Source organism: Pongo abelii, chromosome 1 (genome assembly GCF_028885655.2).
Source record: "Pongo abelii isolate AG06213 chromosome 1, NHGRI_mPonAbe1-v2.0_pri, whole genome shotgun sequence".
Lineage (NCBI taxonomy): Eukaryota > Metazoa > Chordata > Mammalia > Primates > Hominidae > Pongo > Pongo abelii.
The window spans coordinates 38,092,888-38,215,229 of NC_071985.2; the positions used below are offsets into that span (position 1 = coordinate 38,092,888).

The following is a 122,342-nucleotide window of genomic DNA, read 5'->3' on the forward strand; positions in this document are numbered from 1 at the left end:
TAGCATGGGTGACAGAGTAAGACCCTATCTCAAAAAAAAAAGAGTATTCCAGATAGACATATAGCACAAGCTCAGACAAATATCAGATAGCTTGGGGTGGTGTTGCTAAATGCAAAGTCGAAATGTCAGGAGGTGAGGCTGGAAGGGTACAAGTGGCATGAAGGGCCTTGTATGACACTCCATGAGGCTGGGCTTTTTCCTATGGGCTATGAAGCCACAGTGTGGGTGGGGTGGGAGTCATATTCAGATTTTCATTTGAGACAGATCATCAGGTGACACTGTAGAGGCTGGATTTCAAAGAGGCACAACTAAAAATAGGAAGAATAGTTGTAAGTTAAAAAATAATGTAGGCCTGAAACAGGACAGTAGTACTGAGGAGGGGTAAGTAGTAGGAATACTTTTAAAGAAATTATTTGGAGATCAAATTGGCAGTGCAGGGTGGGTTACTGGATAGGGAAGATGAGGGAGGAATCTAGAATAGTGTCCAAACTTTTGGCTTGGACAATGATGTCATTTAGGTAGAAAAAACTGAGGAGTAATTAGGTTGGCAGTAGTGGGGAGGGTGGGAAGATTTCCAGTTCTGTATGGTGAAGTGGTCCTTAAAGTCCCTTTGGGATTCCTGAATTTAGATGTTCAGCAGGTACTCAGATCAGCCTATGGCAAAGGCCCGGGTCAGAGATACAGACTTGAGGAGAGAGCAGCATGGGGGTGACAGTGAGTTCAGAAGGGCTGTGGGAGTGCTCTGGGAGTAGCTGCTGTTCCCAGGCTGGCATTTGGCCCTGTTGACATTCTTTTCTCTTCCCACCTTCCTTGGTGTTTCTCTTACCTCTGATCATTCCTTCTCCAAATGCTTTACAGGCTCTTCTTCCTCTTCCCATAGAATGTATTATTCCTGTGTGATTTCACCACCTGGGACCCCTACTGTGCCTCCATCAAACCTTTATCTCCAGCTCAGAATTCTTATATAAGATTGAGACGTATGTCTCCAACTTCTTTCTAAGAGAAAAGAGGTAGTCAGTAGTGTGGACTGATTATCCAGGGACCACACAAAGGGTTTGTACCTCACTGTTCTATTGTATTCAGGACTGGCACTGTGAATTGATCCTGGCTGTGACTATCTCTTGTTTTCTCTGAAAATACCAAATGTGGAAATCAGGGGTCAGATTTCAGACTTGTTAATAAGCATTATTAACACACACACCCCCCACTGTAATCATTCTGTAACTTTCTCAAGGATATTAACTTCCCCTTTATGCTTACTGTATTGTTATCTTTTCATCAGGAACCAAAATTAACCCAAAATGGAAATAAAAATTTAAATCTTATTGATACAGAAGAAAAATTACTGTCCTGTTCATAAAAAAAGGAAAAATAGTTTACATGGATCCACCTTGTTTAAAACAAAAATCACAACTCTTGTTTTGTGAAAAAGAGGTGCTTTTTACTCTAGAATTCCTTGTTCTGGGATCACTTAATCACTATTTCGATGATGAAGGAACTCTGAACTTCTAAGCAAACAATGCCATGACATACTTTATATATATGCACAAAAGTTGGATAAAACACAAAACCAGCATTTTGACAAATTCACTTTAAAATGTTTTCCACATCAACTACTTAAAAGAAGTTACAGCAATATGATCTTCCACTGCTCAGGAAGACAGAGTGAACTTGGATATGATGAAGAACATTAAAAACAAACACACAGAGCACCTGGGTCTGGCCTTGTGGGCTAAAGAAATGCTTCCTGAATTTGCCCGAGGTGATGTGTTGAGCAACTGTGCCACAGTTCACCAGCAGCGACACTCTAGTTCTTCAGTATATTCCTGTTGTGAACCTATTTCTTTGAATTTAATCATCTGGGATGATTGCTGCAGTGTGAGTCTTTAGCATTTTGAAAATCCCACAGAAGAGATTAAGAAGGTTCCTCTTCCCAGAAGACACTCATATAAAGCATGCTTCTATAGGGTTAACTGTTCAGAAATTGTAAGGTGCATGGTCACCACCAGGTAAGCAGCTCTACAGGGGCCCGTGGCCCATACTCATCCTTGCGTGCCCAGGGGAGCCAGCGTGCATATGAGCAGTAGGGAAGTGGCATAACAATGCAGAAGGGCTCAGGACAACTTGGCATTTTTGTTGTTGTTGTTAAACTCAGGCTTATCAAGAGTCATAAGGACTCATCTCAATTTGTATATACACCTTCAGACCCATACAGATAGATGCATAAGAACATGATCATTTCTGTTCTTCACAAAGTACTCAGAATTCTGACAAGAAACACTACAAGTTTATATAAATGCCTATTTGCATAGCAGCTTACAAATTCAATAGTTGTCAGAGGCTTCACGCGGTGGGTCACGCCTGTAATCTCAGCACTTTGGGAGACAGAGGCGGGCAGATCACTTGAGGTCAGGAGTTTGAGACCAGCTTGGCCAACATGGCAAAACTCCGTCTCTACTAAAAATACAAAAATTAGCCGGGTGTGGTGATGGGCGCCTGTAATCCCAGCTACTCAGGAGGCTGAGGCAGGAGAATCACTTGAACTCGGGAGGCGGAGGTTGCAGTGAGCTGAGATCACGCCACTGCACTCCAGCCTGGGTGACAACGAAACTCTGTCTCAAAAAAAAAGTTATCAGAGAATAGTAGATACTGTTTTAGCTATCAGTTTTTGCTGAGAGTACTTCTGACACCCATAGGAAATTGTAAAGGTTTTCTCCTCAAGTTGTAAATTCCTTTTATCCATTTATGACATTTTCTCTATCATATACTAAATCCTATCCATCCTCACATTGATTTATTACTGTTACCAAAATACATTCAAACTGTTTGTATACACACATATATAGGTGTATATGTATGTGTGTGTGTATATATATACTTATTTGGTTGAATCTTATGAAACTGCTAATTTTTTTTTTACCATTTTTGACCTATGAAAATAGTTTTTTTCATAGGGTTGAACCTAATGAAATCTGAACTTTAGCTAGCTGGCTATATCTTATATACTATGCAGTACTTTCTGCGTTACTTCAGCAGGAAGAATGAAAATGCTTACCCCATTCACCAGTTCTTGTGCAGCCTTGCAAAACTGTGCTTGCAAACTGCTGGTGAATTTCATGAAAATACTTAGAGGTATAGCAATTTTCACATATTTAGCATTTAACTGAAAAAAAGGTCCAAACTGAGCATATTATCTTTGTAACTACATCACCCACTACTTAACTGGAACAGCCTACCTTATAAAGATGGCTTTTGCAGACTTCAGGCCAGGTCTAGAATCAATAGGCCAAACAATAAAATATGAAAACATTTTCAACTGGGAATTCTGCTACCTCTGTGTCCTCCATAACATTCAATATTTAGAGTGCCCAAGACACTGCGCTAAGCACCAGTAAAAGAGAAACACCCCGGAAACTTCAAGAAACTTACCATCTTTCAAGAAATATAAAAATATAAATAATAAGAGAATATTCTAAGAGTTTTAAGTTTCAAACTGGGACAGAGTAAAATGTAAAAAGACAGCACTTCAGAAGTTTTAAACTGACTTCAAACGTTAAGGAAAAAGGCAAATACAAATGTGCTTTGAGTCTAAATCCAGGTCAATATGATAATCAAATGTGCTCTCGTCCACAGTTCTGGCCCCAAGAAGTCCTCTTATCACCCCATAACAGTGACTAGAGATCCTCCAGGTCAGTTAAGTCCACGGCCACTTTCAAGAACAGAGTGTCATCTTTAAGGTAGGCGTTCTTGGCATTCTCCAAAACAGAATGAGCCACAAAGCGGGGACAGCCAGATGCAATGTTCATCTCCCCATCAGGTCTTTTAAAGCTGCTGCTATTGGGGTCAGGCTTGAAGGTCTCCATAATGTTCTTTTTGCCACTCTGGTCCAGAAGCATCAGGGTCACCCTCTGCCTGAATGGCCACTGCAACAGTGAGTCAAACTCTCCTCGCATGACCACAAAGTATAGGGACAGGTGTGTCCCCTTCCCAGACCCATCCCCATTCAGGTATGCTCTAGCACAGAGCCGGTAGCCACAGCGGCTGGTGTAGAAGGACTGGCTGAAGATGGACACTGTGTGCCCATCCACCGCCTCTCTCTTCTTCATCTTGTAATCTGTCACCTTCCAAATGAGCTTTCCATTATAGCAAGTACCCTCCAGCAGTTTAAATCGCTCTTCATTTTTACTCAGCTGTGCTTTATGAATATTAATGTGGGTATCATGTTTGTTAGTTTCCTCTTCTAAAACAGCTGCAAATAAGAAAAAAAAAAAAGATTCCATAGGCCTAAAAGTTATCTTTAAAATTTTCCCAGTGGAATTTTGTTACCTGAAAAAGAATCAACAAAATTCTGACATCCTAAAGATGAGCCGAATTCATTTGTTGTAATAATATTAACTCAGGGAATATTATGTCTTGGCACACTGCCTCCAAGGAGACCTGGATGTGTACTCTTAAACTCACTGAAGTGTAGAGAAGACACACTGAGCATTCAACTAGTGTGAATCAGCATGCTGAGCCCCACACTTTTCTAACTAGAATGCTTTTAAATAGCCAAACCCTTTAATATTTTTCCATAACTAAAACAATGATCCCACCACATCTCTCCCTGAGGCTTCTCATTATTTTCCATTCTTCTTTAAAGTCATCAGTCCCTGTTCTTGGAATCTGCTGGCCTGTTTCCAGTCTTGGAATTTCCCAGCCCAGTCCCCCAACCCCACTTGTGGGCCTCCCTCATTTTTACCTGAGTGGCCAGAATCTTACCATTCTCTTTCACAAATAGCAGATTCAGCCATTGTTTATCCTGGACAGATATGACTCTCTATTTGGCCAGGTGTTTGGTTGTTTCATGAACACATGCAGACAAATGAGTCACCAAAAGAGAAATAAAATATCAGACATACCTAATCTTTGATCATTGTTTTCTAGCAGGGTAATTTTCTGTTTCACTGTATCAACTGCTTCCATCAAAGGCCTCAGGTCAAATTTATTTTGTTGCTGGTTAACCATTTGTAATAATTGATGCACTTGAGCTTCTAGCCAAGCTGACTTGTCAATGTGACTGGCAAAAACCTTTCATTACAAAATGGATAATCATGTTTAAAAAATTAGTGAATATTTTAGCAATTCATTGAGATTAAAATTTTTTTCAATTCAAACATATCACATTTAATCAATTAACAGAATGAAAAATACAAGCCCAGAAAATAAAATTCAATGAGGATCACAGAGAGATGAGCCACCTAATTATCTTCCTCCTCCTCCTCTCCTACCACAGCTCCTGTTCTAAATGTTTGAACTTTTCTTTATCTAATTTTTATCCTCCCTCTGTTTCCCTCTGCTTGGTTCTCCAACCCATCTTTATATATTTATTTTCATGTTGTCTCTCCTCTTGCCCTATCACGTCTTTCTCTTCTTAGAAGCCAATCTCCTGATTCACTCCTGCTCTGCTAGAAGGTGGAGAATGAGATGGAATAGGCCCACCTGTTCTGGCCTGAGCTCTACAGGTAGTACAGAAGGCCCTGAGTACGGCCTAAACTTTTGACTGCTCTCTCAGGTGGAAGAGACTAAATAAAACTACTACTCACTTTCCCTATGTGTGTACAACATAAGGTATGGCTACTCAAAGTACCCATTTTGTTTTTCACTTTCAGTATTTGATAAATTACATGAGGAATTCAATACTTTATTATAAAATAGGCTTTGTGTTAGATGACTGCCCAACTGTAGGCTAATGTAAGTGTTCTGAGCATGTTTAAGGTATGCTAGGCTAAGCTATGATGTTTAATAGGTTAGGTGTATCAAACACATTTTTGACTTACGATATTTTTAATGTAATGGGTTTATCAGGACATAACTCCATTGTAAGTCAAGGAGCATCTGTGCATATTAATGTATATACACATATGCATATATACTTTATATATATTTCACATACATATATGTTGTATGTATATGAGGGGTGTGTGTGTGTGTGTGTGTGTGTGTGTGTGTGTGTGTGTGTGTGTGTGTGTTTAATGTATAATGTGCTGGCCAAGTATGGCAATTATAGGGCCTAGATTTTCTGGGATAACTTAAATTTCAAATATATTGCCTACAGCACATGTCTTGAAATCTTTTTCACTATAAATTTTATAATCATGATAAAGACATTATTCATCAGAATTCATTTATGGTTATTTAATGTTCATAAGTTACTAAGTATTATTTTTGCTATATTTTAGTGATGTTTAAAGCATTTCCTTCCCAAGGGAATTAATAGTTTCACTTGTTGACTACAAAATGCAGAACTACAGATGCTCTCAATGAATCTGCAATCAAGTGATTAATACTGGCCCAACATTAATTAAAACCCTAATTGCTATAAATTATATGGAAGCATTGTATCAATGTTAAAGTTACCGATATTGCTAAACGTACTGGGGTTGTGTAAAAGAAGATCTTTATTCTTAGGAAATACATACTGAAGTATTAATATGTACAGGTAAAGGGCCATAATATATGCAGCATACTCGCAAATGGTTTAGAGAGAGCACGTGCACACACATGCACACGCACACACACACACACATCAGGGGAGGAGCAGTGGAGGGGAGTATGAATGATGAAGCAACGGGACAAAATGTTGACCATGAGGGAGTCTGGGTGGAGGTTACACAAGTATTCTTTGCACCATCTTATTCTTATAGCTTTTCTGTATATTTTAAATTATTTATATTTAAAAAGTTAAAACAAAAACTCTCACTGCAATTGAAAGCCAAATCTTGGCTTTCAACGGAAAGGCCATTTCTTACCTGGATGTTTGGGAGGAAGCTTCCATTTTTGCCAAACAACTGTGCAAACTGCTTGAACTCCTTTTCAAGTTTCTTTATAGTTTCTGCTAGCTGCTGGATTTTACTTTCTTTCTGTTCTAGGCTCTTGTGTAAGTCAGAAATCTAATAACAGGAACGTGAGGAAAAATAAAGTCACTGAATATAACTGCATGCATATAGTTAAAATCGTACTTGCAGCTAAGAAAGTATTTCTAGGAAAAAATACACATATTTATTTCTAGGAAAATATTTACAGGTAGCTTCCTACATAATTATAGGAAGATATTTACAGGTGGTTCCAAAAAGCCACATCTACAGAATTTCTCATCAGCCTTTTCTATACCTAACCTACAACGATGGTTCATCTAATGACAGACATCACCTGACTGAATTTACTGAACTGGTTCTCTTCATTCATTCAACATGGACTTATTAAGCAACCACAGAAGCCAGGCACCTGTAATCCCAGGTACCTGGGAGGCTGATGGGGAGGATCACTTGAGTCGAGGAGATTGAGACTAGCCTGGGCAACACAGTGACACCTTGTCTCTTAAAACAAAACTACCACCAAAGAGTACTGATCACCATACCACATTAAATGTTACATGCACAGTATCAATAGTAATAATGGCAAAACTTGCTGAGTGTCTATCATACCCTTATATTCATTAGCTCTTGTATGCCTCAAAGAACCCTATGAGTTGCACGAATATTAGACTCATTTTTCAGATGAGGAAACAGAGGTACAGAGTTTAAGTAACCCTTCCAGCATACAAGCCAGCAAGTGATAGGCAAAATGCATGGGTAGCGTATTGACAGATTTTATAGTCTACTTGAAGGAAACAGTTAGATACCTAAAGCTGATCCTAGACAGCTCTTCTCTTATTCCCATATCCATTCAATCTGCAACAGTTGCCAATTTTAACTTTTAACATGACAATAGAAACAAAAAGACTTAAATCCATTTCTCATTTCAGCACTAGTTTCAGTCTTCATTATTTCTCCCTTGGGCTGCAACAGCAGCTTTCTAACTGGTCCTGCTCTACCCATTCTACCCCCAGCACACACCAGAACATAAGTTCCATGGGAGCTGGAACTGCCATGAACCTCACAGTCCACTATGACCCCAGCAGTTGGACTGGTGCCTGGTACCAGCAGGTGCTTAATAAATATTTGTTAAATGAATGAACAGCATGAATGCTCTCCCTGGCTTTAGTCTTGTTCTCCTTCAATTTGTACTCTTTACTGTGACCAGAATAATATTAAGAGAAAAATCTGGTCTTGAGCCTTCCCTGCATAAGCATTTCTAGTGGCTTGCTTTTACAGGTGACACTGGGCCCTACGTGACCTGCCCCTGGCTACACTTTCAGCCTCAAAACCGTTCACATTCCACATGAGTCCTGCCCAGCAAGACCACACAACTCCTATTTCCTGTCAGGCCCTGCTCTCTCAGACACCTCTCTCTTCATCTAAAAACTACCACTTTTTAAGCCTCCACTCATGGGTACATCCTCTTGGAAATATTTCCTTACTTGCACCACCCACCGAGACCACCTCTCAAGTTCCATGATACCCTGTCCATATTCTAGTGTATAAATTATCATTATCATGCTTATAACTTGCTTTTTGTTGTTGTTTTGGTCTTCTTCTCCACTAAATTGTTTCTTGAGACTACATCTATTTCTTTATCCTTAGAGCCTAGCACAGTGCCTGGCACAGAGACGGCATTTGATACATATTTTATGAATGAATGCACAAATGGCTGAGACAATCATTTGATCTCTGGCCCTGGAATCCTTTATTTAGACCTCTAGCGCTGACTTCCACCTACCTGCCTGACCAAAAGCAAACTCCTTGTCTCTCTCTGCACCCTCACCTCTAACCTGCTCCAGTTTTGTAGTGCCCATCTTGGTTATTATCATTACCATGTCCCCTCCCTACTCAGCTAACTACATGTCATTTACAACCTCAGAAGGTCTCTTGATACTCTCTCTCTTTCCAGCCCACTGATATGGCCTTGGTTGAGCCTTCACCATCACCACCACCACCTCCAGCATCTTGCTTCCACCTACTATCGAAGTACTTATTATGTGTTAGGCATTGTACTACTAGCTTAACTATATTATCCCTTTTTACCATCACCACAACCCCATTTACAAATGAGGAAACTGGGGGTGACAGAAATGAAGTAGTTTGTCCAAACTCATATGGCTAGTGTGCAGCCTGGCTGCAAACCTAGGCATTCTGGCTGCAGAGCCTTCACTCTTATCAATTGCCATGCTATTACCAACTGCCTTGCTTTAAAAAAGAAAAACAAACAAACCACTTTGGGTGGCTGAGGCAGGCAGATGGCTTGAGCTCATGAGACAAGCCTGGGCAACATGGCAAAAGTTTCTACAAAAAAAATACAAAAATTAGCCGGGTGTGGTGATGCACACCTATAGTCCTGGCTACCCAAGAGGCTGAGGTAGGAGGATCTCTTGAGCCTGGGAGGCAGAGATTGCAGAGATTCCAGATCGCACCAGTGTACTCCAGCCTGGGTGACAGGGCCAGACCCTATCTCAACAAACAAACAAACAATTAGCTGACCAAGTGTTTTCCAATTAGGAAACCTCCATTAGCTCCCTATTATTGAAAAAAAACATTAGTTCAAACTTCTGGCCCTTAAAACCTTTCTGAAACAAGGCAGAGTAGGAATGAATGAAAAAATAATTGAATGCACAGTGTTCAAAACTTCTTAGGCTACACGGAAGGCCACTGCAATCTGGATCCAACACACCAGTCTCCAGCTTTTCTCTATCTCATACTCAGAAGTCCATTCATCCTAAAACCCCATTTCCTTGACTCATCAGCATTTCTTATGCCTCCCTGCTTCGGTGCAAGCTCTCCCTTTTGGATGTCCTTCTTCCACAACATTTTAACTGATGAATCTTTCCTCCTTCAAGAGGCAACTTGGATGTCTTACCTTGAAAGTCTTCCCCAACTCCCCTAGAATAAACTGCTGCAGTCTCTGTACCCCAGACTGAGTTATAGCATGTCCTACAAGGCATGACAACTTACCTGTTTACATTTATGTTAGTTCTTCAAGGGTAGAGGCTACATCTTCCTTGGCTCAGTGTCCCTAGCAGCAAACATTGTACCTGACATATAGTAGGTGTTTCTTGAATGAAAAGATGGATGAATGAGGCAACTGATACAGAAAAAACTTGGGAACAGTTACTAGGCAGCATGCCTTCTACCAAAGTTACTGTTTAATCAGTCTTCCTAATTTTCTCCAGGATCCGACCCTGGAACTCATACACCTACTTTAATAGAAAATCAGACATCAAAAAATCATCTGCAGTAGTAAACATCAGCCTCCTTTTCTGAAAATGGATGGTTTTCTTCCCTACCTGGGCTTGAAAAGTCTGATTTTCTGAGATGTTCTAACAAAATAATTAACTTTCCTAAAAATTGCTTAATAGAATCAGCATTTATTGAGGTTAATATGAGTGCCACAGGCACTATGGAAGTCATTTGCATAAATTTCACTTGATAATCACAACTCGGTGAAATAAGTGTGTATGAATGCATTTATCAGGTTGCAAAGCTTCCCAAAGGCAGGAGTTTAGACTTACCACAAAATTTATAAAACCCATAGTGCTTAGAATAGATAGTCAACTGTTGTTTCACAGTAATATTAATTTAACTGAAACATCAAATTGCTAAGTGCCAGGTATTAATCAAAAGGTGTGTAGACAGGCTATTGAGAGGCAGCTGTGGTATACCATGGGGAGTACTGGACTCAGAATCAGAGGACATGGGTTTTGAGATTGAATTCTGCTACTTACGATTAAAACACATAAAAATTTCTCAGAGTTCAGTTATTTCATCTGTTGAATGAGGGGGATGGACCCAAGGATCCTAAAGGCACCTTACAATTCTAATGTTCTATAATCCTCTGAGCCTGTTTGGCCACTTAATAGAAAAACATCTACGTCCAATTGACTTATACTAAAATAGAGGAGAATAGAAAAGTACAAGCATAGAGCAGGTAAATCCCAGCAATTCTGTTACCTCACTTTTTATTTGAACCTTTGAAGATTTACCTGTTCTTCTAATTGGACATTCTTTTCCAAAACCAAACGCATGTGCTCCCGTAAAGCTGAACGCTCATGTTCCTGCAGGTTCCTCCGTTTATCCTTCAATATGAAGAGAAAAATAAGTCAGGTTGCTGAGAGGCTCCAAAAATGAAAGAGGTGGTAGGATATTCTGCTAAAATAGAATCTTAACAACTTTGCTTACTTTAATAGTTTAAACACGCACCAGTCTGTAGGTGGGTTGCAGGAAAAATGACTCCAGTGGGTCCCTTTTCCAGCTTTAGGATTCGTGTTTTTTGTTTGTTTGTTTTTTGAGACAGCCTGCTCTGTCGCCCAGGCTGGAGTGCAGTGGCGTGATCTTGGCTCACTGCAGCCTCTGCCTCTTGGGTTCAAGCGATTCTTGTGCCCCAGCCTCCCGAGTAGCTGGGATTACAGGTGTGCACCATCACACCCAGCTAATTTTTGTATTTTTAGTAGAGATGGAGTTTCACCATGTTGGCCAGGGTGGTCTTGAACTCCTGGCCTCAAGTGATCTGCCTGCCTTGACCTCCCAAAGTGCTGGGATTACAGGTGTGAGCCATCCCACCTGTCCCCAGCTTTAGGATTCTACGATACCCATGAGACAGAGAAGCTAATTTTTGTATTTTTAGTAGAGATGGAGTTTCACCATGTTGGCCAGGGTGGTCTCGAACTCCTGGCCTCAAGTGATCTGCCTGCCTTGGCCTCCCAAAGTGCTGGGATTACAGGTGTGAGCCATCACACCTGTCCCCAGCTTTAGGATTCTATGATACCCATGAGACAGAGAAGCTAATTTTTGTATTTTTAGTAGAGACAGAGTTTCACCATGTTGGCCAGGGTGGTCTCAAACTCCTGGCCTCAAGTGATCTGCCTGCCTTGGCCTCCCAAAGTGCTGGGATTACAGGTGTGAGCCACCATACCTGGCCCCAGCTTTAGGATTCTACAATATCCATGCGACAGAGAATCAAACCAATATCAAAATTCTCAGCGCTGATTTTCTTCCTTGCCCTGAGAGTATATGACTGTGGGTTAAGCGTAGTTATTATCATCTCTCAACTATTCCCATATAAAACCTATCTCCTTCATGGGTTATCTTCAAATCAGTTTTGTTTATTTGTTTGTTTTTTGAGATGGAGTCTCGCTCTGTCGCCCAGGCTGGAGTATGGTGGCTCAATCTTGGCTCACTGCAGCCTCTGCCTCCTGGGTTCAAGCGATTCTCCTGCCTCAGCTTCCCGAGTAGCTGGGGATTACAGGCACATGCCACCATACCCGGCTAATTTTTGTATTTTTAGTAGAGATGGGGTTTCACCATATCACTCAGGCTGGTCTTGAACTCCTGACCTCATGATCTGCCCGCCTTGGCCTCCCAAAGTGCTGGGATTACAGGCATGAGCCACCGCACCTGGCCTCTTCAAATCAGTTTTAAGTCAACGCTAGTTCTTCCTCCTGTCAAGCACATTTCCATGCTGCCTCCAATCATGGACTGGCTGCCATGGGCAGGAGGAATGCCACCTGATTTTAATTTCAGCCCATACAAATTTGTTGCCCTCAAAACCATAGAATACATTTGCAAGAAGAAATGGTTGCTTTTTCCCTAATCATTAAAATTTTTTTTTTTTGCAGACTGCCTATATTACTAGTAAAAGCAAATGCTTGTTAGGTGTTCAAGGTGATCCATGCAGTCTAACTAAATATTTGTCATCAATTTCCATTTGGGTTAGGGTTGGCTTTTTTGGTGACAGGCTGTTCTAAATAAGGTTCCGGAGAATAACTCCCCCAGCCATCCCAAGCTCTGGTGCTGAGGCAAGTTCTAGAATACAAACCAATTGGAGATTTGGGCCTGACTGTAAAGATCATTTTAAGAGCTAGAAAGCAATTCTGCTTTTTTTTTTTTTTTGAGACAGGGTCTCACTCTGTTGCCCAGGCTGGAGTACAATGGCATGACCTTGGCTCACTGCAATCTCTGCCTCCCTGGCTCAAGGGATTCTCCCACCTCAGCCTCCCAAGGAGCTGGGACTACAGGGTGCACCACCACACCTGGCTAATTTTTGTACTTTTTGGTAGAGACAGGGTTTCAACATGTTGCCCAAGCTGGACAATTGTGCTCATGCACAAAAAAGGTAAACCCTATCCTTTTTGCAGCCAAGACAACCTCTGGTTTGATATGTGACAAATTTATAGACTCTTCACTGATTTTTTTTTTAATCCTTCTCAGAATATACATTTTTTCAAATGGTTTTTAAAATAAAAGAAATATGTGCTTATGTCAAACAACATAAGATGAAGAATAAAAAGTAAAAGGCCTCTTCTGTCCATCTCCACACCCAGTTTCCTAGTCTTACCAGAGTCAGTAAGGATATACACATATTTTTAACACAAATGAGAACATACCATATTTAATTTTTTACATATATCTCATTATTTTTATCAGCTACATAGTATTCTAAAATATGAATACATAATTATGTAGTTGGTGTTTTAATGATAGACTTACAGGTTGTTTTCAGCTTTGGGTTGTGGGGTTTTTTTGCTATACCAACAGTAGTAGGATAAACATCTTTGTGTGTGTTTGTGTATGTGTAATCACTGTATAACTTAAGAAAGGATATCTGTAACATAAATCCTAGCAGAAATGCAGGGTCAATGTGTGGATTCATTTTTTATTTTCATAGGTATAACCAAATTGCCCTAAAAAAAGTGAGATATCATAAGATGTTTTAATCTTTGTCAATTTGATGATATTAGGTAAAATTATATTTCTTGTTATAATGTATATTTATTTAGGAGTGAAACTGAGCATCTTTTCTTACATTTATCAGCCAAATGAATTTTTTTCTGGAACTGCCCATATACTATATTTCTTTGCCTATTTTTCCATTAAGTTGAGTAGGTTATTAACATGTAAGGTTTCTTTGTATATTAAGGAAAATAGCCCCCCCTTTTTTTTTGTCTGATCATATGTTGCAAACTTTTCCCTCCAGTTCACTGTTTGCTATTTGACTTTATTTATGGTATTTTTTAAAATCATATAGAAGTTTTAAATATTTATAAGTTTATCAAAATTATGGCTTCTGGCTTTCTGTTAGTCATTCAAGAAAGGGCTTTTGTTGTTGTTGGGGGGGGTGGTGGTTTTGTTTGTTTGTTTTGAGACAGTCTCACTCTATTGCCCAGGCTGGAGTGCAGTGGCGCGACCTCGGCTCATTGCAACCTCAGCCTCCTGAGTTCAAGCGATTCTCATACCTCAGCCTCCCGAGTAGCTGGGATTACAGGCGTGCACCACCACACCCAGCTAACTTTTGTATTTTTAGTAGAGGCGGGGTTTCACCATGTTGGCCAGGCTGCTCTCGAACTCCTGACTTCAAATGATCCACCCACCTCAGCCTCCCAAAATGCTGGGATTACAGGCGTAAGCCACCACACCAGCCTCTTTAAGAATAAAAAAATTCACTCATTTTTCCTTCTAGTATTTTCATGATTTCTGAAGTAAACTTCTTATTTTGGAAAAATTTTAGATTTACAGAAAATACAGAATAATACAGAGCATGACATATTTTAATGCCTAAAACTTTGCTCCATCTGGAATCTATTAAAAAGACTGAAGTAGAAATCAAATTTTATTTTTATTTTGTGTAATTCATTATTATTTTAAAGCATTTAAGAGGTAATAACATACATATTAAAACACGATTTTAAGTCCATTTTGTTTCAGTATACTTGGTGATATACAAGGGTATATCACCATAAAACCAGGATTTGTAATCATGAGAGGAATAACCCCAGAAGGTTCCCAAACCAGGTGGAGGCAATGGAATCAGAATTAGAAATAATTACTGTGGGCCAGGCACGGTGCTGTAATCCCAGCAATTTGGGAGGCCGAGGCAGGCGGATTGCCCGAGGTCTGGAGTTCAAGACCAGCCTGGCCAACATGGTGAAACCCTGTCTCTAGTAAAAATACAAAAATTAGCCAGGCGTGATGGCGGGTGCCTGAAATCCCAGCTACTCAGGAGGCCGAGGCAGGAGAATTGCTTGAACCCGGGATGCAGAGGTTGCAGTGAGCCGAGATCGCGCCACTGCACTCCAGCCTGGGTGACAGAGCAAGAGCAAGACTCTGTCTCAAAAAAAAAAAAAAAAAAAAAAGAACAAAGAAATAATTATTGTGATGGTTAATTTTATGTGTCAACCTGGCTAGGCTATGGTGCCCAATTGTTTGCTCAAAACAAATCTATATGTTGCTCTGAAGGTATTTTGCAGATGTGATGAAAACAATGTGTAGACTTGAAGTAAGCAGATTACCCTCCATAGTGTGGTGGCCTCATCCAATCGTTTGAAGGCCTTCAGAGCAAACACTAAGGTTTCCTGAAGAAAAAATGCTTCTCCTCAAGACTGCAGAATAGAAACTCCAGCCAGAGTTTCCAGATTGCCAAGCTGCCCTGCAGATTTAGGACTTGCTAGCCCCCACAACTGCAAGAGCCAACTTCTTAAAATAAATCTCTCTATATATGTATATATCCCATTGGTTCTGTTTCTCTGGAGAACTCTAAAATAATTAGCCTTAAATTTCTCAGAACTGTATGTCTTTCTCCATCCTTGATGGAACAGAGAGTAAACTGAACTTGCCAAGTGAATTATACAGTAGAATGTATAGGCAGAAACAAAAAGTCATTCCATACCGTTACAGCACAGCCATAGTGCTTAAAAGGACAGTCTTGCTCAGCTTCAGGACATACAGCCAGGTGTTCATCCACCTACGAAATGGATGGTCACAAGCTATAGAAATTCATCACTTATTCTCCAACTGCAGCAATCAGGGAGCCAAGAGTGGCTTGGGAAGAAGGCAAGGACCAGGAGGAGGAGAGAGGCCTGGCAAGAAAGAGCTATGATGAAAGTTGAAGAGAGTTCACAGGAAAAAGAGAAGAGAAGACAGATACATCATGGTCATGAGTGTAATTTAAGCCCTGGGCCCTTATCTTTGGGACTGTATCAAACACAGACCACAATGATTACTAAAACTTTATCTTCCATAAAATCTATAGAGAGGATTATTTGCAGTTACCTCAGTTTTTAGAATAATCTTCGCACAATTGTTGGGACAAAATACTGGGTATTCAGGACACAAGTTTTCCTCATGATTCTGAAACAGAGAAAGTGCAATAAAACAAAGGGTTGTCTTTCATGGCCTCACAGTGATTACACCTGTGTCTCTTTGGGGATATATGTCACGTGGCTTACTCTCTACGGGAAGTTATTGCCTAGTTCCAAAAAGCGATTAAAGATGTCCACTTTCTAGGTGTAAATGAACTTAATTAAAATATTAAATTTTCCAATTATTCCCAAAGAAAGTCATAGAGCACAGGATTCAAAGACGGTAGATTGGGGAACTGCCAGCATAGCTCCTTCGGGACATGTAAAAGGTACCCATGCTTTCTTTTTATGCCTGCATCCTGCCTCCCCAGCTACACTGCAGAATTCAGAGAGTAGACATTATAGTCACCTCCTTGTGACTCAGCACCCAGCATTCATTACACATACACAGCACGTGTTCAAATAATATTTTTGCCAATAATAAATGAATAGAGTGCTACCAACAAGAAGGTTTTAAGCTTTTCACAGAACTTCTCTCCAAAAAGCAAATTCTTTAGACCTAATTCTGTACAAAAATAAATGCAGGAATGTTCTTCTGGCATTCCACCTGATTCACTGTGACCACTCAGGCATAATTTAGCTCCATAAAGATGAATGTTGTATGTATTGTTTTTCACCTGTAGATTGATGACTACCACATCCTTTTTGCAATAAAGGCATTTTTCCTCTCGAAACTGACAGTATGCACTCAAATGCTCTTTCAGGTCTTTCCGTAGGACTGGTTCCCGGCACTTCTCATTAGAACACTGCACAGCTTGAAATAAGCACTGCTGAAGGTGATCCTGCAACAGATAACAACAGGCCAGTGGGACCTGCTGACCAGGGTGGTAGGAGGTCAGCTGGAAGGCCTAGGGAGGGAGAGAGAACAGGGTGGGCAGCTGGGCAGAAAGGCTTGCACAGGGCAAGGCATAGGGTAGGCCCTCAGGGGATGCTGCCCACTGCCTCTGCTGAGGACAGGGCATGGGGAGGGCTGCTTGTACCAGAGATGGGAAAGCCAGTCTTGGTTGGGGGAAATTCAGAGGACAGGGGAAGATAGGTGAAGAGGGAAGTACACCAAGTTTGTTTTAGATGATCTAATAATGTGCTCATATTCTCAGGTTAGTTCTTGGATATTTTCCTTAATTTACCAGTTCTTCAAGGACATTTTTATTTCTTTTGTGGACTCTTCATCCCAACCTCCAGCATCAAGTATGGGTCTCTGCATAGCAGATGGTAAAAGGACACAGGAAAAGGAAAAAAGGAGAGAAGGGCATATCCTAACTCAAGGAAGAAAGGGAAAGGATTAAGAAGATGAAAAGAAGGGAGAGTAAGCTATTCCAGAAATGATAAAGAAAAGGAGGCAGAGGAAATATAGGTATGCAAGCCCAAGAGAAGCTAGGAATGGTCAGACTGGTAAAATCAGGAAATATTTTTAACCATTAATAATACTTTATTGGCCACGTTTGATGGCTCATGCTCGTAATCCCAGAACTTTGGGAGGCTGAGATGGGAGGATCACTTAAGGCCAGGACTCAAGTCCAGCCTGGGCAATGAAGTGAGACCCCAAGACCTTGTCTCCACAAATTTTCTTTTTTAAAATTAGCCAAGTGTTGCAGTGTACACCTATGGTCCCAACTACACAGGAGGCTGAGGTGGGAGGATCAGTTGAGTCCAGAAGTTTGAGGCTGCAGTGAGCTATGATTGTGCCACTGCACTCCAGCCTAGGTGACACAAATAATAAGTTATTTAAATTTTATTTTAAATATTCTCTAATTTTATTTTAAAAATTCTCTAATTTTATTTTAAAAGTTATTTTAAATATTCTGTTATTTATTATTAAAAATAAACATTTAATTATTGACATGTAAATAATGTATTTATTATAAACAATATATATTATAGTATTTATAATATATAACATTATATATACTATTTAATACTATTTAATATTAGAGAATGATTACATGGACAGTGTTCATTCCAAGGTTCTTCACATTCTATTTTATTTTAGTTTTAGTTTTTCTAATTTTATTTTTGAGACAGGGTCTCTGTCACCCAAACTGGAGTGAAGTGGCGCAATCTCCGTTCACTGCAACCTCCACTTCCTGGGTTGAAGAGCTTCTTGTGCCTCAGCCTCCAGAGTAGCTGGGATTACAGGTGTGCACCACACCCAGCTAATTTTTGTATTTTTAGTAGAGACAGGGTTTCACCATGTTGGCCAGGCTGGACATTCTAGGTTTTTTTTTTTTTTTTAGACAGAGTCTCGCACTGTCACCCAGGCTGAAGTGCAGTGGCACGATCTTGGCTCACTGCAACCTCCGCCTCCCAGGTTTCAAGAGATTCTCCTGCCTCAGCCTCCCAAGTAGCTGGGATTACAGGCACCAGCTACCATGCCCGGCTAATTTTTGTATTATTAGTAAAGACAGGGTTTTGCCATGTTGGCCAGGCTGGTCTCAAACTCCTGACCTTAGGCAATCTGCCCACCTTGGCCTCCCAAAGTGCTGGTATTACAGGCATGAGCCACCACGCCTGGCCAACATTCTAGAGGTTTAAAAGCAGGCATATCTCAGTGAAAACCTTTGAATCACTGCAGTTATTGTGATGCTGGCAAGTTGCCAAAATGTTAGAGAACCTGTCCCCCTGAGGGTCCTTTAAGACAAAATTGGCAATCTAAGACTCACAGGGCAAATCTGGCCTGCTACTTGTTTTTATAATTAAAGTTTTATTGGAGAGGAGCCACACCTATTCCTTCACATATTGTCTATAGCTGCTTTCCCTCTAAAATGGGAGAGCTGAGTAATTGTGACAGAGACTGTATGGCCTGCAAAGCCTAAAATAGTCACTATCTGGCTCTTTATTATTATGATTATGATGATGATTATTATTGTTTGACTCTTAACAGAGTTTGCTGATCTCTTCCAGAAGAAAAAGCAAACAGTTTTTTGACAGTGAGATAAACAAATACAGCTATTCTCCTTCACCTCTGGTAGTAAGAATCATATGGTGATCACAGTTGGAATCCATCTCTTCTCCAAAACTGGTTGATATTACTCCTCAACTCTCACCCAAACAGTCAATATTCATCACAACTCTGCTGCCTGTAAGATTCTACACCTTACCATGCAAGAGGGTGGGTGGGAAGCAAGGAATGAGGGGAAATACAAAAGAAACAGGTGGAGAGAAACCAGCCCCTGCTCTCCATAAGCCAGTTTTGGTCATTAAAGCTGTTCAATGGTCCATTTGAGCCTCATTTACTTTTTAGGCTTAGTGACAACAAAGCTGGAAAAAAGGTCTTGCTCTAAGACTCGACTATTCAAAACAAGGGGCAAAGGACACATGAAAACATAACAAAAGTTCTATGAACCTCCAAATAAATCCCTGGGTTAACAAGGAAATCATTTACACATTTATAAGCTCAGTGCCTGAGGGATTTGGAGGTGTGATAGAGAAAAGACTGAATCATCTGAAATATGTGTTCCAAAATGTGTGGGTGTGCGGGAGAAATTTCAGCAGCCTCTCAGCAATTCCCTGGAAGTTAGAGAAGCCTGAGTCATGTTCACTTGCAGTGTGATCAAACTTGACATGGGCCTGACAGGCAGTGCCACACTTCCAGCTTCCCATTTAACCACCTTCCCTAGCTGGAGGGAAGAGCAGCTGAGGTCACTTCATTTGAAAGGCATCAATTCCCCTTCACTTACATTTCCCCTACACCTTGTTGGTTTGTCTCTCCTATCAATGCTTCACCTTTAACCCACAGCCTGTCTCTGTCCTGGTCTGAGTGATCTGTGTTAGATCATAAACCCCACGGGGCCAGGCCCCACAGTTGCTGGGAAACACCTACGATAGCACCAAGTGAGAGAGCAAATGCTTTTGGGGAAGGACCTCACAATTGTGTCTTTCTGTAGTCATGCCCTGGGTCCCACACAGTTCCCCCAAAATGGCATATTCTTGAGTGTTTGTTTTGTCCAGCATGTCCCACGCCCTCTCTTTTGGCTCAATGATCCCTACCACACAATTAAGGTCTAGTGGATACAAGATGTCCTCCATGCGCTCCATACGGGACGAACCTCTTCACCCACACCTCAGCCATAGGTGGGCTACAGCACTGTAGCCACCTGTATTGCTAGACTGGGAATCCTTGAGGGCACTTCACTGAATCCCTGTACCATGCTTAGCTTGGTAACTGTCACATAAAGGGGTTCAACACACATCCCTGGAAAAATGGCAAAAGCAGATATTGTTCATGAGTAATACCCACCTGGTACCGGCCCAGAATAACCTTGGCATTACATCCAGGAGCATTGCTGCAATATACATATAAGTTGAGGACTTCTCTTTTGCAGCAATTGTCTTTAAAAACCTAAAAGATAAGCATAATAAGTCTCACACACTTCAAAGTTTTACAGCAATGTGAATTAAGCTATTATTAATTTGGTCTTCAAGTGTATCTCAGAAGGCAGGTGGAAACTTCCAGACATCAGCTGGAATGGAAATATCACACTTACACCACACTGAAAGAAAAGGCTGTCTCAGATACATGCTTTTGACAAACCATTAAACATACAAGCCAGGTAACAATGCCCTGTGTACCAGGCTGCAGCTAGGTGAATCTCATGGTGAACCTGACCCACATTCTTAAAGGTCAGGAGGTGAAGCTTGGCCAAGGGTAATGCTTTCAGCTTCCTGTCCCAGGGCAAATGTATTACTTATCAGACAGTGTCACTGAGGCTGTGCTGGCTTGCTATTTTAGCGCAAACCAGGAGTTAGCAAACTTTCTCTGTAAGGGGTCAGATAGTCCACATCACGATCATCTCTGTTGCCACATTTCAACTATTCCATACACAATACTTAAATGAATGGGCACAGCTACATTCCAATAAAACACTATTTATGAACACGGAAATTTGAATTTCACATGTCACAAAACTTTCTTCTTTGGATTATTTAAAATGAATTTTTATTTTGAAGTAGTTTAAGACTCACAAGAAGTTGCAAAAATATGAGGGTTTCTATGCACCCACCATTACATAAAAAGAATTTCTTAGCTTACAGGCCATACAAAAACAGGTAGCAGGCTGGATTTGTCCCAAGACTGTAGTATGCCAACCCCTGGATAGTAGGTCAGACAGACACTAAGTACAGCATAACCCTGTTGTAGGTATTTGCAAAACATCTCATAAGGATTATAGAGAAGATGCACGTACAGCAGACTAGAGGCTCAAGGAAAGCTTCTGCTTGAACATCCTGCAACAGAATCTTAAAGGGAGAAAACTGAACTTAAAGAGGAGTTTTAAGGGAGAAAGTCTTCATGACAATGGAACAGACAATGGTTTCTTAGATACAACACCAAAAAAGAACAAGCAACCAAAAAAAGAAAAAAAATAGATGAATTAGATTTCATCAAAATGAAAAATTTTGTGTTTCAAACACACTATCAAGAAAGGGAAAAGACAACCCACAGAATGGAAGAAAAATATTTGCAAATCTTAGCAGCCAAATGTCTGCTAAGAGATTTATATCCAGAATATATAAAGAACTTTTTTTTTTTTGAGACAGAGTCTTGCTCTGTCACCCAGGCTGGAGTGCAGTGGCATGATCTCAGCTCACTGCAACCCCCACCTCCCAGGTTCAAGCGATTCTTGTGCCTCGGCCTCTCAAGTAGCTGGGATTACAGACATGCACCACCACGCCCAGCTAATTTCTGTATTTTTAGTAGAGACAGGGTTTCGCCATGTTGGTCAAGCTGGTCTCAAACTCCTGGCCTCAGGTGATCTGCCTGCCTCAGCCTCCCAAAGTGCTAGGATTACAGGCTATAAATAACTCTTATAATTCAACAATAAAAGGTAAATAACTCAATTTTTTAAAATGAGCAAAGGAAATAAATAGGCATTTTTAACCAAGAAGATGTACAAATAGCCAATAAGCACATGAAAAAAATGCTCTACTTCATTAGCCAACAGGAAAATGCAAATCAAAACCATAATGAAATATATTAGCTGGAGCCAGTGTAGGAAGGGGATGAGGAAGAAGCAGGAGGAGGGGTGGAGGAGGGGTGTGGTCAATAAAGACCCAAACAAGCCTCTCAAACAGGGCTACGAGTAGGGTCTGATGTGACCCCACAGCAGAAGAATATGGACTCCAAGGAAGGTCTCCCTCAACCAGTCTCCTGCTCCTATCTCAATGTCCAATTCACTGACTTCTTCTCCATCACCCTGAGAGCCGCTAGACAAAAGCAGTGACTTTCTTACCTCCTGAGATTTGATGACCTCCTTATCTACAGGGCAGATTGGCACTGTGTTTAATTCTCTGGAGAAAAAAATTAAAATGGAGCCAGAGTTAGTTGTTTACCTCAACAACATTTCCAAGACCAGCCCCAGGGCTCCAGCCATGCTCTAACCCTGGGCAGGCTGGTCCCTGTCTGCACATGCTGTTCCCTCTTCCCAGAAGGTGCCTCCTGTACCCCTCCTTCAGCACCTTCCTGTTCTTTCAGTTTGCCTGAAAAACTTCATGCATCCTCTGGGATGCAGTCAGTGAGTCCCTGGACAGAGCTAAATACCCTCTGTCCTTTGTTTATCACACTGTGCCACATTTGTCTCCTCTAGACTGGGACATTCTAGAGGGCAGACATGGGGTCCTGTTCCACACTGTAGCTCTTCAGCATGAGAGCACAGAACATACAGGTGCTGAATGCACAAACACATGAGGGAATGAGGATGCGCTGTAATAACCCACTTTCAAAGCTTGGCAGGGCAAAATGACTGCCTTGCTACCTATATAACCTCCCAAAGTATACCTGCTTCCACATCTCTCCTGGTATCCTCCCTCAACACAGCATGACCCAGGTCTTACAGCTGCCCAGGAGTGGACAGCATCCATGGCAGCAAGGTCCCTTCTAGGTGCCACGGCACCTCTGCCTCAAGGCAAAGGAAGATTGGGGTGACTACAACACAGACATTGTGAGATTCAACCCCTTCTCCACAGCCAGCTCCCATGATGGAGTGTATGTCTAGGTCTGCTCTCCCATGCAAAGCAGGTACAGTCTGAATTTTAAGAAAAGGTAAATGTCTGTAAACTAGTGACCAAAAAATGATTATTCTTCAGGCCCTCACAGAGGGGATCTGGGAGAGTCCTTCCTTATAGTCATGGTTCTGTGGCCAAGTAAAGCAACTCCAAAACCCATGAAAACAGTTGAGTGGCCACAGTTGCCACTTGGATGCTGGGCCTGCCATGGCCAGAGTTGCAGGCCCTGCCCACTCACCTCAGGGACAGGATGCAGTGCTGGCAGAAGCGGTGCCCACATCCTGTCTGGTGGGGGTTGTGAAGCACCGAGTGGCAGAAGGCACATTTGTAGCGCTCTTCCAACCGCTCCACAAACTGGTACTCTATATTGGGCTCAAAGTCCAAGGAAATGGAGTTGCCGGAATTCTGGCGGATGAAACCACAGGGCATACCTTTATGCTCTTCTGAATAAGCCATTCTGCAGAGGTCAGGGGAGGAGAAGGAAAATTAAGTGTGCAAACACTGAAACAACTACAGCCATCAGATGCTTTGGTTATTTGTCTCATAATTAGTGAACATCATTCACATGGTCATTCTGTTGTGACTCTGAAACAACAGTGACAACCTCCTGCCACTAGGGGGCTCCGGGAAAGGTGCAATGTCTTTGGGGTGCTCAGGTTAGAGGCTGGACCAGACGACTTCTAGCAAGATTCTATGAGATTCAGTTCTTTGTACATCAATCTTTTACAGGGTGCTAAATTACCCTGTCAGTTTGGCCACACGCCTGGACAAAATATAGCCAGGTGTGTTAATTACATTATAAGTAAACTGTTAGGAATTTTTCTCCCACTCAATGAGAGACTGGAAACCAGGTTTTGTTAAAAATTTTTAGAAGCAGACAAATATATTTCTCACCATCTTGGAAGCACAGAGGAAGTGTTTACCAGACATTGAACATGCTGGTGTCTTGAACTTGGACTTCCCAGCCTCCAGAACTATGAGAAATAAATTTCTGTTCTTTATAAACTACCCAGTCTGAGGTATTTTGTTACGTCAGCACAAACAGACTAATACTTTTTTTCTTTTTTTCAGAGACAAGGTCTCACTCTGTAGCCCAGGCTGGAGGCCAGTGGTGTGATCATGGCTCACTGTAATCTCCAATTCCTGGGCTCAACTGATCCCTCCCCAGTAGCTGGGACTACAGGCACTTCAGACACACACCACCACACCGGGCCAATTAAAAAAAAAAAAAAACTTTTTTTTTTTTTTTAGAGACAGTGACATGGTTTGGCTGTGTCCCCACCCAAGTCTCCTCTTGAATTCCCACATGTTGTGGGAGGGACCCAGTGGGAGGTAATATAATCATGGTCTGTCCCGTGCTGTTCTCGTGTGAATAAGTCTCATGAGATCTGATGGCTTTATAAGGTGGAGTTTCCCTGCACAAGCTCTCTCTCTCATTTTGCCTGCTGCCATCCATGTAAGACGTGACTTGCTCCTCCTTGCCTTCTGCCATGATTGTGAGGCGTCTGCAGCCACATGGAACTGTAAGTCTATTAAACCTCTCTTTTTTATAAATTGCCCAGTCTTGGTATGTCTTTATCAGCAGCATGAAAACGGACTAATACAGACAGGGTCTCACTATGCTGCCCAGCCTGGTCTTGAACTCCTGGACACAAGTGATCTTGGTGGCTCAGCCTCCCAAAGTGCTGGGTAAGCCACCGCACCTGGCCTAAGATAACACTCTTAAAACCTGTGGAGCCAAAGACCCAACACAGCAACACAATATTGAAGGAGAAGAACAAAGCTGGAGGACTGACACTACTCAACTTCAAAACTTATTATAAAGCTACAGTAATCAAAACAGTGTAGTACTATCAAAAGAACAGACAAATAGATCCAAGGAACAGAATAGAGAACCCAGAAATAGACCCACATAAATACAGTCAACTGACCTTTGACAAAGGAGAAAAGGCAAGACAATTATGCAAAGGTAAGTCTTTTCAACAAATGGTGCTGGGACAACTGGACATCCACATCAGAAAACGAAGCTAGACACAGACCTGACACCCTTCACAAAAATGAACTTAGAATGGATCACAGACATAAACATAAAATGCAAAGCTATAAAACTCCTACTAGATAACATAGGATAAAATCTAGATGATCTTGAGTTTGGCAATGACTCCTTGCACACAAATATATTACTCACAGTATCTATCACTGCCATTGCGGTAGATCGAATGTTTGTATTCCTCCCCAAATTCATATGTGGAAATTCTAACCCCCAATGTGACGGTATTAGGAGGTGTGCATTTGGCAGGTAATGAAGTCATGAGAGTGGAGCCCTCATGAATGGGATTAGTGCCCTTATAAGAAGAGGCCAAAGAAGGCTGGGCGCGGTGGCTCACGCCTGTAATCCCAGCACTTTAGGAGGCCAAGGCGGGCAGATCATGAGGTCAGGAGATAGAGACCATCCTGGCTAATGCGGTGAAACCCCCTCTCTACTAAAAATACAAAAAATTAGCCAGGCATGGTGGCAGGTGCCTGTAGTCCCAGCTACTTGGGAGGCTGAGGCAGGAGAATGGCGTGAACCCAGGAGGCAGAGATTGCAGTGAGCTGAGATCGCGCCACTGCACTCTAGTGTCAGAGCAAGACTCCATCTCAAAAAAAAAAAAAAAAAAAAAAAAAAGAAGAGGCCAGAGAGAGTAGGGAATGGTGGTGCACACCTGTAGTCCCAGCTACTCAAGAGGCTGAGGTGGGAAGATGGCTTGAACCTAGGAGTTCGAGTCTAGCCCAGGCAACATGGCGAGACCTCCTCTCTAAAGAGGCCAGAGAGGTCCCTGGCCCTCTTGCTGCCATGTGATGATACAGCAGTTAAGTCTGCAGCCCGGAAGAGGGGCCTCATCAGAACCCAACCACGCTGGCACCCTGATCTTGGGCTTTCAGCTTCCAGAACTGTCAGAAACCTCTGTTGTTTATAAGCTACCTAGTCTATGGTGCTTTCTTATAGCAGCCCAAGCTAAGACAAGTACCAAGCCACATCATTTCTCACCTGAACTAAATATGAGTTCATTAATTGCTTTCTTCTCCAATCCACTCTCCATACTATAGCCAGGATGAGACTTTCAAAATGCCAAGTACAATGTAAGGTTATCTCCCTTCATCTTTTAGTGGCTTCCCAGGTTCTGAGAGAAAGTCCACAATGCTAAGCAGGCTCAAGACTGTATCCTCCCCAGTCCAGCACCATCCTGGACCTCTCTTTCCTGGCTTTCTGTACTCCAGCCACACAGGGTTTATTTTGTTTTTTTTTTTTTAGTTCTTCTAATACACCACACTCTATGCCACAGGGCCTTCGCACAAGCTACCTGGGAGGCTGAGGCAGGGGGTATCACTTGAGCCTGGGAGGTGGAGGCTGCAGCGAGTCATGATTATGCCACTGCACTCCAGCCTGGGTGACAGGGCGAGAGACCCTGTCTCAAAAAAAATAAATAAATAAAAAAAGCCTGGGGTTTGAGACCAAAAAAAAAAAAAAAAAGCCTGGGGTTTGAGACCAAAGCTCCACCTTTTCCCTAGTGTTTCCTGCAAAACTTCAAGGGTGGTAGGTAAGCAGTATAAGATACAAATGTTCCCTCCTGTAACATGGTTGACTCTTAGGATTTAACAAAAGTTTTAATTCTGAAGATGAAGAGGCAAAACATTTTATTTACAGGCACAGCCCTAATAACCAAGCCCCACCTTTCTCTCAGAGAACTGGAAGAACCACTTTCAAACAGCCCTGCTCTGCCTTGTGTTCCCTCATTCCTGGGGAGGTTGGCACTTCACATCCTGTGCCCTGATGTCATATTCTATGTCCCTCTGAGATTCTCTTCTGAGGCCAGGCCCAAGTCTGTCACACAGCATCTAAATTTGGACTCTCAGAGATGTATCCTAAAGCAACAGGCTCATTCAGTCCCCAGAATGAGGCAGTAGGATGTACAAAACTCAGTTCAGGTTCCCTCCAGTACACTCTACACTCTCCCTAACACAAGAATCTATGGCACTCATCTGTGTGTATGTCCATCTTTTGCTACAACAGTAGTTCTCCAACTTTTCGGTCTCTGGACCCCCTATGATTTGAATGTATGTGTCCCCCCTCAAAATTCATATATTGAAACCTAAGGTCCAGTGTGATAGTATTAAGAGGCAGGACCTTTAGGAGGTGATTAAGTCATGAGGGCTTTGTATCCACGGATGGGACCAGTGACCTTAAAATGGGCTCAAAGGAACTAGCTAGGTTATTTTGCCCTTCCAATTTTCCCCATGTAAGGCCAGTGTTCATCTCTGGAGGATGCAGCAATAAGCTGCCATCTTGGAAGCAGAAAGTGAGCCCTCACCAGACACGGAATCTGCTGGTGTCTTGATTGTGGACTTCTCAGCCTTCAGAACTGTGAGAAATACATTTTTGTTCTTTATAAATTACCCAGTCTGAGGTATTTTGTGATGGCAACACAGACTAGGATAACACTCTTGTTTTTTCTCTTTTTTTCAGAGACAGGGTCTCACTCTGTACCCCAGGCTGGAGTGCAGTGGTGTAACCATGGCTCACTGTAACCTCCAACTCCTGGGCTCAAGTGATCCTTCCACCTAAACCTCCCCAGTAGTTAGGACTACAGGTGCGTGCCACCACACCTGGCTAATTTTTTTTTTTTTTTTTTTTTTTTTTTTTTAGAGACAGAGTCTCACTATGTTGCCCAGGCTGGTCTTGAACTCCTGGCCACAAGCAATCCTTTCAGCTCAGCCTCCCAAAGCAATGGGATTACTACAGGTATGAGCCACAGCACCTAGTCTAAGATAACACTCTTAAAACTTGAGGAGCCAAAGATCCATAGGATGGACACTACCCAACTTCAAAACTTATCATACTTGATTATACAGAATATAGAGGATAAAGAGCCCAGAAATAGATCCACATAAATACAGTCAACTGACCCTTGGCAAAAGGGCAAAGGCAAAACAATGATGCAAAGATAGTCTTTTCAACAAACGGTGCTGGGAAAACTGGACATCTACATCAGAAAATGAAGTTAGACACAGACCTGACACCCTTCACAAAAATTAACTCAGAATGGATCACAGACATGAATGTAAAATGCAAAACTATAAAACTCCTACTAGATAACACAGGATAAAATCTAGATGATCTTGAGTTTGACAATGACTTTTTAGGTACGACACCAAAGGCACAATCCATGAAAGAAAGAATGGATAAACAGACTTCCATTCAATTTTGCTGTGAACCTAAAACTGCTCTAAAAGAAAATCTTGTCTTTTTTTAATGGAGGACCCCTAAGAGTTTTTGTTTACGCAAATTATATCTATTCATATTTGCCATACTTGAGAGTCAAATTGAGGAATTTTAAAAGTATTTACTTCAAGATAATAAGCCAATTATATGTTAATACAAACAATATTTTTATGAAAAATAACCATTTTCCAAAACAAAAGAATTAGTGAGAAGAGTGCCACCATTTTACATGTTTGCACATCTCTTTAATGTCTTGCTTAATAGAAGACAGCTGGATTCTCATGTCTGCTCCTACATTCAGTCTGTTGCATATCATATATCATTTAGCTTCAGGAAAACATCTCTGTGCATTTGTAAAAGGAGAGTACAAATGGCAAATGATGTCAGTACTATCATGAAAATAGTTTTGACCTTGCAGATCCCCTGAAAGTGTGTCACGGAGCCCCAAGCAGTGCTGTGCTAGTAAACATTTAATAATCTGCTCAACTGGGGGAAAGCTCCAGTTTGTAGCATTTGCCGATTTCTGTGGTTAAACACTTCCACTATGGCTAATTTCAAGGTAACAATGAAAAAGGTCACTGAACTGGAACTGCGAAAGAGATGCACACAATTGGCTCTTCCCTGAACTCATCTGAAGTAAGAGTCCATTAAGTGACTTCCTAGTAAGAGCTGCCCCAGCGCCCCAGGGGCCCTTGAAGCACTTTGGAAACCACTGCTCTATTAGATGGCTGTGCGGGCCCATGTCTTGTCAGCTTTGTCCTGGCAGACACAGCACATGTGACTCTCACAGTCTCCTTGCTCCTGCTGAACAGCCAGCAGAGGACTGCATGCCCCATCCTTCCTCTCCCCATCCATGTGTGTATTTCCCAGACCTATTCAACAGGCCTAAGTCATTCACTGACCTTGTTCACTCTCTAATCGGTTATTGTCTTGTCCACTATTTGTTTTTATGAAATTGGGTTTTTAATCTCATTACACATTGTAGAAAAATAAGCATTTATGTTCGGCTATGAGATGTGGACTTGAGGTGTCTTTCTGGGTGAGGTTCTGGTATATAAACAGAGCTGTGATGCCTCCCAGGGCAGGATCCGTCTCCTTCTGAAGCTTCCTCAAGCCTGGACCCACTTTGTTCACTGACATGAGAGAGCCCAACAGCAGAACTAGAAAGGATATGCTTCTTTACCTAACAAATATATTTATCTAATTAATTAGATACTTTCAGCTGGTACTCTGTCATTCCCAGGCAGCTATTTAGTGGACATGAGTAAGCACTCCATTTTATTAAAATCTTTCCCCTCTGTGTATAACAGCTTACGTAACAGGAACAACAAAGCAGCTCAGTTCTTGCAAGTCAGGAAGAAAAAAACATATCAAAACTGCTAAAAATAGAGCTTATATATCACCTTTCTGCAGTCAATGGCATTCTTATTCTTGCCATCAATGGGATGTACAGTGTGGTACTCCTACTGAAGAGTTGTTAACTCAAGCCAAAAGAGACAAGAGAAAGTCATATCCCATCTATGCCCTAAGAACTCTTGCTGAGTTTCTTTGAAATGCCATCTTCTTGTTTCATAAATTGATGCATCTTTTCCATGAGAATTTTTTAGGAATTCCAAAGGAAAGCTGTGGACGCCACCATTTAAATTCTTTACTTACGTGTCTCTACGGATTCATTTCTGGAGAACACATGATACGTATTCTTACATTCTGAAGCAACGTGAGCTTAGCCTTCAGTTATAACAAAAAAGATATGTATTTTGCAGAGTTTAAGAAAGGTTTAACAAAGAAAGGTAGATCCTGGTCTGTCTATCCATACCACCTCCATACCCCTGCCAACATCCAGTTTGGATTAATGAAGATTTTAAAAATTGGGGAATTTTTAAATATATTATGTTATAGTGCATAAGACATAAGTCCACAAAATTTGTCTCCAGGGTTTTCAAGTTCTGATTCTTGGGGAATTACTGATTACTACAGATAAAATCCCAGAGTGAAAAGGGCACAGGACCAGAGACCTCTGTCTCTGCTCTGCCACCCACCATCCAAGAAACCGTGAGCAGGACACCCCACAGCCCACTCATCTGCACATCCCTGCACTGATCCTGGGTTAGGTCCTGAGAATGCAGAGGCTGTGACGTTGCATCTGCCCTTGAGTCCCTCCAAGGACAGAAGAAATAAGGCACAAAAATGATCAATTACAATATCCCACTGGCAAGTACCACAAACAGAGATTTCGACAAAGAACTGGTACAGCCTAGGTGGGGGGTAGCTAACAATTTCTGAGGTGTCTGTGCTGATTTCACAGAGAAGAAATCATCAGCTGGTCTTGAAGAAAGAGGAGGCATTTTCTAGATGAAGGAGATTAAAGAATTTCCTGCTATCACAAAAGTTCTAGAATGGTTAGCAATTAACTGTAGCTGAAGTGGAATTAAGGGAACATGCCAGTCATTTGCCTGTTTGCCCAGATCCACTCCCTACTCTTGCTCTGCTTAGCTCTGCAGCATGAGGTAGGGTGAAATTTGATGCCGCAAACTGTTTTCCAGGCTCCCTGGTTAGGTTCAGCCAATGAGAGGCACTGGGATGGGAAGAGTGGGAAGAAGGGCAAGCCAGGGGATCTCTCCCTGATCCCTGGGTGCTGGGCAGCATCTCAACAGTGACTGGTGCTCCTCCATGGCTCTAATGACACCAGATGGCCCCTCTCTCCGTGGACGGGCTGCCAGAAGGCAAACTGTCCATTTCTCAGCTCTGCTCAGGTCTCGCTGGCAGTGTTGGTCAACTGCCTAATACCCACTTGAGCAGCATGGGAAGGATACAAATATGTTATTCCCCAAACCCACCCAAGGCCCACCAATGGGTCCTGGGCTTAAAGAGGAGAGACTGTGGCTGGTGATAAAGAAAAGTTAAAATGTTCAATCCCAACATGCAGTGACCCAACGGGTCTCTGGAATCCATGTCCTCGGTGGGTTCCAGATGCTCTCCTGCTAGGACAGGCAGTTCTCTCTCAAGGTCATGGCTGGCGTTGAATCCTGTGATTCTGCTCTTCCAGGAAGAACAGTTACTACCAGGAAGCAAAAAAAAAAAAAAAAGGGGGCGGGGGGCGGGGCTGGCACAGTGGCTCACGCCTGTAATCCCAACACTTTGAGAGGCCGAGGCAGGAAGATTGCTTGAGCTCAGGAGTATGAGACCAGCCTGGGCAACATGGCAAAACCCCATCTCTACAAAAAATACAAAAATTAGTTGGCCAGGTGTGGTGGCTCATGCTTGTAATCCCAGCACTCTGGGAGGCCGAGGTGGGTGGATCACCTGAGGTCGGGAGTTTGAGACCAGCCTGACCAACATGGAGAAATCCTGTCTCTACTAAGAATACAAATTAGCTGGGCGTGGTGGCGCATGCTTGTAATCCCAGCTACTTGGGAGGCTAAGGCAAGAGAATCACTTGAACCCAGGAGGCTGCGGTGAGCCGAGATTGCACCATTGCACTCTAGACTGGGCAACAAGAGCAAAATTATGTCTCTAAATAAATAAATAAATAAAATTAGCAGGGTGTGGTGGTGCACGCCTGTAGTCCCAGCGACTTGGGGGGCTGTGGCAGGAGGATCGCTTGGGCCTGGGAGGTCGAGGCTGCAGTGAGCCGTGTTCATTGTTCACGCCACTGCACTCCACCCTGGGCGACACAGAAAGACCCTAACTTGAAAAAGGAAAGGAAAAGGAAGGAGGAGAAAGCACTTTATCTGTTAGGCTATCCTCCTGGTACAAGGGAGAACTGAAATGGTCTCACAGTTTTTCCAAAGCTTCTGTCTGTGATGGCCCAGAGAGGTCTTCCCTCAAAAACTGAAGAAGAAACCCCTTTAACCAGGCAGGTCAAAGACGAAGGCCTTGGAGAAAAGGAGAACCAATAAGGCCATTTTGCATTGCACCTAACGTGGCTGGGAGCTCATGCAAAGACCAGGTGACACCACGACAACCAGACAACATGTGACCACAGTCCACCGATGCACTGTTCTTGCCCCAGGATGACTGGCTTTGATGTCTTAGAGGCAGAGATAAGGGTATGTTTTCTTTGCTTTTCTTTATGTCTTCACAGAAGAAAGTTGTCTTGGGAACAGGACAAACAATGACGTGAGTATAATTTTAATTACTTTAAAGAGAACTGTGACCTCTCTCCAAGTTGTCAGGAAACCTCTGGTTCCCCATTCTCCTGGCGGTGCAGCAAGCACTGTCAGGGAGTAGATGGGAGTGCAAAGGCTGAAGGGCATCCCTCTTCCCCCAACCCTCCAGGCTGCACACCCATGCTGGCCTGACGAAAGCTGCTGCTGCCTCAAGTCAGTCACACTTACAGAGATGCCTTTAGTGGAACTCCTCCTCGGAACCATGTAGAGTCTACCTGACTCCAGGTGGTACTTTTAAGATATCCAGGAGACCTTTAGATTTGCTCTCAGAAACCAGACCAAGAGGAAAAAATAACAAAGAAAGCTCTACTGATCTTCCCACACAGCAGCTTTCTCCACTAGGAAGCCTTGTTCAACTCCAGTGCACTCGGCCCCCATCCTTGGCTCCAACTCTGTAACAGTCCCCACTGCTACCTAGGGACAGCTCCTTGAGCTCCTTAAGGGTGGGGCTATCCTCATGAGTCCCCAGGCCAGAGTACCCAATAACTCAGATGACTCAATAATCAATGTGGAAACTCAGAGTTACTGTGAGGCCACAGTGGGAAAGGGCTGTGAAGACAATCTAGGAGAGTTCCGATTGAGGCAGAGGGCAAGGGAAGGGTATTAGAAGAAGTGAATGGAGCCTAAGGCTGGAGTCAGATATGGGTTAGGATTACAAGTACTGAGGCTATGTCCAAGCACAGAGACAGCTAATTTATATGCATTAGCTCATTTTAACCCCTCAGCCAGGAGTGGTGGCTCAAACCTGTAATCCCAGCCATTCAGGAGGCTGAGGTGGGAGGATTGCTTGAGCCCAGGAGGTCAAGGCTACGGTGAGCTATGATGGCGCCACTGCACTCCAGCGTAGGAGACAGGGTGATATATGATATAATATATATATTATCATTATTCCCCATTTTTTAAAATGAGGAAATGGAGGCCTAGTGAGGTCCTACTGCCAGGTAGTGGTGGAGGCCCTCAGGGGATGAAGAGCTGGGGTTCCTCCCTGCCCCTCCAAGGTTCCAAGAGTCAGCATAGCATGACAATTACCACTATGGACTCTGGAGAAGACTTGCCTGGATTCAAATCCTGCCCGTACCCCTTCATAGCCACGTGACCTCAGGCAAATTGCTTAGTCTCCATGTTTCTCCATTTCCTCATCTGTAAAACGATGATAACAGGCCATGGAGTAAAGGGAACCCTCGTACACTGCTGGTAGGAATGTAAATTAGTACAGCCACTATGAAGAACGGCATGGAGGTTCCTCAGAAAGCTAAAAACAGAACTACATATGATCCAGCAATCCCACTGCTGGGTATATATTCAAAAGAAAGGAAATCAGAATATTGAAGACACATCTGCACTCTCATGTTTACTGCAACACTGAAGAACCAAGATTTGGAAGCAACCTAAGCATCTATCAACAGATGAATGGATACAGAACATGTGGTACCTATACACAATATTCAGCCATAGAAAAGAACAAGATCCTATCACTTGCAACAACATAGATGGAACTAGAGGACATTATGTTAAGTGAAATAAGCTAGGCACAGAAAGACAAGCTTCACATGTTCTTGTTTGTGGGAGCTAAAAATTAAAACAATTGAACTTATGGAGACAGAGAGTAGAAGGATGGTTACTAGAGGCTGGGAAGGGTAGTTGTGGGGTGGGGGAAGTGTTGGGGAGAGGAAGTGGGGATGATTAATGAGTACAAAAATATAGTCAGAATAATCGTATAGAATACGATCTAGTATTTGATAACGGGGTGACTATAGTCAACAATAATTTATTGTACATTTAAAAATAACTAAAAGAATTGGGATGATTGTAACACAAAGAAATAATAGATGCTTGAGATAATGGATACCCCATTTACCCTGATGTGATTATTATGCACTGTATGCCCATATCAAAATATCTCATGTAGCCAATATACACCTAATACACACCCATAAAAATAAAAAAGTAGGACTTATCACAATTCAAAAAAAAGAAAAATATATCAAAAAATAAAATAAAATGGTGATAATAACAGTAGTTACCACAAAGAACTTCTGAAGATTAAATATGTCAATTATATATATATCAGCGGTTGGCCCATCACATGTTTTGTAAATAAAGTTTTATTAGAACACAGCCATGTTCATTCATTTACACACTGTCTATGGCTGTTTATGTGCTACCACAGAGGAGCTGAGCAGTTGCCCCACAGACCATATGGCCACAAGGCCTCAAATACATAGTTACTACATGGTTCTTTACAGAAGAAGTTTGCTGACCCCTCTATGCATGAAGAGCTTTATAGTGGTAGTACACAGAGGTGTCATAAGGGCTATTATTAATAAGCACTTGCCCCTGAGTCCCTCCATCAATGTCCCCCACTCTGAGATACCCTGATTGCCTGACATGCTATTTGCCTTCTCATTTCACCCAATTTTGAATTCATGGTTACACTGGACTATCTCATGCTAAACATTTATTGATTCAGTCACTTTTTGTAAATCATTTCTTTGCTGGGAATCTACCATAGGCAGACACTGATGAGGAAACAAAAATGCAGCACATGGGCCCAAATTCCCCAGCCCCTGGAGCTCTGGCCCGTTCTTCATCCTCAGCCCGGTAATGCCCCATCAACCTCTTTCTCCCCTCTCTCCTTTCCATTCCCAGCTCCAGAGCAATACCCGATGGAAACACACCTTCCAGGTGGCACCCACAGATCTGTGTCCTTTATCAGATCCCATCAGTGCCTCTCCGAAGCCTCCCTGGCCCTCCCAAGCTCATCTGTACTCTACCTGGAATAAGTCAGCAGGCCCAAATCATCTGGGGATGTGGTATATGAGGCCATATATAGTCTGGGAAAGCATATTATGTTAGTTTGATGATCTAAACTGTAATCACATCATCACATTTGCTGACTAGTCTCTCCTAAATCACTGCCCTCCTGCCCTTTATGTGACATTTGGCACTTCCTTCTTGAAACTCCCTGATCCCTTGGCCCTAGGGTTCTGTATTTGTTGGTTCTCCTCCCAGCTCTGAACCACACCTCTTGGTGGCTCCTTGTCAGCACTTCACTCCTGCAGGGTTCCCCAAGGCTAGGTCAGCCTTCTGCCCTTTGTTCTTGACTCAGCTCAAGAACTTCTCCTCACTGGAAAGACTTCTCCTCATTGGAAAGGCTGCCTACTGCCACCTCAACTACATTCCCAAATGGGGGTGGGTGTGCCCACCGCATGGAGCTATGGGGCTGTCATCTCAGACTCACACTTCTCTCCCCCTTCCCCCTTGCTGACCATCCTCCTTACTTACAAAGAAGGTACAAAGAGGCCAGGCGCGGTGGCTCACTGTTGGGGTGATCAGACCCAGCACCAGGTCTTGGGGGTGACAAAGTCCAGCAGAGTCAAAGGATTGAGAAAGACAGTTTGAGAGATAAAGGTGGGACACCAGAGGGCCATCGCGATCGTGGAGGCTGCGAAGACCGCGAGCTCTGGGAGCCCATGCTATTTATTGGTAATCCAGCAGAGAAACAGGTGGTGAGAATGTGGAGGTCAAAAGGACACGTTGCATTAAGCACATGATTTACAGCTGTGATGGTTTAGCATTTATATGGAACATGTTCTGCTACTTGAGATAACGGGAATAGGAGCCTAGGAGGGCTAGAAGCAAGGAGCCAGAAAGTCTAGACATATTCCCAAGGACATTAGGCAAGCCCTGCCTCAGTTTCCCTCCCAACACTCAGCTTTTTCCCAACAGCTCACACCTATAATCCCTGCACTTTGGGAGGCCGAGGTGGGTGGATCACCTGAGGTCAGGAGTTCGAGAGCAGCCTGGCCAACATGGCGAAACCCCGTCTCTACTAAAAATACAAAAAGCTGGGCATGGTGGCGCACACCTGTAATCCCAGCTACTCAGGAGGCTGAGGCAGGAGAATCACTTGAACCCGGGAGGCGGAAGTTGCAGTGAGCCGAGATAGTGCCACTGCACTCCAGCCTGGGTGACAGAGCAAGACTCTATCTCAAAAAACAAAAACAAAGACAAGTACAAAGAGCACAAATACTTGTAAAGTGAATGAGGCTCCAGTGGCCCCTCGATCTTGGATGCACAGCCAACAGACAACAGTTTAGATTTAGCTTAGAATTCAGAAACATTTTCAAATGAGGACTGAGCCCAGGCTTTGCCCAGCCCCACCCTCCATGGCCTAAGGGTACTCTGAAGAAAGGGGAGAAATCTGAGACCACCCTAGACGGGCTACAGAACAGAAATGCCAATGAGTATTTAGAAACCATGGCATGACCTTTTGGTGACTTTTAGCTACCAAAGGTCAACATCATTCTAGTGGTGCCCCCACCTTCCCACAAATGCTAATCCACAGCTGACTTTGTGTAAGTTTATATTTCCAAAGCTGACCTCAGATGTGTGACATACTGCCAGCTGCCTACTACCCAGAGCTGGGAGGACTGTGGCTGGGGTACATGTTGTGAGAGGCACACAGGGCAATCCCCTCCCGCCTGGCAGCAAGGCCAGCTCTGGCCCAGTCCACGGAGGAAGCAGACAAGAGACGCTTCCTGGGGTAGGCTACCCCAGACACACCCCAGACACACCCCAGGCACACCCCAGGTGCCCTGCCCACATACAGGCAGGCATCCTAGAGTCTGGTTCAAAAAATTTAGCCCTCAGGCTGTTGGGACTCATGGGCCTGATCAGGGCAACAAAAGAGGGAGAGCAGGTAGGGAGCCCAGAGAGGAGATCCAAGAAAAGTAGGTAGAACTGGGGGAGTAGATTCCCCCACCCCACAACTGAGCCTGTCAGCTCTGGAAGGACTTAAGGGATCAGCTACCCAAGGGTTTCACTGTTTCACGTGAAACTTACCAAACCAAGTTTCATGCAGAAACATTAATAAACAAAAGAGTACACAGAATACCTGTTCTAGTTGAAGCAGGGCCTGTTGGATTTGCTGCGATCTGCAGGCCTCTGGCAGCTCTTCTGGTTAGTCCTAGGAGATCCACAGTTTGGTTTCTCAAGATAATGATTGTAACAATAATAATAAAACCTGACACGTACTAGTAATTTCCAGCCTGCACTTTTACATATAATATCATACACAGTTCCACACTAACCCTGTGGCAATACTGCTATCATCATCATATTCCCAATGAAGAGTCCGAGGCCTCAAGTTAAACAACTTTCCCCAAATCACACAGCTAGTGCGTGGGCACAGGGATTTGAATACAGACTTTTCGACTCCAAAGCCAGTGTTCTTCACTCTGTCACAGCTGGGAGAAAATGTACCCCATTGCAGCCAACACCAAACAGGAGGGCTTGATGGCAGGCAGTACCGCTTACTGGTTAGAGACCAGCTCTGGGGCCAGACTGCTGGGGTTCAAACCCTTCTGCCATTCACTTACCTGTGTCATCCCTTCCTCATCTAGAATATGGGACAATATGGGAGGCCAAGGCAGGCGGATTGTCTGAGCTCAGGAGTTCGAGACCAGCCTGGGCAACATGGTGAAACCCTGTCTCTACTAAAAATATAAAAATTACCTGGGCATGGTGGCGCACATCTGTAATCCCAGCCACCTGGGAGGCTGAGGCAGGAGAATCGCTTGAACCCAGGAGGTGGAGGCTACAATGAGCCAAGATTGCACCAGTGCACTCCAGCCTGGGCAACAGAGTGAGACTCTGTCTCAAAAAAAAAAAAAAAAAGACAATAATAGTACCCGCTACAAAGGCTTGGAGTTAAGATTAAATGAATTAATCCATGTAAATTATTATCACACAATTCCTGGCACGTAAATAAGCACTTAATCACCATGCATGTTCACCCTGCCCTCCTAGCCAGCTTTATTTAGTGCCGGTCACATGCAAAGGCTGTGCCCTATTGTATTATGGGAGTGGAGGAGAGTGGGTTACCAGACAGCTCCTGTCCCCAAGAAGTTTTCAGTCAAGGTAGGGATATGCGTATGCATATGCACAAAACTATAGCAGCAGCTCTCTGAGCAGTCAGGGCCCCATATGCTCTGCTAAGAATCTGTTCTAGAACATGATGAAAATGCTGGCTCGGACACCTTACCCTAGAGGAAGGGGGACCCATTTGTTATAATAGTTTAGCCTTCCCTGATTAATACACTTCAGTATCACGATCTCTCAGTAGCAACTAGAATCGATTTTCTAGCAAATTCCCAGGCTAGATTCTACAGCTCATGACAGTGTGAGGAGCACCAGTCAGATCATCGTGGCAGCTTCCAGGTCACCTTCTCTTATCTCTTGGAGCTTCGGGCTGGTGCTGGACCTGCTCTCTTCTATCTGCACTCATTCTCTGGGTGAGCACGTTCCAGCTCCTGGCCTTACCAGCTATGGCTGACAATGCCCTGATTTCTATCTGTAATCTGGACATCTCCCCTGAGCCTCAGACACACTCCGCTGTTTAGTCTATGCCTCCACATTTAATAGGCATCACAAACTTAACACGTCAAATCCCCACCCAACCTGCTCCTCCCATAGCCTTCCTCCATCTCAGTGAAATGGTACCACCAATCACAGTGTCACTTGGACCAAAAATTTTGGAGTGATCCTTGGCTCCTCTCTTACTCTCCATCTCACAACACCAAATCCCATGGGATCTTCCTTCCCAACATATCCCCCCTCTCCTCCTCGCCACTGTCAGCATAATCACTCTGGCCTAAGCTGCCATCATCTCCCCAGTGGTTATTGCATCAGTCTCCTAGCTGGTCTCTTGCTCTGCCTTGCTCCTTTACAGCCCATTCACAACCCAGCAGCCAGAGTGATACTTTTAAAAACAGAAGCTGTCTCTGCTGCTCCTCAGCTCCAATGGCCCCATTGCACTCGGGGTAGAAGCCAGTGTCCTTAGAGGTCAGGGCCCTCTGTTTCTCTGCTTCTCCACTCTCTGTGTCCTTACTTCCTAGTGCCTTCCCCCTTGTCTACTTACTCTGGCAACACTGCCTTGCTTCTTCTTGAACAGCAGAAGAGGGTTCTGCTTGCTTTTCCCCTGCCTGGAATACTCTTCACCCTGATATCTGAAGGGCTTGTTCCTTCACCTTAGGAACCTGCTCAAATGTTATCTCACAAGGGAGGCCTTTGCTGACCACCCTACATGGAAAATGCAACATCCCTGGCAGACCCATCTTCTACTGCATTTTTCTCCAATGCACTTATTACTGCCTAACATATTACTTGTTCATGTCTTTACTCTCTGTCTTCCCCTATCAGAATAGAATATAAGCTCCATCACAGCAAAGATTGTTTCTTTGGGTACTGAGGTCCCAACACATAAAACAGTGCATGTGGCCAGGTGCAGGGGCTCACGCCTGTAATCCCAGCACTTTGGAAGGCCGAGGCGAGCGGATCAGTTGAGGTCTGGAGTTTGACACCAGCCTGGCCGACATGGTGAAACCCGTCTCTACCAAAAAGACAAAAATTAGCTGGGCATGGTGGCATACGCCTGTAATCTCAGCTACTCAGGAGGCTGAGGCATAAGAATCACTTGAACCAGGGAGGTGGAGGTTACAGTGAGCCAAGATCACACCACTGCACTCCAGCCTGGATGACAGAGCAAGACTCCGTCTCAAAACAGAACAAAAACAAACAAACAAACAAAACAGTGCACATGACAGGTGCTTAGTAAATACTTACAGAACGACTGTAACAGCGATTCTCCAGAAAGCAGGGCAGCCTCTCTCCTACTAAGCACGCTTCTCACTGCCTAAACCATTTCATTTCACCTGTTTGTAAGTCCTGAAATTCTACCAGTCCCAGCTGGAGAGGGCAAGGCTGGCTCATGATGGCTGACCTGGGGTAGGAGTTCGGGAGTCACTGTAAGGGGTGAGGGGACAGTGTAGCCACCTAGGACCGGAAGAGTAAAGCCTGAGCAGCGCTCTCTCTGACACACTAATGTGAGCTAGCCTCTGGGTGAGGTGCCAAGTGGGAAGCTTTAGCCCAAGGGTAGCAGGCACCTGGGAAAGGGGAAATGCTGAGAAAAATGTATATAGGTAGCCAGCCAACAATTCAATGCAACCAACATTTATGGGGCCCTCATTTAGGTGCCAGGCATTGTACAAGGAGCTAGAGTTCTAAAATCCCATTTGCCAGAGTCCTTTTCCAGAGACTTCATCATGCCAACACAATAACATAGCACAAAGCCAGCTGTTCCCTCTGAGCTCACTCTGTTCAATGTTGATTTTAAACCTTTCTCTCCTCCACAAACCTTGACCACTCCCTCCAGTCTCACCAGGAAACTCTACTTCCTATACTGCACAGCAAAAAAAAACAGAGATCATCAGACCAGACCACCTCTACTTCCTGCCACCACACCTGCAAATCTCCCTGCATGGGGCCCCTGCTCTGCCCCTTCCCTGCCAGGGTGGTGGCAGAGGTGACCTCTGAAGTAGGCCAATCTCCCCACCTGTCCTCCACCTCTCCTGGATTCCTGGTCTTTTTGCCACTCCTCATATGAACAGAGAACCTTCCCCCCTTACAACCTTTGCCCTAAGGCTGGGTCTCCCTTTCCTCAAGCTGTTGTCTCTTCCGGAAACATCTTTTCCTCTCTCCCCACCTCTTGCTGAGCTAAACACATTCAAGCCCAGATGAAGCCTCACATATGCAGCCATGCCTCTGTGTGCCTCTTCCATCAAGTTAGGGTCCCCCCCACTTATGACATGCCTTTTAACCACCTGTACTTCTCCTTAACAGCACTTGCCGGGAATGTAAATAATTGTATATGTAATTAATTATATGTTCAATAATCGTCCTCCCCAGCAAGAAGAAAGCAGTGCTGGAATTGTGTCTTATATTTTTCAAGGTACAGACGCAGGGCAAGCACTCAAATATCTGAGTCAATTAACAGTTGCCACTTGGGGTGCCATAATGTTCTAGATACCATAGGAGCTGCACATAGGTTGTCCCACTTAATCCACACAGCAGCCCACATTTGCAGACACTCATTGTATTATTCATCTTCATATTTTACAGATCGGGAACCCAAAGCTCAGGGGATGACACAATGTGTTCGAGGTACCACAGTTGGTAACTCTGGGTAGGGATTCAGGCTTGTCTGCTGTCAAAGCCACCATGTCACACTCCCGTCTTACTCTCCACAGCTCACTCACTGCCTTAAAGGAGGTGCTCGATCATGAGGGATGGATGGAATGACCAACTATATCATTTCCTTTGGTCTTTTAGTCACCATTGAGACCTACAAGCAAGAATTACAATTCCTCTTCTCCCAGTGAGGAAAATGGAGTTTGAGGGGTTCAAAGGGCCACACAGCAGTAGGAGGCCATGCTGGGCTGAAACCCAGGTCTTCTGGTTCTTTGTCTAGGGCAATTTTCTCTACAACATAACTATAGTTAGGCACTGAGAGGACAGGACAGATGAGATTATGAAGGAAAGCTATGCAGAAACTATCTGCTATGCAGATAGCAAGCCTAATACTGCTATCTCTAGAAAGTTCTGCTCACAATGATGGCCCCTGGCTGGTGTCTGGAACATGGATTTCAGTAAGGCTCCCATCACCCGAACTGCTAAGAGTGTCTCACTGTGCTTAAACCATCTAGGTAAACAATGTGTTTTGTTTTGTTTGTTTTGTTTTGAGACGGGGTCTCACTCTGTCCCCCAGGCTGGAGTGCAGTGGTGCGATCTCGGCTCACTGCAACCTCCACCTCCCGGGTTCACGTGATTCTCCTGCCTCAGCCTCCCAAGTAGCTGGGACTACAGGTGCGTGCCACCAAGCCCGGCTAATTTTTTGTATTTTTAGTAAAGACGGGGTTTCACCATGTTAGCCAGGATGGTCTGGTCTCAATCTCCTAACCTTGTGATCAGCCCGCCTCGGTCTCCCAAAGTGCTGGGATTACAGGCATGAGCCACCGCGCCCAGCCAATGTGTTTTATGTGGAACACCTGTTTTTCTTCTGGAGTGTGGAATTTTGACATGTGCTAGATGAAGTTATCTACATGACCAGCCCTCAGTAAAAACCTTGGGCACTGAGTCTCTAATGGCCTTCCCTGGTAGACAGTGCTTCACACCTGCTGTCACAATGCACTGCTGAAGAAATTCAGCACATCCTGTGTGATTCCCCCTCAGCAGTCCTTTGCAGTCTTTTCCAAGACTCTTGGAAGCTTGTACCTGGTCTCCCCTGGACTTTGCCCCATAAGCCTTTTCCCTTTGCTCATTTTGCTTTGTATCCTTTTGCTGAAATGAATCATAGCTGTGAGTATGACTATGCTGGACGCTGAATCCTGTAAGTTCTCCTAGCAAATCACTGAACCTGGGGATGGTCTTGGGGACCCCCAACACAGAAGCCTAACAAGAGACGAATTTTGAATTTGTTTTGAAGAGTGGCAGGGGTATGGATTAATGGTTTTGAACAGGAGGCATTCTAGGCAAGAGAAATGATGTAAGAAAAGGTAGGCATAGGCAAATCAGATGTAGAAAGGCCTACACCTTTCCTTAGGCCGGGTACAGTGGCTTATACCTGTAATCCCAGCACTTTGGGAGGCCAAGACGGGCAGATCACTTGAAGCCAGGAGTTGAGACCAGCCTGCCTAACATGGTGAAACCCCATCTCTACTAAAAATACAAAAATTAGCTAGGCCTGCTGGTGGGTGCCTGTAATCTCAGCTACTCGGGGGGCTGAGGTGACAGACTCGCTTGAACCCAGGAGGCGGAGGTTGCAGTGACCCGAGATTGCACCACTGCACTCCAGCCTGAGCAACAGAGCAAGGCCCTATCTCAAAAAACAAAACAAGGCCAGGCATGGTGGCTCACGCCTGTAATCCTAGCACTTTGGGAGACCGGGGTGGGGGCGGGTGGATCACCTGAGGTTAGGAGTTCGAGACCAGCCTAGCCAGCATGGTGAAATCCCGTTTCTACTAAAAATACAAAACGTAGCCAGGCATGGTGGCAGGCGCCTGTAATCCTAGCTACTCCAGAAGCTGGGGCAGGAGAATCGCTTGAACCCGGGAGGCGGAGGCTGCAGTGAGCCAAGTTGGCGCCACTGCACTCCAGCCTAGGCAACAGAGCAAGACTCCGTCTCAAAAACAAAACAAAACAACAAAAAAAGAGAAGGGCCTAGAGCTATTTAACAAGGCTTGAACAGAATTGATGAGAAAATCTAGCACTGCTGTTACGAGGTAGAAGAGATGAGGGCTAGAGAGGTACACTTGTTAGGAAGATCCAGTGTAAGTGAAGTGAAAGTGAACCACTTAGTCATACACAGGCCCTATGGGAACTGTTAGTATCAAGGAGGTGGGGAAAGAACTTAGCCTCTGGCTGTCCACAGCTAATACATGGCAATAAATATCTCTAAGGGAGGTCTGTGGGAATGATACAGAGAATTTGAGGCAACATCCCAAAGTACTGATTTTTGAAATAAAACACCTTAACATAAGGAAATCAGTCTGCTCCCAAATAATCTACTTCCCATTCATTAAGGGTGACTAAAATGTTCTTCATCTTTTTAAAACATCTTTGCTCAAGTCCAATATTCCCCCTCCATTTCTCCTATCTACCCCTCTCACTCCCTAGTGGGTTATTCCTGGAATAACTCCACCCAATGTTTTAATCACTTCTTTCATTCTGCATCTGCTGAGCATGTAAGCCTTTGCTTTATATTAAATTATTCTGCCTTTAACCCATGGAGGCGTGGTAAGTTTTTCTAGGTTGCATCATAGATATCAACCCAGCCTCTACCTCAGAAATCCTAAAATCATGAAGACAGAAGAGGGACCTTCATGGCTGCTGCTTAGCTTAGCCCCACCCACCTCCCTCCATCCTCCAGGGTCAAGGGTCTCCCTAACAGAAGCCTTAGAACACAGCCTGGCTGGTCTAAGCCATCCGCCTTAGTCAGGAGAACAGAAAGGGCTCTGGGTGGTGGCGTTGCATCAGGTCAACCTTATCCTGCTGTGCCTACACATTGGATCTGGCTAAAGTAACTGGTCTGCTCCTGGTGATCAAGCCAGAGCTTGTATTTTTGTTTCTGAAATCTGTTTTATTTTTTCCTGTGTTGGCTCTCTGCCAAGCACTATTCTTCCTCCAAAGCTGCTGCCTGCTCGCCCACAAGTCCTGAAAACTAGACTCCTGCCCTTGAAACCCGGTCCATGGCGCCCCAGCCTCTGAGGCTGCCTGCCCCCTCTGCCTGCCAAGAACTCATTCCAGCTTATCCCACCACATCCTGTCCCAGCCCAGCTTCCCTACCCTGGCCCCTGAGGTCTACCTGGTCCAGAGATGGCAAAGTGGCAGCAATAGGCTACTTTAAATGATGGTCTACTCGCCCAGGTGCAGTGGCTCACACCTGTAATCCCAGCACTTTGGGAGGCCAAGGCAGGCGGATCACCTGAGGTCAGGAGTTTGAGACCAGCCTGCCCAACACGGTGAAACCCCGTCTCTACTAAAAATACAAAAAATTAGCCGGCCGTGGTGGCGGATGCCTGTAATCCCAGCTACTTGGGAGGCTGAGGCAGGAGAATTGCTTGAACCTGGGAGGCAGAGGTTGCAGTGAGCTGAGACTGTGCCACTGCACTACAGCCTGGGCAACAAGAGTGAAACTCCATCTCAAAAAAAAAAAAAAAAAAAAAAACAGATGGTCTGCTCTGACACACAGCAATTCTTCTGCTGGTTTTTAATTTAAATTTGAATGCCTTTAGGCTAGGCATGCATTTTCCAGCTCCCCAGAAACCCCACAATGCTCTATGGCTATTAACCACATGGAAGGAGAAAACCAGTTTTACTGAATATCTGCCAGACTCCAGGCTCTATGTATATATTGACTCACTTAATCTTTCCAGCAACCCCAAGTGGCACACATTACTATTGCTATTTACCAGTGGGAATACAGACATTATGGAAGTTGGGCAACTTGCTCAGATTATATAACTACAACCAGCAAATCATAAACCCAGATTTGAACCCAGGCCCACCAGATTCTGAAGTCCACACTGTTTCTACTACACCATCATTGAAAGTAGCAGGTCTTGACTAGGCTATGTATTAAACAGGCCCCTCTGCAGCAGTATGAAAAGGAAAATTGAACACAGGTGGACCTGGGGCAGGAAAATGAGTCAATGCTTAATTCAGGTTGCCCAGGAAAGAGTCCCTGTGGCCCTGAACTGGGAATAGACAGATCGGGACTGGCTGAGGGGGACAGGATAAAGGTGACTGAGAAACAGCAGCAATTTCTACATCAGAGAGAACACAGAGAAAGAGGCGGCCTGGGACAAATGTCTAAGGTGCTCCTGAAACATCATGGTGAAGATTCTGAATATTGCAAATCATAGTGGCCAAGAAGAGAACTGGGTGAGGGATGGAAATTTGATCAGCCTTTCCTTAAAAGTGTTGTTTTAAGTCTTGGGAATGGCCAAGGGCTCAAGGAGAGAAGCACAGAGAATTGAAATCCAGCCTGAGGACCCAGCCTTGGCCCCATACCTGCACTTGCAGGACAGAGGAGGATAAGAAGCTGGAGGTCAAGGAAGGGAATGCTGGTGGGGACGGTGTAGCAACCTCCAAGGAGATAAGTAATAGCTGCAGCGTGGGCTGGTATGGGCTGGCGACTGAGGAGTACCAGGTCCTGGAAACCTACACAGGACAATCAGAGCGGCACAGCAGGTGCACGGTGCCGAGTGAGGAGCGAGTGCGAGAGCTGGCCACTCTTTCCAGAAGCTTGTCAGCGAAAGAAAGAGAAGAGGGACTGGGGAAACATGGAGTCTATTTATTAACAGAAAACTCAGCTTGTGGGGGAGGGAAGAAGTCTGTGGGAGGGAGGGAGGGAACCTGCCTCAGAGGGAGGAGGAGACAGTTGACTTGGGAGTGTAGGTGGAAAAGGTGCTCTCGCCTTGATCTGGAGGAGAGCACTTTCTCCTTGAGAGAAAAAAAAAAAAAGCCATGGAAGAAAATTCAGGAATGTTCTGAATTGGTAAGGTGGGAAGTTGATGGAGCCTGTGATGTCAAGAAATGAGACATGGGGCTCTGCTGAAAGTAAGTGAGATGGCAGCCTTTGCTCCACACAGATATCCTGGGAGGGCACTCACTGGGCTCTGTCACTTAATACTGGGTCTCTAAGACCTGCACATCACATGGATACTGCACAGTGTACAGACCATTTGCATGTGTACTGCTTTTGCTACAGCACGATCCAAGCATGCACCACCACCTGCCTCCAGGTACAAATATGCAAAATGTGCTCACCACTGTCCCTGTGAACAGACTGAGTTCCTCTGTCAGGACTAATGAGTACTTTCACTTTTATCTCCTGCCTGGTCCTCCATGCCACTTTCTCACAAGATAGGACTTGCTGGAGGCCATATGGGTCAAGGCTGCTGAGTGATCCTTCAAATAAAGCTTTCCTCTAGGCAAGGAAACAAATTCATGCTGGCCCACTCTTGGGTGGTGGCAGCAGCAGCAGCAGCAGCAGGGGCCTGCCAGCTCTGAGGACTGCCTCTGCCCTGCAGCGTGTTCACCTCTGCCCCAACACACACAAATACTCACTTGCTACACCTCTGCTGGAGCTAGAACTCCTATCCAGAATCCCAGAAAAAGCCACAACCTGGGTAGAAAAAAGCTCTTCAGAGACTGAGTCAGACACTGAACCCTGATCAGTGACAAAGGTGTGAGGCAGCTTTTGATGACTGTCTTGCTGGTTCTCTTATCCTCCTTCTGCCCAGAATCCTGGCTTCCTTTAATTAAGATACTATGGGAAAAGCAACAGGAATTGGAGAAAGAAGACTTGGGATTGGGTCCTGCCCCATCCCTACATGCTGCGAGGTCTTTCAAATCACTTCTGAGCCTCAGCTTGCAACCAGGTAAAGTAGAAGGAATAGCATGTGCCTCTCCCTTCTCCTGAGGAGGTAGTGAGAAGTTAATCACATGAGATGGGCTTCTCGTAAGCTGTACGGTGTTATTCTAATTTCTGGATTTAAGCAAGTCCTGCTGGGAGCTCAACCTCTCTCTCCCAAGCCTACCCAGCACTTGTTCCTGGCAGCCCAGACCCCAAGGGAGACATACCCCGAATGAATTCAATTCGATTCAGCAAACATCTGTTTAGGCCTACTCTATGCCAGGTTCCAAGACACACATGAAAACAGACACGGGTCTTGCCGGGAGTTTGCCTGGCTAGGCAAAGCTAACAGAGTGGATGTCTGTTCTTGTGGTGGTTAGGCCAGAGTCTCCAGCAGAACTTGCTCCATGTTGCTGGGGACAGACCATTAGAGGCATTATCAGAATCTGGGTCCCCTTGCTGACCCCTCAGACGGAGGAAGAGGTGGGCAGATATGGCTCTCTGAGAAGCCAGGGTGAGGGGCCTGGAGCAGGGGAACAAGACACCTCAATGCTCTGATCCTGGTCCAGCAGTGGAGCTCAGGGTGCTATTTACCCCCTCAGTGCTTCACCCTCACAATCTGAGAGATGTAGAGAATAAGCCTGCTCTAACTCATGAGGGCGCCATGGAGGACAAAATGAGAACAAAACGACAAGAATAAAGAGAAAATGCTTTGCAAAGGAACAAGCTTTACAAACAAATAATTATTTTTCCTTCAAGGTCCTCCCCAGTAAAGCTGAGCTAATTAGAGACGGTTTGTCTAAGTATTGAGGTGCCTTTCCCACTGCTAGCCTAACAAGACTGACTCTGAGGCACCTAGCTCCCCGACTGTGCAAATCATCCCCACTGAAACATCCCAGTCCCTGTCATTAGGACGTTCAGTGGACGGCAGCTCTCTTCCACACTCTTTCCATCGCCCTACTACCCAAGTCCAGCGGGCTTGCTGCTGACAGAGGGAAATACCACCATCCTACTGCCCATCACAACAGGCCTCAGCCCAGAGGCCGTGGGAGGAGACACCTTCTCCATCACTTCCCCTGTTCCAGATGCTGGCTCAGACACTTTCTTCTGCCTCTGTCCAGGAGCCAGGGATCTGAGAGTTGATCCATTCCATAGAGTTACAACAAAAACAGTAACTGTAACAAAATCAAAAACCTTTACAGAAGCTAGGTGTTTTCCACTTCCATCTTACATCCATCGTTCCTGCAGCAATTTCTGTCTTTCTAGTTCAAATTAGAGTTAGGGATGGAAGTGTTTCCACCCAAACCATCAATTACATTAACACCCCTGTTTTCAGCTTTGTGAGTACATAAGGCAGAGCAGCTGCACTGGGATTTGAGAGGTCCTAGCCCAGCCTTTTGCTGCCTAAAATTATCTCGCACACACCCAAAACTGTTCTATTCCCAGAAATGGTTCAACTAATTTCTTTGCATCTCAGGTCTTCCAGAGCCCTTTTAAAATGCAAGTATCTCTGGAGGAAATAACCATATTCCACTGGCCCCAGCCCAGTTCTCACACAGCACCTGCCCAATAAATATTTACAGAATTAAACTGGTTCCCAGATGCCTATCCTCACAGGAGGTGGGTCAGAGCCCAGGGCTATGGAGGGTGGGGGCTGCAGGGGCAGCCCTGGCAGGGAGCCTCGCCTGGTTTCACCAACCTCAGTGCTCGCCTGAGGCAGCTCTGCCTGCCACAGCGAGATAACTGAGTTCTCATGAAAGTAAATCTGAAATACCCAAATATGGAAACTTAGCAGAAGGAGGCCGAATGAGCAGAGAAAGTCGGCCGGCCAGAGTGGCCCAGTGGGACCCGCAGCAAGAGCGTGGCCACGAAAATTCTCAGAACCACCAAGACCCTGCAGAACAGGAACAAAGTGGAGACAATCTGGTACGGAGAACTCAGAATCTGCGAATTCTCTGGGTGCCTCTGGGCAACTCCTTCCACCTCTCGGAGCTTCGGTTTGCGTCAAGGCTCCTTAGAGCTCGCCTTCTGGGGGAGGGGGGTAGCTGCTTTCTAAAGGAAGACGCGCAAACGAACAGCTGGTAGAGGCTTCCATTCCTTGCAATCCTGAAGTTTCATTCTGGAGTTGCTTTGATTGGAAAGCCCTGCAAAGGTGGAGCGGGTGCCTGCGGGTGCGGAAGGGGGCCAGGGCCTGGTTTGCAGTGCGGATGTGCGGGACGTGCCTGAAAGTCCTCCCCGCCAGCGCACCCCGACGGACCCTGGCCCCTCCGGTCCACAGCCGCCCTCTGGACCAGCTCCCCAGCTCGGGACCCCCAGTCTCCGCCCTCGCCACACCTCTCCCCGGCTAAGAAAACCGCTCCGCACCGCTCCCGCTGTCCCCGGGCCGTCGGCGGTCACCTGCCCGCCGGTCTCCCGCGAGCCCGGGCCCCTCCTCCTCCCCCGGCCCAGCCGCCGCCTCGCGCCCTCCCCGCCGGTCGGGGACCGGCCAGACGCCAGCAGGCGCTTTCGGTTTCAAAGTAACTGGGACGAGATGAAAAAGGCTCGTCGGTGTCCCCACCCCGGCCCTTCCGCCGCGAGGGTGCCCAGGGCGGCGACCCGCCGGACTCACGTGGGGCTCGGCGCGCGGGCTCCGCGAGGCCGGTCTGCAGGCGCGGCGGCTGCTCCTGGCTGCGCCCGGCGGCGGCAGCGAAGCGGAGGCGAGGCCTGGGGCGGGGCCGGGGCGCGGGCGGAGGGGCGCGGGCGGGCGCAGGGGAAGAGCGGACGCGCAGGAAGGGGTCGGGCGGAGGCTGAGACCGTCATCCAGGCGGTTGGAAAGCTAACCTACCCGCTTCAGAACCGTTAGTATCTACAAGTCCAGTCATCTGATTTCCCTCACGTGCGTTTGAATTGTGGACGTCTTGCTCTTCCGTCAGGCACAACAAGGCTCAGCCAGTCCTCTCCTGTGCTGACCCATTTGCTCAAGGCCTTGCTTGAGATCTGGCTCAAATCAGTCCTTCCCGGACTTTCCTTCAGGGTAGCACAAATTTGCCAGCCCTCCTCTTGCTGTTGGCCTAACACCAGCAATCTCTGAGAGTTGTAGAGCTCCCCGTTATGTCAAGGGTTGGCTTCCCAAACATCTCCTGTGGTCCTCAAAACAAGCTGGTGAAGTAGGCCTGATCATCCCCATTTTACAGATGAGCTGTCTGAGGGCCAGAGCAGCAACGTGGAGTGACGTACCCGAGGTTAGACACACTCAGCAAGCTCTGCAGCTGGAACTTGAATCCAGGTCTGCTTGTCTGCCTGTCTCTCTCCCTCTCTCTCTCTGTGTATTTTTTTATTTTATTTTTTAAGACGGAGTCTCGCTCTGACGCCAGGCTGGAGTGCGGTGACGCGATCTCGGCTCACTGCAACCTTGGCCTCCCAGGTTCAAACGATTCTCCTGCCTCAGCCTCCCGAGTAGCTGGGATTACAAGCATGTGCCACCATGCCGGGCTAATTTTTGTATTTTTGGTAGAGACGGGGTTTCACCATGTTGCCCAGGCTGCTCTCATCTCTTGACCTTGTGATCCGCCCGCCTCGCCCTCCCAACAGGCGTGAGCCACCGCACTTGGCCTGCGCACTCTTAAATACGGGCTCTTTCTTACAATATATTCTTTCCAAGGGCAATACACTCTATATAAGTGAAATGGACCAAAATTCCAATTCTGTCTAGATCCTTTACTTTCAGTTAGGCCACCGTGGAAAAGTACTTAACTGCTCTCAGTTTCAGTTACCGTCCTCGTCAATAAAAGGGGAGAATAAAACACACCTTGGGAGTCAAAAACTCAGATGTGCACAGGAGCTCGGCAGGAAACACACAGAAGGGAGGCAGAGGTTGTGGTCCTGGAGAAAGGAGGGAGGCGCTGGTGCACTAAAGAGCAGGTGGAGGATCTAGTGGAGCAGCCACCACCCAGTGCCAGCCTATTGTTACCTGATCTCTTATTTCTCAAAAGAGCCAGAAATCCAGACCCAAACCTTTTTTGGTTGGTGAGTTAGATGAACCGCTCCGTGGGGGAGATGCACTGGTGGGTGTTGCTTTGGGACTCTAGATCTGTCTCATAATCTTCTCATGAAAATTAAATGAGATGGCACTCCTGTACGCCTGACGCAGAGTAGGTGCTTAGTGAACCCAAGTTCTCCTCCCTGTTCTGCCATACACTATACTTTCCCTCTCTTTTTGTGGGTGTGTATTTTTTGAGAGAGGTTCTCACTCTGTCACCCAGGCTGGAGTGCAGGGGCATGATCACAGCTCACTGCAGGCTGGATCTCCTGGGCTCAAGTAATTCTGCCGCTTCAGCTCCCAGAGTAGCTGGGACTACAGGCACACACCACTACGCCCAGCTCCCCCAGCTCCCCCAGCTCCTTTTTTTTTTTTTTTTTTTTTGAAGAGATGGAGACTTACTGTGTTGCCCAGACTGGTCTCAAACTCCTGGGTTTAAGCGATCCTCCCACCTCGACCTCCCAAAGTGCTGGGATTAAATGTGTAAGCCACTACGTCCCACCCACTTTCTCTTACAATTGCCTGCTTCTTGCCTCTCTTCTCATTACTTCCAAGCATAATAAAGTTGATACTGTTTTTTAGAAGTTATATCTCCTTTCACTGGCTGGAACATCAGTGTCTAGTATGCATACATGCAGGTATGCTCAGAATCCCTGGTCCTGTCATTGACTGTAATTTGCTTCTCTCTCCTACTCCTCTCCCCACCAACTGAATAAAGCAGTCAATTGTTCCAGAAATTACATCCAAGCCTTAAATATGATGGAATAAAACCTGGGATAGAGAGGTGGATCTTTATTGTGGTGGGAAATGGGGGCCGCATAACTAGAGGGCTGAGTCTAAGTGGAAAGGGTAAAGGAATTTTAGACGGGTATTAAGTCAGAAGTCAGTAACATAGTCCCAATTCCCTTGTTTATCATAAAGTGGAATTTGAATCCTGTATGTACATAAATGCACATATAAAAAAACATTAAATACCTTCAAGTGATAACTAACGTTTATTAAGGTTTTTGGGGGGGTTTTTTTGTTTTTTTTTTTTTTTAGATGGAATCTTGCTCTGTCACCCAGGCTAGAGTGCAGTGGCGCGATCTTGGCTCACTGCAACCTCCACCTCCTGGGTTTAAACGATTCTCCTGCCTCAGCCTCCCGAGTAGCTGGGACTATAGGCGTGCACCACCACACCCAGCTAATTTTTGTATTTTTAGTAGAAATGGAATTTTGCCATGTTGGCCAGGCTGGTCTCAGATTCCTGATCCCAAGTGATCCACCCACCTCGGCCTACCAAAGGGCTGGGATTACAGGCATGAGCCTCTGCGCCAGGCCTGTTAAGTTTTGTATACCAGGTACTGTGCTCAGTGTTTTTTATATTAACTCATTTAATAATCAACTCCATTTTATAGATGGAAAATCTTATCTATTGAGCAATTTGCCCAGAATCACAAAATTCTTAGTTTGAGAGAGGCAGAATTTGAATTCTGGGAAGTCTGGTTCTGGTACTCCTAGCCATTATACCCTACCCCTCAAATAAATGACTGGTGTGAATTCAAACAAAACAACTTAAAGACAAATTTTAGTACTTTTAGTGTTTTGAAAATATTCAGCATTAAGTTCAACATTATATCTAACATTGAACAGAATCCAACCTTCAAACTAAATTCAGCTACAAAATAAGACCAGGGCTGAACTATACACTACAGTTTTATGCAGAAGAAAAGCGCTAACCCTTTTATCTGTTGCTTCTAGACACCGTAAGATTGCCCCAGATGCCCAAAGACATGGATTTCAGCTGTTTAATTTGCTGTTAAATTAGGATGACAGACTGCAGCCCTGGCTGCCAATGTAAAGATGGTGCTGATGGAGAGGTGAGGACGCCGCCTACTGGAATAGTAGATGGATGCATTATCTTCCTCAGGCTGCTCCTCTGTGACGAGACTGATCAATGTAGTGAGTTAGTTAGCAGGGCAAAGGTTCATACTTCCCATCACCTAGAGATCAGTGAGATCAGATAAGGAGGGAAAATCCTCTCCTTGGGCCATAGATTGCGACTTTGACTCCATTGCAAGTTACAATGGAAAGTCTTTGTCTGTAATAGAACCACACATGGAAAATGTGATATACTGTAGCAGCAAACCACTTCCAGGCAAAATGCAGATTTCAGGGTCTTGTGCACAGAGAATACTCAGCTTGCTCACTAAGTGGGTGTTGTATTGAGACAATACATGAATGACTGGTCCCTCTGCTTCCATCAAATAACCTTTAGCTCAGCTCTGCCTGTCAGTGTGCTGACCACCACAAGAAGAGAAACAGGGAGTATTGGGATGGGGTAGGGACCGATGTAAATTTTTTTAAGCCTCCCTTTGCAAAAGAGCCTGTGTATGTGCATTCAGCAGCTGCACCTTTAACTTAGGAGCTTAAGAAAAAAACCATGTTTCTTTTGTTCTACCTTGTTTTACTCTATTGTTATTTACTATGTTATAGGGTCAGCACCAGTTTGAAAAAAGCAGACCTGTACTGTTCCTATGGCCATATATTATGTATTTATTCCAGGGGATCCCCTGCTTGATACATAAACACACCCTTCTTTATTCCTGTTCATGGTTTGATTGTCTGATGGTCAGCCTTGGCTGGAGAAATGAGATTTTTATTGTTTTTAAATTAGGCCTCCTGTCTTCATTGTACACCTGGCTAAGTATGAATTCTGTCCTCTTTGACAGTTTCTTTAATAAGAGTCACACATGCAATTCCTATCACTACTAGGAAAACATTTTAACATATTAATTCTGCATAATCACCAGAAGCCATTACAATATAGATTTAAAAGTTATTGTTTAGCCTTAGGAATCATGAAGTAAGATAATAGGTTTGATTGGCACAGTTTGGTCTTGGATTTTGTAATAGGTTGGTAACAAGGAAGACCATTTATTTGGTATTTATTTTTGAGAATGGTGCTTACTCTATATGCTGAGATTTCAGGCAATGATCTTGGAACCCTGGTTAGTCACATCTTCCATTTCACAGAAAACAGGACAGAAGCATTAGAAAGAAAGGCATAAGCTCAGGAAGGGCCTATCCTAGGAAAAAACACAAAGTTCAAGGGTCTTTGACTCTAATCACACCTCAGTATTCCATGACCTTGCCACTTCTATCCTCTGAAATCCCATGCTACTTTCTGTTGGCACAAATGAGGGCCTCTCATTGTGATACAGGTTTTGTACAGCCCTTCCAGTTCCATACTTCTTTTTCCTTGTTTAAACAACTTTACTGATGTACTTTTAATAAGATTCACCCAATTGATGAATTTTGGTAAATGTATACAGTTGTGCAGCCATAACCACAATGAAATTTTAGAACAAATCTATCGCCCCCTGTGTCCATTTACAGTCAGTCCACACCCCCAGCCCTGGCCTCAGGCAAGAGATCTCCTTTGTCGCTATAACTTTGCATTTTTTTGAAAATTAATATGAATAAGGCCAGGCGCCGTGGCTCACGCCTGTAATTCCAGCACTTTGGGAGGTCGAGGCAGGTGGATCACAAGGTCAGGAGTTCAAGACCAGCCTGGCCAACGTGGTGAAACCCTGTCTCTACTAAAAATACAAAAAAGTAGCCGGGCGTGGTGGCAGGCACCCGTAATCCCAGCTACTCCGGAGGCTGAGGCAGGATTATCGCTTGAACCCAGGAGGCGGAGGTTGTGGTGAGCCGAGATGACACCATTGCACTCCAGCCTAGGCAACAAGAGCAAAACTCCATCTTAAAAAAAAAAAGAAAATTAATATGAATAAATATGTAGCATTTTGTGTCAAGCAGGAAAATACTTTTGTCATTGATCCATGTTGGTGCATAAGTCATTAGTGTTTTCTTTCTTATTGTTGACTACCTCATACCATGCATAAAAATTAACCAGATGGAGCATAAAATCTAAATATAAGAACAAAACTATAAATTTCTAGAAAAAAACACCTGAAAATATATCACCAAAGCATGATCCATAATACAAAAATTGTATTGATAGACCATTTTGTTTATTCCCCAGCTGATAGACATTTGGATTATTTCTAGTTTTTACAATTATAAATAATGCTGCTGTGAACATTTGAATAGAAGTTTTTGTGTGCACATACATTTTCATTTCTCTTTAGGTAAATGCCTAGGAGTAAAATTAATGGGTTGTATTGTAAGTGTACATTTAGTCTTTTAGATGTTGCCAAATAGGTTTCCAAAGTAGTTGTATCATATTACATTTCTACCATCCATGTAAGAGGGTTCCAGTTTCTTCACATCCCTGACAACACTTGCTATTGTCAGTCTTTTTAATATTAGCTATTCTAGTGGGTGTTACAGGTAGCTCATTGTGGTTTTACTTTGCATTTCCTTTATGACTAATGATGTGATCATCTTTTTATGTACTTATTTTCCATTTGCATATCTTCTTTGGCAAATGTCTATCCAAATCTTCCACCACCCCGCTCTTTTTGTTCTATTATTGATTTGAAAGAGCGCTTATATTTGAATTGTAAGAGTTTGTTATATATTCTGGATACAAATCTTTGATCAGACATATGTTTTGCAAATATTTTCTCCTGATCGATGGCTAACCTTTTCATTTTCTTGTGTCTTTTGAAAAGGAACATTTTTAATTTTGATGAAATATAATTTATCAATTTTTTCTATTATGGATCATGCTTCAGTGATATATTTTCTCATGTTTTTTTCTAGAAAGTTATATTTTTGTTCTTGTTTTTTTCTTTTTTTTTTTTTGAGACAGAGTCTCACCCTGTCGCACACAAGCTGGAGTACAGTGGTACGATCTTGGCTCACTGCAACCTCCACCTCCTGGGTTCAAGTAATTCTCCTGCGTCAGCCTCCCGAGTACCTGGGATTACAGGCGTGCGCCACACACCTGGCTAATTTTTGTATTTTTAGTAGAGACAGGGTTTCACCATATTGGCCAGGCTGGTCTCAAACTTCCAACCTGAGGTGATCCGCCCACCTCGGGCTTCCAAAGTGCTGGGATTACAGGTGTGAGCCGCCATGCTCGGCCATTTTTGTTCTTATATTTAGGTCTGTGTTCCATCTCATGTTTATTTTTATGCATGATGTGAGGTAAGGATCAAGGTTTATTGGAGGTTTTTTTTTTTTTTTTTGCATGCAGATATTGTATCATTTCTGCCATTGAATTACACTGACACTTTCATTGAAAATTAGTTGATCACATATGTATGAGTCTATTTCTGGACTCTATTTTGTTCCATTGATCTATATGTCCATTATTACACCAATATCACAATCTTGATTACTGCATCTTTATAACAAATATGGAAATCAGTTAGTGCCAATCACCCAATTTTGTTCTTCTTCAAAATTGTTTTGTCTATTTTAAGTTAGGAGTTGCTGCCTGTTTTTGTAAATAAAGTTTTATTGACACATAGCTATGTCTGTCCATTTATGTATTTTCTCTGATTGTTTTTGAACTAAAATGGTAGAGGCCAGGAGTTGCAAGTTTGTGGACCACAAAGCCTAACATATTTACTATTTGGCTATTTATAGAAAAAGTTTACTGGCCCCTGTTCTAGGTCCTTTGCATTACCACATAAATTTCAAAATTAGTTTGCCAGTCTGTGCAAAATAAGCCTGCTAGGATTTTTATAAGAATTAGACTGAATCTATAAATCAGTTTGAGGAGAAATGCCATTTTAACAATATCAAGTCTTCCAATCCATGAACAGTTAAGTTATTTAGGTCTTATTTCTCTCAGCAATATAGTTTTTCATGGACAAGTCTTGCACATTTTTGTTTATTCCTATTTTTTTGATATTATCATGAATAAAATTTTCTTAATTCCATTCTCAGATAACTTGTTGCCATTATATGAAAATACAATTGATTTTACATTGATCTTGTATCCTCTGATTTTCTTAAGCTTGCTTACTATTCTAGTTTTTGCAGGTTTCTTGGGATTTTTTACACGCAATTTCATGTCATCTGCACATAAAAACAATTTTAGTTTTTCCTTTCCAATCTGTATACTTTTTTCTTGCCTATTGCACTGGCTATAACCTCCAGTAAACCACTGAATAGAGTTGTGAATGCAGACATCCTTGCCTTGATTTCCATCCTGAGGGGAAGCATTCCTAGTTTTCTAAGTTTTAATCATGAGTAGGTGTTCGATTTTGTCAAATATATTTTCTGTGTCTATCAACATAATCATATGGCTTTTTTCCTTTATTTTATTAATATGATATATTGCAATGATTCTCAACTGGAGGTGATTTTGCTCCTTATGGGACATTTGACCATGTCTGGAGACATTTTTGATTGTCAAACTGGGGAAGTGGGTTCTACTGGTATCTGGTGGGTAGAGGCTGAGGATTCTGTTCAACTCTCTAAATGCACAACCAAGAATTATCTAACCTAAAATGTCAGTAGTGCTGATAGTGAGAAATATTTCATGTGCACATGGAAACAATGTTTATTCTGCTGTTGGGTAGAATGATCCCACATTTCAACTAGGTAAAGGTGTGTTATTCAAGTCATAGGCTGCAATCAAGGTGTTAGCTGGGTTCTGGTCATCTCAAGACCCAACTGGGGAAGGATCCATTTTCAAATGCACATGGTTGTTGGCAGGATTCAGTTCCTGGCAGGTTGTTGAACTGAAGGCCTGAGTTCTTTGCTGGCTGTTGGCAAAAGGCTGGCTTCAGCTCTTTGTCACATTAGAGGTTCCTTAATTCTGTTGGCTTTTGTCATAAACGTATCCCCATCTGCTGGTAGCTCCTCCTCTGGCTTCCTAGCACTGCTAAGGGTTATTTTGGTTTTTCTATTTCTTGTCATTTCAGTAAGACTGGCGGGGGGGGGGCGGGTAAGAAAAGTAAAAGACTATGTCCAGTCTGTCATCTTGAACTGAAATTAATCTCTCCTTTTTGCACGGCACTTTAATTTAAAAAAAAAAAATGAGCTGAGATTGCGCCATTGCACTCCAGCCTGGGTGACAGAACGAGACTCTGTCCAAAAAAAAAAAAAAAGTCAAAATACATTTTCCTTATTAAGAAGGGTATGGTATAAGTAGACATGTAAAAACCTCTAACATACATTAGGCAGGTACTATATGCCCCAGTTTATATATTCCTCCCCAAATGAGGAAAATGAGGCTCACAGAGGTTAAGTAACTTGTTTAGTGGAGTTGGAAAACTCACTGTGTTAAAGGTTGGTGGGCAACTATTTTGCATATATAGGCCACAAGCCCTCAATGATTCTGATTATTTTCAAACTCTTTTGGAAAAGATGAAGAGGCAGGATATCAACAAAAATGGTCTTTGGATTAAAGGCCTCTTCAAGCCAAATCCTGTCAAATAAGAAAGCTGTTCCGGGTAGTAAACTAGACAGATCCCTCCAAAGTACCTTGTGTTGTGGTATTATTCAGCATCTTCTTAGTTATTGGTAACTGTACCTTACAGAATAAAAATTTCACCTTTCTTAAAACAGTCCAAGGGAAGGAAACATATGAAGCATTCTGTGACATCAACTTTGACGTCATTTACATTGTGAAGACTATTCTTAGATCTCTCCACTTCACATCACCAGCATTTTTTCCTTAGAGACCCTGCTCACCCAGATTCCTGCTTTAGGATTCTAAAGTTTAAATTACTGCATTGTAAAGACTGTTCCATTTATTAATAAACAATTGTCTACTTTAAACCAAGTAATGACAATTGGCAAACATCTCAACCCAATATTAACTTCTGATCTTCACTGTTTCTCCCTTAGCTATATAGACTTAGGAGAGCAAAAAAGGGCAGATAAAGCCACACGGCCCTTTAGACACAAACTCACACATCTAGGAGCATTCCTTGTCATGTTTAATTCTCAAACTCCATTGTCACTAATATACTGCTGCAGAACATTCCTTCCCTAAGGCAGTTATGATAAAGAAGTTGTGGGGAGTTACACATGACCTACTTTTTCCTAGGAGAAAACAGTTCAGGTACTACCATAAATCAGATGTCAAAAGTTTCTTGTAGGCATTTTCTAATATGGAATGGTTTCTCAAACTTGATTCTTGGGTTCTTTCTGTATTCATTTATTCTGTTATTTTCTTATAAACGATGTAATCTATAATGAATGGCTAAATTTAAAAACACACTTTTTTTCTTGTGTGTCCTCTAATAAGAATGTATTTGTCATTTATTGTGGGCATGCACAAACAGAAAGATAGATTCTTCTTAGAGTTCTAAGTCAGATTATTATTCTTTTTGAGGAGATCCTGACACCCCAGTGTTAACTAGTTAGCAGTTATTAATATTCATAATAACCTTTTGATAACAGGAGGCAACATAAAATTAATACAGCATACTTAATAACTAAACTAGGTACTTTAACCCAAGCACAGTCATGCACCACATGATATTTCGGTCAGTGACAGCAAATACACTGATATTCTTTAAAATTATAACATCAGCAGGGCGCGGTGGCTCACACCTGTAATCCCAGCACTTTGGGAGGCCAAGACAGGCGGATCACCTGAGATCAGGACTTCAAGATCAGCCTGACCAACATGGTGGAACCCCATCTCTACTAAAAAATACAAAACTTAGCCAGGTGTAGTGGCGGGCACCTGTAATCCCAGACACTCGGGAGGCTGAGACAGGAGAATCGCTTGAGCCTGGGAGGCAAAGGTTGCTGAGCCAAGATCCCGCCACTGCACTCCAGCCTGTGTGACAGAGAACCTGTTTCAAAAAATAAATAAATATATAAAATATTGTATTTTTACTATACCTTTTCTATGTTTAGATACACAGATATTACCACTGTGTTATAACTGCCTATGATATTCAGTACAGTATATTACTGTACAGCATAGGACTGTTGCCTAGGAGCAAAGGCTATACCATATAACCTAGGTGTGTAGTAGACTTTGCCACCGATGTTGGTACAAGTACAATCTGATTCACAGCACAACAAAATCGCCTAACAGCACCTTTCTCAGACCATATCCCCGTTGTTAAGGGCATGAGTGTACTTGCAATTTTTAATATTCTTGAAAATGACAGTCACGTTCTTGGCTTGCTCTCTACATCTATTCCTAAAAAGAATGTAGGCCTACATTAAGACAAAATTTTATATTATTTCACCTTTATTTTATATTCTATTTTACTCAATTGCAAGCTTATTAAGAACATAAAAAGTTTGATCATAACTTACCCTTACCTCATCCATGTTAACTAGAACTAAATCATATAGAAAAACATTTTTTCCATTAGTTTTATAAGATGTATCCACAGTGTGATTTATTTTTAGTTATGTAATTCTAAAAAACCACTTTGGTGTAGATTTTTCAAAAATGATAACCCTGAAATTAATGAAAATTGTCATTAAAAGATTTCTAGTTTTGCTTTTATAAAAATCATTATTTCGAATTTCACAGTGAAGAGGTACTAAATTCCTCATAGAACATGAAATTATATAAAAATAGAAGACATAGACATCTTTAAATCTTTAATCCTTTGATTAAGCAGCAAGCATATCACTCTTCCAGGCCAAACACTGCTTAAACAAAAAAGAAAAATAATGACGTGCAAAATATTTACAAAATATGCAAAGCACACAATAAAGACATCTCACTATATACATGTGTCATATTACTAATGAAGCTAAGGTTTTTCTACTGTGTGCTCTAATGTATGTAAATCAAATTACAGCACATCCCTCAGATACAGCACCTTGGCCCATGTCTGGGATAGAACAAATTTTTTAATGAATCACAATATACTCAACAGCTGGACAGATGCTGGTGCTGACCAACTTGACTGACATATCCCACATACTGTGTACTGAAGGTCTACTGACAAGAGACAAGACAATAAACGCTGTAAAGGTATAGTATGCACATACGTAAGACAATCGAAGTGCTTTAAAAAATGTTTTAGATATTTTAAGATATATAACTGTCCCCTGTGGCTTTTAAAGAAAAAATAAGTATAAATTCTTGAATATTAAGAATTTTAAATCAGCTAAATTCAGGGCCAAGAACTATTTAAGATGATTCAATGAGAAAGAAAAGGACCTAACCTGGAAAAAGAGTTTCAGATATGCCAGTACGTAGGGTATTTATGGAAATAAGCAGTCTAAAATTAAAAATTAAAACTAATCAATGAATTTAAATCTATAGCACTTTAAGGCTGTGGAGCCAATGATAGGGAATACTTTGGGAACACATGATCTTTCAAAACATAAATTAGGGCCTTAGATGTTGACTATTTTGTGAAGTATTCTACACGTGATAAGAATGTGAATGTGCAAACATTTAGCCTATGTCCACTAGTATAGCAATCTAAGTGATGTCTGTCCCTTTGCACAAATAATGATTCCAATATGAAATCATTGTATCAAAAATATTAATTACACATTGTTGAAATACTATCACTTGTAAAATATTCTTTGTTAAGTACTTAATGATTATGGGTTGAATTAAGAAGACTTGATGTCTTTTTGTTTTTCTATAAAAAGGGGTCTCAGCATTTTTAGTTAACAGCACAACTGTGACAATATACTGATACATCTTTAGATAACACAGAACAAATTCTTAAATTTATTTTATGAAATAATGTTGATGATTTAACCCTAAACCAATCCCACGAATACAGGTTGGCTGCAAGGAATACACAAATGTATCCAAATAGTACAATAGATTTATCAAGAAAACACCTTTCATATTAAATGCAGACCATATTATTAAGTATGAGGGCAATTTTAAGTTCAGAAACCAAACACATAAAGGGTACTGTAAAGAAATGCTTCCATAACCACTGTGTCTACATAACTAACAAAATATAATTCTTCTCTGAAGTCCCCAGATGTAGGCAACTACTAGTTAAAAGCAGATAGCATTTAGAAACAAAAAAAACCAACTCCATTTTCAAGGAACTTAAAGAGATTATATTTCAACAAATTAAGTCCTCATTTGTATGCAAAATTATTCTTCCAATCCTCTCATTACTGATAGATGATGAGTCAATGACCTTTAAACAAGGACTCTGCGCTAGGACCCTAAACTGCATGTTAAAGGGTTAGTAGGTTTAGTACATTCTTTGTGGTTTTATATAATTGCTTTGCAATTGATTAAATTGCTTTCTTTTAAAGGAATATATTAAAATTCCTTTAGAAAAAAAAGCAACATTTTTTGAAAGAAGGGATATGCAGCTATAATTTCTTAAATATGCATAAAATGAACATATGTCAAAATCGGAAATGCTGGCTATTCTTGCACTCCTAACATAGGAAAATGGTTTTTAAAAAATTAAATTAAAGAAAAAAGCCAAACATCCTTAAGAAACTTAAGGAGTTTTCACAATTCCTAAGTCAATATTCCTGTACTAAGAGCCTTGACTATGAAGAGGCAGGAATATAAAGAACCTCAATAAAATAAATACAGTAAAAACAAAACAAAAACTTGGTATATAGAATACTTAAATCTTTTTTTTTTCCTTTTATGAGATCAACATTGCTGAACATATACTCTAGAAAGGAGGCTAACTGGAGGCTTTTTGTTGTATAACATTTTAGTCTAGTGAACTGAAAAATTTCTTAGACATCCACTTATGCTAGTCCACTGCCACAGAACTAGTTCGCAGCCTCAGTATCTAGAAATGATTATTCTTTCCTCTTTTTCATCAGTCAGATGAGCATTGGTATAATGATGGGGTGAAAAGTTACTGCAGCTGTGTCCAATTTAATTTTTAGTGCAGTGAGGACTGTGAATCTGTCTGAATTCCAATAAGTGATGGTGGCTGTTGACCACCAACCGTGGACAACACCGGTCTTGGGTTTAGACGGGGTGGCATAGAATTAGCAGGGCGAATAAGAGGTGGTGGAGGCTGATTTAAAGTTGGCCGGGGCTGGATGAACCGAGCCTGCTGCTGGAGTGGAGGAGGCTGCCGGTGAAGAGCGGGGGCAGCAGGCAGTGTTGGACGAAGAAGTGGTGGAGGCTGGTTCAGAGTGGCAATAGGGGCTGTTGGTGTTGGAGTGGATGATGGGGCAGGAGGTGATGGACCCAGTGTCCGAGGAGCCTGTGGGGTCTGTGCCTAGAGGTGAGGAAACAAAAATACACGTATGAGATGTAAGTCCTAATGAACTTAATACAATATAGTTTGGGCTGTCACAGGAAAAACAAAACAAATCAAAACAAAACAAAAACATAACACCAGTGTTTATTGGAAGCACAAGCTTCTTTTATTTTAAACAAAACAAAACAAAAAACCAAAAACCAACGAGGCTACCAAACAGGCATCTTTATTTGTAAACAGCTTAACACTGAAAATAAAAATAAGACTATGAAAGAACAATACACTCTCCATTCTTCTAGAATCAGAACTTAGCATGTCATTATGACTTAAGAGTCACGAGAGATGCACCACTGAGTAAGTGTATTGTCAACCTTTCATGCTCAATTTAGCTAGTCCTCTTGACAAATTAACCTTACAGAATACCACACAAAATGGTGATTCCTCAACTCATATTAGCTCAAATTCCATACACAAACACACCTCCTCTTCTTCATCAGTGCTCTTCCCTGATGGCACATTAGAAGCACTTTTTGTCTCCTCCCCTAAAGTAGAAGCATCACCATTAGAAGCCTGGGTTCCTTGTTCTGCTTCCCACTCCTGCAATACCTCCTCTAAGTTAAACCGACGCCTGTAGTTTACAAAGAAGTTCTTCACTTGGCCAACAGTCTTGTTGCCAATTACATCTGCAATAGCTTGAAAATCTTTACCATATTTGCGGACACCTGGAAGGCAAAGTAAATAATACACCTGTGAAGGATCAATAAGGAGAGCTGTGTGTACTATACATCATGCACACACAAAAGATACCAGCAATGAAATTCCTTTCTGATAAACTCTGCTCATTTCTCAATTCTGAGATAGAGGCTAAGATATCAGGGTCACAGATGAAAACTATCAGTTATGTCATTTCATCGAGCCAGCCACTTGCCTTCAACTGAACAATCAGAAACTTACCATTTTTTACATACTCAGTTATTTTCTCCAATCCTCTCTTGAACTCTCAAATACAGTCCATTTATTGTAAAGCATTGAATTCTTTGTTCCATCCTCAATTCCACATTCATTTATTTCCCTAGTAGCCAGTCACCTAAATTTGAGCAACATCGTTTGTAAACAAAACTGGATGGGAATGAGCCATCTCTCTTATCCCCTCAATGGACTGAGTGAGTAGCCTTAGGGTTCCCCCATTAAGAAAAGCATTATAATTTTGGTCTTAATACTAACTTCAACATGAATACTTGCCTATAGCACCAGGGTACCAACAAACTGAAATTAGATAAGAACTTAAACATGAAAAGCAGGAGAATCATCACAAGTTGGTGGATTTTAAAAAAAGGGAAGATATTTTTTTCAGAGTCAGTTGGATTTTAACTCATCTAGTAGTTTTAAAGACTGAATGGATGAAAGATGATAGCTTAAAGAATAAGGTAACAGTAATGACTACCTGAAGAGCACTTGTGCTCATCATCACTACCTTAAACTTAAGAAGGGATATTTATTGTTAATTGAGAACCTAACTTTACACTAAGGAAGTTTCATTATAATAAAGGGTAATAATTGATTTAAGAAGTTGAGATTGTTAACTATACTATAGAATTTTAAATAGATAATAATTTCCTCTTAAGGGAATTCTAAAAGAAGTTCACAGACTCATTCTAGAAGGAGATGCACTTAGCTCAAAATAGAAAAGTTGCTGAAAATTTTTATAATTTGATAACTGCTTTTAAAAATACCAGAAAACAGTACCTCATTAATGAAAGAGATGAGAAAGGAGACAAAAATATGGGGGCTTAAATAAATAACATGTATATGATCACAGATGAGAGAATAATATATGGATATGTTAATACCCAGCAGAAATGCTATTCTTACCAATACCAATTAATATGAAATACTCAATTACCCTAAAGTACTATCATGATGTAACAATCCCACTTTTAAATTCTGCTTTATTTTAAATTGAGAATTTGGAAATAAGCATTTCTGACTACATTAAACTAGCTGGGCTTGACTCTAAGGGGAATTCCTTTATCTAAGAGCATTCTGGACAGGAGGTCTGACATTATTATCCTCTAATTATATCCCATTTTTAAGGCAGAGTTTTGGGTTTGTAAGCTATGCTCATTTGCTGTGTTCTCAAAGGAAAATACATGTACATGACAATAAAGTAACAATGATAGACATTGTTTATAATGTTTTATCAGCATAAATGAATTTATACTCCCTTTAAACCCATGAGGTTGATTTCCAGTTTGAACTTCACAGTCAAGTATAAATTCTAATAGTGACTAGATTCCACTGAGAGTTTATTTGGTAATAAAAATCCAAGGTTATTTCATAAGAGTTACTGTTATATATTCAAGTACTTCTCTACTACTTTTACATTTTAGAAAATAGCAACTCTTAGAAGGGTGAGTCTCTGTGCCATTTCTAAATTCTAAATTTGAGTTTGCTGCAGTGAAGAATAACTACTAATTAGAAACCAAATATAGTGTTCTATCAGTTACTAATTTTCATAAGGGACACTTAATTTACATTCTAGCAATGGCCAAACCTACTGAATACATGAGTTTAGAAGTGAAAACCTTAAATAAGTCTAGGATTAGACTGTATTCCTAGGAAGAAGTCACATTAAAACTAACTCTGACTCCAAGTCTAAAGATATTATAAACCTCAGAACACTTATTTTGCAAAATATATTCCAAAACTCTAAGTTGTCCCCAAGTCTGATTCCATTAAATAAGTGCCCCTTCTTCTGACTATACTCCTTTCGATCTTCCACTTCTTAATTTTCCCTTGTTCAATGGACTTCACCTTGTCACCAATATTGTTACATTTGTAAAATTATACACCTTAAACTCAAAACTACTTCCTGTAAGAGCTTTAGTGTTTCTAGAGATGTTCAATGTCGACAACTTTTTCTAACTCACCCAAGTATGCTTATAATTAACTATAATATGCTTATAATTAACTCATGTATGCCAGTCTAAACTCTTAAAGCTCAGACCACACTGTAGACTTCTGTAGTTTGGCTGAGGATTCCAACCTCAGATATTCCAACCTAGATATTCCAACAAATATCTAGGCACATTTGTTCTCATCCTGTTCTCATCCACATTTGTTCTAATCCCCTCATCCTGAAGGATGGCTGGACAGGGTCTAGGATGGCTGGACAGGGTCTGGAATAGCTGGAGCTCCTTGGCAGTCTCATTTGGACAAGAGCAGCTTCATCTGCTTGCCCTACTGTGTTGTGACAAATTTCATAATTTTCTCTGTGTACCATGATGTGAAAAAGGTTGGAAAGTAGTGTCCTAGAAAATACAAAGCAGCACTAGCATTACTACAATGCTGAGTACACAGGAAGTGCTTAGGAAATATGATTTTTCTTCCCTATAAAGCCTCATTCTATTGTTCTTCCCTAAACCACAAGAGGTATTAGATATATATGGCTGAATTCTTCATCACCTTCACACTCAGAACGGCATGGCTCAAGAGCACTTTGGTTAGAAGATGGAACTCTTAAGCTCTATTCTGTTGCTAGCAACTAGGCAAACTCTAGTGAAACCCCAACTGACTCAATGAGACTGCTCCTTTAAAAGAATCTCCAGTGAGGCGTCTGAAACAACTAGCAGGTGGTAGTGATAAGCAGCAACTAACTTTAACAACTTACGGCATCAGAGCTACCCGAATTTCAATCTGTCCCTGGGGGAAGGGCACTCCATTATTTTTTCATAGTTGATAAAATCTGATTACTTTCTCAGGAAGGGAGTTAAATATGATTAAGTCAATCTCTCTTCCTGAAGATGTAAAAGGTATGCTTGAACCATAGTTGTTAAAGTCTCACTTCTAGGAAAAGAGGTTGTTTTCAAAGGTTAGTGGAATAAACAGGCAAATAGTAAGTTTCCCAGGAAGAAAAAAATTGTTTTCAGTCAAATTTTTAAATTTCATTTGAAAGTTACAATGAAACAACTTGGCTTTCTATGCTGGCAGATGATACCTTATAATCTTTAATATGTAAAGTTTTATTTGGGAATTAACATAAAAATATAAGTCATTAGGATATTCTGTTATCATTACATTTTATGAAAGCCCACATATTCCAACCAGGAATCTATATTACCCAACACAAAAACATCTTTTTTAAACATTTCTTCTAAATACTTTTAACTTGCTAAAGATATTTTTATTACCAGTAGAGACTTTAGCATAGCCATTATCTGAATTATCAGACATTCTGAATTAGTGGAGTCTGTCCACACAATTTTTTTTTTTTTTAATCTTTGGCTAGTAAGATGGTGGTAACTTCAGGAGAATTTATGTGGTATTTCCCAACTGTGAAAACGGAATTTGAATCTTTTTTTTTTTTTTTTTTTTTTTTTTAGCTAGAAAGGATAGCATGGATAGCTGCCTTTGGTATGTTTAAAACAATTTTTAAAAATTTGATTTTGGGGCCGGGCATGGTGGCTCATGCCTGTAATCCCAACACTTTGGAAGGCCAAGGCAGACAGACCACTTGAAGTCAGGAGTTCGAGACCAGCCTGGCCAAAATGGTAAAACCCAGTTTCTACTAAAAATACAAAAATTAGCCGGGTGTGGTGGTGAATGCCTGTAGTCCCAGCTATTCGGGAGGATGACGCACAAGAATCGCTTAAACCCAGGAGGTGGAGGTTGCAGTGAGCCGAGATACTGACACTGTGCTCCAGCCTGGGTGACAAAGTGAGACTCTGTCTCAAAAAAAAAAAATTGATTTTGGAATACAAAAAAAAAAAAAAAAACACACCCAAAAGACGAAACATGGTAAGCTGCTTATGGGTAGTGAAATTTCAGAGGATTTTTTTTCTGGCTTTCACAGCAAAATTTCTTAAAGTGAACATGTACTTAGCTTAACTGGGAAACATTAATTTTTCAAAAATATATTTTTGAAATAATAGGAATACAGTAACATCTAGAAACTCCAGCGATATGATTCTTTTCTATCATTAAGACATACATTTTAAACTCAAGCCATTTGGGAGCGTGTATTTCTTTCCACTTCCTGTAAATCTCTTCAAGAATTCCATATTAAGAGGTAGAAAAGGTAGCAATAGCAGCAGAACAGTGACTGATGTATATATGGAAGGCGCTAAAAGTCAAAATCACATTATAAGTTACATTCCATTACAAAAATGCTGGAAATTTTGAATCATTAATTATTTAATGTAAGTGTATCAGAGGGCTGACAATTACACTTTTGAACCTCCGTTCTTATGGTGTCTGTTATAATAGAAAAATAATCTCTAAAGCAAAAGGGTGCTTTTCAGATGGAAAGATATGAATCTCCTTGTTCCACTTCCTTTTGATCATTCATGTACTATGTTACCATCCTTTTATTTTTAATCAACTGCCAAATCTACTTTTTCTCCTTTACAAACCCTACTATCTTCTTGTTAGTACAAGATAGAAAGAAGACAATTTCTAGACTTGCAACTTCATTTATCTTAAAAAGGTGAATGAACTACAAGAAAAGGTAACTTTTACTATAAGCATAAGTCACCTGAACATAGTTCTGTCATTTTCTGTTTTATATAAAAAGGTAGTAATTATAAAAGATATCTAAATATAAAAAATTATATTAAAAAAACTAAAGTTGACATCTTTATACAATTGGAAAAAATTTTGTTTATCCTAAAGTAGCATAAGTTTTATTTGGGAAGCATTTTTTTTTAAGCACTAATGACTAGGAAATGAATATATTTAAGAGGTGGCTTATAATTAAAATGGCAAATACTGTGTACCATGCTTCTAGCCTCTACACACTTTAAAAAGGTGTTTTGTACTATAATTTAAATGTATTGTTTTTTGAAAACAGCTAACAATCATTCCATTTTACATGGAAAAAAGATACACCTAGAATAATCTAATTCCTTTTTAAATTCTTTTAAATTCCTTTTTAAATTCTTTTTTTTTTTTTTGAGTCAGAGTCTCACTCTGTTGCCCGGGCTGGAGTGCCATCTTGGCTCACTGCAACCTCCACCTCCCAGGTTCAAGCAATTCTCCTGCCTCAGCTTCCCAAGCAGCTGGGACTACACGTGTGCACCACCATACCTGGCTAATATTTTGTATTTTCAGTGAAGATGGGGTTTCACCATGTTGCCAGGCTGGTCTTGAACTCCTGGCCTCAAGTGATCTACCTACCTCGGCCTCCCAAAGTGCTGAGATTACCGGCGTGAGCTACCACACCCAGCCCCTTTAAAAATTCTTAATTTCTGAATTCTGTTTATCATATGAATATCAAGTTGGATTTTAGGATAACTTCTAAAAGCATTATAGGTTAGAAAAAATATGTATATATGTATAAGCTACAAACAGGAATATTTTATCATTAACACAAATATGGAAAGATCATTATTGGTCATAATAAAATTTGGTCATAATAAAAATTTAGATACTTAGGGTTGGAACACATGATAAAAACTGTAGAAATACCTTTCCTGGCAAATATTTTAAGAGGATTAAATTAGCAGTATTAATGATATCCTACCTGGAGACTCTTGAAGAGTTCTATTAAAATTACAACATAGGTAGAACTAGAATTAACATAATAAAGTGACTGATTACAAAAGTGTAAACAGACATTCCTATTTGATCTGAGCATGGTTCCCCTCTCTTCTAATTAAGAGAGAAAGAAGGGAAACTTATTTAAATGGTTAACATTTAGTTAACAACAATATGAGTAGATGGAACAGGAAAATAAGGTGGGAAATACATATTTAAGCCCTAGGAAAGGAAATGATCTTAATATGTTTGGTTTCAAAAGAGTTGTAATAAAAAAGCTTATTTAATAGTAAAGTTGTAAATCTCACTAGTTGCCCAGAGTCAATATTTTTTTCTGCAGGTCACTGTAATAGTCTTCTACTATGAGCCAGATAAAATAAAGCATTTAACAAATAAGTGTCAAATCAGAAATATATGTGTAAAATGTCTTGAATATAAAGTGTTATAGAAATTAAAACATGTTAATATCAAAACAGTTTATTATTACTTTGTAAAACTAAAGTATGAAGGTTTACCATACTTTTTTTTTTTTCAAAAAAGAAAAAACAAAAACAATTGCCTGCTAAGATAAGTACTTCTAGATAGTAAACTGTGTATTAAAAGACCCTGCAATTACGTCCCTTAACTGCACTGAAACTCAGGTACAGGGGACGTTACTACATGATTATACTATTTATAAGACACACTTCTGAGCACTATATAAATGCATGGGCACATAAGACAATATGACACTTTAAAATTCTCTTTAAAATAGCTATTTTATATAGGGCACAAATAGCCTTATATAGTTTTATTTTATGTAACAACAACAAAAACCCAAAAATGAAAACAAAGAAATCCAAAGAGTAAATAAAACAGACATTAACACCATTAACACATTATTAAGAAAGTGCCTTTGAAATCCTGCGAACATGCGTACTTCCATACAAACTGCTGCATTAGTGTAATTTAAAGGGTTACTTTTTAAATGTACGTAGTATAATACTGAATATACCTCAGTACAGAGGAAATGTTTGGTTATATATATGACTACTCCATTCTTTTATTTTAATATTTATAAGTTATGTCCACATATATAGTTCAAACTATATATTTAGATATTACCACTGCTCTTCCTTTGAATACAGCTTTGGGTAATATCCAACCCAGCCGTAAGATTCAATGGACTCTATAACTTAAAGTACTCTGCAGAGCAATATCAAATACTGAGTGCTGTGTAGAGAAGTATTAGCCTAGATTTTCCTATGACATTCTTTTCAGAAAATTCTTTCACTGGGAAAATTTCTTAAAAATACAGAGTTAATATACTAATCTTTAAACAACTGAATACTGGAAATCAGGGTTCAGTTTTTACCAGGCTACTAAGATAGAGGGAAATACAGACTTTACATGAATAAAAGCAATGCCTATTCAAAATGACTATATTAAACATGTAGGCCATTGCTCTAAATGAATATAAAGCAGCCACTGAAAATGCTCACTAATTTTTTAAACAATAATTTAAATTAGCAGAGTCTAATTTATAAACAGCTATTTTTGAACATTATGAACTAACTAAACCTTGTTTTGACTCACTCAGAAACTCAGTTCTATAATTGCAGATGTGCCCGATGCACATCCAGCACCCTGTGTCATAGTATCAATTCTTTATGAAATGACTGGGCTATGCTGCATAGGCCAAAGCAAGGGCTGACATCATCCTGCTGGCACCCTCTTGTGACATTTTCAAATCATGCTGGCTGGCTAATTCTTACTCTCTCTAATCCAAACTGCGGAGTCATCTATCAGTCAATCAATCGGAATGATGTCTGCACAGCACTTTTGTATTAAGTATGTTCTCTGAAGACTATTTGGCAACATTTTAAAAGGTATGCTTATATGTTTCATTGGGGCCCCACTCTCTCACAGTAGTTAACCTAGATTTAAAAAAAAGCTATTAGCACTCAACACAGAGGTGCTCAGCCAGGAAGAAACAAAATGTAGACCGAACTTTAAATTGTACAATCAGACCCGCACATAAATTTATCATGAAGAGGAAACAAATCTGTAACAATGAATAAAAATATACAACTTGTCTTTAAGTCATTTAAACATGAGAAAATCCAAGTTTATGCTTCCAATTTGCCCATGAGTATTCATAATACAAAAAGTCTTCTACCATATAATTCAACAAAACATTCTTAGAAATAGTGCATTTAAAATGCTGAATGTGATTTTTTGATATCGCTCTTAAGTCTCCTTTAAAAAATATATCTATTTAAAATCAGGTTTCTAAGCATTCAGTGGTACATCTCTTAAGGGAAGTATGAAACACTGAAAGTTAAACATGTAGTTAATATTTTCAATCCTGACATTTATCAGATAAACACTATTTTGCAGAGTAGAGAAATCAGAAACATCTATAGTTTATTGATGCGTTTAACTATGAGTTATCAATGAATGATATATAGTAAGAAAGAACCCAACTGCAGGAATACCAAAGGAGAAGCACAGAGAGCCCATGTGACTTTTTCATGCTTAATTATCACCATCAATTATTTAGTGCTGAGAATGCATTACATGCTGTTCAGGACTCAAAATGCACATAGACTTGAGTATGTCACATCCACAAATACAACATAGAATTCCTGGTCACCAGGACTTTGTGATAAACACAAGAGCCCTTTCTTGATCAATTTCTAAAGGAAGGGAAGAACTAGAGTAGTCACCTTTCATGACAAATTAAATAATTTTTAACAACAATAACTGCTTATCTTTAATATACCTTGCACTGCTAGAAGCTGCTCCTCTGTGGTCCAACGGGCATTAATTTTCTGATTTGACTACAAAATTAAAGAGAAGTTTCCTAATGAGGATATGAAGACAGACATTTTCCAAAGCGCTTATTTTTTTAAATTTTCATCAAATCACAGACATGAGATTACTACAACTCTGATTCATGAAGATTCCATTTTTAGAAAGATTAAAAATATATATTCTGAGTTACCTTTTACCCATGCAGAAAGATAATGAAAGGGAAATGTACCAATTTGCGAGAAGGAACAACATTCGCATTTATGCTCTAATTAGAGATATTAAAACATGAGAAAGTCTATTAGTTTCCCATTTCCCAACTATAATATTCCTATCACACATTGCAGATACTAATTTTAGCCTCGTTTTAAACATTTAAGAGACTTTCTTTTCTTTTCCTTTTTTTATTTTTTGAGACAGGGTCTTGTTCTGTTGCCCAGGCCGAAGTGTGCAGTGACATGATCACAGCTCACAGCAACCTCAAAATCCTGGGCTCAAGCAATCCTCTTACCTCAGCCCCCCAAGTAGTGGCTGACACCACCGGCGCCTGCCACCACACTCAGCTAATTTTTTTTTTTTATTTTTTAGAGATGAGGTCTCGCTATGTGGCCAGGCTGGTCTCAAACTTCTGGCCATAAGCAAGAAACTTTATTTTCTTTCTCGCTCTGATGCCCAGGCTGGAGTGCAGTGGCATGATCTTGGCTCACTGCAACCTCCACCTCTCACTTTCAATTGATTCTCCTGCCTCAGCCTCCTGAATAGCTGGGATTACAGGCACCCACCACCACGTCTGGCCAGTTTGGTATTTTTACTGGAGATGAGGCTTCACCATGTTGGCCAGGCTGGTCTTAAACTCCTGATCTCAAGTGACCTGCCCGTCTGGGCCTCGCAAAGTGCTGGGATTACAAATGTGAGCTACTGCACCCAGCTGAAACTTTTCTTTAGAGAGGATCTATGACTCTAAAATTTCTTCCCTTCATATTTAAGATTAAACCTATCCTTACTCCCCGAAAACAGTGGTATAAATTATCACAGGACTACAGAACAGGCCTAAGTCCTAAAATATTTCTTTTTTTTTTTTTTTTTTTTGAGACGGAGTCTGGCTCTGTCTTCCAGGCTGGAGTGCAGTGGCATGATCGCGGCTCACTGCAAGCTCCGCCTCCCAGGGTTCACGCCATTCTCCTGCCTCAGCCTCCCGAGTAGCTGGGACTACAGGTGCCCGCCACCACACCAGGCTAATTTTTTGTATTTTTAGTAGAGACAGGGTTTCACTGTGTTAGCCAGGATGGTCTCCATCTCCTGACCTTCTGATCTGCCTGCCTCGGCCTCCCAAAGTGCTGGGATTACAGGCGTGAGCCACCGTGCCCAGCCAAAATATTTCTTAAAATTTCTGAAGCAGAAAGTGATCCTGGTAAGAATAGTTTTTCTCCAGACCGCCAATATTTCTCCCCACAAAAATCCTAAATTTAGGATTTTCAGTATGGTAATATTACAACAGCAAATATCTAATCAGACTTCATTAGTGTATACCCACTGAGTGGTAAATCAAGGACCTTTGACAGTAGATGGACAGAAATAACTACACCAGCGTGCAGGGGTTTGCAGAAGGAACTGCAAAGATAAAGTGGCTCGGTGTAATACTGGGGCATGTTGGGCAAAACAGAAAGAGGGCTTCCTTTGAGAAGGGGCGTTTAGGTCTTACCTCACTCATGGTCTTAGCAATAAGAGTTTCTATAGCACACAGAGGTTCTAGGTAACACCAGCTTTCTCACCAAAAGTAAGGAGGTGCAAGTAATCAGAATGAAGAATGAAACAAAAATCCAGTTAAAAAAATTTGTTAGAGGAGAAATGAAAAAGTAAAAAAATGGACTTAGAATTAAGGAGAGAAAAACCTACAACAAACCACTGTATTCCAGATGAGGAGATTAAAAAGGGACAGCAGGGCAGGCAAGGTAGTAGACAGTGGATACGCCTCAAGGTTAGGAACCTGGTGATAAGGCAAAGGAAAAACAGTAAAAAGGAAAAGAGAAAGGGGAGAATAGGGCAAAAACTATGAGAGACATAAAGAAACAGTAATAAAAGAGCACAACAAATCTAAAAAAGTTAAAAAAAAAAAAAAAGAAAAAGGAGATAGGAAAAATTAGGTAAACATATGTTCCCCCAAAAAGGGAGTAACAAGAATGGAGGAGGAACTCTATTCAGAAGGGATATATATTGTTAACTGAGACCCTAACTTTACACTAAGGAAGTTCACACTGAGTTCACGCACAGGCAATCTGATGCTACCTTGGCCGTGGAAGGTGGATAAAAAAGGCCCTTGGTACCCAAGGATAACTGGTACTGAAATCAATTTAAAACAGGTCAAAATATTTTATAGTAAATAGTAAATGGTAAGAAAATAAAAGGTTGATTCAGTTCAATCTGAAATGTGAAACTAAAACCTGTAGAAAGTAGTTCTTTTTTAAAAATAGTTAAAGACGTGTTTAATACACTTTATTTTTTGGCATATCTTTTCTGACTATACAATGGTGCAACATCCTTTGGCTTTGAAATTTACATGATCATAAAATGGGTCATTTTTTGTTTTAAAGGCTTATTGAAATAATTTTCTCAAGGGCCTCTCTTAATACTTTGTTCTCAAATTATTCTTTTGTGAAGTGCTTGCCTGTGAGTGATCACTTTTTTCTTTAGTGGTTAATTCTGCTGGATACTCATCTGTCAGTTCTGTAGGTGACTAATGTCATTCTCTTGCAGTTTAACAGACTTCATGAAGTTTCTCATCTTTTGCAAAGTATGCAATTTCATTTTGGTTTGTGTTGTACTTGCATTGTATTAGCAAGAGAGTGACAGAGAAGGATAATGATGTAGTGAATGGGACAGATAACAGCTACAGCTAAAGTTAATTAGGAAGAGTTGGTGAGTAGAGCCTAATTTTATAAATGATTGGTTTATTAGTCAATGTTCTTGTTTGGCAATTTTTGCTTCTCCATGCATTACACGGATTAATGACCAGTTGGATATCGAGGATCTTCTGTACATACAACTTGCAGTAACTATGTTGTAGGTTGCTCTAAGGATTAAATATAACTAAATATGAGGATATATTTAGACTATATCTAAAAAGGCATCTGGCACACTGCCTAAGCAAATAAAAGCTGATCAATTCATGTTTATTAAATCTGAAAGAAACTGGAGGGAAAGGTATCATTAATGAAAAGGTAACAAAAAATGAAAGAAAACATGCATTACAAAATTTTTTTTCATCTAAACTTCAGAAAGCTTACAAATCAGAAGATGAATGAATACAACTAACTTTAAAGTTAAAAAGTACAGAGTATACAGGGGAATTTCAAGACGGGAGAAAAAGTCACAATGATTTAAGTGGGGAAACAGAACAAGTAAAGGTTGGAGACTGAGATGGGTTTTAGGATAGGAAAAGCTTCTGAAAGGCAAATAATGGGAAGGCAATCCACATGTAAGGGAAAACGGGATATGTGTCAGTAAGAAGTGATAGCCTGGAAAGTTGGTGATATTTAACTAAATTAAAATATGATAAGGGCCATCCACTTTTGGAAGGGTAGTAAAAATCAAGGTTGATAAGTTCACACAAAATTTAATAAGCAATAGTTGTGTTTTGTTTTGAGGGGCAAGGGGTCAGGGGTATGATCATAACTAAAATAAAACTTTAATCCTGGAAAGCTGGGAGAGGGACAATGCTGTTAAGAACCTGAGAAATCAAGAAATGCTGATGTGGGAGATGTGGGAAGGTGAGGTTAAGATTTAATTTAATTTGGGATACAATGAGAATGAGGTATTCGACATTCAGGTGGAGTTCAGGTTCCACTTGAGGCTAAAATCAGATTCATTTATTTAAACACAGTTTTGAAGACTCTGGGAAATTTTTATAAGAAAAAACAATGGAGTCATATCTTACTCAGGTCTAAAATTGGCCTACAATAATTTTTTTAATTTTTTTTTCAAGATTACTTTTGAAATGTCTTTAAAAAGGTAGCCAGAGACAGGCACACAGTCTGTCAACACACCCACACAGCCAGGTATTCCTCCAGCATTGGAATGGACCACTAGTTTTTCAGTTAAACCACAGATGAAGCTGTTGGCTTGAATTTAGGGTAGTGTTGTTTTTTACACACACACACACACACACACACACACTAGATTCTCTCTCAGTTCAAAGAGACACACAGAAGGCATGCAGAAACTAAGATTGACTAAAGAAATAGTGGTTTCTCAATTCTCAGCTCACTACTGCTCACTGTGGGGCATACATTCAATAAACGGAGTGTAAGCAGAATTGCCAGCACTACTGCACTTGCTATTGCTAAATATTCTTTCTCTTTTATTTGACTGAATGTCTGGATAAATTTGTGTAATTTAAATGAACATATGATATGACTTTAACACAGTAAAATAATGAGATTGTGCATCCAAGACAGGGGAAATGAATTTTGAGAACAACTTGGAGAATGCCTATATGTATAGAAGACAAACCAGGGAACAGAAGAAGAGTTATAAAAGAGAACATAACCTCTCAAAAGTTAAAGGAAGAAAAAGAAGGGTAGTCATCTATATCAAGGGTTCAGAAAAAGGCAAGGGGAATCAGAAGTTAAAAGTTGTGGAATGTGGTCATCAGTGCCAATGCTAACCTTTATAAGAGGCAGCTCAGTGGAAAAATGCAGAAGGGGCTGAATGTGGTGGCTCACACCTATAATTCCAGCACTTTGGGAGGCCGAGGCGGGCGGATCACTTGAGCCCAGGAGTTTAAGACCAGCCTGGGCAACACAGCAAGACCTCGTCTCTACTAAAATTACAAAAAATTTGCCAGGTGTGGTGGTGTGCCTGTGGTCCCAGCTACTCAGGAGGCTGAGGTGGGAGAATCACCTGATCCCAGGAGATGGAGGTTGCAGAGAGCTGAGATCACGCCACTGCACTCCAGCCTGGGTGACAGGAGTGAGACTGTCTCAAAAAAAAAAAAAAAAGAAAGAAAAAGAAAAATGCAGAAGGGATGGTTGAAACTGTATAGGATTACACAGTCAGTGTGTGACAAGTGGAAGCAGAAGAGGGGGAAGAGTGAAGAAAAAATAGGGTCAAAAATTTTAAATATACAGGACTCACATAAGTTATTGATTTTAATATTGTCTTTTAAACCTGAGAAACTTTGGTAGAGATTAAAGAAAGAACAACTAGAATATATCTAGGAATCTAAAACTGCGTGGTAGCTGTAGTTAGCTACATGGTATCACAGAGTATATTCTTCTACAAAAACACCTATCTGAAATGCTGTTGATTTAAAAATAACATAATAATATAAAATAAGACAATCTAATATATAATAATATGAAAGGTCCCAAAAAGCCTTCTAGAACTATCTATGACATCCTTAGTGAATTCGGCATTTTTACTCCATCCTTTCCCTGCTAAATTGTTTTCACATCTTTCCCATTTTCGTCAGTGGTAGATTCATACTACCTCTGAGTTGAAAGAGATGGAAAATGTCACCAAATTAAACCTTCTACTCGATGCTGAAAATTCCACCCAACATCCATAATGAAAGAATGTCGTCTACCTTTGCAGGAAAATAACTATAGATGGGGAATTTACAGCTTCAAAAAGCACTCCTTTTTCAGTTACACTTATTCTTCCTTCTGGATTCATCAATCTTTCCTCCACCTACCCATTTACCTCCATCCAAAACAAATCAAATCAGAAGACATGCCAGCGACACCCTCAACACTCTCACATACGTTCAAGGAGACATATTAATTTCCTACCTTGCAATGTTCTTTGGGTTTACTACTTGCTTCCATTCCTATAACTAATACCCAACCCTACTGATACCCCTTTATCATTGACGACTTACATGCTTAATATTTTAGCAGCTATCAAGTTTCCCTGTTCTAATTTATCCTGTATAATAATGTCATAACTTTTCTAAAATTAAAAATTTTCTTTACAACCTTCTGTACTAAAGAAACTACAGGGTCTTTCCATTTGACTTAATTTAAAAGGCAAACTTCTCTTTCTGGCTTTCTTTTCTTTTTTTTTTGAGATGGAGTCTCACTCTGTCGCCCAGGCTGGAGTGCAGTGGCGCGATCTCAGCTCACTGCAAGCTCCACTTCCCGGGTTCACGTCATTCTCCTGCCTCAGCCTCCTGAGTAGCTGGGACTACAGGTGCCCGCCACCACGCCCAGCTAATTTTTTTGTATTTTTAGTAGAGATGGGGTTTCACTGTGTTAGCCAGGATGGTCTCGATCTCCTGACCTCGTGATCCACCCGCCTCAGCCTCTCAAAGTACTGGGATTACAGGCGTGAGCCACCACGCCCGGCCCTCTTTCTGGCTTTCACAAAGACTTTATACTGTGGCCTTGCCCACTGATGTCTATCACAAAGATGCCCCTACTCAACCCTGCTAACATCTCTCATATACCATGTTCATTCCTTCTCTGCATCCAAGTTTGCCTTCCTAAGTAGACAATATGCTTCTTGAGAAAAGACTGTTTTACATTTCCGTGGAATCCTCAATAGCAATTAATTAGCACAATAATGAGCACATAATAAGTGCTCAGGGAATACCTGTTGACTCATTTTTAAAAGTGCTCTTAATTTCCCCCTACTAGATTTATATTTTTGAATGTACTGTTCAACACTAAACCATTGCTATTATTCCCTCTGCCTGGAATGACCTCTTTGGTCCTTTCTGTATGTGCAAAAAATCCCTCTTATCCTTCAAACCTCAGCTGCAGTATACCCCATCTAAGAAGTCTTCTCTAACTGTCCTTGCCAGAATGAATAATGCCCACTTGTTTCCCTGTATACTTGCTTATAAATCTATCATACAACTTTTATCAGTTTGTCTTATAACATCTAGACTGCAAGTTCTTTTTTTTAAAAAGCAGATGGAAAAATCACATCATCTTGTCCACATCTTTATGTGTTCCCCCTTCCCACACACTTCTGACCGGGCCTAACACAGTGCCTCATATGAAACAGTTAATCAATAAATACTTGTGGAAGTGAATGGACTTTCTTCAACCCATTTTTCCCTAAATGAAAATAAGAAATACAACCAAATTAATAAGTAAAGCACTTTACTAACAGCTTACTTTTAGTAGAGTTACTTCATTTGATGGCTTATTGTAATTATTCCAAAGCTTACTAACATTCTTTGACTAGATATGGTTTAAACTAAAGGTAAGGAGATAGATTACCTGATTCTTCAAGTTCTTTACTGTACTTGTTAATCTGAAACACATCTATTCAAGTTGCCTTCCTCCCCAAAGCAGTAAGAATAATATGACAAATATAAGTATATCCTGGGGACTCTCTAGATGATACAACATATATACATTTTTCACATCATGTAAGTTCAATAAATCACCCAAAGTAGTATCCAAACTTCAGTATATAGATGGTGGAGTGTTAACATTTTGGTTATTTTATTTTGATCATTATTTTTATAATAAATCAAAAATTACAATAAATGTTTGATAACTTCTCACCCAATAGCTGCATTAAAATGTGGAAATGTAATATATAATTTTGCTATTACATAAAAACTTCCAAATGTAAGAGGCAACATGACATATACTAATATAGAAGTCCAATCAGGACTCTGAAAAGATGAGCTATAGCCAGAGTTTCATTATTTACTAGTTCTGTCACCTTGAACAAGTTGGTTAACCTCCCTGATTTCCAGTTTCCTCATGTAAAATAATAGTATCTGGTTCACCTATCTGTATGGATTTACATAAAAATCAAATGAGATAGCACATAGGGAAGCTATAAAATGCTACTGGATTTTCACATCTTTCTTTATATAAAGTTAATGAGTGAGGCTGTCCTATAATTTTATGGAAAATATGAGATTAGAATTATCCTTTTCTTGAAAACTTAGTAAACGTTTTCTGTAAAATTGTCTGGGCCTGGAGTTTTCTTGTGAGAGAAAAATGTTAATTATTCTTTCATTTTATTTAATGATTACTAATTATTCAGCTTTTCTTTCTTTTTCAGGCAATTTTGATAAGACACATTTTCCTAGGAATTTCTACATTTTATTTTTCACACTTACTAGTATAAAGTTCTTCCGGCTATTCCCATAATGTTTTTAATATCTGCAGTATTTTATTTACATTTTAGATTACAAAATTATAGACAGTTAAAATTGTTTGCTTTCATGCATTTTAGTGCATAATACAAAATTAAAATAATTTTTGTTGCAATAATATAACAAAATAAGATAGTAATTTTTGGTATTATATTATCCTTAAATAATTGTTACTAGAATGTTTGTCAGTCTACCTGTGGGCCAGGAATGAGGTATCAGTCTTTGTATTATTTTTCACTCTTTTCCATAACCTAACCTTCTTGAAAGAGATTATGCAAAACAGTGAAAAACAACTTTTTTCATAAGTCTTCCTTTCTGAAAGACACTGATGACTAAGATGGCATATGGTACATAATTTCTGAAGTACTACTGTTCTGCCTCCCCACAGCCTCTCACATAAATTTCATCTGTAGATATTTCAGTTAACCAAGTTCTTTTCCCCTTCTGGGGAAAAAAAGTCCCAATAAGACCAAATAAGATTATTTGATTATCACAAACATAGAAAGGCAAATCCAGGATATGAAGCATAATAAGGAAATGTTAAGGAGAGAAAAAAGATATAATAGAAGCTCCTAGAAAAAGACCTGATTGGACGTTAAGGGAATGTAAGTACCCCTATAATTACCACAAGTATCAAAAACATATTTAGGTTTCAACTGAAATAGAAGACTTGAGAAAATGGTCAATCTATACCTTGTTTTTGTAAGTACAAGAATGTAAGTCCACATACTAAAATTGTAAGTGGAAGCTGGGCCAAAGACAATTATCTTAAATTAAAATAAAAATTTGTTAAAATAATCTAGCTTGTTTTCTTATTTTTCTTGCTGTGTTACCAATTCACACAAGCAGGAAAGGGCTTTCAGCAAACATTGCTGTAGACCCAGAAATACACTAGCTTGCTCATCAATGAGCTTCTAGTTTCACATACACTGTTCCTACTACTATTTTCCCTAAGTGCTTTGCTTGCTATGAATTTCTAAGGGCAGGAAATAAATAATTTAACTTAAATACAAAATGATTAACCAAGCCTCATAAGATCATCTAAATAAAAAGAGACATAATAAATTATCCATATTATGAAACCTTCAAAGTATTAATGATGCATGTGACCAAAATAGTACTTGGACACTAGATAACTGAAAAAATAAATTTTCACTATACTTAATCACATGTATCCTTCAATAACATACCTCAGGAGGTTTGAATTCTTCAATTCCACCTTCCATTTTCTGTTTAAGTGCACTGTTTACTTGCTTAGCATTCTGAACCTTCAACAAAATAATCCCAAATGTGAATCAGATCGCGTACTTAGGTAAATTTGTGAGTACTCAATTAAGTGAAAAGAATATATTCCAAACCCCTCTTAAATTTTATTTTAGGAGAATAGTCATACTAATCACACTTGGGTTATGACATGCCACTAATTCAACTTATACATGTATGAACTAATTAAACATCTAACAGACTAAAACACTAAATATCTTTGAATATCATGGTTTTGAATATCTTTTAGCAACAACCTTTATAACCAAAGACAACTGGCATACATAGGAATTAAATTCCATCAATTTTTCTCATTACCATAGTGTTTTGACTAAATAAGAATGTTTCCAATAGTAATGATGATGGTAGCTAACATTTATTAGGTATTTATTATATATAAAACATCATTCTCAGTCCTTTATATGTAATAAATCACTTAATTCTCAAAACCACTCTGTGAGGTATGTACAATCAGTTCTGCTATAACATGATAAATACATTAAAAGTCACTGAACTAGCCAGGTACAGTAGCTCACGCCTAAAATCCTAGTGTTTTGGGAGGCCAGGAGTCTGAGACCACCCTGGCAATATAGTGAGAACCTGTCTCTATGAAAAAAAAAAAAAAATTAGCTGGTCATGGTGGCATGAACCTGTAGTCCTAGTTATTCAGGAGGCTGAGGTGGGAGGATTGCTCAAGCCCAGGAGTTCAAGGTTACAGTGAGCTGTGATTATGCCAATGCACTCTAGCCTAGGCGACAAAGCAAGACCCTGTCTTAAAAAAAAAGGCCAGGCGCGGTGGCTCATGCCTGTAATCCCAGCACTTTGGGAGGCCGAGGCAGGCGGATCATGAGGTCAGGAGATCAAGACCATCCTGGCTAACATGGTGAAACCTCGTCTCTACTAAAAATACAAAAAATTAGCCGGGCATGGTGGCGGACGCCTGTAGTCCCAGCTACTCAGGAGGCTGAGGCAGCAGAATGGCGTGAACCCAGGAGGCAGAGCTTGCAGTGAGCTGAGATCGCGCCACTGCACTCCAGCCTGGGCAACAGAGCGAGACTCCGTCTCAAAAAAAAAAAAAAAAAAAAGAAAGAAAGAAAAGTCAGTGTGCTATGCAAAATTCATAATAAAAACCACAGGGCTTGTAGGGTAAAGGAGGTTGGGACACAACATTAAAAAACTTCAATGACACATAAGACAGGAACCTAATAAAAATGGCAACACAGTTTTACACAATCTAAATGATTTGTTTTTAATCCATAAATGCTACAACAAAGACAGTACTTTACCTTGAAAAAAAACCTGAAGGTTGCTTATGGAAGTGGGAGTCAAAATGGTTGTAGTTTGTGAATTATTGTGGAAGTGGTAGGAGGGTTACTTGAAATCAGATGAAAAGTTTTAATACCATATGTGTATGGTTCATAAGACACAGTGAATTGAGGTAGCTGGTACATGTTTGAGATGTGTGTGCGCTCAGTTCAGCTGGGTACATTTTGTTTTGCTGACAAAAATCATACATAAACAAACAAAAAATACATGTTATGCTCAAATTGTTCCTGAGTATATTAACTGCATTAGGACAAATCCACATTTTCAAAAAAAAAGTTATAGCAGAACAGACTCTACTTATATTATAACCATTTTACAGATGAGGAATATAAGGCACAGAGAAGTTAAGAAACCTTCCTAAGGCTAGGAGATACAACCTGAATTTAAACCATACCAAGTTTTTAACTTCTACTCTACTAGCAATATTATTAGTCTCCATTTAGACTGTTAAGGGTTAGGATTGTTTACTTTTTTCCTCTGTTTCTCCTCCCTAGTGTGGACAACGAAATATTTATAAAGTAATTTATGAACTATTTTCACTAGAGATCTTAAAACCACAGCTAAAATGCATAAAATCTAGGATGGTTCAAGGGTAGTCAGCTGGCCATGTTAGATAGACATACAGAGATAAAATGTAAAGTCTGAATTCTCGAGGATTTCATAGACTAGTGGGGAGATAAGTAAACATAAACGTATGATAAAAGCTAAAACACCTAACATAGACTTGGAGAGAGAAAGAGAGAGAATGAGAGAGTAAATGTGCTTCTATATATGTTGATGAACAGGTGGTGGGGAAGATTAGGGAAAGTGTTCCGAAGAAAAGGACAGCTAAACTGAGTTCTAAAGAATTAAACTGGCAGACAAGCTTGGGAGGAAGGACTGCATTCCAGGCAGAATAACACTTAGGAAGACAGAAAAGCCCTAAGGCAAAGGCAAGAAGTTAGACTGGGGCCAGACCGAGGAATTTTAATTTTGCCTAAAGATTGAAGGAAACCTAAAGGATTTTTAAGCAAGGGAACAAAATGACCATATCTGCCTTTTAGAAAGACAGTTCTGGTAGTAATGTGAAGAAGAAAATAGGGTAAAGAGGATGGAAATTAATTTAACAATCCAGGTGAGAAATAATAAATAATTAAGAAAACTTTCATTAAAACTGTAGGAATGAAGGAAGGATGGTAGTGGTATGCAGAGATTAAAGAAATACCTTGGAAACAAAATTAAGACTTATTTATTTATTTATTTATTTATTTTTGGAGACAGAGTCTCACTCTGTCGCCCAGGCTAGAGTGCGGTGGCGCGATCTCAGCTCACTGCAACCTCTGCCGCCCGGGTTCAAGCTATTCTCCTGCCTCAGCCTCCTGAGTAGCTGGGATTACAGGCGCCTGCCACCGTGCCTGGCTAATTTTTGTAGTTTTAGTAGAGACGGGGTTTCACCATGTTGGCCAGGCTGGTCTTCAACTCCTAACCTCGCGATTCACCTGCCTTGGCCTTCCAAAGTGCTGGGATTACAGGCATGAGCCACTGCACCTGGCCAAGACATCTTTTTAAACACTTGATTGTGCAGAATTAGGGGGAATTGAGGCTAACTGGTCACTGGCTTCAGTAACCGAGAGTATGTGGCACTACTCACTGAGACAGAGAATACAAAACGTGGAACAGATAACCAGGGTGAGTGTGGAAGAATTCGGTTTGAACACTGCATATGAGATGTTTGTGACATAAAAGTAGCCGTGGTTAACAGGATTTGTAAACCCATGAGTGCAAACCTTTACTGTGTCACACATCAAATGAATAACCAAGTTAGGAAGTTAAAGCTTAAAGTGCCTTCTAAAAAAATCAATAAAAATAGTCCCTAAGTGTAGGAGTAGTAGTACTGAGAATGAAGTATGAATACAGGTGACTGAGTACACTTTATTCCTTTATGTTTTTAGTGCATTTAAAGTATTACAGCAAATGATTTACAAGTTTTCTAAAGAGGATTGCTGTGGTTTGGAAGATAGGCATCTTGCATTCATAGTTTGACTAAAGGCTAAGCATTTAACCAAATATGAGATGCGTTGGTGGTATAGTGGTGAGGATAGCTGCCTTCTAAATATGTACTATACACACACATACTCCAGAGAGTCACAAAGTCAAGTAAAAGAAATTCCAAAAAGAAAGACATGGCTGACAGTGTCAAACATTACTGAGTAGTCAAAGGAGTTAAAAACCAAGAAGGCAGCATTAGATGTGGCCACTTGTTCATAAGTGATTTTTTTTTCCACTGTAAACCTTGAACTCCTAGGCTCAAGCGATCCTCTCTCCTCAGCCTCTCTTGTGTTGCTAGGACTACACTACAGATACACACAACCACGTTTGGCTATTTTTAAAATTTTTTTTATAGAGATAAAGTCTCACTATGTTGCTCAGGCTGGTGTCAAACTCCTGGCCTAAAGTGATGTTCCTGTCTTGGCCTCCCAAAGTGTTGGGATTACAGGCATGAGCCACTATGTCAGCCCATAAATGATCTTCGGAGAGGTGTTTCAGTAGAACTGGAATACCATATGGGGCAGAAACTAGATTAGAAAGGGTTGGAGAATAAGTTTTGGTATGAAAGCAGAGGAAGCAAATGTGGCCTATGTTAGAGAACCAGAAAAGCAGTTTGGGTGAATAACCAGGACCAAGGAATAGAAAAATCTGAACATGTTTAAGATAGAGAATCTTGATCCCACACTATACTGTTGCAAGGTTCTTACATTTTGTAAGCAGAATATAGTAGTCCTCCCATATCCGCAAGGGATACAGTCCAAAACTCCCAGTGGATGCCTGAAACTGTGGATAGTACCAAATCATAACATATACAGGTTGAGTATTCCCTTATCCAAAATGCTTGGAACCAGAAGTGTTTCAAATTTCAGGGGATTTTGGGATATTTGCATAATATATACCAGTTGCACATCCCTAATCCGAAAACCCAAAATCCAAAATACTCCAATGACCATTTCGTTTGAGCATTATGTCAGTGCTCAAAAAGTTTCAAATTTTGGAGCATTTCAGATTTTCAGATTAGGGATGCTCAATCTATACTGTTTTTCCCTATATATACATACCTATGATAAAGCTTAATTTATAAATTAGGCACAATAAGAGAATAACAATAGCTAATTAAAAATAGAACAATTATAACAATATACTGTAATAAAAGCTATGTGAATATAGTCTGTTTCTCAAAATATCTTATTGTGCTGTACTGCAAGTAACTGAAACCATGGAAAGTGAAACTACGGATTAAGGGAGGACTACTGTAATATTAACTAAATATGCAGTGATAAGCTAAGGATGAATATTGTAATCACAAAAGCAAAAACAAACAAACAAACAAGAAAATGCAAAAGATATAGCTGAAAAATGTAAATATGACCATGGTCCACCTTTCCTTAAAGTCCTTCAGCAGTTTCCTAACTCAGGATGAATTTCAAATTTCTTAACATGATTTTCTTATAAATCCCTGTCTACCTCTACTGTAACCTGCTAAAGGCAAGTAGAAACTAACAAAGAGCTTTAAGATGAGTGACAGTGATCAGACCAGTGCTTTAAAAAGATAACACTGGCAACAATGTGTAACCTCCAGCTAAAGAGAAGTAATAGAAAGAATCAACAAGAGGCCGAGTGTGGTGGCTCATGCCTATAATCCCAGCACTTTGAGGCGCAGGCAGGAAGATCGCTTGAGCCCAGGAGTTCGAGACAAGCCTGGGTAACATAGCAAGAACCTTTCTCTACAAAAAATTAAAATAAAAAAAATAAGGAAAAAAAAAGAATCAACAAGATAGTTATTGTCAGGCAAGTGATAGCAAGAGCCTAAATGGGCAGTAGTGATGAGATAAAAAAGAGGGAATTGATTTAAAGGAAATTTCAAAGGTAAAACTCACATAACTTGGTTACCACTTTGGTTTACATGTGTTGGGAAAGGGATAACAGCAGGGGATGAATAAAAGATGATTCTGATGTTTCAATAGACAGGAAACGGAGAAAAAAATCTTTTAGGGGAAGACCTAGCAGGCAGCTGGAACTATAGCTAACGAGCTTGAGAAAAGTCACAGCTTGAGAAATAAGACTCAGAAGTCACTGGCATAGAGTATAGGGTTGGTTGATATAGACCAAGAAAGTACAGATTTAGAAGAATATCTAGATTTAAGGGATAAGAAAAAAATAACAAAACAAACAAAAAATAGGAAAAGACAACTAAGAAAGGCCAGAGATCTAACAACAACGAATAACTGAGTACTTAATATGTGCCAGGCACTGTTTTAAGCACTTACCATATATTATCTTGTTTAATTCCTCGCAACCACTATACTATTATCCACATTTCGAGATGAGAAAACTGAGGCTGAAAGAAGTTAAAGAGCTCCTCTAAGGTTACACAGGAAGGAGATGGTATAGCCAGGGTTAGAACTTAACAGGTTCACTGACTCTAGATGCTGATTTTTAACTACTATCTGATTATGATGATGCTGCCCTTACAATACTACTAGTACTACTACTGATGATGATGATGATAGTGATGATGAACAACCATTACTCACTGAGCACTCAAAATGTGCCAAGCACTACTAAACAATCTACACGTATCACTGCAAATAATTCCCAATAACCTGCAAGAGAAGAATATTATCCCCGATTTTATAGATAGAACATTGAAGCTTACAGAGGTTATATAATTTGCCCAAGACCACAGAGCTAACAGGCAGCAATGCTGGGATTCAAATCTAGAACAGGTGGAGGTATCTTCTAAGTTGGACATAAGATAAACTTTTAAAAATGAAACCTGCATAAGTGGATGGCTGAGAAAAATCTGCAAACAACTGAGCTCAACCTAGGTAAAAGCGGATAGCCAAAATGCACACAATCATTAAAAAAATTATTTTTATAAAATACCTGACGTTTTAGAGAGATCAGCTCCATGTCCAGTTGCCTCAGGATGGTGTTGGCTGCATTGGGACTACAGGAAACTGCTACCACATCTTCCTGGGTTAAATACATGCCCTTAGGTGGACGGCACTTAGAACGCTGAGAATGATGGCGATGTTGTAAACTCTGATACTCTCTTCTTCCAAGACCAATCTTGCTAGTTTGGACAGGTTGTTCAGTATTACCCTAAGAGAATAAAAGCAGAATAACAGGTCACTTGGTTTTCACAAATGTATAAAGTGAAAACAGTCTATTAATATTAGAAGTATCTGCTGCAATAAGTACACATAAAAAAACACTTCTAACCAATTATATATTATGTACAAGTCCACACACACACACACATAGCACTCACCAACTGGGGGGAAAAGCACACAACATAATATATCCTTGCTTAATCCACTCAATCAAATGTTTGATTTTTAGGCCCAGAGGACTAGGAATAAGTGAAAAAATAAGCTAAGACTCTAAACTTTCCTATGTACTTCAAGATGTGATATATTTTCCCTCAGCAATAAAGGGGGGGAAAAGCCAACTTATTAAATGCAAAGTTCCCCTAAAAATAAAAATTAGAAAGAAAAAAGGGGGCAATTTAGAAATTATGACACATAGCAGATTAGACAGCTGGTTAAAGAGAGATAACATTTCATTTTTACTTTACAGTTGCTGAAAGAAAACTATGCCTCTAAAGGTTAAAAGGGACACAATTATCTTAACCCTGAAAATATTTCTAACTTCCAAATCGATGACTAAAATAAAAGTAAATTTATGTCTCGGAAGAGTTAAAAGTATAACAATGATGACTGTGATGTTTTAAGCATTATTTCATTATAAGTTGTTCTTAAAGTATGATATAAAAACACATTATTCTGAAAGAATAATCTAGAAACTATATCTTTTAGGTTGAAGATTATTTCAATGAATATATTTAATAATCCAATTTTTTTTTTTTTGAGACAGGGTCTCACTCTGTCACCCGGGCTAAGTGCAGTGGCATGAGCACTGCTCACTGTAGCCTTTTGACTTCCTGGGCTCAAGTGATCCTCCCACCTCAGCCTCCTGAGTAGCCAGGACTACAGTTGTGTGCCATTATGCCTGGCTAATATTTTTTTTTTTGTAGAGATGGGAGTCTCACCATGTTGCCCAGGCTGGTCTCAAACTCCTAGACTCAAGAGATCTGCCTACCTCGGGCTCTCAAAGTGCTAGGATTACAGGCATGAGCCAACACGCCCGGCCTAATACTCCAATTTCTTAGAAAAGGAACTCTTAGTAAAATTCGTTAAAAAAAAATTTTTTTTTTTTGGTCCCCCAGGCTGGAGTGCAGTGGCGTGATCTTGGCTTACTGTAACCTCTACCTGGGCTCAAGCAATTCTCCTGCCTCAGCCTCCAGAGTAGCTGGGATTACAGGCACCCGCCATCATGCCCGGCTAATTTTTGTATTTTTAGTAGAGATGGGGTTTCACCATGTTAGGCAGGCTGGTCTTCAACTCCTGACGTCAGGTGATCCACTTGCCTCAGCTACCTAAAGTGCTGGGATTACAAGTGTGAGCCACTGCACCCACTAAAAATTTATTATGAAGCATAATCCACTTAATTGCTTGAAGCTAACTCCAAGCAACACATGGCGGGTCTGATGTTCAGAGAAACTCCTCCCAGTAGGGCACTACTAAAATTGCTGATCAAACATTTTTAAAAGTCTTTTAACATTCACTTCTGAGCTGGCAGGGAAGTGAGGAAATTCTTCCGAGGCCAGAAATGATGAGAAAGCAAGAATCCAGAGGGAGAATCAAGTATGCAGTAGTTGTCATTTGCCTAAAGCCAGGCTTCAATGGACAACAGGTGCAGGGCACAGGAGACAAGCCAGAATGCTAAAGGGGGAACTCCATCACTTTGTGAAGTAGGAAAAAAACACCCCTGCTCTGCAGAGGGAGGGTGTGATTAATGGGAGCCATGCCCATCTCACTCTTGGCTGGGTGGAAAGAAACCAAAAAAAAGTCTCCCAAGAGTGCCCCAACCACAGTCCTCCATTCAGGCAGGTTTAGGGCCTAAATTTATATGATCTGTTTGCCTGAAAAACCCCAAATCAAGATTTTAGTTTAAAGTGTCTTAGATTGGTAGTGCCTAGAGACAAATAACAGAAGCAAATGCAAATCCTCTCTAGAACAATGCACTTTAAACCCAGGTCTCAAAAAATCTGTTTATGATCAACAGGTCTTCACTAAATGAGCTTCTAAATGATATACTGCAGGAAAAAGGAAATTATTTTCAAAGAAAGCCCTTAGATTCAGGAAAGAAGGGTGGGCAAAATAGAAGCTAAAAGTGTGGCTAAAGCTAAACAAAACGGACTATATGTCTGATTTGTGAGATTTAAAAACCAAAATGTAACAAACTGTGGACAAAACTAGTATATAAATCAGGATGGTAGTGGATGGAGTCAAAGCATTCTAATGGCCTTCTATTAATCAGAAAGTCAATAAAGACATCAATATTAGATTTTAAGTTAAATATGCAGGATAAAATTTTCAGAGTATACAATAAGAATAGAAATATAGAAACATCCCGGCTGGGCACAGTGGCTCATGCCTGTAATCCCAGCATTTTGGGAGGCCGAGGGGGGCGGATCACGAGGTCAGGAGATTGAGACCATACTGGCTAACCCGGTGAAACCCCATCTCTATTAAAAATATGAAAAATAAGCCGAGTGTGGTGGCATGTGCCTGTAGTCCCAGCTACTCAGGAGGCTGAGGCAGGAGAATCGCTTGAACCCGGAAAGTGGAGGTTGCAGTGAGCTGAGATTGCGCCACTGCACTCCAGCCTGGGTGACAAAGCGAGACTGTCTCAAAAAAAAAAAAAAAAAAGAAAAGAAATATAGAAACATCCCAAACAAACACAGAGGGAAAGAAAATCGAGTAAGAGATGGATTCTTAATCCCCAAAAATAGGACATGAATGAAGGGAAAGAAGACTAGGAAAAGCAAGTTGAATAGAAGGTAAAAATAAGAAAGAACAAAAATACATCAGCTAAACGTGATCAATATAAATGGGCTTAACTCTTCAGATAAAATATTAATACATACGCCCAGCTATATGCTCCTTATAAGACACATACTTAAAATGTGAGGACACAGAAATGTTGAAAGTAAAATGATAAAGATAAACCAGGCAAATACTTAACAGAAGAAAAATGGTGGAGCTATCAACGTAACAGATAAAATAATCTTCAAGGCAGAAGCCAATAAAAGAGAACCTACATATTGATAAAAGGCTCAATTCAGCAGCAAGATAAAACAATTTTTATGCACCTAATAACACTAACTTCAACATATAAAAAACTACTTCTCAATAATTAGTGATCAGAATAATTGATCACATAAGCAGACAACAAAAACCAAGCTATCAAGTAGGCAAGCAGTAAGAATATGGATTTCAACCACAGAACTGACAAACCTAAATTAATGGACATATATAAAACCTTGTTACCAAGATAATATCCCTAAGCACACATGGGAAAACATTTATGAAAATTCCATACTCTGGGCTTGGAGGTTTAAAACATGTCAACAAATTCCTCAACATTCCTGCCATGGGGAAGCAGGGGTCTATATTCCTTCCCCTTGATTCTGAACCAACTTTAGTAACTCACTTATAACCACTGAATGCAAGAGAAGTGACTCTGAGTAACTTTCAAGGCTAGGCCAGAAACAGCTGAGTAGTTTCCACTTAGTGCTTCCGGGATTGATTGCTTTGGAGGAAACCAGCCATTATGGCAAGAAGTTAGATTACTCAGAGACCACCAAATTGGAGAGGCCAAATGGAATTGCTCCAACCTACAGCTAGCATCAACTACCAGCAATGTGAATGAGTCAAAAACCTTTAATAACAACCTACTTGATGTTGAAACAAAAACGATTCTCTTTACGATCAGAAAAATGTTCCCTATCATATCTTCTATTCAAATTATATTGGTGATACTAACCAGTTCAGCAAGAGAAGAAATAAGATACAAGGACCAAAAAGAAACAAAATAGCTATTATTTTCAGGTAATATAAATCACTATATAGGAAATCAAAAGTAATACAAATAAGTTATGAAGAGCAAATGTCCAAGAATAACCAAGGTACACACTCCTTAAGAAGAACCACCAAATAGCAGAACTTACCCTAGCAACTATCAAGACTTATGAGGCTTATTATAAGTAATTCAAAAAATGTGGGATTAGCAAGGAATATTTAACTGACAACAGAAGCAGAAGAGACAGCCAGGCATATGCGTATGCCTCATATATAATAAAGCTGGTATTGCAGACCAGTTGAAAAAGATATTCAATTCCGTATTAAAAAATAGCCAGGCACGGTAGGGCTCACACCTGTTATCCCAGCACTTTGGGAGGCCAAGGTGGGAGGATCACTTGAGCCCAGAAGCTCAAGACCAGTCTGAACAACGTAGCAAGACCTCATCTCTACAAAGTTTTTAAAAAAATTAGCTGGGTGTGCTGGTGCATGCCTGTAGTCCCAGCTACTTAGGAGGCAAGAGGATGGCTTGAGCCCAGGAATTTGTGGAAGCAGTGAGCTACGATTGTGTCACTGGCACACCAGCCTGGGTGACAAAACAAGACCCCCAACTGTTAAATAAATAAATAAAAGAAAGAAAGAAAGAAAGAAAGGATCTCTACCTCACAACATGAACTTATTTACTGCCACAGCAAGGAATTCAATGTAAAAAGGGAAAAGGTTTAAAATTTTCAAAAGAAAATGTAAAAGAATACTGGAATTTAAATTTAAAATTGGCCGGGCACGGTGGCTCACGCCTGTAATCCCAGCACTTCGGGAGGCTGAGGCGGATGCATCACAAGGTCAGGAGATCGAGACCATCCTGGCTAACACGGTGAAACGCTGTCTCTACTAAAAACACACACACACAAAAAACAATTAGCCAGGTGTGGTGGCAGGCGCTTGTAGTCCCAGTTACTCAGGAGGCTGAGGTAGGAGAATGGCGTGAATACGGCAGGTAGGGCTTGCAGCGAGCCGAGATCGCGCCACTGCACTCCAGCCTGGGCGACACAGCAAGACTCCATCTCAAAAAAAAAAAATAAATAATAAATTTAAAATTTATATGCTTTTGATGAAATAGCTGTTTACTTCCCTGTAGAGAGTAAAAAGACAAACCACAAACTGGTAAAAGATATTTGCTGTTAACCAAAGGACTCGTATCCAGAATATACAAAGAATTCAATAAGAAAAAACTTTTTATATTCAGTCTTTAAGAAAAAGACAAACACGCAGTGGAAAAACAGGTGAAAAAATAAAAAAATACAAGCCAGGCATGCTGGCTCATGTCTGCAATCCCAGCTACTTGGGAGGATGAAGCAGGCGGATCATTTGAGCCCAGAAGTTTGAGGCTGCAGTGGCTATGATCACACCACTGCACACTAGCTTGGGCAACAAGCAAGATTCTGTCTCTAAAAAAACAAAACAAAAACCTCCACGAATGAAACATATAACAACAGCTAATAAACAGATAGAAAAACATTCAGCCTTAGTAGTTACCTGATGAATGAAGCTGAGGACACAATGAAATGCCATCTCATATTGCCAGATTTGGAACATTTTAAAAGTCTGATCAAGCATTGGCAAGGAAGTGGACAATGGGTATTCTCACAGCCTAGTAGAGGTATATCAGCTAGAGAAAACAATTATGCCATTACCTAGGAAAGTTTAATGCGGCTATTCCCTAAAATAGAGTGACTCCATTCCAAAGAATCCTGGGACCCTGTTACTCAATAAATCACTGTTGGCATTTTGGTGAAACAATCTGTGCTTTGCACTTCAGTATAGTTGTCATCCCTTTCTCCTGCCCACTCGACAACTGAAATGCCCCACAATCACTGTTAACAATGAAAACACCTCCATAATTTCTAAATGTCCCCTATGGGGTCAGTGCTAAACCTAGCTGAGAACTATTGTACCAAAGGAACTCTTAGACATGTGTATCCAGAACATGTTCATATCAGCAGTGTCCATAATAAAAAGCTGGAAATTAAGTTTATTAATTGGAGAGTAAGTTGCAGCCTATGTATACAATGGAACACTATAATATAGCAATAAAAATGAACTGCAAAAATAATAACAAAAGGCAAGTACTGAAGAATACATACAATATGATTCCATTTAAATAAAGTATGAAATAAATGAAACTAAATGATAATCATATCATCATATGTGATTATATATATGTGATAAAAGTATAAAGAAAGAAGTGAATAATTAAAAAATTTCATTATAGTGGTTCCCTCTAGAGAGAAGGTGAGAATATGCAATTGAGGCCGGGCACGGTGGCTCACACCTGTAAACCCAGCACTCTGGGAAGCTGAGGCAGGCGGATCACCTGAGGTCAGAAGTTCTAGACCAGCCTAGCCAACATGGCGAAACCCCATTTCTACTAAAAATACAAAAATTAGCCAGGCATGGTGACGCATGCCTGTAGTCCCAGCTACTAGGGAGGCTGAGGCAGGAGAATTGCTTGAGCCCAGGTGGAGGTTGCAGTGAGCTGAGATCGTGCCACTGCACTCCAGCCTGGGGGACAGAGTGAGATTCCCTCTCAAAAAAAAAAACAAGAATATCCAATTGAGGAAACACAAACAGGACTTCTGTTTCTTCAGCTCAGTGGTAGATACACTGGTATCTATTATTTTTCTTTAAACTGTACATATTCTACAGTATATATAGTTCACAATTTTTAAAAGTTAAAATTAAAACTTCCTATGTAATATGTTAACAACATGCAGAAGCAGCTACAAAGATCTGTATTAAAAACAATAATGTAGTTTCTTTCTCTGCCTGGTATCCTTATTGTTTGGAATGAGCAGAGAAATGAATGAAGCTGCTGACACACAGTGCTAGTCTTGGACCACACCTCTGCAGTATCCTCTTAAAACTTTTTAACTTATACTCCCCTCATATTATTTTCTGGTAAGATGAGATCATAAGCAAACGAAAGACCAAATGAGTATGCATCATCTTGCATAGTTGGGCAAAACTATATATTCCATATATATATATATATATATATATATATATATATATATATACACACACACATACATATATACATACATATATTTTCTAGGTAGCAAATTCTTAAATTTTCAGGTTTATATCACAATTAAGAGCATATAGCATGTATTCTCATTCATTAAAATTTTACTAAATGCTTACTATGCATCAGTCCCTGGGAGTGGAAAATAGTTAAAATATATTCTTGCTCTTAAAGAGCTCACCACGCAGGGACAGGAAGGCAGGGAGGGGAAACTATGAGTAAACAAGTACCACTCAGTAGAATTAGTACTGCAACAGATTTAAGGAGAAATAAGGAGGTTGTCAATTCAAGATAAGGCACAAGATTTCATAGAGAAGCTACATCTTGTAGAGTTGTGAGGAATTTCCTAGGCAGATTTAGGAAGAAAGGAATTCCAGAAAAAAAGGGACCAACATAATCATAGGACAAAAGCCAGGGAACTAAAAGACATATCTAAAACACTGTTAGTAATCTGAAATAAATGGGGAAGGGTAGGGAATGCCTAACTGGAGAGTTTGTGTTTTATCCTACAGACAACACGATGTAAGGATTGCAAGCAGTGAATCAGCAACTTTACAAAGGATTGCTTTGGCAACAGGGAAGTCAATGGACTGGAAAGGGTGGTGTGGAGAATCTGGAAAGGGAGGCACGGAGATAATCAGAGAGAAAACTGTTAGGATAATTCAGAGGAGATGAGAACCTAAGAAGAAGGCAATCACACAGAGAAGAAGAGAGATCAAATCTCAGTTTTTTGAGACAGAATTAAAAAGAATAATGATAAAAGGAATAGAGTAAGTAAGAAAAAGATGCCACTAAAATTGAGACACAATGGTTAAAAAGGTAGATGGGAATCAGAATGGCATTATGAAAGTCAAAGACAGCTTTTCAGGAAGGGAGGGGTCAGTAATTTGATACAGAAAGCACAAACAGAATACAACTGATCACTGGATGTGGCATTTAGGAAATTATTGGTAACCTGTCAGCAGTTTCAGTGAAGTGGTGGGACAGAAGCAGCCTGACTAAAGCAAACTCAAAAGTGACGTAGTGCTAAGAAGGATGATTTGTTTTCTAGAGTGGTTAAGACATATGCTTTTCTTTTTTTTTTTTTTGAGATGGAGTTTCGCTCTTGTTACCCAGGCTGGAGTGCAATGTCGCAATCTCGGCTCACTGCAACCTCCGCCTCCTGGGTTCAAGCAATTCTCCTGCCCCGACCTCCCGAGTAGCTGGGATTACAGGCATGTGCCACTACGCCCAGCTAATTTTGTATTTTTAGTAGAGACGGGGTTTCTCCATGTTGGTCAGGCTGGTCTTGAACTCCTGACCTCAGGTGGTCTGCCTGCCTCGGCCTCCCGAAGTGCCGGGATTACAGGCGTGAGCCACTGTGCCAGGCCAGAGAAACGCTTTTAAATGGAAGACTTGAACATACTTTTTGGCTGCACTGAAAGGTTGAAAATATGGGAAAGACAAAGGATAACTGGTGGAGAAAGTCTCAGAGTAGATACGAAGGGATGGATAGGATCACACAAGCAGTGAAATTGTACAGGAAAAGAAAAAAGATCCTTCTTACTGTGAGAGAGGGATATTAAGGCCCAAGACTGTTCATTCAACAACGATTTATTGCATCAACATTTATTGAATATTTGCCATATACCAGGTACTGTGCAAAGTGTTAGGGGATACAAATGAATAACTCAGTCCCTGACTTCAAAGAGTTAGCAGCTTAGTGGGCAAAATACAGTAACTGTAATATGTTCTAAGTACTAATATACCACAGTGGAAAGGCCAGCATGGTAGCACAGAGGTTAGAGGAAGGGCTGGAATTTAAGGGAGCTTCTGTCTGACACTTTCTCTGTGACATGGATGAGGTTATCTGCCAAGTGTTTTTAGGGGTGGAGGGGTATTAGGCAATGTGTAGGAAGGGAAGAATGTTCAAAACAGCTGCCCAGATAAAACAACAGCAACTTGTATCCGAGATTTCTATGTCCTGGGTACTATAAAAGGTGCTTTTTTACATATTACCTCTTTGATTCTCAAAACAATCCTATTATTTTCATTTTACTAAGAAAAAACCCTGGAACTTAGAGATTAAAAACTGAGGCACTTAAGGACTACAGTGAGACTGGAAACTGTTTTTCATAGTAGCAACAATTTACATAATTGTATCATTTTCTCCTGCTGCGTCTCTTAGACCGTGAATAGCAACGAATCCAGCATCATGAGTTTACAGGGTTAGGGATGGTATAGCAGAAGGATAAGGGAAGTGGGGAGTTAAAGGAATGGGGAAATGGGAAAGAAAGAGATTCAAATAGTTGATTATTGGGACCATGGCTCTGGGAAACAAAGGTAAGGCAGACTTGGGGGAGAAAATGAAGGAATTAAGGAATTTGAGAATATTTAGCAGTAGAAAGAAAATCAGTAAAACACAAAATTACAGTAGAATAGAATTTTTAAAATAACATTGATGAAAGAGCTTAAGGTGATGAATGGCCCATGGCACTGGGTTTCTTCAGAAGAATGAGAGTCACTAAATTGAATGAGGTCACATAACTAGTAAATGCTAAGTTTAAACAAACTCAGATCTTTTTCCAGTTTCAGTGGTATTTTCAACTTTCAACAACTTGGTTAACTGAGGTTCTAGGTACGACTGTATTGCTAATTAACACTGAAATTTACTATCTCATAAAACATTACATTAAAAAGTTTTTCTTAATATGAAGTACTGTTCATTCTTTTTCAGCAGATTTGTAGAACAATCACAAGCACTTCTAATGATCATCATTACCTCTTTTTTGGCTTCTTTTTTGGGATCATAATCACTATCATTCCCATCCATTGGATGTGTTTCTTCTACATCATCATCACTGAGAAGAAACAAAAATTAGTACACTTAATTCCCTTTTTTTTTTTTTTTAGACAGCATTTCACTCTTATTGCCCAGGCTGGAGTGCAATGGCACGATCTTGGCTCACTGCAACCTCTGCCTCCTGGGTTCAAGCGATTCTCTCACCTCAGTCTCCCAAGTAGCTGGGATTACAGGTGCCCACCACCACGCCTGGCTGATTTTTATATTTTTAGTAGAGACGGGGTTTCACCATGTTGGCTAGGCTGGTCTTAAACCTGACTTCAAGTGATCTGCCTGCCTCAGCCTCCCAAAGTGCTGGGATTACAGGCGTGAGCCACTGCACCCAACCAATTCTCTTCTTTTTATTGTATTCTAGGGCTGTTATCAAACTGTAATATATATATCTAAATAATTTTACTAAATATTATTTAACAGAATAAGAGTTGTACTTGGGAAGAGGAGCTTTTAATTCAGATTTCTGTAGTGTTCAGAAACATTTATCTCATTGGGTATACAGAATTCTTTTAGCAAACACTTCTAGCTCAAAAACAGAGACCCAGTGGGAAAGGGATTTAAAAAGAAATACCATTTGGGAAATGGGAACACAGACAAATTGATTTAATACTTAAATTTCATTGGAGAATAAAGACAGACAAAAATGAAACAAAATGATTTTATACTATCAAAAGATTTAGCCTCAATAATAAGGGTTTCAGTTACTCAGGTAATTATAAAAAGACCTTTTTCATAGAACATATTCTTTAATATATTCTAAATATGTGTATTAAATATATCAATACTAAAAGGAAGCATTTGTGATTAAAATTAAAAGAGGTGAAAGAGCTCTTAATATTAAAGCTTCTAACCACTTGGCTCTTCTTGTCAGAGTAGAAACATAAATGTAAGAATAAGGAATATTTACAATGTGTTGTGACAACTTTTCTGCCTTAGGAAATGTAAGCAATCCAATGCAGTGTCCCTAACAATGTAACTATATGAAGGTAACCAACCTACCTGTCACCCTGATTATGTCTATTAGCTAGTTTACGAGCCTGGCGATCCATCAAACTTGTCCTAGAGCGAGTTTTTTTCCAAGAATAGTAATATTTTACAAGGCTTGCAATTGTCTTATCTGGAAGCTTAAAAAAAATCATGTTAATATCAGCAAATTTAATTCATAAACAAAATGAATAATTTTGATGATATTCTTTACTATTTAGTAAAGGCATAATTAAAAAATATTTCTTAATTCATAAAGAAATGAATTATAGAGCTAAAAAGTACTACTACAGTCAGTATCCCATATCAATTTAACTGACATTTCTGAATGAATATTCCTATTTGTTCTGGGAGAGGAGGGGAAGAGGTCACAAACTAATTTGGAGAGAATGTCCCCAGAAGTTCCCAGAGCAGCCATGTTAGTATTCAATATATGTAATTCACATAAAATAAAATTCTCTATTTTAAGTGTACATATTAGTGGTTTTGGTGAATTCACTAACTTGTACAATCACCACCTCTATCTAATTCCAGAATATTTTCATAATCTCAAAAAGAAATCCTGTACCCATTAGCAATCATTCCCTATTCTCCCCCTCCACCAGTCCCTGGCAACCACTAATCTACTTTCTGTCTCTATGGATTTGCCTATTCTGGACACTTTACATAAAGGGAATCATACAATATGTGACCTTTTGTGTCTTGCTTCTTTCATTTAGCAAGATGTTTTAAAGAAAAGCTATTCAATTCTTAACAAATTTTTTTGAATAACTTTGTTTTAAATCCAGGTCTTAAAATGGTAAATAATGCAAACAGGCTTTGCCCATCAAATGAAGTCTCTTGAGTATTAAAATGACTAATGATCATGCACTGATCTGTCAGAGTGACAAACAAGGATGCAACTTCCCCACCAAAAATGTTCTCTTTCATTATGGAAGACACCTAGATATATTTGCAAATATTATCTAGTTTTCATCTACTCAGGTTAAAATCGTTTAATGCAGGAACTTCTCGGATTTACATTATTTTGACACAATACTAAAAATGTAGGAACTAGAAATACAGAGCAGTTTCTCTCCATTAAAAAAAAAAAGGAAGAAAAAAAGCAGCACCATCTGGACAATATTGAAATAATATGTTTTTTGTTGTTGTTTTTTTTTTGAGACAGAGTCTCGCACTGTTGCCCAGGCTGGAATGCAGTGGCGCAATCTCGGTTCACTGCAACCTCTGCCTCCCAGGTTCAAGCTATTCTTCTGCCTCAGCCTCCCAAGCAGCTGGGGCTACAGGCGCATGCCACCACACCCGGCTAATTTTTTGTATTTTTAGTAGAGACGGGGTTTCACTGTGTTAGCCAGGATGGTCTCAATCTCCTGACCTCGTGATCTGCCCGCCTCGGCCTCCCAAAGTGCTGGATTACAGGCTTGAGCCACCGCGCCTGGCCTAATATGGGATTTTTAAAAAGGGGCTTCCATATCCAAAAACAGAAATTGGAAAAAATCCTCGTGTCAAAGAGTGAAACATTTAAAAATAAAGTTGAAATTTTTTTTTTCCTGGAACAATAAACATACGAAATAACTCTCATTACATGTATATTATTACATGTTATTTAAGTCAAAATAAAAGCTAATTTACTATAATGCAGTAGCACATAACTGTCATGTAAGAGTGGTTGCAGAAAATAGGATCGTATATAAATACACCTATTTACAAATAGTTTTTAAAATTAAATTGAAGAATGTTTTTGTATTTAATAATTAGGAAGTGTTCAATAGTAGCTTAAGATATCATTCACATATGAACCACAGTAAGATTAAAATTACCATACCATTTGCTGAATCCTGTGAAAGCTCTTTCCATGAAAACTAAAGGCTTGTTCAAATAGGACTTTGTCTTCCACTGTCCACTCATCCGGAAAGGGAGTGAAATTAGGGAGATCAGCAAGGGACTTCTCAATGTTATGTTTATGCCAGAACAACATGCCAAGTGCCTTTGAAGAGAAATCATTCCCCTTTGGTTTTAATGGACTTATGTTCCATCACACTTAAGAAAGTTAAACACAAATTAGATTAAAATCTTAAGCCTATGACTTCAACTGAAGATAGACTCACAGTTTGGGACTTTAAATCAGGGGCGCCCAGGTAGCAGACCTCATTTATTTATTTCTTTTAAATCAGGGCCTCAGAACAGTGAATGTTCTTACATACCATATTTGCTGTAGAATCTAGGAAAAACAGTGAGCTGAGGAGAGTGACTACAAAGCAGATTTGTAGGTTCATACCAAGAGTTTAACTCACATTTTAAAATTTGTCAATATGTAGGAAAAAATTTGCTAAAAGGAAAATTTCCAATAAATCCATACTTGAATGAAATGATCAGATGCCACAAAGCCAGAAATGCTCAGTTGGGGCTTAGTAGAGAGATATTTAAGTTTTAATCTTTTACAAGTGTATCACAGGCTAACCACGTCCAAGAAGTAAAAGTACCTCCACTGCAACTTTAACAATTTTTTTAACCACATTTACTTATTATCAGAACATATAAATAGAATTATTAGGAGGCATATAAATAACTTCAATGACTTGATTACCAAATCATAACAAAGACTGAAATGGACAATTTCCAAAAATTCCATAACTTCCCCTTCTATTTTTAGTAGGCCTTTCTCTTTATTATAAGGTATTAAGCATCATTTAGGGCACAAACTTTTATTTTCCAAGAGATATAGGAACTTTATAAATAGTGAGTTTGTCAATTTCTGTACTCTGATAACAGTCCTTTAAAATACACAGGAAAATGAACATATTAAGGTATAGTCCTATTTTAAAGGATTAACTTTCTCAAACATGAAACAGAAAGACAAGGCTTAAAAACAAAATAGGCAATCAAAGGCTTCAAAATCCACAAAAAAGTTAATTACCTTTAGATAGATATAGATAAAATAAACATCTCAATTTCACAAAAATATTCCTTTACCATGTAACTGGACTATAAAGTTAGCTCTTGATAACCCAGGTTACAGATAATTTACCTTTCTTACTTATCTTAAAACAAGTCTACCTATTTTACTATTAATTCTGATAAAGGTTGAAATAATACTTAGTTGAAATGAGATTTAAGATCTCTTTCATTTCATTATTCCATAATTTCCATTCCCTCATTACTAAGGGTAATGTACCATATATTTGTCTCTCTCTCTATATAGTATATTATATTATATATAATAGAGTGTATTACATAATAAACATCATATAAATACATTATAGTCTATTTAATATAACTTATCTCCATAACTATATGTATGTTATACTTACTAAATTCAATGGCATTACTATATTTTGTATGCAGAAAAAGACCAATCTGTGGGTAGCCAATAGATCTAATTATAGTGTAAAATATTGAGATAATTTCTTGACTTTGTTACAATTTTTATTTGAAAAGACTTAACTCTACATACAGACATATATCATATATAGATATATCCTTTTAAAGTTACCTAACAAAAAAAGCCTTTTGTGATTTCATTCAAAATTTAAAAGTTTTAAATATTCCTTTAAATGTAAAGTTTAACTTTTAGATCCTGTAGAACAAAAAGTCAAAAGAGAATTACCTGTATCATTAAAATTTTTTATAAATAAAAGATTTGTTTTAAAGTTCTATCTGTGTACATTTACTCCAAATTACACCAAAACCTTAACTTTTCATTTTGGTAAGCATTTGCCAGAGGAATACTGAAGGCTTCCAGAAACTTTCAGAACTCAAAGTAGAATAAGAAACAGATATATTGAAAGAAAAACATTTAAGCCCTTGAGATGAATAATGTTTATAAAAGCAAACTCCTTAATATTGAAAGGTCACTCTTTGCTAGGACTTTTGTGGTATCTATAGAATAGCTGGTCAAGCTTATGCACGTTGTTAGGACAGAAACTATTATGAGATAATCTAGATTTGGTAAATATTGGAACAAGCCTCACTACTGAAGTGTTTCTCTACATACCTGTTCCACATTGTAGCCATGCTTTTCCTTTGCAATTGCAATGTATTCATCCACTGCAATGAAATAATGTTATATAATTAATTATTCTCATTTACTTCATTTACCTAGGTCTACTTTTGTTCTTAACATAGCAAAGTAAAACAATTTATATTCCAGGGTAAAAAAATAGCCAAAGGCACCTCCCATGAATGTTACAAAAACAGACTTATAGCAAGATCAGATGCTCACCTGGTTTAAAATTTTATTTAGCATAACTTATCTCTACGACTACACATTATACTTACTAAATTCAATGACATTACTATATTTTTGTATGCAAAAAAAGACCAATCTATAGGTAGCCAATAGATCTAATTATTGTATAAAATATTAAGATAATTTCTTTTCTAATAGTCTTTATTTGGAGACTTAGCTGTTTAAGACACTTTCACATATTTCGAGTTGATCCAAAGCCTTTACCATTCCATTTTTGATTGATGTATAAAGGATAGTTTATAGTTTTGCCAGCTATACATAATAATGACACATTTATGTATGCTTCAGTACTCTAAATTTTCTTCAGCTCTTCCTGCTTGTTACACAAAGCATGTTTGAGTATTCCACTTTCATTTATCTTCCATATGTAATTAAGCCAACAGAATTATTTAGATAAGCAGTTTCAATGATGATAAACTGGCTATTATTTCAAGGCCTCATTGCTGAGAAGTCTGACACATTCACCAGAACTCAGTTTTATGTGAACTCCATATAATCACTCTGCCTTGATTCTAATTAATTTATATATGTGTATGTATGTATAAACTAACTTTTTGGAAATATTTTTGAGAAGCAGTGGTTAAGAATCCTGATTCTGGAACAGCTAGTCTACCTGGGTTTGATTATTGGCTTATTGCTATTTTTTTTTACTTTGGCCAAGTAACTTTTGACCTTTCTGTACCTTAGTTTCCTCACTCTAAATAGTTGTTAAAAACAGTACCTTCCTCCTATGATTAAATGAGTTAATAAATGGAAAATGCCCAGAACAGCACCTGGTCCATTTTAAGAATTTTTTAAGTATTTGCTGTGATTATTAGTCAGTATAGTCTTAATATACGAATACGCTCTTATAATAATGCTATTAGAATAAAATTGTTAAATGTATGCTATCAAATCTCCCCCCAAAGGGTAAGCTTTTTGTATAGAAAACCCAAATATTATATTTTGTTTATAGCCCAAAGCACTTAAATACATGACAGGTCTAAATATATGAACAATACCAATTGACCTGGGGTTTCCAAACCTGGCTATGCATTACAATCAGTGTGGGAGCTTTTAAAAAGTAAGACATCCAGGATCCACCCTTGAAGCCTCTAACTTAATTGGTCTGAGAAAGAGACTAGACATAAGTACTTAAATAAAAAAATTCCCCAAGTGATTCCAATGCACACCCAGGGTTGAAAACCATCGCACTAGACCTTCATTTAAATATTCCACATGAACACTACACTACCAGGACACTCTGGCTGAATTTTGTTTTCCACTTTGCTAAGAAATGAACCATTGTATAAAACAGAACTAAGCCAGCAAAATTCAATGATACCCTGATGCTCAGTTTGTGAATGAAAACCTTTGTCTGTAATGAGGATTGAACCTGGGAAACCAATAGTCTCTTTCAGGTTCTCATTAAACAGTCTCAGGCCAGATGAATAATTTCATGTTTTCTGTTAGGAATGCTTCAATTCTAGATTACCAGCTAGACCTTTAGCTGGTGTTTTATAGCTCTTAAATAGAAAGATTTATCAGGTAAGCAGAAACATACTCAGTTTTCAATTTTTAGCTCTATTGCACCAATAAGCATGATTCGACTTATTATTCATGATAGGATATCATTAATTTTCATGGGACTAAATAAATCAGACACCTTTAAGATGTTAGTAAATATTCTAAAAAGACAAGTTTATCTTACAGCTGCTAGAATTAACTGTTCAGTGTCGTTGTTGTTGTTGTTGTTATTTAATAAACTAAATGATAACTGAATGGAGGGGTGGGGATCTTAGTGTTGTTACCTGCACGTTTCCTATATCTGATGTGCCGCAAAGGATCAGGTCCGCTACATCACATTGAAGTCTAAAGCCACACCATGATTCAAGAAGTGCATGGTCAATGATCCAGAAGGTCTCCGTCCAGAAATGGAGAGCACAAAGATGACCTGATGGCTGCTGAAGTCAGTCCTTTCCCCTTTCCTCTTTAAAATGGTAATGATAGTGGGCTCTTTGAAGTTTGAAGGCATGTCTTTACCGCTCCATATACTGAGGAAAAGCCTGGGCAGATGTCTACATAGTAACTCCCTCCCCTGCTTGAGGATTTAAGCAGCAATGCCATCAGATCCTAGGTTTTTTCATTCTTCATGGGCCTGACACAAATTGGAATGATCAACCCACTATCTTCCAAAAGGAAAAACATTCTAATATAACAACCTCCATTAAAAAAAAATTAATAAAAAATAAAACAAAGACAAAACTGTTTTCTTATGAGAATCTATAAGACCCAAAAACAAATGTAAGTCATATTTTGAATTGGCTGATAAACTCCTGCTGACATTAACATTCAACTTCAGAAAACTTACATTTGGCATCTGGGATACTGTGATATGGAGACCATACAAGCATCCCTCCATTGTCTTTATCTGTGTACTTTGTAGCACCTGGGGGAAAAAGATAATTACTTTGAAAATGATGGATTTTATTTACACTGAAAATAAGTAGAAACAAAGTAAGCTGCCCAGGCACGGTGGCTCATGCCTGTAATCCCAGTACTTTGGGAGGCCGAGGCGGGCAGATCACAAGGTCAGGAGATCGAGACCATCCTGGCTAACATGGTGAAACCCCGTCTCTACTAAAAATACAAAAACAAAATTAGCCAGGCTGGTGGCGGGCACCTGTAGTCCCAGCTACCCGGGAGGCTGAGGCAAGAGAATGGCGTGAACCCAGAAGGCGGAGCTTGCAGTGAGCTGAGATGCGCCACTGCACTCCAGCCTGGGTGAAAGAGCGAGACTCCATCTCAAAAAAAAAAAAAAAAAAAGTAAGCTTTATTTCTGTTTTAGTACAGTACCTGCAAAGGAGGACAAGTAAAGAAAATACAGGAAAACAGATTTACATTACATACAGTAAATATCTTGCTTATAAAAACTAAGGAAATTTTGCAAATGCCAGTTTATCCCTTTTAAACTAAAAAAGACTTTCTTCAGTACATTACATATCTCTACTTGACAGAAGGTAATAAATCTGATTTAAACTTCCATACGTTACTTAGAGATCATCATTAAAAATTCAAGACTTTTAAACAAGAGAATGCCTCAGGTATTTTTTTTTTTTTTGCCCCATGTCTAAATGGGCCAAGATTGCTGTAATTTTTAAACACTTATGTCTGCTTTTTATTTAAATTTATTTCTTGCTAAGGGTCTGCCAGCTATTCACTTTTAAATTAAGTTTATTTATTACATCTTATATTTACAAAAGTTTGTGCTCTACATTAGAAGAAAAGTCAAGATAAAAAGATAAAAGGCTGGGTGTGGTAGCTCACGCCTGCAATCCCAGCACTTTGGGAGGCTAAGGCAGGCGGATCACCCGAGGTCAGGAGTTCAAGACTAGCCTGGCCTACATAGTGAAATCCCGTCTCTACTAAAAATACAAAAATTAGCCTGGTGTGGTGGCGTGCGCCTGTAATCCAGCTACTCAGGAGGCTGATGCAGGAGAATCGCTTGAACCCAGGAGGCGGAGGTTGCAGCGAGCCGAGGTCACACAGCTGCACTCCAGCCTGGGTAACAGAGCCAGGCTCTGTCTCAAAAAAAAAAAAAAAAAAAAAAAGTCAAGATAAAAAAGTTAACGCAACTTCTTCTTAATATAATCTGAAAGTCTACTTCTAACCTGGAAGAATAGTAACATTTTCTAATTTCTTTCTTTCTTTTTAAATATGTGAAGTCTTGCTATGCTGCCTAGGCTGGTTTTGAAGTACTGGCCTCGAGCAATCCTACTGCCTCAGCCTCCCACAGCTGCACACCACCACACCTAGCCTCTAATTTATTTCTAATATTTTATAGCCTAGAAAGTCAGAAAAATCAAGCCCTATTAAAACTTCATATAAATTAAGAATCAACAGCATGAATGAAGGCCTGAGACAGCTATGCCAGAGCCAAGTTACATGCCTGTGGATTCTATTATTTTAATCATTCAGTGATATTTTTCTGGTCTACCTAATTCTTAGTTGCATTTAATTCATTAAAACTACCAACAAATGAAGCATTGCTGCCACTTTTTTTTTTTTTGAGATGAAGTTTCACTCTTGTTGCCCAGGCTGGAGTGCAATGGCGTGATCTCAGCTCACTGCAACCTCTGCCTCCCAGGTTCAAGCGATTCTCCTGCCTCAGCCTCCTAAGTAGCTGGGATTACAGGCATGCACCACCACACCCAGCTAATTTTTGTTATTTTTAGTAGAGACAGGGTTTCATCATGTTGGCCAGGCTGGTCTTGAACTCCTGACCTCGTGATCCGCCTGCCTCGGCCTCCCAAAGTGCTGGGATTACAGGAACGCGCCACCATGCTTGGCTAACTTTGTATTTTTAGTAGAGACAAGGTTTCTCCATGTTGGTCAGGCTAGTCTCGAACTCCCAACCTCAGATGATCCACCCGCCTCGGCCTCCCAAAGTGCTGGGATGACAAGTGTTAGCCACTGCACCCGGCTCATAAATGACTTTTATGTGGTACTGATAATTACCATTAATAGCCAGAATTCCAAAATTACTGACATATTAAAATAATTCCGAGGTTAAAACTGTAATCCTTTATAAAGTTATAAGATACTTGGAATGAAGAACATGCATTTCTAGGGGTCAGAGAACTACTATTATAATCTCCAGCTAGAGAAGTTATCTATCAGGCAATAATATAATATCATTAAATATTTTTATTTTTAGAGAAGCATCATATATCATTACTGATCAACAAATTTTAGTTAAAAAATCACACATTGCTATAAAATATAAATTTATCTTAAAATTCTAAGTATAAGGAAAATTAAGAAGAAAAGAGAACTGAAAGAAGAAACACTACCAAAGTATTCGAAAGCCTTTTGTATTTTGTCATATCTTTAATAAAAGAGGACACAAAAGCATGAGCTGAGAATTTAGGAAAATGCCAAATTAAGGTTCATTATGTAAAATTTATATTCAATGAAAATAAACTGGCCAGGCCCTGTGGCTCAAGCCTGTAATCCCAGCACTTTGAGAGGCCGAGGCGGGCGGATCACCTGAGGTCAGGAGTTCGAGACCAGCCTGACCAACATGGAGAAACCTCATCTCTGTTAAAAATACAACAATTAGCCGGGTGTGGTGGCGCATGCCTGTAATCCCAGCTACTCGAGAGGCTGAGGCAGGATAATCACTTGAACCCGGGAGGCGGAGGTTGTGGTGAGCCGAGATCGCACCATTGTACTCCAGCCTGGGCAACAAGAGCAAAACTCCACCTCAAAAAAAAAAAAGAAAGAAAAGAAACTTTGATATATCTTTTTAAAACTTCAATATTAAGATACATATTTAAGTTTTAACGCTGTAAAATAAAAATACAAACACAAAATAGCCAACCCACTCAATGGTAATAAAACAAAAATCCTATTTAAGTTGGTCAGAAGCCTTTACTTAATTCATAAAATCTAATGTTATATAAAGTGAATATCCTAAACTTCAATCCTTTAACATGGAACTCATTATTCTGCACAATGGTCATGACAATAAGATCATTTAAATCCTACTTAATAGAACATGAAATGCAACAAAGAAAGTTTTCCATTAAGTCTCAAGTCTTAACGGCATATCATGCTAAATATTTAAACATAATTTCCTTGCATCTCATTCTTGCCTTACAGAAAGTCTGAATTAAAATATCTTCATTAAATGTCCCTTCTCAAACAGATATTAAACTTTTTTTAAATTTTTCCCCATAAAAAGTAACAGCTACAGGCTGGGTGCAGTGGCTCTTACCTATAATCCCAGCACTTTGGGAGGCCAAGGATGGCAGATGGCTTGAGCCCCGGAGTTTGAGACCAGCCTGGGAAACATAGCGAGACCTTGTCTCTACTAAAAACACAAAAAATTAGCTGGATGTGGTCGTGTGCACCTGTAGTCCCAACTACTCAAGAGGCTGAGGTGGGAGGATCGCTTGAGCCCAGGAGTTCAAGGCTGCAGTGAGCCATGACCACACTACTGCACTCCAGCCTGGGCAACAGAGCAAGACCCTGTCTCAATAAATAAATAAATAAATAAGTTTCCAAAAAATTATTAGCATTGTAATTAAGGGCCCCATCTGACAGAAACTGGTATCCAAGTTGTGGGAACTAACAGCTCTTCCAATATCGGTGAGCAGGTAGAGGATAGACGAGCAGCATACATAGAGCAATCCTGTCTGATAGCAGAGAATGCCTAATTAAGCATTTCACAATTTTCCTTCCCTAACTCTGAACTGGACTGTACTGTTTTCAATTACATATGTGTCAACTAGGCCCAAGAGATGACTGATACAGGAAGTAAGGGATATTTCAGTGCAATGGTTAAGAGTATGAACTACAGAGCCCAACTCCCAGAGTCTGAATACCAGCTCTGCTACTTGGTAGCTGTGTCACCTTGGATAAATCTATTTAATCTGTCTGTGCCTCAGTTTTCCTTCTCTCTAAAAATATGGATGATTAAAGTACCTACCTGGCAGAGTTGCTCAAAAATTAAATGAATTAATGTAAGTACGTGGCATATGGTAAGCATTACCTAAGACTTAATTATTATTACTAGTATATGCTTATTCAAGACAGTTCTTTAAGTTCCTTCCTTCTTTATCCTAAAAAGGCTTCTTCTCACCTTATCAACTACAAAATAAATGAATAAATCCTCGAGGGGCTATATCTGAAAAATGGTTATGTCCTCTCTCACCAACCCCTTGAAAATGAAATTGAATAGCTGTAATGACCCGTATGTTTTTCTCACAATTCAGACGTGATTCCTTTCCTATAAAATAGGAGAAAGTAACATGTGCTATTAAAAATAATTTATCTACCTCTTGGGATGCTTTGTGTCCAATAAGTTTTACCTTTTTCATTATAAAAGTCAGAATGAACTAAAACATTGAATAGACATTAACCCCATGTTTATTTTAACAGTAACAATATTTAAGATTATACCTCAAAACTGTCTGATATTTAGAAACAGTACTGAGACTCAAACCTGAGTCACCAACAAAACAACCATGCCTTAGAAGTACCTTATCTTCTGAATAGATTAAAAAACAAACCAAAATCTGGATAGCAAGCTACCATAATTTTAAAAGACTATAGTGGCGTTATCAGTTCTGAAAATGAAATTGTTGAACAATCAGTTGTCTTCAGTTTTAGATAAAAACATTTAAAGGTTAATCCCTTTGAAATTATTAGATCTTTTAACTGGAGTCTTACATTTATTAGACTACTGGAGAAAACCAACAACTAGGAAAGGAAAATATAATTCGATAAACTAGGATTTCTACATCAATAAAAATAAAAATCTAGACATTAAAAATAAGGACTTTGACAAAGATCATGGAACAAATATACTATATAAAGAACTTAAATATTGAGAATATTAAGCTGTACTAAATATATTTTAACATTTTACTATTTATATATACTAGGTTCTAAATTATATACTTAATATGTACCAACTTCGAACTTGGGTAAACAAAGACTTTCCCAGGGTACATGAGCATGAGAAAGTTTTAAAAGAATCAATTTTCAGAACTTCAACTTCCCTATTTTCTCTTTCCCAAGACAATTTGCCTGAAAACTCACCTGTGGTCAAATGATAAGAGGTTAGATTCATTCTACTTCCATCATCTCTCTTCACAAATACCCTTCTCTCACTTAAAAAAAAAAAAGGGCACCATCTCTCATGTATTCCAAATCTTACAAGAGTACACAGCCCAAAATTTTAAACCCTCCAGGGTTTCAAACAGGGTGTCAGGAAAACCCTCCTTTACTCAAGGCACCATAACTACTAGAGTTTTAATCAATTATGCACTAATTGTAATAACTCAAGCCAGAAGAGATTTAACACTCAGAACCTTACTCACAGGTGATCAATAAAGCACTTTTATTTTATTTTATTTATTTATTTATTAGAGACAGAGTCTCGCTCTGTCGCCCAGGCTGGAGTGCAATGGTGCAATCTCGGCTCACTCCAACCTCCGCCTCCCAGGTTCAAGCAATTCTCCTGCCTCAGCCTCCCAAGTAGCTGGGATTACAGGTGCCCACCACCACGCCCAGCTGATTTTTTGTATTTTTAGTAGAGATGGGGTTTTGCCACGTTGGCCAGGCTGGTCTTGAACTCCTGACCTCAAGGGATCCATCTGCCTTGGCTTCCCAAAGTGCCAGGATTACAGGCGTGAGCCACTGCGCCGGGACCAATAAAGCACTTTAAAGCACAAAAAAAATTATATACGATAAAATTCTGTGGAGAAAATGCATGGAAATGACTTCAAAGACAAAAAGGAACAATGTAAACTTTGAGAATGTTAGAAGCTTGTCTACATATTTTACAAAATAGTACTATCACATCACTGTAGTATTTATATTTAATTGGATACATTTAAAATACAGATAAAGACTTTATTATCAAAGTGTTAATATTTTCAATACACTACAGATTATATTTTTCAACTATTTAAACTCAGTGATAAATAACAGACGTCGACTAAAAATACGTGAATCTTTTTTCAAAATTATTTCATGGATCTGTAAGTAAAATATTTTGAAAACCACTACTTTATACACATTAATTTTCACTTAATCTTGTGATATACTTAACATCATCAACCTTTTACAAACGAGAAAACTAAGGCCTAGAAAAGTCAGGTAGTTCATCCAAGGTTATTATGCCATATTAGATTAAAGGCATATGATAAAAAATTAGGCTCTACACACAAAAATTGTTCCTCATGATGTAAGTACAGTTAGTAGGCACTAAATAAAAGTTGGGAAGATCTAGTGAACAACAGAAAGAAAATAATCAGAAATCTAGTTAGTAAAGACATTATTATCAATGGTTCCATAATTAAGGTAAACTGTTCCTAATCTCTTAACTTCAGTAATTCCAATATAAATCTCAATTCTTCTCATATTTCCTAAAATAATCACTTTAATAATTTTTTTTTTGAGACCAAGTCTCATTTTGTCACCCAGGGTATAGTACAGTGGCGCCATCATAGCTTACTGCAGCCTCAACTTCCTGGACTCAAGTGATCTCCCACCTCAGTCTTCTAAGTAGCTGGAAGTACAGATGTGGTATGCCACAACACTTGGCTAATTTTTGAATTTTTTGTAGAGACGGGGTCCCACTATGTTGCCCAGGCTGGTCTCAAACTCCTGGGCTCAAGTGATCCTCTCACCTCAGCCTCCCAAAGAGCTGGGATTATACCCATGAGCTATGGCCCCTGGCCAATTCATCCTTTACCTGCTTAACTTTATCATCATCACTAACACCTTTTCCAATAAAATTAGTCTCCATAAAAAATCCTCTTAATTTTTCCACATTCTACATAGCAGATTTTACAGTCTCAGCACCCAAGGAATTTTTCTTCCGAATGACTTCTAGAGCTATGAGTCAACAATCTCCATAAAGATGGATTGAGTGGTTTAGGAGACAAAGATAATGAGAAAGAGAAGAGAGAGGAGCTATTTCTCAATTTCCATAACTAATAAATATCTTTTTGGCAGGGTGTGGTGGCTCAATCGTGTAATCCCAACACTTTGGGAGGCCAAGGCACGCAGTTGACCTGAGACCAGGAGTTCAAGACTAGCCCAGCCAACATGGTGAAACCTTTTCTCTACAAAAATACAAAAAACAAAATTAGCCGGGCATGGTGGCATGTACCTGTAGTCCCAGCTACTTGGGAGGCTGAGGCAGAATTGCTTGAACCCAGGAGGTGGAGGTTGCAGTGCGCCAAGATCGTACCACTGCACTCCAGCCTGGGGGACAGAGCAAGACTCTGCCTAAAAAAACAAACAAAAAAAAAACAAAAAAAACTTTTCATCTATTATTTTTCCCAAGGTAATGTGTTTATATTCTCATCTAATTATACTGATGTGAAAAACTTCACACAACAGCACAACACTTATAAATAAGAATAAAATAGATCAGCAGTATAATGTTGAATGGCAGAGGCCCAGTATTTCTTGCAAAAAATGCCCAATAACTGATAATCTACATTTGATTGATAAGATTAGCTTTTACCAGATAAGAAAAGCCCTCCTAAGTTTAAATGGTAGCTAGTTTTAATTGTGTCCTTAGGTTTGGTATGCTTCTGGAGAAGACTATTAAGCAGAAAATGAGTAAGTGAACTCACAGAAAGTGATGTTTATCCTTATTCTAATAATAAAATTCAATTACAGTCTGAGTAAATAAATTGAAAATATGACTTTAATGACTTTAAAAATAGTAACATTTCAGCGATTTTTTTCCTCCTCAAATATTCTATTTAGGTTTCAAAATAGGCAAAATATTATCGTCAATTAAGTTGGCTAACAGTGGCCATGTAAAATCACATTAATATTATTCTGTTTAATTGATTATTCTCAAAATTTTGAAATTTGTTCCAGTGTTTAGTTTATCCCGAAACAAGATGCTTTCCAATGATCAGATCAATGCTTTCCAATGTAATGCTATGGCATGTGCAAGTTTGTTCCAGCATTAAGTCTGGCTCTTAAACACAAGACCCCTAATCAAACTGCATATAGTTGTCTATGAAATAAATATTGACTCAGAAATCTACCCATTGGGGCAAAAAGATAGGTATGTTTATTAACTTAAGAAATAATTGTAGCTGCTGAGGTATAATTTGGAAATAACTATCACTACCAAAAAAAAACACAGACTCCCAATGAAAGCTCCAAATCAGAAAGGCATGAATATATCCAGAATAATTCTTCATAATTACAAATTTTAATGTTTATAGAATAACTGCCATATGCCCATCATTTAATCCTGGCAAGAATTCCATTAGTTTTTATAGGCTGGGCGCGGTGGCTCATACCTGTAATCCCAGCACTTTGGGAGGTCGAGGCAGCAGATCACGAGGTCAGGAGTTCGAGAGCAGCCTGGCCAACACAGTGAAACCCCATCTCTACTAAAAATACAAAAATTAGCCGAGCATGGTGGCATGTGCCTGTAGTCCCAGCTACTCAGGAGGCTGAGACAGAACAATCGCTTGAACCCGAGAGGCAGAGGTTGCAGTGAGCCGAGATCACGCCACTGCACTCCAGCCTGGGCGACAGAGTGAGACTTCATCTCAAAAAAAAAAAAAATTTTTTTATAGCTAGGAATACTGAGGCTCAGGGAAAGCCTGTGGCTTGCTCAGACCACAAAAAGAAGAGTTGGGAGTTAGGAATTGAATTCAGTTTTTTTTTTTTTTTTTTTGAGACGGAGTCTCACTCTGTCGCCCAGGCTGGAGTGCAATGGCGTGATCTCGGCTCACTGCAACCTCCGCCTCCTGGGTTCAAGCAATGATTCTCCTGCCTCAGCCTCCCAAGTAGCTGGGTTTACAGGTGCGTGCCACCATGCTCGGCTAATTTTTTGTATTTTTAGTAGAGACGGGGTTTCACCGTGTTAGCCAGGATGGTCTTGATCTCCGGACCTCGTGATCCACTCGCCTCAGCCTCCCAAAGTGCTGGGATTACAGGCGTGAGCCACCGCGCCTGGCCTGAATTCAGTCTCTTAAAGCCAAAATGTGCTCTTTCCAAATGTCAAGTAAATCCAAAGGGAGCAGAGTGGTGTGAAAGTGCCATTCACCTACTAGCAACATCAATAAAGAAAATTAGTTTCATAAAACATTGAAAATTATTTGAAGCCCATCAGTATACACACTGATAGTCTTTGAATAAAATGTATTCCCAGCCAGTCATTTAGAAGACAACCCAAATTTAGTGAATACTCTTGCATCATTGTTTTCACCTATTAAAAATGAGACTGTCCAGACTCATTACTTTTCATCCTCCTCACTTGGGACAGGAGGAAGAGCTGCTATCTGAAATCCAAATGGTTGGTAAATATCATTTTGCATTGTCTTAATGGGGAGAGGAGGAACAAAAAAATACGCCTCTGTATCCTAACAATTAAACAGTTTCTCCCCAAGAAAATACAAGTAAGCTCTTTAATATCTAACATAGAAATCCAAGGTCAGACACAAACGCAATATATGGGCACTGGGCAAAAACTGACAAACTGTAAGGAGGAAAAAAAAAGATGGGCCCCTTTCAAAGTCGGTCCAAAGCCTTAACTGAGAATGGTCTCGGGCAGGGTGGGGAAAAGGAAATGCGCTCCACTCCGAGAGGCTCTAACAAGGGTGCCTCCATATGCGGAACTCTCGCCCAATCCCTGCACAGGCTGAAATCTCGTGACCGCCGGGGAGCCTGTTTGGAGAAAAGTAGACAGGGAGCCCGCAAGCTGGGTTGGCAGAGGACGCTGGAACCTGGCTGCTCGGGGAGAAAATGTCTCCTTGGCAGATGCAGCCACTGTCCTGTGGTCTAACTTCCCAGGGCTGGCTGGCGAGCGAGGTGTGCCTGCCGCTGGCGTCTCCCCACCCCCTTCCCCCACCCTTTTCTCTCCGCGGCTCCTGCACTCCACAGAGCTGCCGCGACCAAAGCTACACCACCTAGCCAAAAAGAAAGAAAAGAGACAATCCCGGCTGCGCACAGGTCGGCAGGGCTCGCCCTTGGCTTCCCCGGTCGGCGACAGCCGCCCTGGCCTCTGCCGCCCGCCCGACAGAACGCGGCCCTCGGCGCCGGGGCGAGCGAGGTGGCAATTGACATTTGCACGGTTCGTCCATACAGTCCGCACGCCTGCTCCTCCAGCCCACGGCCTCGGACCCTGGACTCCGCCAAGGGCCGTCTCCCTCTGCTCACCCTGACCCTGCTCCAGGCTCAAGGGTTAGGAAGGCGATGCCACCAGCGGGCAAGTGGCCTCCGAAGGGAACCATGTTAACCTTGCAGTGCACACATCTGCCCACACGCCCAGTGTCACAGCCCGGCCAAGCCTGACAGCCTCCCCGCCACGGATGCCTGCCCAGCCCAACCCCGCATCCCCTCCCGGCCCCATGCCCGGACCCCTAGCCCGTCCACCCCAAACCAAGCCCAGGAAAGGGGAGATGAGATTTTGCTTAAGCAAATATATCTACCTGGATCAAATTCAGGGATCCGAGCTTGGTATTCGGCTCCGACTCTCATCCCAACATCTGCAAAGCAATGCCAAAAAATATATATAAAAAATAAAAAAGAAGAAAAGAAAGAAAAATGAAGAGACACTTAATAAAAAATAAAAATCGCTAGATGCAGGAAAGGAGCGGCGGGTGGATGGGAAGATATTAACTCGGGGCACTCCGGGAGATGGCAGCGGATGGGGGGCGGGGAGCGGGGGGGGGGGCAAGGGCGGAGGATTGGTCGAGGGCGGAGGGACGGGGGTCGCGGGGGTGCTGCCGCACTGCACCGGGAGTTCGAGGCTACCGCAGCGCCCGGGCTCTGAGGGGAGGGAGGGCGGGAGAGCGGCGAGGGGAGGGGGCTGGGGGAGGGGAAGAGGGAGGGGGGCAGGCGGGCTGGCGGGGAGGAGTTCGAGGCTACCACCGTGCTCGTCGTCGCTGCTGCAGCCGCTCTCGGGCTCTGAGTAGTGCAGCCCGCCGTTGGTGGACGAGGCGCCGCTGCCGCCGCCGCCTGCCGGGCTCTTGGCGCTGCCGTTGGCCGATCGGTTCTTCCCCAGTAACTCAGGCCCTTTCTCCATCATGCCGGGCATGGTAGAACAGGGGAGGGGGAAAGGTGAGGGGAAGAGGTAGGCGTCAGGGTGAAGGGGGAGATGGCTTAGAGCGCGGGCGGGAGGGAAAGGAGGAGGAGGAGGAGACGGCGGCGGCGGCGGAGGAGGAGGAGGCTGTTAATATGGAGCCGCCATAACCGCCCCGCTCCGGCAGTAGCGCAGTCGCCTCACAACAACCCGCCCCGGCCCCGCCTCTCTCCCCTCCTCTCTCCGCCGCCGCCCGCCCCGCGCAGTCCCGGGCGCCCCTCGGCCGCGCCGCGCTCTACGCCGCCGCCGGTATCACTCCGCCCCGCAGGGAGGTTCCGGCCGCCTGGGGGGAGGGGAAGGGGGGAGGGGCGGGGAAACCCCGCTCGCAGGCAGCCGGGCCACCCCAACCGAGCGCTAATAAAATCGCCATCGAGGCGTGGACGCCGCTCGGGCTTTCTTCCTAGGGGGCGCTCCGGAGCGCGGGCGGGTGGTGCACACGAGGGAGCGGGACTCTTTGCCCTCTCTGGGCGGAAGGAACGCGGTCATCTTGAGAAAGGACCGGCGCGACCCGACTGGGCGACCGGGGGGAGCGGCCCCCCTCTGCGGACCGTGCTGCAGGCACGGGCCGGAGCGCGGCCTTCCTCAGATGTCTGGACCCGCAGGCTGCTCAGTTTCCCGGTGTCCGCTGGCAGCCTCGAGCTGGGGGCGCGCTCTGGCCCGCGGTGCAGTCGCGCAGTATAGCGGGATGGCCTTGGGGCTCTGAGGTCCAACCGGCGAAAGAAGTAGACTCGGCCCTAACCATCTCAACGCTACAATTTTTGTTTCTGGATCTCTGAAGTGGGGCCCAATTCCCGAGAGAGAGTCTGGGGATGACGGGATGAGTTTCCGGGGCTGAGCGATGCAACTGTTTTTTGCTGAAGCCCCTCTCCCCGATCCTAACCCTACTGTCTTATTCTTACCATCTTTCTTTCCTTTTTTTTTCTTTTCTGTTTTAATAGCTGGGGAGTGAGTGCTGTGGAGTGAAGGGGAAATAAGATGAACATGAGACCTGGCTCAGTAGACGCGTTTTTAGTTCTCGCTGAGCTGCGGTCTCCGCTTGGAGCGCTGGGGGAGAGGGCGGAGTCCCCCGGCAGAGGTGAAGCGAGAGCTGCTTTCTGGCAGCGTTTCCAGCCTGGAAGGAGTTGTGCTCTGTAATGCTTTTCTGAATTGCATTCGGCGAAAGGAGTAGGAAACTGCGTTTATTCCTTCACCACATTTGAGGGCATCTGCTGCGTGCCAGGCTGCCTGGCATTGGGGGCTGTTTATGATTTTCTTTTCCTCTTTTTCTCATTCCTTCCCCCCCACTCACGAATAAGTAGAAATAAGTGAGGATTTAACTGTGAGCCTCTAGTATGCAGATGTATGCTGAGCGGTATTGGGGTTCAGCAGATACCCTCCAAACACTTGAAAATATTGTCTTGTAATAATTCTGTTGTGGGTCAATCCAGAGTGGATCAAACCAGAAATGAACATCTCTGGCCAGAGCAAACCTTACTGAGAGAAATAATATATCTAACTCAGGAATTGAGCCAAGAAAACCCTGGGAAGTAAATATTTCTGAAGTGAAAAGTCTCCTGTGTGTGTACAGAACTATCTGGTTCTAGTAGTAGAGTTAGTCTCATCTCTCTATTAAAGCTTAATGTGATTCCATTAAATATTTGAATCATAAAACTGGACCTTTTATTCTGTTCCTTTTCTCAATAAATGCAGTTCTGAATATTATTTTAATTCCCGTATAGTTTTCCTACAAGGAGAGACTGCCCTGGCCAAATGAAATGAATAGCCATTTTCCTTGACAATCGTTATTTTTCATTACAAATTAATGCACTGGTATGTTGGTCTTTATGCAGCAGTTTCTAATGAACATGATTCAGCTTCTTTGGTCCTGTAACACAAAAGCTAGACCCTGTCAAATGCTCCTCACTCTGAGGCCTCTGAGCCAGCCGGCTTTCTAACACCCAACGTTGTGGCACCCCATGCAGTTTCCTGCAGAAGGGAATCTGCATATAGATCAGGAACCAAAACATTGGAAAGATTTAGGGACCTTTGTAACTTCTGTTTATTAGTAAAACCAGTAAAGTGAGAAGATTCCATTCCAGCACAGCACAAAAGGGCAGACGCAGAGAAGACTGCATTCCACGGTTAGGAAAAGAACCTGGGCGAGGGGAAAGTATGGCATTTTTTAAAAAGGAAAGTATAATAGGTTTCTGTTTTGTTCCTGAAGAAAAGGAAAGCACCTGAAGCTGGCCTGGTTCTGAATAATAATGGACCTTAAAATGTTTCCCAATAGCTAACAAGGACTAATACACAAAGAGAAAAGGTCTAAGGCGAAATCTTGGAAATGCCTGACTGTAATGGGTTAGAAGAGGAAAAGAAGAAGCTGGACAGGAAAGAATGCTTTAGAATGGCTTGATAGGCCAGGCACGGTGGCTCACGCTTGTAATCCTGGCACTTTGGGAGGCCGAGGTAGGCGAATCATGAGGTCAGGAGATCGGGACCATCCTGGCCAACATGGTGAAACCCCGTCTCTACTAAAAATACAATAATTAGCTGGATGTGGTGGCAGGCTCCTGTAATCCCAGCTACTCAGAAGGCTGAGGCAGGAGAATCGTTTGAACCTGGGAGGCAGAGATTGCAGTGAGCCAAGATCATGCCACTGCACTCCAGCCTGGTGACAGCGAGACTCTGTCTCAAAAAACTAAAAAAAAAAAAGAATGGGTTAATAAACAGTGTCCACTAATGCAGAATCATGAGAAGGGCTTAAGAAAAGGCCTTTGAATTTAACTAGAAGGCTGTTGTTTATGTTTTTGGCTGGTGTTTTTACTGTATTTTTGAAAGTTTTACTAGGCGCATATTTTAAATTTGGAACAGAATACTTTCTCATAGTTATAAAGTCAAAAGATAGGATGTACTTCAGTATTGTACTACAGATTCCAGCAATGCATAAAGGCAAGGAAAAATGTATAAGGATTGGAAAGAAATACATAAACCTGTTATCTAGAGAAAGCATGATAGTCTATCATTTTATGCGTAAAATTACAATAATCTACACACTTAGTATTAAGTGATTTTAAGCAAGTTGCTGGATACAGTTAGCTATAAAAATCAATTATATTTTTATGTGCTAGCGTTAAACAATTAGAAAATGAGTTTTGGCCAGGTATGGTGGCTCATGCCTGTAATCCCACCACTTTGGGAGGCTGAGGCAGGTGTATCACCTGAGATCAGAAGTTCAAGACCAGCCTGGCCTACATGGTAAAACCCTGTCTCTACTAAAAATACAAAAATTAGCCAGGCGTGGTGGTGGGTGCCTGTAATCCTAGCTACTTAGGAGGCTGAGGCAGGAGAATCACTTGAACCTGAGAGGCAGAGGTTGCAGTGAACTGAGATTATGCTGTTGCATTCCAGCCTGGGCAACAAGAGTGAAACTCTGTCTCTAAATAAATAAATAAAATTAGCCAGGCATGGTGGACACGCCTATAATCCCAGTTACTTCGGAGGCTGAGGCAGGAGAATCGCTTGAACCTGGGAGGCAGAGTTCACGGTGAGCCGAGATCACGCCACTGCACTCCAGCCTGGGAAACAGAGTAAGACTCCATCTCAAAAAAAAAAAAAAGAAAATGAATTTTTAAAAAATGATATACAAATGCATCAACAATTTCAAATATCTAGTGTTTGAGTTTCCTATGGCCATTGTAACAAATTACCTCAAACTCTGTGGTTTAAAACAAACTTATGGCCAGGCATGGTGGCTCACACCTGTAATCCCAGCACTTTGGGAGGCTAAGGTGGGCAGATTACCAGGTCAGGAGATGGAGACCATCCTGGCCAACGTGGTGAAACCCCATCTCTACTGAAAATACAAAAATTAGTTAGACATGGTGGCATGTGTCTCTAGTCCCAGCTACTCAGGAGGCTGAGGCAGGAGAATCCTTTGAACCTGGGAGGCAGAGGTTGCAAAGAGCTGAGATGGCCCCACTGCACTCCAGCCTAGGTGACAGAGCGAGACTCCGTCTCAAAAAAAAACAAAAAAAACAAAAAAACAGCGTATTCTTTCAGTTCTGGAGGCCAGAAGTCTGAAGTCAGGGTGTCAACAGAGATGTGCTCCCTCCAGAGGCTCTGAGTAAGAATCTGTTCCTTGCTTTTTCCAGTTTCTGATGTCTGCTGACATTTCTTGGCTTGAAGCCACATCACTCCAGCCTCTACCTCTCTTATATAAGGACAATGTGATGATATTTAGGACCCACCTGGATAATCCAAGATCATCTCCTTGTCTCAAGATCGTTACCCTAATCACATCTGCAAAGACCCTTTTTTCAGATAAGGTAACACTTACAGGTTCCAAGGATTAACACCTCATGTCTTTGGGGATGTGATTCAGCCCACTACTTTTAGGAATACATCTTATGAAAGATGTGTAAGAATGCTATATTGAAAATTATATTATTGAGAAAAATTAAAGACCCAAATGAATGGCTGTACTCATGGATTGGAAGACTAGATATTCTTTTTTTCTTTTTTTTGAGACTGAGTCTTGCTCTGTCACCCAGGCTGGAGTGCAGTGGCCTGATCTCAGCTCACTGCAACCTCTGCCTCCTGGGTTCAAGCAATTCTCCTGCCTCAGCCTCCTGAGTAGCTGGGATTACAGGCATGCGCCACCACACACGGCTAATTTTTGTCCTGTTAGTAGAGGTGGTTTTTTTTTTTTTTTTTTTTTTTTTGGGACAGAGTGTTGCTCTGTCACCGAGGCTGGAGTGCAGTGGCACAATCTTGGCTTACTGCAACCTCCGCCTCCTGGGTTCAAGTGAGTCTCCTGCCTCAGCCTCCCAAGTAGCTGGGATTACAGGTGCCTGCCATCATGCCCGGCTAATTTTTGTATTTTTAGTAGAGACAGGGTTTCACCATGTTGGCCAGGCTGGTGTCGAACTCCTGACCTCAAGTGATCCACCCGCCTCGGCCTCCCAAAGTGCTGGGATTACAGGTGTGTGCCATCATACCCAGCCTAGAGATGGGATTTCACCATGTTGGTCAGGCTGGTCTCGAACTCCTGACCTTATGATCCACCTGCTTCGGCCTCTCAAAGTGCTGGGATTACAGGCATGAGCCACCGCGCCCGGCCTGGAAGACTAGATATTCTAAAGATACTGTTCTACCTAAATTGATTTAGTAGATTTAGGCTAATCTCTACTAGAATACCAGCAGGGTGTGTGTGTGTGTGTGTGTGTGTGTGTGTGTATTAAATTGCAAGCTGATTCCAAAATTTATATGGAAATTGGGAAGGTCAAGAA

The 122,342-nt window shown here is 40.8% G+C and overlaps 2 protein-coding genes and 1 long non-coding RNA gene across 14 annotated transcripts; 1 reads left to right on the top strand and 2 right to left on the bottom strand.

The window, feature by feature from the left end:
- Nucleotides 1-1,419: 1,419 nt before the first annotated feature.
- TRAF5 (TNF receptor associated factor 5) lies at nt 1,420-50,144 on the bottom strand. Of its 4 annotated transcripts, none has more exons than XM_054521052.2 (12): nt 49,846-49,896; nt 37,377-37,448; nt 23,286-23,504; nt 22,276-22,333; nt 20,286-20,387; nt 16,666-16,860; nt 15,960-16,037; nt 15,577-15,651; nt 10,898-10,990; nt 6,792-6,932; nt 4,902-5,070; nt 1,420-4,249 (listed from the first exon to the last, which is right to left on the bottom strand). In XM_054521052.2, exons 3-12 carry the CDS (start codon nt 23,501-23,503, stop codon nt 3,675-3,677), a joined length of 1,704 nt encoding a protein of 567 aa, XP_054377027.1. In that variant the 5' UTR covers nt 23,504; nt 37,377-37,448; nt 49,846-49,896; the 3' UTR covers nt 1,420-3,674. The 4 variants fall into 4 exon arrangements, with proteins under 4 accessions (XP_054377027.1, XP_054377025.1, XP_002809541.3 ...); XM_054521050.2 differs by lacking the exon at nt 49,846-49,896 and adding an exon at nt 37,997-38,118; XM_002809495.6 differs by lacking the exon at nt 37,377-37,448 and having other exon boundaries at nt 16,666-16,830; nt 49,846-50,144.
- Nucleotides 16,736-19,283, top strand: LOC129048091 (uncharacterized). Of its 2 annotated transcripts, none has more exons than XR_008510135.2 (3): nt 16,736-16,882; nt 17,146-17,402; nt 18,930-19,283. It is a non-coding gene; the product is annotated as an uncharacterized LOC129048091 (long non-coding RNA). The 2 variants fall into 2 exon arrangements; XR_008510134.1 differs by having other exon boundaries at nt 16,767-16,882; nt 17,231-17,402.
- Nucleotides 50,145-60,725: 10,581 nt separating the features above from the next.
- On the bottom strand, nt 60,726-117,291 carry RCOR3 (REST corepressor 3). Of its 8 annotated transcripts, none has more exons than XM_054521135.2 (13): nt 116,865-117,291; nt 116,423-116,479; nt 105,808-105,885; nt 103,203-103,255; nt 101,034-101,195; nt 99,224-99,348; nt 98,150-98,228; nt 88,261-88,479; nt 81,945-82,022; nt 72,604-72,661; nt 68,296-68,427; nt 63,786-64,027; nt 60,726-63,323 (listed from the first exon to the last, which is right to left on the bottom strand). In XM_054521135.2, exons 1-13 carry the CDS (start codon nt 117,028-117,030, stop codon nt 62,979-62,981), a joined length of 1,794 nt encoding a protein of 597 aa, XP_054377110.1. In that variant the 5' UTR covers nt 117,031-117,291; the 3' UTR covers nt 60,726-62,978. The 8 variants fall into 8 exon arrangements, with proteins under 8 accessions (XP_054377110.1, XP_054377129.1, XP_054377099.1 ...); XM_054521154.1 differs by lacking the exon at nt 68,296-68,427 and adding an exon at nt 109,216-109,311 and having other exon boundaries at nt 116,865-117,279; XM_054521124.2 differs by having other exon boundaries at nt 116,862-117,273.
- Nucleotides 117,292-122,342: the final 5,051 nt, after the last annotated feature.

Bases quoted from the DNA above. Each gene is read 5' to 3' on its own strand.
- TRAF5 (XM_002809495.6), bottom strand. From the start codon at position 50,036: ATGACGGTCTCAGCCTCCGCCCGACCCCTTCCTGCGCGTCCGCTCTTC. The intron at 15,652-15,959 runs GTAACTGCAAAT...TCCATTTCGTAG, and splicing joins AGATTATTCTAAAAACTGAG to GTGGATGAACACCTGGCTGT. The intron at 6,933-10,897 runs GTAAATCTTCAA...TCCTGTTATTAG, and splicing joins ATGTCCAATTAGAAGAACAG to ATTTCTGACTTACACAAGAG.
- RCOR3 (XM_054521124.2), bottom strand. From the start codon at position 117,030: ATGCCCGGCATGATGGAGAAAGGGCCTGAGTTACTGGGGAAGAACCGA. The intron at 68,428-72,603 runs GTATATTAAAGA...TTTGACTTTTAG, and splicing joins GCAGCTTCTAGCAGTGCAAG to CGCCTTCCATATATACATCA. The intron at 64,028-68,295 runs GTATGTCTTAAT...TTTGCCTTCCAG, and splicing joins AAATGGCTTGAGTTTAAAAT to GTGTCCGCAAATATGGTAAA.